At 39.0% G+C, this 121,896-nt stretch overlaps 1 protein-coding gene across 2 annotated transcripts; it reads left to right on the top strand.

Moving 5' to 3' along the window:
- Positions 1 to 21,550: 21,550 nt before the first annotated feature.
- On the top strand, positions 21,551 to 64,665 carry LOC134349222 (gamma-aminobutyric acid receptor subunit alpha-1-like). Of its 2 annotated transcripts, none has more exons than XM_063053222.1 (10): positions 21,551 to 21,866; positions 22,976 to 23,078; positions 26,260 to 26,363; positions 27,943 to 28,010; positions 28,647 to 28,867; positions 41,827 to 41,909; positions 45,332 to 45,475; positions 51,113 to 51,265; positions 54,717 to 54,919; positions 58,105 to 64,665. In XM_063053222.1, the coding sequence occupies exons 2-10, from the start codon at positions 22,999 to 23,001 to the stop codon at positions 58,414 to 58,416; spliced, it is 1,368 nt and encodes a 455-aa protein (XP_062909292.1). In that variant the 5' UTR covers positions 21,551 to 21,866; positions 22,976 to 22,998; the 3' UTR covers positions 58,417 to 64,665. The 2 variants fall into 2 exon arrangements, with proteins under 2 accessions (XP_062909292.1, XP_062909290.1); XM_063053220.1 differs by lacking the exon at positions 21,551 to 21,866 and adding an exon at positions 22,602 to 22,627.
- Positions 64,666 to 121,896: the final 57,231 nt, after the last annotated feature.

The following is a 121,896-nucleotide window of genomic DNA, read 5'->3' as shown; positions in this document are numbered from 1 at the left end:
ATGAACTGTAATTTTTTGGATTGGAGCTGATGGCCAATGTGCGCCAGAGGCACTGCTATTAGACCCTCTGTTGTTTGTCATCCACTGCGTGATGAACTGAAACTGAGGCTGTGGGCCTGCTCTGGGCCTTGTGTCTATGGACTTACTTTCATTCTGAATGCTGTTGCTTGCTGTTATTGTTTGCAGAATTTGTGTTTTTGTTCTCTCTCTGTGCACATTGGACGTTCGCTGGTCTTTTCTTCAATGGGTTCCTTCAGGTTTCTTGTTCTGTGGCTGCCTCTAAGGAGACGAATCTCAAAGCTGTATAATTTATACATACTTTGATAATAAATATACTTAAACTTTGATCTTTGAATTTTGTTAGTAAATGGTTAGCAAGTTTGTGGAGAGCACCAAAATTGTTGATGGTAGTGGAGAGTGAAGTCATTATTTTATTTAGAGACAGAGCGCAAAATAGGCCCTTCCACCCAAAGAGCCACACAGCCCAGCATCACAGCTATTTAGCACTAGCCTAATCACAGGACAATTTACAATATCCAATTAACTTACTAACTGGTATGTCTTTAAAACATCCAGACGAAATCCACACAGTTCACGGGGAGAACACACAAACTCTGTATAGACGGTATCAGAATTAAACTCCGGACTCTGGAAAGCTGTGAGCTGTAATAGTGTCATGTTAACCATTTCTCACCATGGCCACGGCACCCTTCTACTTTCTACCACCCACAGTAGAAGAAGGTTATCTAAGTTTACAAGGAATCTAGATCAATGGGCAAACAAGTATCAAATAGAACTCAACTTGGGACAACAACAGTAAAACAGGTTATTTTTTCACTATTATATTGGTAATTTGGGGTAGTGCTGTGTTTAGATTAACTTCTGTGTTACAGCATTGGCAACACTTTTAAAACATCTACTTGGTTGTAAAGAACATTGAAATATCTTGAAACCCTTTAAGTCCTATCTTTCTAATTGCAATCTGTTAAAGCCTAATTTACATTTGCCAAGTCTGAGATGTTTAACTGTATTAACACTGTTCAAAAATATGATCATATATTTAACAGTGACTAATTAAATGATGCTGTGTTAGTTTCCAGATGGACTATAATACTGCATTGAGTTGTTATTTTTATTAAGTAGTTTAAGAATGTCTTATGTGCTAATGTTCCCCTTGTTTATAATTTTGATGGAAAGATTTGACTAGATATTTAATGATGAACAACAGTTGTGTGGGATTGACAGCATTTTCATTTATTGTTGCCTAGAAGCAGATGGAATATTCATAGCCCTGTGTTGAATATGAAATGTCACTCTATCACCAAACTTCCACAAGTACTCTCGAATTAGGAACTAATGGATTGTTAGCCAAATGAATTCATGAACATATGGGGAAATAGTACAGAATTAGAAAGCCCCACGTAACTTCTTTAGTCCACATATACTAAGTTACTATATATAGCGCAGTTTCTCCCTCATTGCAGCTTATGAGTGATCAGAATATAGTATCTGCTAGCAAATCATCACCACAATTAAAGACAAATTGGTAACAGGTCAGTAAATTTATTGTCAAGGTATGTATATGTCACTATTATGCTGAGATTTATCTTCTTACAGACATTTAAAGTAAAACAAAGAAATACGATTGAATCAATGAAAAACTGCACACAAAGACTGACAAACAGCCAATGTGCAAAAGACAAACTGTGCAAATACAAAAATGGTAAATACTAATAATAAATATTAAGTAAATAAATAGAGAATACCAAGAGCGTGAGTTGTAGAGTCCTTGAAAGTGAGTCCATAATTTGTGTTCAGTGATCAGTCAGTGTTCAGGTGAGTGAAGTTATTCACACTGGTTCAGGAGCCTGATAGTTGAAGGGTAATAACTGTTCCTGAAGCTGGGATCTAAGGCTCTTGTACCTCCTTCTCAGTAGCAGCAGTGAGAAGAGAGCTTGGCCAGGCTGGTGGAGGTCCTTGATGACTGATGCTGCTTTCTTGTGGCAGTGCTCCATGTAGAAGTGCTCAATGGTGGGGAAAATCCAATATATTGAAATAATGTAATTGACTTTTTAATCCCAATTTTTTACATCCCACAGTCAACATTCCCACACTGTCCACAGATCTGAAGGCATGTCTGACTTAAAATTCAGCTACATAAAGCTGCTTTATTGGTGTTACGTATCTCTAAGTCAGCTTTTCCTCGTTTTGGATAGTGCCCTTGTGAAAACTCAGTCAGGTATTTCTAGTTGAGGTTCATCATTTCAAAGCTATTGAAATTTCCACTTCAGCCACACTTCAAATGACATCAGTTCCTTTGCAATTTTTCCATTGGAAATTTATCAGGGGAATTACAAATGTTGCCTGGACGTGGCTTTGTTGAAATTCACTCAGCAATCATATTTTCATGGAGCGACTCTAGATCGGAATCGTAGGGGTTAGTACCACATCTTGATCAGCTGGGCAATTAGGTCGAGGATTGGCAACTGAAGTTTAATCTAAGTAAGTGTGAGATGTTACATTTGGGAAAGACAAAGCAGGCAGCTGAATTTTAGGCTCAGCTCAAGTTTAGGTAGGGTGAAAGTTGAGAAGATGGCCATGAGAATAATGAATTTCATGGGTAGAGTTATACACCTGCAAATTAACTAACGCCTAGGCAGAGTTCTGCTAAGTTGGAATGATGGAATTAGGAGGACTTAGGTGGAAGGAAACTGGTTAACCACTGGATCCATTTTTAAGGTATTAGTAGTTAACGGTAAAGTAGCATGCAACTCATATACATGAGTCATAAACTGATGTATATACACATCTCACTACTTCTTCTCAAATCATCAAGAAGACCTGGTTTGATTGTGTTTTGTGAGTTGTCAGAGAGATGTGATGGAGTTGATAGCACTGCAGACTGAAAGATAGACAAGCTGTGCAATGAGTCAAAGAGAACCTGTATTGTGCTGTAGGTTTTCGATGTTTCTATGTTTCTAATTCAAAGTGAAGAACATATGATTTGTTAAATATTTTGCTGGTTGGTTAATCTCCTAACAGTTTCACATAACATCTCCTTGTCTTGTATCTCATTCTGGTTTGCCTCTGGTTCTACAAAGAGTATGTCCTCAGGTCTTTTCTCTGGTTATTTCTCTCATCTACATTGGAGTTATATAAACTGAAGTCTTACCAGGGTCACTGACTCCTTTGAGCACGTCTAGTGAAGACAGAATAATTTCTGTATTCCTAACTCTCTATCAGGATTAGAAAATGGACTTCCATACTTTGACTTGTAGCAACATACCTCAAAGTCAGTTCTGTCAGTGATACTTCAGTTTCTTCTCCTTTGAGCTGATGCATGTTTCTTTACAGGCACTAATACTGCTGCCTTAATGCCACTATTCTTCTGCCACGTATCTAATTCCATTGATAATTGTTTGACTGTTGTTAGAATTCTGTGATTAGCAACAACCTGATGGAAGACAGACGTGTTATTAGTAATTCTATATTCTATGAAAACGAAACTTGATTCAGGATTGGGTGATCAATGTGAGCTTATTTTAAACATGCAAGGTGCTTGATTTGCCACTGCCTCGTTAGTTCATGAGCAATGGGGACGGATAAAACATAGTAGTGTTGACAGCAGAATCCATATCCCATTAATAAGTGAATAAGTAAAAACAGTTAACGTTACCGTGGCTCCTCTTTTCCATAGTGATTTCATTTGTTACATCTTCATGGAACAAGGGCAAGGACACCCCACCTATTCGGGACACCACATTATTTTTAATTCATTGAATCTCTCCATCCAGTCTCTGCAATATGCAATCTTGAACAAAATGACAGATTTCTTCTTCAAATTGTGCAGTGTCTTGATGATATCTGATTCATTTGGGTGATTTTCCTATTTCCCCACTTCACTGTGCTGAAACAGAAGTGGAACAGGTGATTCTGTTGGGGTTCGGTTGCTCCATGCCTTCTTTCAATCCACCTAGTGCTCAAGAAGAATATTGTGTCTTCAAGTGTTCCCATCTTGTCTCTTTCTAAAATCAGCTTCAAGCTGGAGTCAGCTATACTTATCAATCTTTCAATTTCTCTATTCTACAGAGCCTTATCACACCTCAACTTTCTTGGCATATTCAGCATTCCTCTGGAGTATATGAACAGGAAGACATTATTCTCAGTAAGCAGGACTTGGATAAGCTTGTACCTTTAAGTGTTACACCGCATTACTGAGCAATCTGCTGCGGTAGCTGTATTCATTACAATATGGTGACTATTTATCTTAATGGTTGCTTTACATCCACAGCAGTGTTCCTGTTTATCACCATATGAGGCAGAAAAATAATTTAGCTTGCATCCTTCCATATCATAATTTACTTCTGTGAGGTTCAAGACATCTTTCTGATTTGCTCTGTGTTCGTCTCCCTGCCTGTGAGTATGCACAGATTGTTGCATTCAGTATTTGTTAAACTCTGCCAACTTTTGAAAATTTGTGCCAGACCCCATTTGGCATACTTTGTACAAAATCAATGTCCTGATTTAAGGAAGGAGCTCCGAACAGGTTTCTGTGATTAATACCAGACATGTGAGGGTTGTCTTATAAGTAAATTCTGAACAGGATGGAATTGCATTCACTGGAGTTTAGAAGAATGAAATGTGACCTGGTGGAAACATTTATGATCCTGGGAGTCTGAAAGGGTGGCTAGAGAGAGTATGTTTTCTCTCAAAGTCAGTTGTAGCACTTATAACACAGTGATTTTTCTCTCAGAGTTCTGTGAGTCCTTGTAGCTCTTGCAACATGCACACATGTTCTATTTTAATGTGGTCATAACAATGAGGTCTGATGCAGGATTTCAACACAGTTATCTCCCTGTGCACGCGCACTCCCCACCCCCCCCAACACACTCTCACATAAACATGCTTCTTGACCTGTTGAGTTCATTCAGCTGATTGTTTCTTGTATAGTTATGAATCATCCTGATAGATAAGACCATAAGACCTAGGAGCAGAATTAGGCCACTCGGCCCATCAAGTCTGCTTCACCATTCCATCAGGACTGATTTATTATCCCCCTCAACCCCATTAATCTGTCTTCTCCCCTTTCAATCTCTTTGTATATTTATCTAAACAAATCAAGACAATAGAACTTTCCAGTGTGAAGGTTTGTCTGTGATCAGAAACGGAAGGAGGTAAGGTTGAATAACAGAAAGTAGGAAATGGAAAGAAATGATACTCAAACATAAGAATGCTGCATGGTCAGATCCAATAATAAACATAAGATGCAAAGAATTATTACAATGACATTAAAGTTAAATCTGTACACAGGCTTATGATGACTGATTTAGGTTGTAGAACCTAATCCAATTACATGCTGGTATTTAACTTGAAGATACATTTAAAAATGCTGCTTTTAAAACGTGGTTTATTTTAACAAGGAGGGCTTGCAAATGGTAGGATAAAAAGGAATTGTTTGTTGTAAAATGAAATGTAAGCGAGTGACTAATCTGATCACAGAAAAATAAATCTAAAGAAATTTATGTTATTTACACTATAAATGGTACAAATAGCAATAAAGTTAAAACAAGTGTAACCTGTATCCAAGGATTGTTTTGGTCAATTCTATGAAGGCTAAAAAAGGAATAGAATAAAGCAAAATATATATGTTTGTTGTGATGACAGGGTTTATTTTAATTGTATTAGAAATATATTATAGCTTAGAATTTGATTCAGTACTGCAGGGATCTTTGAAAGATTTAACAGTGCAGGCTATGTAACAGAATAATAATATAGTATGTAAATGATTAAATAGATAGACTTGTTTCAGTTTTCACTTCTGAAGTTAATGGCATGATCCCCATTGAAGATAATAAATGTCTATGTTAAATTACTCTGGAAATTAGTAACAGCAAATAGAGACAAGGTAAAATTAGTCAGTTACATCATGTATAGTTAACTCAGAATGCGAAGGAAATTAGGAAATCAGCTATTTCTGGTCTAGATTCTAAGAATTGGAGGAAAATAAACATGATCCAATTAATTAAGATGGGGAAGAGGTCTGACATTTACCCATCCACATAATCGTAAATATTTTTCAATGAATGGTAAAGGGACAACACTCACTGATGATTTTGAATATACCTCCCCCCCAAAAAAATTATATGACATTCACTTTCTCTTTCCAGCCATGTGCTCTTGTGGGCCTTTTACAGTGGAGTTGATTTGCCCAGCAAGAATGATTTTGTAAACTTGTTTGAGAAACTAACCTAATTGAAGAATGCTGATAGAGTATAAAAACATACATAAATAGAAACAGGAGTCAACCATTCAAGAAATCATACCTGCTGTGCCATCCATAGCCAATCTTTCACCTCTGTACCATTTTCCTGCACATACCCATCAGCTCTTTATTCACTGCCTTGAATATATTAGGAAACTGTCCATCCTTTGCCATTTTGGGTAGATAATTCCAATAATTCACCATCCTTCACATCTCTTCTGAATTACTGAATACTTATTATGATATATCTTCCTGAAGGCTTCTAAAAGACCACCCTGTCACAGAACTCCATATGATTTCCAAATCTGGATATGTGCGCATGATTCTCTCAACCAAATAGCTGAATACCTCATTCTAGACTTCCCATTCAGGATGAGGATCAATTCTACAGTGACTATCAAGAAAACTTAACATGGTTTTATGAAAGGGAAATTATGTTTGACTAATCTACTGGAATATTCAAAATGAACATGTGACTTGGATAAAGGAGAATTAATTAATGTAATATTCCTATATTTCCAGTAAGTCACTTGATAAGGCACTGAAGGAATATTATGGAAAATTAAAACTCGTGCTGTAAAAATGATCTGGGTTCATAAAAATGTAAGGGGGGTTTCGTCTCTTATGTTACTGCGTAGGCTAATTAAAATGGCTTCTTTTTTATGTTATACTTGGGAATGCTTCTTTGTTATGTTAAATGCTGAGAAAGTCCTCCCGCTAGCAGTTTGTTGAATCATGTTACTGATAAGAAGATGTTATGAACCAATTGGGATAGTTGTTATGTGTTTGGTGTATCTATAAGATATTGTATGCATGGGGTTTTGAGGGAGAAGGAGGGAGAAGGCGGGAGAGAGAGACAGAGGATGGACCAGGTGCTGTGATGTTCGCTAACAGGGCCAGACCCTGAGGAGGGCATTCAGCGAGGAGACGGAGACGGACTCGTGTGGAGTGTCTGGTTGACCACCATTGTTGGTCCCAGGTGGCCGGTCAAGATGGTCCGAGGGGTTGCAGGGTGAAGAAGAAGGGTCCTGAACTCCAACTGTTTGTGCACGAAGAGATTGAACTTTGATAAGTGTGGCGCCTTTTATTTTCCTTTTATATTTTATTCTCTATTAATTATATAGTTCCAGTAATATCTATAAACTGTAAATCATTTAATCGTATCTAGTGTATTGGCTGTTATTTGGGCGGGGTGGGGTACATCACACAGCATCCAGACAAACTGATTACCCAGTTTGGCGGGGCGGAGGGCTATTTCCCTAGACGACAGCGATCCGAGCAACCCTGAGGGTGGCCAGGGGGCTACAAAAGATTGGCTGGCCTTGAAAAAGAAGGTAGGCATTAGTGGGTCTTTTTTGATTAGCAAAATGTAATTAATGAGCTAAATTTAAATAGGAAAGTAATCTATGAAGGGGATATTTAGAGTATGTTCGGGATTGTTAAAGACATCAGAGGTTATGAATTGTTTTATATAGATTAAGTGGAAATACCAGTGGACGGAGTGCTAAAGAAGACCTACAGCATGTTTTCCTTCACTGGGTGAGGCACTGAGTATAAAATTTGGTAATTCATGTTGCTGTTGCATAACATTTTAGACAGGCTTTATTAGAATATTGTATACATTTCTGGTTGCAATTAGCAAACATGAGCAAGTTAACTGCATACCTGTGGTCATCTCTGAGTAAAGTGATGTTCAAGGACTACCGATTGCACTGCAAATGACCTTGTGATGGTAAGGAAAAAGTTTTTTGCTGCAGAATCTCTGTCTTAATTGAAATGAAAAGAAGGTTTGGAGCACTTGGATTGAGATAGGCAGAGGAATGTGAAACATAGAGGAGATGAAAGTGGAGAAATAAATATTGGGAGTTCAGCTTAATCAAACATACCAGAAAAAGTCCGCACAAGAAAGAAGGTTATCAACCATGAAGAACATCAAAAATTTCTTTATTATTGTTATATCTACTGACTGAAAATAACCTCCCTCCTGCATAATCATCCTATTATTTTCTCGAATACAGGTTGAGTACTCCTTATCCGAAATACTTGGGACCGGAAGATTTTCATGTTATGTATTTAATATTTCAGTAATACTTGAGTAATATTGTAAATACATTATTTGATTAAGTCCTAACGAAGGGTCTCGGCCTGATACGTCGACTGTACCTCTTCCTAGAGATGCTGCCCGGCCTGCTGCATTCACCAGCAACTTTAATGTGTGTTGCTTGAATTTCCAGCATCTGTAGAATTCCTCGTGTTTACATTATTTGATTAAGCATCCTTTGTTGTTTACACAATTCATTGTAGGTTATATATAAAAGTATAATGGCATTCGTTATTACACCACCATGCCATATGTGATTGCTTCACTTACAGTAAAAAAAAGAAACTAAGACCCATTCTCTTGGGCTCCTATCTTTTCTTAAATTAGTTTTTATGTTTTGAAGTTATGAAACATAACAGTGGTGATGTGGAACTTTTAAATGAACTCAAGACACCTATTACCTGTTGAAGCGCAGCGAGAAGTTCCGAGTAAAAATAAATGCAGCAAAACGTTCAAGTTAAATAAAAAAGCAGTACAGCACACGCTCCTTTGCAAGGGGACATAAGCATCAAGTTTAAAAAAAGGCAAAAAAGGACCAAATCATCGGTTCATAAACAGTGAGTACCAGATGACAATAATCATAAATTTAAAATAAATACAGAAATGTCTGTCTACATCGGAAAGGATGATGCATTTGATTGCACAAAAGACAACTGGAATTTATATACTGAGTGAATTGAGCAGTATTTTGAAGCAAATGAAACAGACAATGAGAAACGTTTACCAATTATGCTGAGTGCATTGGATTTAAAGACATACAGTTTGCTTAGAAGTTTGACTGCTCCAACCAAACCAGCTGAAATAAGCTTTGCCAATATCATGAAAGTAATAAAAGAATATTTATAACTGAAAGCATTGTTGATTGCAGAAAACTTTAGGTTTCATTAGTGGAATCAAAAGGAAGGGAAGCCAATTTCAATATACACGGCTGAATTGAAGAGATTATCTGAGCATTGACAGATCGGTAATGGATTTAATGATATACTAAGATATGATTTAGTTTGTGGAATCTTACAATAAGGCATTCAAAAATGGCTCCAGACTCAAACACAACTTACATTTAAAAGAGCAGTTGAAATTGTAGCTGTATGAATAGAAACAGCAGACAGAGATGGAACTGAGTTGCAGTCCGGTATGAGATATGGAAGTGAGCGTGAACAAAATTGCAACCTCTAAACAGAAACTGGCCAGGCTAAACAAATTATGTTTCTGTCATGGCAGGGGCTCACATACACTAGATCAATGCAGACTTAAAGGTGAAACTTGCAAAAAATGCAGCAAAGTAAGACACATACAAAGAGCATGCCAGGAAGACAAAAATAAATGGACTGCACAGGGAAGACAAAAAGCTAAAATCTCAAGTTGCAGTTTCAAAATCAGCACTAATCTGCATGTTGTTGATGAAAAATATCATGATGACAGTGACACACAACTAGGTAACCTTGAGATTTACAATGTGAAAACTAACAGTAGATAAGCAATGTGGTCCAAGTAGCCAAGAAGAATGAGTCTGCCAGGATCTGTGACAATTTTAAGGTCACCATCAACCCAATATTGAAAATACATAAATACCCTCTGCCCAAGATAGAGGGTGTCATTGCAAATCTTTCTGGAGGGAAGCACTTCAGTAAAGTGGTCTAGCTACTGTTGCAATGGGGCATAGGAAGCGACTGGAGTAGACCCAGGTGCAGGACACAGGCACGGAGTCGGACTTGGACTTGACTTGGACACCGGAGCCAGGACTTGGACTTGACTTGGACTTGGAGCGAGGTCTTGGACTTGACTGGAACACAGAGCCTGGACTTGGACTTGACTGGAACACAGTGCCTGGACTTGGACTTGACTGGAACATGAAGCCTGGACTTGGACTTGACTGGAACACAGAGCCTGGACTCGAACTTGGACACAGAGGCGGGGCTCGGAACTTGGACACAGACATGGAGTTTGGACTTGGACTTGGACTTGGACACGGAGACAACAACACCATACAAAGACAGACAATTCGTATCGCAGCTCAGAGCAGCGGCAAACAGCCTGCAATACACAGCTGGACACAGGATGGCAAAAACAAACAACGACAGTGCATTCGTATCTCAACTCCGGGTAGCACGTGAAGTGGCAAACGGCCAGTAAAACTCAGCTGGATGGCAGGCTCTCGACTTGACCCAGGAACTGCGGATGGCAGGCTCTTGACTTAACTCATTCTTGGTGGCCCAAAACGAGAATAGACGCACTGCTGAGGTGATGAACCAGCAGCGAGTAAATGTAAGCCGGAGATCTTATGCTGCCGGTTCGAATGAGGATCAGGTACCCTAATCAAGGAGCCCAGTGGAACAAGGGGAAAAGGAAATGAACTGAAATGAGGAGTCAACGGACCAGACCGTGACAGCTATAGATGGAGATGGAAGAAGAGTGGGCAAAGTGTTTCTTACCATAAACACTCACAAAGGGCTTTATCACTATAATAGGCTTATTGTTGGAGTAGTACCTGCACCTTTACTCTGACAGAAAGCTATGGACCAGCTGCGGCAGGGCTGCCCAGGCACTCTGTGTTATCTGCTTGACATCATTTCATATGGATGACAAGGAACATCACCAAAATCTCAAAAATCTGTTAGAAAGATTCAAAGATTATGGGCTCAGAGCACAATGCGACAAGTGTGAATTCTTTATACCAAGCATCACTTACTATGGTCACATTATTGATGAAGAAGAATTACACAAGTGTAAAATTCAAGCAGTGGTGCATGCCCTAAGGCCAAAGGACGTATCAAGGTTACAGTCGTTTTCAGGATTTGTAAATGACTATAACAGGTTTCTGCTAAACCTGGTTACTATGATCATTGAATTCATTGCTACAGATCAGGATGAAATGGCAATGGACAAAGCACTGAGAGGTGGCTTTCCAAAAAGTAAGGGAAATGGTGACATCAGACACTGTCCTCACACATTATCATCCACATGCCAACACGTCCAGAGGAAAGGTGTCCAGAGCTGTCAGAACCACTTCCTGTAGTCCCAGAGTCAACTCCCACAACCACCATAGAGGAGGCCCCCAGAACCTGGGATTGTTTCACAGCCACAAGTCTCACCGGCCAAGCAGAGTGATCCCCCTCATCAGGAAAGACATTATCCCACATGATTAAGAAATCCTCCACAGCTATTAAATCCTTGGGCCTGAATAGGACAACTTAAATGTACAATACTGTGCTATGGATGTGTATATAGTAATTGCGTCATGTAGTATTATGATACTATCATCATACCGGTAAGCAGACTTTGTCTTACACTTATTCATCACATATACGTACTCACAGTAAAAATTATTACAATCCATTAATATAATGAAAATATAATGTGTGCAGGGTAGCAAAAGCAGCATAACAGCATCAGAATACCTGAATCAGCTGTTGAACAACAACAAACAACAGCAGGCTTTCTGTCTCCACCTATGATGCTGAGTTTTGATTAAAAGGTTACAGTATACTGTATTCGTATTTTTAATATTTTATATAAGATATAAAAATAGTTGGCATTGTAGACTTGTTCTGGTGTTAGATTTTCATTAGTGACGATCTTTGCAAACTCAACAATGAATTTTTCTGTTGCTTCGTGATCAGCCGATGCATTATCGTAAAATTTTTTAAATCTTTAAAAATTTAATGCCTTGCCTTTTTTTAGATTTTGTCAACCAACCTGCTGAATATTCACAATTACCTTCAATTTTCAGTTCATCGTGACAGATCTTTGCTTGTTTCATGATCAGTATACTGCTAAATGGTATATGTTCACTCCGACGCTGCCAAATCCACTCTTTGAATTCACATTCGAGATCTTCACTTTTTGCTTTATGCTGTGTTTTCCTATTTTGCATTAATTTCTGTTCGTTACATATGTGAGGTCACCTCTCAGAACTGTATGTGAAGCCTTGGAGACCTGTACAATGACTGGGAACATATCCAGTGCCTTGTGGAATTTTTCATTTGTGATATCATATCAGCGCTAAGAACCATTTTGGATTTCAGAGGTTTCCTGATATTGGAATGTTGGATAAGGGGTACTCATCCTGTACTAACTTTTTGCTAATGCTAATTTCTTTGAGTTTATCATTCAGCTGTACACTAATATGTCCAGGTGGTTTTCTGTGTCTTCCTCCAAGTGAGCAGACATAAAATATTCATTGAATATCCTGCCATTTCTTATTCCCCAACATCATTTTTTCTGCTTCAGTTTGTAAAGGACTTACATTAGCTAAACTTTTATTTTTTTCTACGTATAATATTCCTGGCACTTGTTGCATGCAAGACTACTTCCCCTTTCCTAATGAATGCCTTTATCCTTTTTGCTGAATCTTGAAATAGTCTCAATCCTTAGGCAGAAAACCAGAAAGTAATGTGCTCTAATTGTTACGTGCATTTTAAACATTCTAAACAGAGCATAATAGAGACTGATGCTTCTATTTGCATGAATTATAGGAAGATGAAACTTCATAAATAAACAAAAATTGACTAAATTGGATAGCACTAGAAAGTGAGTTTGAGGATACTTAGTTACAATGAATCTGCTTGACTAGTTCAAAGTTCGAAGTCCAAAGAAAAATTTATTGTCAGAGTACATACATGTCACCACATACGAACCTGAGATTCTTTTTCTGTGGACACACGTAGCAAATCTATAGAACAGTAACTGCAAATTGTAAATATCGGGAACTATAAACTGTAAACAAACTGTCCAAATGAAAATATAAATAATTATGAATAAATAACAAGCATGAAGTAACGATATGACATGCATCAATAAAACAATATAACAGAGTCCTTATATGAGCGTAGCTATCTCCTTTTGTTCAAGAGCCTGATGGACGAGGGGTAGTAACTGTTCTAGAACCTGGTGGTGCGAATCCTGAGCAACCTGTACCTTCTACCTGATGGCAGCAGTGAGAAAAGAGTATAGCCTGGGTGGTGAGAATCTTTGATGAAGGATGCTGCTTTTCTATGGCAACATTTCATGTAGATGTGTTCAGTGGTTGGGACGGCTTTACCCGTGATGCACTGGGCCAAATCCATTCCCTTTTCTAGGATTTTCTGCTCAAAGGCGTTGGTTTCCCATACCAGGCTGTAATGCAGTCAGTCAGCACACATTGATAGAAGTTTGATAGGACTTTAGATGACATTCTGAACCTCTGCAAACTCCTGAGGAAGTAGAGGCGCTGTTGTGCTTTATTCACAATTATATTTTTACGCTGGGTCCAGGACTGGTCCTCTGAGATAGTGACACCCAGGAATTTAATGTTACTGACCGTCTCCACCTCTGATTACTGGCTCATGGACCTCTGGTTTCCCTCTCTTGAAGTTTACTATCAGTTCCTTGGCCTTATTGACATTGAGTGAGAGGTTACAGCACTCCGGCAAATTTTCAAACTCCCTACTGTATGCTGATTCAATTCCCCTTTGATACAGCCCACAACAGTGGTGTCGTCAGCAAACTTGTATATGGTGTTGGGGTTGTACCTAGCCACACAGTCATAGGTGTAAAGCAAGTCGAGCAGGGGGCTAAGTACACATCCCTGCAGTGCTCCTGTGTTGACGGAGATTGCAGAGGAAATGTTTTTGCCAATCTGAACTGATTGGGGTCTAGAAGTGTGGAAATCAAGGATCCAATTGCACAAGGAGGTATTGAGGCCCAGGTCTTGGAGTTTACTGATTAGTTTTGAGGGGATGATGGTGTTAAGTGCCGAGATGTAATCGATAAAGAATAGTCTTATGTATCCATCTTTGCGGTCTAGGTGTTCCAGGGTTGTGTGAAGAGCCAATGAGATAGCATCTGCTGTAGACCTGTTGCTTCGGTAGGCCAATTGGAATGGACCCAAGTCGCCTTTCAGGCAGGAGCTGATATGCTTCAATATCAGCCTCTAAAAATACTTCATCACTGTCGATATAAGTGCCGCTGGACAATAATCATTTAGACACGTTACCACACTCTTCTTGGGCACTGGTATAATTGAAGCCTGCTTGAAGCAGATGGGTAACACACCTGCCGGAGTGAAAGGTTGAAGATATTGGCGAATACACCAGTCAGTTGAACAGCACAGGTCTTCAGTACTTGCCAAGTACTCCATCCGGACTGAATGCTTTCCTTGGTTTCACTCTCTTGAAGGCAGCCTGCACATACATCTACAGGTACTGAGACCAAAGGAACATCAGGACACATTGGGGTGTGTGATAGTTCCTCCCCCATCTGGAAGCTAAGCTCTGCTGTCCCCTATGTCACAAGATTTATCTTTGTAGGATTCAAATCCTGCTGCAGCTGTTGAACATCCTTCTTTGATTCCAGTCTAGTCCAGAATCACTACTCCGCCCTAGAGATAGGTTTCCGGAGATCATATCTGCTCTCCTTGTAGCATTCTTGACCTCCATATTTGAATGCCTCTGATCTGGCTCTCAGCAGGTTCTGGATTTCATAGTTCATCCAAGGATTCTGACTGGGGAAATCCCTGAATGATTTCATGGAGACACACTCAGCTACAGCTGTTTTAGTAAAGTCTGTAACGACCCTGTTGTTATCATTCAGGTCCACAGATAAGTTCTTGAATATGGTTTAGTCCACTGACTCAAGGCAATCCTGTAACCATTCCTCAGCCTCCTGCAACCACTTCTTAGTTGTCTTGATCTCTAAAGCCTTGGTCTTTAGGCTATGTCTGTCTAAATCATACTAACTGGAATTTTTAGTTATGTTTGTATATGTTTGATTACTTACATGTATGAAGTGCCCAGCCAATGCTAATTCTACAGTTTATATGATTACTATCTTACAAGAGGCGTCTGATTTCAGGACTAGACATGTCCAAGGTTTTGAAGGTAAGAATAAGAAGTTTAAATGACTGAGCAATATTGCAAGGACTTTGAAATACACTAGGCGCACCTTATGAAATCCATAAAAAGTGATAGTTCGGGAACTGAATGTTTGCGGCCAAGTAGTCAAGACTTGGATGGAGATTCAAAAAATAAGTCAATGAATTCTTACAAATGTTCAGAATCAGTAAATGCATATTTAAGTGCCAGCTCATCATCAACACTATTGAAGTTTAGTGTTCAAAGTTCAAAGTAAATGTATTATCAAAGTATATATATGTCATCATATACAATACTGAGATTCATTTTCATGTGGGCATTCACAGTAAATACAAAGAAACACAGTAGAGTCAATGACAAACTATACACAATAAAGGTGGACAAGCAACCAATGTGCAAAAGACAACAAGCTGCAAATGCAAAAATAGAAAAATGTAAAAATTATATTAATAAATATGTGATAAATATCAAGAACATGAGAATAATTGGCACATTAGTGAATGCTCCACATCCTCATCGCTTACCTATGAACAATCACTATCAGTTTGGACTTATTAAGTGTCAAAATGTCCTTGTTTTCAGTTTAATTTACAACTCCTTAAATTGTAACTCAGAAGGTTTATTGCCATCTGGGATAGAGCACACTACCTTATTGAAACCCAGTTAATCTTCCAAAATGTGTTTAATGTCCACCCTCAAACTGCTGGAGTACAATCGACATTTTGGGCCAAGACCCTGGCCTGAAACGTCGACTGTACTCCTTTCCATAGATGCTGCCTGGCCTGCTAAGTTCCTCCAGCATTTTGCGTGTTGCTTGGATTTCCAGTATCTGCAGATTTTCTCTTGCCGATGTCCACCTTGGCACTTTGTAGCATTATATACAATGTGCATTACATACAGCATACACTACTGTATACACAGTGCATTATATAAAGTATAGCATGCATTATATACATCATGCATGATATGCAGTGTGCATTATTAACTACATTCATGAGAAAATATAACAAAGGTTTCTTCAACAGTACTTTATAAAACTGTGAACTCTTCTGCCTAGAATAAGGGCAGCAGACACATGGGAGTATAAAGGCCTATGAGTTTCCATATGAGGAACATTTGAGAAGAATAGATCTCTTCTCAACTCTTCGGTTAAAGCATTGAAATAGATTCAATCCTGAGGTGGATTCGCAGGTTGAATGTTTTAAGACTGTTTAACCTGATAGGATAGTCCTGAATTACAGGCTGTAGTTTCTGAAAAAGGATTCAATTGCTTAAGAATGAATGGATAAGAACTTTTTTTCTCTCTTTCAGTGGGTTGGGAATGATTGGAATTCTCCACGTGCATAAAGGTTTTCTTTAGAGTATATGGGAACAAGATGTTCTGGGGATTGGGCTGGGAAGTGATCTTCTTGGATGATGGAGCAAGCTTGGCATACTGAATAGACTATTCCTGCTTCTATTTCCAATGTTAGACTATAAGACATAGGAGCAGAATTAGTCCATTGAGTCTCCTCTGCTATTTAATCATGGCTGACGTATTTATTAAGAGGGGATCTTTAATGAATACTTTGCTTCAGTATTCATCAGTGATGAATTTGAAGTCAGTGTACAACCTGACGAATTCCATTTAAATTGCCTGACGTCAACTACAATTTTACTGTACAGCGGTGTGCTTTGCATATGTTATACATTCAGTCATATGCAAAGCCCCCCTCCCTGTGGTTAAATCATACTATTTAGCTAGCAACATAAAAGCAATGTAAATACTTACTCAAAGACAAAAAAAACAGTTATGTTAGTAGGTCACATAGATGAAACCATATGGGTGATTTGTTTTGCCTCCAAAAATGCTCTTTAACCTACAGACCACTTCAAGCATGTGTGTATTTATTTAACATTCACAATTCGTTGATGGACTGAACTCCCTCTAAAGACTTCTTTGGATTAAAATTATACTTAAGAGTTTTTTTTTAAATCAGGTATTTGCTGCAGTACAGTAATTGTCCATAAGGGCTTTAGTTCAACTACATCAGCCAATCTCACAGTGCTTCTCTCCCATATCATGTGGAGATACAGCGATTAAAACATTTCAATATGGCGGGGCCTCTTCTACTGGTAACGTATAAGACTTAACTTACAGATTCGAACATCCCCAGAAATTCAAGATGTAATAGGTCGCCAACACATTGTTTTCTTGTTTTCTTCTCTCTTTGTTCCTAAACTTTCTCATAGCAACACCCCCACCCACAATTGCCGCTCCGAGCGCATGGCAGCTTATTTTCATTTATCCATCTCTTCCTTTATTTAAATGTGAATAGACTCACTTCTACTTTCTATAATGAATCTCTGCCTTTTTTTGTAAGCCAGATGAACCCAACATCAACAGTAACCAGTTTGAAATAAACATTTCTATTCACGGAGAACAGAGAATTTTTGCCTTAAATTCTCTCTGATGCTGACCAAATTGTGAGTAAAATCGGAGGACTAATGATGAAAAGAGACAATATAAAAGACCATTTCCGTGAAAATCTTATCACATTATGTGGAAAGCCCAATCCTTAAATAAAGTTGCAAATCCATTTAAAATACCCCTACCTGATATCTTAAAAAATGTAAACAGAAAGTACATTGTCCTACTTTTATATAATTATGTTCCTTGTAGAAGGAATAATTCATTCTGTCTTGGTTTCCCTTCTTATTTATTCTGCACGTGTACCATAGGAGTGGTCACGTTACAATGATCAAGAAATGCAGAACGTGTTGTATTTACATCGATGTAAAGCGCTCAGATCCATATTCAGAATTTTGAAATAGGAACAGATGGACTCAAGGCTTTAATTTTGTTGCATTTCAATAAATTGAATGCATGACTGGGTCTCGGTGTCCCCATACACCCGCAGCAGCTCGGTCATATGTTTTCTTCGTTTTATGCCTGCAGGACTGTGATTCTGGGATATTTTAGTCCATTTTCAATCCAGAGTGATTAAAATACTCCAGTAAATCACTCATATCTGCCAGTCTTTTATCCTTTCAATTAGCTTGATTCTAAATAAAATCAAATGAACGCATTTCTGAAAAGACTTCAAGAATCTCCTTGAACTAACATTGGTTAAAATAAAAGATTGACAGTTTCTCGGCTGCCTGGAATAGGATGGTTTTCACTCGTGTTACTGGTATCGAGGCTGGTACGCGATTGATGTGACAATTGTACACGGACTCAGTCTTCACACCGCTGCCTCACACCAAACAGAAGTCATGTAGAGAGCATCAGGGACAGAAACAATCTTCTGAATCGCATCATCCAGAAATGCAATGCCGATGATTTCCCCTTGGTCTTAATGCTCATCAGAGCATCATTTGAAAATCTGGCAACATTTTTAGAAAGGATTTAATTCTGATTCCATGGACACTTAAGTCGAATAATTAAACATTAAGATTACATTTCAGTTCTGTTGACGTCTGCCCTAGTCTATTTGCTGCTGGATAGAATTTGCACGGAGTATGCGCAACATGTTGCATTTAGAACGTCTTCTGAGAGGAACTAAGCGCCAATTCCGCAAAGAAGATGCAGTAAATTTAGTGGTATACTAATTAAACAACTCCCTCTAAAACTACAGAGCAAAATAAGTGTACTTAAATTCTCTCGGCTTTAAAGTCACTTAGTGACTACACAGACGGATGGAGATTTTTTTGCGGAAGAAAAGAATCAACCGGGCATGTGCAAACAGTAATTTATGACATTTTGCACAACTACAATTGAGTCATCCAGTAGGATCAGAAGGTCACTTGAGCTTCAGTCACGAGCTGTCAATTTTACCCCCTCACCCAACGACCTTGACACAAGTCAATGCTATTCCCGCTAAACTGCTGTTTCTGGCTTTGCCTCTAGATTAAAGACTGTGAACGCGACTGCTATCGCATACCAGAACTGCTGCAAATGTAATCCCAGAGCCAATGTATGGCAGAGAAACACGATGAACAGCTATTACACATAATTTTCGTGGGGATAAATTGATGTTGCGGTTAATTACAGATCACATGATGATATTAAAAATTGCCAAGGCAACTTTCGACCCAGAATTGTGGTCGTTCTGCGATGAATCATCTGTAAAGTTGTTAAAGACAATAAATCATGCATAGATGAGTGTAGCATAGCCAACACAAACGATCACCCCGACCGCTGTTTCTACTCTCTCCTTCAGATTTCAAACGCGAAACCAATGGCAACCTGTATGCTGTGCCTGAGAATAACAAATGGGGGGGGGGGGGGCCTCAACATTTCTCATGGTTCTGAGGGAAGATCAGCTCTAAGGTGAATGAAAAACTAAGGCAAAAATATTGTCTTCGCTTCATCTCAGGAAGTAGTTATTAATAGGTTTGGAGTTATTTATTTAGATGTACAATATCGCAAACTGTGTGGATTAACTAACTCATAAGGAATGCTTTTGGGTTGTTGTAGTTTCTGACGAGCCCATTTGCAGGAGGATGATTTACGTACCCGGTCTCTTACTGATGACTGTCCCTTCAGCCTGCGTGATCCAGCCGGTAAACCAATCAAGTGACGCTGAGATAAAAAAAAATCATTCCTGAACTTGTTAAGAGGAGCATTGCGGAGCGTTGGCTTACCACAAACACGAGAAAATCTGCTGATGCTGGGAATCCAAAGTAACACACACAAAATGCTGGAGGAACTCAGCAGGCCGGGAGCATCTATGAAAAAGAATACACAGTAGACGCCTGAGGAGGAGACCTTTTGAAGCGTCTCGACCCGTAGCGTTGACTGTTTACTCTTGTCCATAGATGCTGCCTAACCTGCTGAGTTCCTCTAGCATTTTGTGTATGTGTTGCGCTGGTTCATTCTCGCTTTCCCTCTCCAGTTCATTTGTACTCCCACTTAGCGAGATTTTGTACAGATGCTGCCTAATCTGCTGAGTGTTTCTAACATTTTCTGTTTTTATTTCAGATTTCCGGCATTTGCAGTTTGTTTCCTGATTTTCATTGGGAAGTATTATTCTCCCCCAAACTTTATTATGTTTTCAAAAGTTTAGGCTAATGATTAAGTCAAATCGATTCCGTCCTGCGAGGGAAAACCACCTTGCCTTAATTAAACTGAACTAAAACTGCAAAGCACATAAACTTGTAGCAACCGTTACACTTTTCCAATTGGAAAATGTGAAGCAAATGCACCAATACTTCAATGTCACCAGTTTCCTGTTATGATGTAATCTGGATACCGTCGTATGGGAACAATTACTGGTTTGCCGTGAGTGACTTTATATGCAACAGATGAGCAGCACTGGGGAAGCCTTTTAAGAACTAACAGTTTTGTTTTCCTCAGCAGCTGAAAGTCAGGACGATTATATTTGCGCCCAGGAAATACTAAGGTTCAATGGAAAAGATGGCGAATGGTTAAGTGTTTGCTTTAAACTGTTCGTATTCTATTTAGCTTGCACCTTTGTTGCTCCATTTTTATACACCAAGACAAAGGGATCGTGGCACTTAGGGCCTAAAACATCCTCTTAACAACTCATAAATCAGGATGTATCCTGCATCCCGGCATATTTTGAGCTTTAATTTATCCCTCCCTATCAATTAGAAAATAGGTTTAAATTGCCATATGTATTTTGCCGGGCTTTAGGACCGTCTGCACGTCTGGTGGTTGAAGCAGAGCGCCTGCGTGCAGGGCAGCGAAAGGACTTGCTGTTCCTTCAGCTCCGTAGAACGATCAGAGGCTTTCAAATAGGCAGGTTTCAACATTATCCTGACAAAATTATTATCCAGGACAAGGCCGAGTTATGAAGATACCTAAATTATCACTGAAAAAATAACATTGTAATAAAGTAACAAACCATTAATTCTTGTGATGTGTGGCTGCATTTATCCGAAGTGACATGTTGTGATTTCTAATTAACTGTAATTGATGTTTTTTTTCCAGTGGTCACATGAAGGGACATTTATTTTTCGCGATTCTCTTACATATATCTCACTTGACTTATTATGTTGCACAAATGCACATTTGCTTGCATGTGAGATCGAGGGAGACCTAATTACAGTTTTCCTTCACTAACGCAATGAATCAACGTGTCAGAACTGAGGGGCTGCTGTAAGTTAGGATCTGATATTTGCCAACCCGAAATAGATGAACGTGAAAGGCTGCAAGTTAAGTTGTGCGGTGGAGACAGGAAATCTACGTTTGGCGGCGGATTGGTTCTCAACGTGTTTACGTTCACTCAGGGTATCATCTCCCTCCCTCACTCAAAATCAGGGAAAAAAAAATCTGCCTGATTTGAAGTCACGGCTTATTTCACATCCGGTTTACAGACGGGCATATTAGTATTGGCTTGGTAGAGTAAAGCTTCCTGGAACCTGCAGTCCCCCATCCTATAGATACAGTGTAGATGAAATAATTCGCCGCTTCTCCTTCCATTCAAGAAGGCAGAGAGACTGTGACGGCTCCCGCAGGGGAATGCTGATCACAGCCAGGAAAGATCAGATCGTGTGTGTGCTGCTTCTGGTTCAGATATTGGTTCCCCCCTAAAAAGGGGGGAGAGAAAGGCGAGCCATCAAGCAGTAAGACCTGGGCTATTTGAATTTCAACTCAGCAATTTAGGAACTCAGTAGAGAAGTTTATTCACTGCCCCAGTCTTCGAAGGTGAGAGTTCTCGGTTCCAATGATCAACATAAATTTGTCTTTTGAAATGATGCTGCGAGCTGTAGTTGACGTTTCTGCATTCGACAATTCTTTGTTTTTGTATTTTGCAATCAAATTAATGAATTATACTTTAAACTTTCCAAGCTGATCATCGATGTTGTTCTAAGAAGGCGTATATTCCAAATCTACCTCTGTAGCCATTTAACCCATTGAGCACCATCCGGTGCATGACATGTTATCCTGCTTGTCCTCTAAGTCAGTTCTTTGGTTTTGTGGGGTATTTTGTTATTGTTTTGCATCTACAATGTACTGTTGCATTCTCATCTGCTCTCCGTTTGCAAGATACAAGATGGTGTGAATAGCGTTAATTTTGGCGAGGCTGATGCCGCATTTACCTTACGTTTAGAAAACAGTTGGTAATGTATCGGAGGAATTTAAATACAATGACTGTTTCACTTCTGTGATTTATACGTTGTGTATACACCGTTTCATAGTGAGATTTTGGTGCTGCATGTCTGTGCACCTGGTGGACATGGTTCTATTTGCTTGGAGATCAGATGATGTGAATTCCGGATTTTGTAGCTATGCAAAAGGTCTGTAATTTGCTATGGAGTTTATGACCCTTGCATTGTTTATTTGAATACAATAACGTTGTGGCGCAAACAGAAGGACCCTCACCTCAGCCAGGTGTTTCGTTCATTAACAGCACATGCTTTAGTCAGAGGGAGACATTATTGGGCTGTTTCGCTCGGCTGTGTAAAGTAAGGTGGCCGAATGCTACAAGGGTTAACCCGACGTTTCTATTGAAGCTTCTGGATTGCCCTTGTCCTTTGCCTTCAAAAGTAGAGACAATATGTGTGAATGTAGATTTTCGATTATTTTCAGAGCGAAACAACAGTGTTGCGCTTTTCTCTCCGCCCTTAGCACTGATGACAATCTTGTGAAAACCTTGACGATACATATTTTGAAGTCTGTCTTCTGAATATGTCATTACAGAGATTAAGTATGGCGATATCCAGTCACAGTTACCTGTAGACTCGAAGTGGTAATCTATGTTTGCTGTCTTTTGCTGAGTGTATGTATTGATGCTTGTGTTGTTTATTTATTAGTGTGCCTGCTTCGTGGACCTGCTATGGAGCGAGTTGCTGCTCTCGGTAGCTGCGTATCAGCAACATTCTGCCTTCTCCTCCTGAACGCAGCGATTCGCCCAAGGTGAGAAGCCCATCTTGTTGCTATGTGTCGTACAAACTTAGCCATCGTAAATGAGTTGCTATGACTGCATTTCTTTTAGCGATTCATGAAAATCATTTAAGTTTGTCAATTCGTGAAAGTGATGTGTCGCTGTAGCTGAATCATTTGAGTAAGATAATGCTTACAGAGTTTTTGAAAAAAAAACGGGGAGAGAGAATGGGGATACGATTATTTGCATAAACTCTTTAAGCAATGTTGTATATAAGTTTCACCTCAGAAAATGACGCCATATTATTCCATTTATAAGTGATGGAACATTAAATATATTAAAATCGATTGCCACGCTTCAGTTATATGAATCAAAGTGGTGTAATATTTCTGCATACTTCTTAGAACGTAAGAACAGATAATTATAATTTGTCAGTATCTCCCTCTCTTAAAACTAATAGACACTCCATTAACCAAATAGAGTACGATCATATCCAGAAACCATGAATAAGAATGAAAGAATATAGAAATAATGCCTGTCATTATGTAACTTACTGACAACGTAGGTGAAAGAGCACTTCAATGACAAAAATAAGTGTAGGATTTATTCAAGTAAATGTGCTTAGGATCATAAGTCATGCTTGTTATATTGGTTACCAGTTTTGTTTCCAATGTGCCTCTTTGAATGCGCCACCCCACATCCATACCCAGTCATATGCACACACACACATACGCACACTCACTCACTCACACACACTCTCTCTCTGTCTCTCTCTCTCACACACACGCTCTCTCTCTCTGTCACACACACACACACACGCACACACACGCGAGGTTTTGACGACAGTACGACGAGCATTCGGTATTAATCTGAGTAAATATAGTATACAATTAGTTTCTTTGTAACTATCATTTAAACTGAGTCTATATTTTGATGTCACTGTTCCCATGGCCTGTAGATGGAGTTGCTGTACAGTATTCCTCATTCAGTTAAAGTCTTTCTGGAATGTGTAAAAAATCGTTATAACCTATAATTCAGATCAGATTAGATCTACTGTCGTACTTTAACAAAGTCAGTAACGGCTCAGGGCAGGGAAAATAAAACATGCAGTTTACAGGTATTGCCCTCAGAACTGCCGAACGTTAGCCTTCTCACTCAATGGTGTGATATTAAAACATTTTCCGGGCTTCAGTGTGTTCGTTTTTGGTCTGAAGTTGTTCCTTGTATAACTCACGAAACATAAATGTATTCTCAAGTATAGCATATGTTAATAAGACACGTGAAGTATTCCCCTTGTAAAAGATCATTTGATTTGGCAGTTTCCCTTCCACAGCTTTGCTTGAAAAATAAGCGGTATATGTATAAATTATGCATGTATACACGCAAAACCAGCCACCACTTCTTGCGATTTTTTTTTATTTTTTCCTTAGAATGTTGCATTCATAATTCCCTTGCTTAATCTTATTTTGATTGACATATGAAATGATTTAATTAAACTTTTTCTTGTGATGGAATATTCTTTGCAGGCATCTGATCTGATAAATAAATCACATTTTTAGCATAAAGAGATAATTTACTTTCTGACAATATATTTCATTTACAACATGGTATCAGTGAACACAATCTCGAAAACTACTTTACATTGTATCATTTGAATATATTTTCATTATGCTCAATTTCATACTAATTATTTCCAGATACAAGTAGACGATCTCACGATGGTCTGTGGCTGTTGGCTGTGTTATTTCGGGAAATTCAAACAAAATAGCAGCCTCCAGAGGTTGAGAATTAACTTCTCAAGTTTTGTGTGCGGAGATTAATCAGGCACTATAGCTGATACTCCAGTGTGGTGCGATGCAGGAGCTGCAATTGTCAGAGGTTCCGCCTATGGGAATTAAAACCCTCTGCCTTCAGAGGTGAAGGGAAAAGATCCGGCAGCATTCAGAAGAGTAGGGAAAGTATTTAAACACTCTTTTATCCCTGAACTCAACACTTACCGGATTAATTTGTTATTCTTTTCATTACTATTTGTGCTCTGCAAAATTGTCACATTGCAATATCCACCGCACTTCAAAAGTACTTCATTGCTTTAGAGTTTTGGGAGATCCTGGGATCACTAATAACATATACAAAATCTATACATGTCATTAAATAAATGAGCCAAGTATTGTCTGAAGGGAAATACATTTTATTAGGAGCCCTGCTGTATTAGTATTGTAAGTCGGGTCAGCATTTGTTGTTTGTTTAACTTTCATTTAGTTTTGCTAAGAGGTTGTGAATGGTGAAACTTTGTGAAGTCTCTCTCTTTTTCATATCCTCAATATTTTATAAGCTGCATCAAACTGTTTACACGTCTGTTTGAAATATAGCAACGTTAAGGATAACGAATAGAAACGTAAATCAGCGCTCGACTTTTACATTAATATATGAACGTAAAAATGACAGTTGTGAAAGTTTTGAGAATGTAAGTTTTTTTTTGAAAACCTTATCTTAAAAAAAACAAATGACATACTCGCTTGTGTATTAATGAGTAGTTTTCTTAAATAAAATCTGGAGGGACTACTGGAAGATAAATTCGGATTAACTGGAGGGCGAAATTTGCTCTGCTGTCTTGGTTCGTCTACATTTGCTGGAAGAATAACGACACGTAGTCTTATTTGCTTAGCATAGACGTCCCAGGACATCCCAAGTCACTTTGCCGTTGGCTTTATCAGGCAAAAACAATACCCTTAAACCCATCTTTCAGGGATCGTGAATCAGAAAAAGTTAATACTCGAGGTAATATTATATTCTTACATATTAAGCTCATTCCCTTCATGTCTGCAATTAGATGCTTTCCACTTAGCTGTCCCGTAATGCTCAATTTTTCTGTTACTTTTCTCAATCTTATGTCAAAAGTGCAATTTAATTCCTGAATAATCTCAACAACATCCCTTCTCCAAAATTAAAATAACATTAACATATGTTTTTACTATTTTGATCCCCTTATAAAGGGACATTAGAATGTGGACAGTACTCCAAAACATGATTGAAATAGTTGGCGCTTTGTTTCCCAAAACGCAATCATGGGATAACCAATAATGATAGTTTGCTCTAATGTGATAGATTTGAATCCATGGAAGAAGATCAGGAATCGGAAGATGTGTAAATGTCTAATGCTATGCATGTCTCCTGTTTTATCCCCTCACCACCCCCATACCATCCCAAATACAGCATTCAAATGTCCGATGAAGCCAAGAACAACATTACAATCTTCACTAGAATCCTCGACAGTCTCCTGGATGGATATGATAACCGTTTGAGACCAGGGTTGGGAGGTTTGTACAGCGGCCTGGCTGCAAATGAAATAGATACCCATTAGAATATTGTTATATGTATTGTCATAACGCATGCAAGACACGTTATCAATCATTGCTACTGACTTTGCGGCTATCGAGTCTAATCACACCAAGTGCTTTTTACTGCACCTTGAAAATGGGCATGACGGTCCGCTAGGGCTCCGCCCTGCAAGGAGTATACAATCTACCTCCTTACCTCCTCTACCTCCTTAAGGCGTGGAAAAAAAAATTGTAGTTAGAGAAAACCATGAGGAATGTTATTCGACGTGGTAAATAGTCTGTAATGGAAGAAAACAGTAAAGCGGAGTTGGCTAGTAGATGGAATGAAAAATCTAAGAGTGAGGGCAAACTTGCCGAGCAACAATTAAACTCACAGATAAACAATGTATTACATTTCTATATTAGCGGATCCCGAGGTGAAACTACAGAGTACTTATGTGAGATATCGCCTTCATCCGCATTTGGGTTATTGGGATACACGCTGAATGCTATAAGGAAACCCGCAAAGCTGATCCCTGGGGTCAAAACGTCAAATTACGGGAGCAGACCAAACATAGAAACATAGAAAATAGGTGCAGGAGTAGGCCATTCGGCCCTTCGAGCCTGCACCGCCATTCAGTATGATCATGGCTGATCATCCAACTCAGAACCCTGTACCAGACTTCTCTCCATACCCCCTGATTCCTTTAGCCACAAGGGCCATATCTAACTCCCTCTTAAATATAGCCAATGAACTGGCCTCAACTGTTTCCTGTGGCAGAGAATTCCACAGATTCACCACTCGCTATGTGAAGAAGTTTTTCCTCATCTCAGTCCTAAAAGACTTCCACTTTATCCTCAAACTGTGATCCCTCGTTAACGCTTCACTGCGAAGAGGCGATCATGGGAAGTTTACTCGCCTCTGGAGTGGTGGGAGAATGTTGTCTACTGTCTGGAGGCCTTCCCCCATTAATCATCTAACGTTATCAGCATAAAATTTAATAATTTACTCATTTACTCCCCCTTGTATTATTCAATCTCTCTGTCAGTGGATCAATTTCGTTTATTTCAGACAGTTCACTTTATATCTTTCCCTGAGCCTCTCAACAGTGACGAACTGTAACGGGGGGGGCGCGGGGGGGGGGGGCGCAGAAAGCGAGAGAGGGTGAGAAAGAGAGAGAGTAAGCGAGAACAAAAGCGAGCGAGAGAGGGGGGAGAGAGAGAGAGAGAGAGAGAGAGTTAATTTGCGGTAAAGTCTTATCTAAAAAGATTTATATTGGATTAATCTTCAACCTTTTCTCCTCTGGCGTTTTCACTACATCTAATACACATGGCAATTCAAGTGATTCCACTCACTTGTATATTGCTAAGCTATAGATATACAAAGTGAAGGATCTGCCATTACCGCAAATATCACCTTGGATGGCTAGGGTAAAATGGTCGACACGGATTACTTAAAAAAGTGCTTTATTGATAAAGCTGAAATAAATTTAGAGCGCAACAGAGTTTCATCTGTAAGCGAGGCTGGTTAGTCACCTGAAGTAGATAAAATAACTGTCCCAATCTGGTCATTTGCCAGAGCGCATAACACAAGTCAAGACGGATATCTACGTAACGAGTTTCGGACCCGTCTCAGACACAGACATGGTGAGTGTCCGTTTTCTCTCACTTTCGGCAAAATTTATCACTCGCACTTAGCAGTGTATAAATTAATAATGATATTTACATTTTGTTAGATACGGCAACATACATCTTCAATTGAAATGCTTAGTCATGCCAAATTTGATTTCTGAATGTTTAGTTGAAAATGCAATGGTTATTACAATCTTTTTCCTCACGAGCATTATGAATAGGCTTGAACTGATCCAACTTGTCAAGTTATTGGGAAGAATATAAATGTGTTCCATGTATATTTAATGAGCTCCTCCATTTCCAGCCAGGCTGTGGGATGCAATCACTCATATATCAGTTACAGGGTCAGTGAAACAGATGGAAAGAACATGTTCACTCATAATGCACAACAAATTATTTATTAAGTAATTGTCTAGCAAAACATTCAGCGACCAACAGTGAAACACAGTAGAACTACATCTTCAAAATTCTGAATAGCACATCGCCCTGCTCACGTGGTTTATAGGGAAATTCCTGCAACTAACAGTGAATTAGTTGTGAGAAATAACACTATGCTGCTTTCTAAGTGATCAAGCCACAGGAACAGTACAAGTTTCCTCTTGTACTATTCTAATGGACATTTAATGACGACTGGATTGATGATTTCTGCAGGAATACACCATAGACGTGTTTTTTCGTCAGAGCTGGGAAGACGAAAGGTTGAAATTCAAAGGGCCCATGACTATTCTACGTTTAAATAATTTAATGGCGAGCAGAATATGGACCCCGGACACTTTCTTTCACAATGGGAAAAAGTCAGTGGCACATAACATGACCATGCCCAATAAACTACTGAGGATAACTGAAGATGGAACACTTTTGTATACAATGAGGTGAGCTAATGAATTCTTCTGACTTAACACTAGAAAGTATTGACAGTCCTTCTTTTGAATATGTTTGGCTAAACAAACGAATGGCCCAATGTGCAAAATAGAAAAATCTAGTTTGGAAGTTTGCATAGTTCACTTATGTAATGTTGCAATGTAATAGACTAGGTAGGGAACAGTGCATAGGTCACATTAATTAGCTTTCAGTTTATAATCGTGGATTAATCCAAGTTATTTATTGGCAATTAACAACATGGATTTTCATTATTTAATTAAATTGCTTTACTATTGCTCTATTTGGTGCAAGGTTCCAGATAACACTGTGCACTTCTCTAGTTATGTAACAAAAGATTTTCCCAATATTTTCATCCTTACCATTGTTGAAGAATAATATATAATGAATAGATTTGACCTATATAAGGCTGTTTTGAACATGTTCAAATTAAACAATTTAGCAAGATGAGCGTGTACTCCAATTTAGTAGAGTTGATTCTATTGAATTGCTTTATGTTCTCTTTATGTTATAAATTGATACAATCACTAACTATTTCTAGTAGGTCTTTATCATTCTGCTAAATGACTTCTGGGCTATTTTGGGAACAGATAACTTAACTCTTGATTATACTGTCCAAGTAGAACTCTTTAACTAGAATATTACTGTCATTGTCAGGTCCAATAGGTAATGGAGATCAAAAATCTTTCAATATTACTCAAAAAGAATAGGATGTGTTCCAGTCTTTAACAATGTTCATCCATCAATCAACACTAATCAGATCAAATCAATTATTTTTGCTGCCTGTGTCCCATATCACAAGCGTACTTCATGCAATGTAAAATGCTTTGTTATGCTTATAAGAAGTTTGAAAAATATCATGTCATTGAAGCTGTAGGCATAAATTGCTATTCTCAGCTGCATTGTTGTCACTTTGTGTTTTGTGTTTTGGAGTTGTGTTTTGTGGATATGTGGTTTGACACAACTTCGTCGACTTAAATGACATCACTATGACGAAGAGAAGGGTTTGTTTTCATTGAAACTCAACCATGGAGTATGAAGAGATTTGGAGAATTGCTGTATTGCAGAATAGTCAATAAGGGGGCTCCTCATTTGAATTCAATTTAGTGATAGATATAAATTTACATTCTATTAGGTGTAGTACTTGCTAATTTTATCTGCTGTATGTGAATGGTGGCCATTACAGACTTGGATGGCTCAGAGACAGGAATGGTTACTTCAAGTGCCAGGTTTTAGATGTTTCAGAAAGGACAGGGAGGGAGGCAAAAGAGGTGGGGGCATGGCACTGTTGATCAGAGATAGTATCACGGCTACAGAAAAGGTGGACTTCATGGAGGGATTGTCTACGGGGTCTCTGTGGGTGGAGGTTAGGAACAGGAAGGGGTCAATAACTTTACTGGGTGTTTTTTTATTGGCTGCCCAATAGTAACAGGCCAAATATTGATTGGCATCTCCCTAGAGCAATGGGTTTAGATGAGGTGGAGTTTGTTAGGTGTGTTCAAGAAGGTTTCTTGACACATTATGTAGATACGCCAATAAGAGGAGAGACTGTACTTGATTTGGTATTGGGAAATGGACCTAGTCAGGTATCAGATCTCTCAGTGGAAGGGCATTTTGGAGATAGTGATCATAATTCTCTCTCCTTTACAATAGCATTGCAGAGCGACAGGAACAGACAGGTTAGAAAAGCATTTACTGTACTTGGAGTAAGGGGAATTATGAGGCTATCAGGCAGGAAATTGGACGCTTAAATTGAGAACAGATGTTCTCAGGGAAAAGTACAGAAGAAATATGGCAAATATTCAGGGGATATTTGTGTGGAGTTCTGCATAGGTATGTTCCAATGATTTAGTGAAGTTATGGTAAGGTACAGGAACCGTGGTGTACAAAGGCTGTAATAAATCTAGTTAAGAAGAAAAGAAAAGCTTACAAAAGGTTCAGAGAGTTAGGTAATGTTAGGGATCTAGAAGATTATAAGGCTAACAGGAAGGAGCTTAAAAAGGAAATTAGGAGAGCCAGAAGGGGCTATGAGAAGGCTTTGATGGGCAGGATTAAGGAAACCCCCCAGGCATTCTATAAGTATGTGAAGAGCAAGAGGGTAAGATGTGAAAGAATAGGACCTATCAAGTGTGACAGTGGGAAAGTGTGTATGGAACCGAAGGAAATAGTGGAGGTACTTAATGAATACTTTACTTCAGTATTCACTATGGAAAAGGATCGTGCTGATTGTAGTGATGACTTGCAGTGGACTGAAAAGCTTGAGCATTTAGATATTAAGAAAGAGGATGTGCTGGAGCTTTTGGAAAGCATAAAGTTGGATAAGTCACCGGGACCAGAAGAGATGTACCCCAGGCAACTGTGGGAGGTGAGGGAGGAGATTGCTGAGCCTCTGGTGATGATCTTTAAATCATCAGTGGAGATGGGAGAGGTTCTGGATGATTGAAGGGTTGCGGATGTTGTTCCATTATTCAAAAAAGGGAGTAGAGATAGCTCAGGAAATTATAGACCAGTGAGTCTTACTTCAGTGGTTGGTAAGTTGATGGAGAAGATCCTGAGAGGCAGGATTTATGAACATTTGGAGAGGTATAATATAATTAGGAATAGTTAGCATGGCTTTGTCAAGGGCAGGTCGTGCCTTACGAGCCTGATTGAATTTTTTGAAGATGTGACCGAACACATTGATGAAGGAAGAGCAGTAGATGTCGTGTATATGGATTTTCAGCAAAGCATTTGATAAGGTACCCCATGCAAGGTTTACTGAGAAAGTAAGGAGGCATGGGATCCAAGGGGACATTGCTTTGTGGATCCAGAACTGGCATGCCCACAGAAGGCAAAGATTAGCTGTAGACTGGTCATATTCTGCATGGAAGACAGTGACCAGTGGTGTGCCTCAGGGATCTGTTCTGGGACTCTTACACTTCATGATTTTTATAAACGACCTGGATGAGGAAGTGGAAGGATGGGTTAGTAAATTTGCTGATGACACAAAGGTTGGAGGTGTTGTGGATAGTGTGGAGGGCTGTCAGAGTTTAGAGCGGGACATTGATAGGATGCAAAACTGGGCTGAGAAGTGGCAGATGGAGTTCAACCCAGATAAGTATGAAGTGGTTCATTTTGGTAGGTCAAATATGATGGCAGAGTTAATGGTAAGACTCTTGGCAGTGTGGAGGATCAGAGGGATCTTGGGGTCCGAGTCTGTAGGACACTCAAAGCAGCTGCGCAGGTTGACTCTGTGGTTAAGAAAGTATACGGTGTATTGGCCTTCATGAATCATGGAATTAGATTTAGGAGCCGAGAGGTAACGTTACAGCTATATAGGACCCTGGTCAGACCCCACTTGCAGTACTGTGCTCAGTTCTGTTCACCTCACTACAGGAAGCATGTGGAAATCATAGAAAGGGTGCAGAGGAGATTTACAAGGATGTTGCTTGGATTGGGGAGCATGCTTTATGAAAACAGATTGAGTGAACTTGGCCTTTTCTCCTTGGAGCGGAGGAAGATGAGAGTTGACCTGATAGAGGTATATAAGATGATGAGAGGCATTGATCGTGTAGATAGTCAGAGGCTTTTTCCCAGGGATGAAATGGTTGCCACAAAAGAACACAGTTTTAAGGTGCTAGGGAGTAGGTACAGAGGAGATGTCAGGGGTAAATTTTTTACACAGAGACAGGTGAGTGCGTGGAATGGGCTGCTGGCAACGGTGGTGGAGGCGGATACGATAGGGTCTTTTAAGAGACTTTTGGATAGGTACATGGAGCTTAGAAAAATAGAGGGCTATGGGTAAGCCTAGTAATTTCTGAGGTAGGGACACGTTCGGCACAACTCTGTGGCCCAAAGGCCTGTAATGTGCTGTAGGTTTTCTATGTTTCTACGTTTCTATGTTACCATTATTAGCATTGAGAGGCACCTTTAATGACTGATGAATTTCAGCCTTAGTTGCAAGGAGATCATTAGACCAAGGAGATCATTGTGGATTTCAGGCATGCTAGGAGCCACACTCACATCCCCATCTACATCAGTGGAGCTGTAGTGGAGCGTATATCAAGCTTCAAATTCCTTGGTGTCCACATTTCCGAGGATCTCACCTGGTCCCTGAAGTTCTCCATCCTGATCAAAAAGGTGGAACAGCGCCTTTATTTCCTGCAGAAAATCAGGAAAGCTCACCTCTGTCCCAGGATACTGACGGACTTTTACCACTATACCATTGAGAGCATACTCACCAACTGCATCTCAGTGTGGTATGGCAATTGTTCCGTATCGGACCGCATAGCACTCCAGCGTGTGGTGAAAACTGCCCAATGGATTATCGGCACCCAATTGCCCACCATTGAGAACATCTACCATAAATGCTGCCTGGGCAGGGTGAAAAGCATTATCAAGGATGCATCTCACCCTAACCATGGACTTTTTACTCTCCTCCCATCCGGTAGGCACTACAGGAGCCTCTGCTCCCTCACCAGCAGGGACAGGAAGAGCTTCTTCCCGGAGGCTGTGACCTTGTTGAACCTCACATCATAGCGCTAAGCAGTATTGCACCCATATTGTACTGTTTCAGTACTTTTATATTTGTCACTTACTTTTTATTTGCAGTTATTTGTAAATAACACTATTCTTTGCATTTCTGGTTAGATGCTAACTGCATTTCATTGGCTTTGTATCTGTACTTGGTACAATGATAAGAAAGTTGAATCTAATCTAATCTAGTTTTTTGCTTCACTAATCTCTCAATTTTAGACAAAGTAAAGTAAATGGACAGAAGGAATACACCTTCTTGTAAGGAAATGGTAATTGAAAGCAATTTTCAGACTGTTAGTCTCTCATTTTTGGAAATGGAAGTCGAGTTTATTGTCATATTCACAAATAATCAAAGTTGTGATGAAAACTGACTTGGAGCAACATCACAGGCACATAGCATCATATAAGCAGCATTATCAGGAAAAAAACATAAATTATACACAATTAGAACAAAAAACATGCATTTTAGTGCAAAGTTATCAAAGTGATGTCATAGTGTTGGTAAACTGCAGTGATTAGGGTTGTGCTGGTTGGTTTAAGAACCAAATGGCTAAAGGGGAGTAGCTGCTCTTGAACTTTATGGAAGGGGACTTCAGAATTCTGTATTTCCTGCCCGATGTAGCAGCAAGAAGATGACATACTCCAGATGGTGGGGATCTTTGATCATGGATGTTGCCTTCTTGAGACAGCACCTCTTCTATGTACTTTCAGTGGTAGGGAGGAATGTGCACATGATGTCCTGGGCAGAGTCCATTACCCTTCTTACATTCCTGTACATTTGAAATGCCAGAGCAGACAAAGTCAGGGTACATTCAGCAATACATCTGCAGAAGTTTGAAAGTGCGTTTCTGACAAGCTAAACTTCCATAACTTTCCTCAATCTGGTATGAAGAGAAATATGTTTGGGGAAATTTGCATGTGACATTTGGGTGATGATTGCACAGTTTCCTACTATTTAATGGCATCCAAGGACAAGAACATATCTTAGAAATGCTTCCACATATTTATGCATTTATAATATTAGTATGGGGATGTCTGAATTTTATTTATTGTTGAAGTTATAGTACTAGAACTAGGGATATAGCTTCAAGTTTCTGGAGAATGGATTCAGGATAGAGAAGAGGAGAAACTGCATTTGCCCTGGGAAGCAGTGGAAGCTACCTCATTAAATATATTTAAAACACAGTTAGAATTTTGCATAGCTGGGGAATTAAGGGCTATGGGGAAAAGGTGGGTAGGTGGAGCTGAGTCCACTGTCAAGTCAGCTCTGATTTTATGGAATGGTTGAGCCGCGTTGATGGAACAGATGGCCTATTTCCTGTTCCTGTTTCGTATGTCTTTAATGGTCTATCGTGGTAGTTGACTAAATGCTGCAGTAAAGAGTTCTCGTAAAATCGATGCTTAACTGAGAACAAATAGAGGTTAACAGCTGATGAAGGAATGGAATTATTCATGTTAGGACACAGGCTACAGACCTTCTGGGGAAATATCAGACAATAGCTTCAATGAGTTAGAATCAGACAGCATGGAACCAAGCCCTTTAAACCATTGAGTCCATGTAACCATCAAAAATCTATTTACATTATTCCTACACTAATCTCTTTCTAGTTTATTTATGAGTTCACTTGTCTCCTAAACTGTAGTGATTGTAGGTAAGCTTTAGTCAATGTCTCATAAGAAAAGCTGTCTACTACACCGGTCCTAAATAAGGGGATTTAAGGTCTGCTCTGGAGATATGTTACAAAGAGTAGGCCGCTATTTTTTGTGCATTATGGAAGGAATGCTCATTATTGGTGGTGCCATACTTTGGATGGAATGATAAGCTGAGCCAGGTTTGCATTGTTCATTCAGCATTAAACACTGTTAATAATTTAAGAACATGAGGCATAAGAGTAGGAGTTCCAGAGGGCTGATGGAGTAGCAGATTAAGTTTTATCTTTTGCAGTGAAGAGTATCAAAGGCTTCCCTAATTCAGCAAAGAATGATTTACAACTGTGTGTCTGTGGAGAGTAAATATGTTAGGTTGTATATTGTATGCACAAAATACTCTTCAGATGCTGGGGTCAGAGCAACACTCACAATACGCTGGAGGAACTCAGCAGGTCGGGCAGCAGACAGGTCGCCACAGCAGACAGGTCTCCTGGTTGCCACCCACTTCAACTCCGCTTCACATTCCCATTCGGATATGTCCGTGCATGGCCTCTTCTACTGCCATGATGAGGCTAAACTCAGGTTGGAGGAGCAACACCTCATATACCATCTAGGTAGTCTCTAGCCCCTTGGTATGAACATAGAATTTTCCAGCTTCTGGTAATCCCCTCCCCCTCCCTTCCCCTATCCCTATGTCATTCTGCCCCCTCCCCCAGCTGCCTACCTCCTCCCTCATGGTTCCACCTCCTTCTACTACCCATTGTGTTTCCCCTATTCCTTCTTCACCTTTCCTGCCTATCACCTCCCTGCTTCCCCTCCCCCACCCCTTTATCTTTCCCCTTACTGGTTTTTCACCTGGAACCTACCAGCCTTCTCCTTCCCACCCTCCCCCCACCTTCTTTATAGGGCCTCTGCCCCTTCCCTCTTCAGTCCTGACAAAGGGTTTCGGTGGAAAACGTTGACTGATCGTTTCCACAGATGCTGCCCGACCTGCTGAGTTCCTCCAGCGTGTTGTGGGTGTATATTGTATGCATTGACTGATATTAGATGGAACAATTGAATGATTTTAAAATTAGGAAATTGAGAATGGTACAAGCTTGACTTCCACAATGATTGTAGTTCTGGCGTGTTGAGATTGTTCTTGAGATGCTTTCTATAAGATCACAGATGTAAGTAGATACATAAGTTGAATAAGCATAACCTTTGTAGACAGTGAGGAAGATTGTCTCTCCTCATGAGATTTGGCATAGTGCCTATGATGCTTTAGAGTTGTTTTTTGCAATTCATCCATGAAGAGGAATGTTAGGTCTGGATAAATGGGCATTGGACAGTCGTTTATGTTGTTGTAAAGCGTTTGAAGAATAAGCAATTTTCAGTGTGAGCAGTATAACGTGGCATGCAGCAGTCTGACTATCAACTCAGGTTTTATGTGATTGTCCCTTGAAATGATATCATTTCTCAGCCTTCAATGTTAGATCTTCTGTGAGTGAGCAGCAGTCTCTGTTTTTCAGACCAAGTGATTGAAATTCTTGCTGCTGATATTTTATTTTGAGTGTTGCACTAATGTTGATACCATTGATCAAATTTGATTCTCAAATAACAGATCTAGCAAAACATGAAAATCTCATCCAAAAATGAGCAAATGTTCTGATCAATATAACACTGCTGTTTGTGGGTGTTGCTCTGCATGAGTTGACAACCTCTGACAATTTAAAGGAGTGACTGCAACAAAAGAACAATTTGCAATGATCAGAGGCTATGTAAGGTACTACAATGGTATATTTTCTTCTTTCATGATTGGTGTAAAAGTTTGTGTCAATTAACTTTTTAGTGATGGAGCTTCCATATTCCTATGTTTTGGCATGCTGTATGTAAGTGGATGTCCAAAACCTTAAATTGTAATTGTGGTGCCCAGCTTAGCAGATGTAGGCTGCATTACTGCACTGAATATTCCTTTCTATTCCTAACAGCTAATTAAATAAATCTTTTACTTAATTTATTTACAGGAAAGATCCAGCAGTTTCTTTCTGGCACTGGGAATCTTGCTTCCTATTCTGATGTTATGACAGAATACCATTTCAACTCTGGTATAGACTCATACCTCAGTAAAAAGGAATTACCTTTTGTCCCTGAAAATTTTTGCTGGTTTCTTGCACAGATTTTCTTGCTTATTTAATTCTGGTATGAATATCTAGAACCCAGAAAATTAAGGAGTTTGGCTGAGCAAATGCTGTTTCCAAATAGAAAATCAGATTCTTTTATGCCTGATGTTTACCTGTATTGTAGCAGAGGATGGGTCAAGAAAAGAAATAGTTTAGAGGAATAATTAGCTTTGGTGTTAAAGATAACAAATTGCCAGATAGCTATGATTGCAAATATGTATTTTGCTATTGATAGAAGAATTCATTGATTGAAAAATGGTCATGAATATGTGTTCCCTGTAGTTCTTAATGATTAACTTGAGAATAAAACTGTAAAGATGGCCAAATATTTAAAAAAAAGGAAAGAAGTGAAATGCTTGATGCCCTCAGATGAGCATTACAAGAACATGAATAAAATTAGAAAGGTTACAAGAGGAGTTGGATCAAAAGGGAATGTGGGCAAAGGAATAGTGGATGGAATTTAACTCAAATTTAAGTGTGAGGTGATACATTTTAGGAAATTACACTGGGTTAGGACATACACAGTACTCTGGGGAGTGTTACTGAACAGAGACACGGTGGGGGGGGGGGTAGTTCAAGAACATAGTTCCTTGAAAGTGGTAACACAGTTAGACAGGGTGATAAAGAAGGCAAATAGCATGCTTGCCTTCATAGGCCATGGCATTGAACACAGGAGTTTTGATGTCATACTGTATTACAGTTGTATTTTTATTGGTGAGATTGCAGTTCAAGTGTGTGTAGTTCTGGCCACCACAACATGGAAGGATATGATTAAGCTAAAGAGAGAGAGAGAGAGAAATAGTTCATAAGGATGTTGTCTGGACTGGAGGTCTTTGTTAATAAGGAGAGACTAATAGGCTAGGATTATTTTTCCTGAAGGGAAGGAGGCTAAGAGCTGTCTTTATAGAGGTTTATAAAATTAGGAGGGGTATAGATAGAGTAGGTAGTCACAGTAATTTTCTCAGGGTAGGGGAGTCTGAAGGTAAAGGGTATTGTTTTAAAGCGAGAGGAGAAAAATTTAAAGGAGATCATAGAAGGTGGTAGTTAAGTGCAATAAGCTGCTAAAAGAGGTGGTAGGGATATGGACAATTACAAACTTTGAAAAACTGTGTGAATGGACACATGAATAGAAAACTTCAGAGGGATAATGGCTAAATACAGGAAATTGGGATTAACTAATTAGAAACCTTTGATGTCATGAATAAATTGGGCTGAAGGGTTTGTTTCCATGTTGTAAACTTTATACATCTCTAGGAATCTAATTTGGTCCCAAAATACAAGGATACTGAAAAGTTAGATGCTATCTTCCTCTGTAATCAGTATAGAGTTCTGCTTATTGATAGGAAGAGGATTCCTTTGGGAAATGTAGCAATACCAAAACTATTGTAAATTGGTGGCTCACTATTACTAATTATTGTTCTGTGTTCTTTACCTCCCATTTTGTGAGATGCATTAGGATGTTTTTCAACCCGTATATCATTCTTTACAGAGTTCTTCAGGACTATTTATTACACACTTAGAACAAACACAATATAAGGTTTAAACTGACTGTGTAGCTTTTCAAATTCTGTCTCAGACCATTGTAGCTTCACATCCTGTTGTGGAAACGTGAATGCACCAAACTAAGGTGATTTTTCACTAATGTATCCCACTTCTGTGATAGTCAAATCATAGCATACTATGTGGATGCAGAATTTCTACATGCCTTCAGTCGAGGAGTAATGCTGTGTATCCTGCTCCATAAACATTCTCCATAACATCTTCAAAACATTATCTCATCACTGTTTGTAGGAATGTGCTGTCTGCAAATTGGCTGCTGTGTTTCCTACATTACAGCAAGAAATATGGTTCAGCATGTTAATTGGCTGAAAAATGCTTTGGGCGTCCCAAGTGTTTGAATAGTACTTTATAAATGATAGCCATTTTTTTTCTTTCATTGGCCCTTAAATTACTACAGATCATGAATAAGATTTAAGAAAGAAGATTTTAAAAAAAACTTTAATTGGTGTATAATTTTGACCTGAAACATAGTATTTAAAAATAAAGTATGCAACTATATCTTAATGCTGCAAAATAAGGATTAAATGTTATAAAGCATACAGTACATTCAAATAATTTGGGTTATCAGATAAGTAAATTCTGCAGTGGAGTAGATAAACAGCTGTAAAAATGATCTGATCTCTACATAATAAAGAAGTATCATGCAAAGTACTTTTGGTGTCAATATTCCGATCCTGGCTGTTAGGGCCTCAGCACAGAGATTTTATATTCATGGCCATAAAATGTGCCTTACTGAATGAGAAATTCAGCATCAAATCTGCTGTATTTGTTAAGTGAAAGACAGCTGGAAAAGACAAAATGCCTTGAAATATTATGATATCATTTAAAAAAGGAGACTGACTGAATTTAATGAACTTGTTCCTCAATTAGCTGGTGTGTTCATATGAATAAAACTCATTGCTTTAGTATTTGTACTGTAAGCTTTCATTTTCTTGGAGCTTTACCAACACAGGTTTTATAGCCCAGCGATCTAAAGTTATATTCAGTGGCCACTTTAATAGATACACCAGTGTGTTTGCTTTTTACTGCAAATATTTAATCAGCCAATCACCTGGCAGCAACTCAATATATAAAAGCATGCAGGCATAGTCAAGAGGTTCAGTTGCTCCGAGCAAACATCAGAATGGGTGAAAAATTGATCTAAGTTGCTTGACTGTGGAATGATTTTTGGAGCCAGGTGGAGTAGTTTGAATATCTCAGAATCTGCTGAACTCCTGGAACCTTTACACACAACAGTCTCGAGGGTTTATAGAGAATGGTGGTAAAATGAAAGGATCCTGTGAGCGGCAATTCTGATGGGAAAAATGCCTTGTTAATGTGAGAGGTCAGGGGAGAATGGTCAGACTGGTTCAAGCTGACAGGAAGGCAACAGTAACTCATATAACCATGCATTACAACAGTGGTGTACAGAAGAGCATCTCTGAATGTGCAACACATAGAACCTTGAAGGGGATTGGTCGCAGTAGCAGAAGATCACCCTGAGTTCCGTTTCTGTATCTAATAAAGTGGCCTCTGAGAGTATATATGAAGACTTTGAGACTTGGATCTCCTGATGATATAAATGGCACCACAGGAGCCTGTGCCAATGCCCTGTTAATAGCTTAGTTTGAATGAGTGGGGTTTGAAGGAGGAATGGATGAATCTACGTGAGTCTGAAGATTGGAAAGCAGCCTGTGAATCATGAATGGTTAGGAGAATCACAGAAACAGGTTAAAATGTTGAGAAGTTAAACAGAATTATCATTGCCATTGGATTATTTTTGGGGCTTCAGACTGACAGATGGCAAACCTTAACAACAGCTCAAGGTTTGTGTGTCCTGTCATTCTGGTTCTACAAGCTTCAACTGTGATCTGGACAAAACTGGGGAGCATTTGGGTGAGAAATTAGAGCAAAATCATGGATTTTGCAGTTGCCATTGGTTTGGTTATGGTAAGTACCAACTCCATAGTTAACTGAAGTTGAGAACCATTTTCAGTGGAGAATCAGTGCCAATGCTAACTGGCACAGGGCGAACCAAGGTTGCAGAAGTAAATATTGGGTCCTTTTGTGGCACACACAAAATGAACAAGTCTGTTTTAGATGAGTGAGGTGTCTTCTTTGGTTGAATATCTGAATGGTGTGAGTAGTGGTGATTATATGATCAACTGTTGAGCATTCGAATGCTAGCTCTTGCTCCAATGGACATAGATTATTCATAGGTTAGTGATGAGTTTGTATTTCTTGTGAATTTAGTTGTGCATTTGTTGGGGGTTGGGGTTTGATAATGCAAGCATGGATCAATAAACATGTTTGTAATAATTAGGCTTCTTGTTCGCCTCCCTGTCGTCTTATATCCTGATGCACGGATTAATCTGGATTGCTCCCTCCTCTCACACCTATTGACCATGTGTTGAGGCCTTCCCTTCCCACTGTGGTAGAAGATCTTTTCTCTACTTTAGCTCAAGATTTCTGGGATCACATCAGAAACTTTTAACTTTTAACTGTCTGCTTTTAACTGAGCACTCCAACTCCTTCAAGCTTCAATTATTGTTAGAGATTCAAAAGGTACATTACTGACTTACAGTAAATATTCTCTCTCTCTCATTCTCTCTCAATCAATCCATTTTCTTGTTTGCTTCATTTTCTGTATCCGAAATGTAAATAGAAGTCTAACTGATGCAAAGAAAGTTACATAGTTGCCAAAACAAATGATGGCCAACAGACAGCTGGTATATGTTATCAGAGCCTTTAAACAGTACAGCTAGAGAGTTTCACCCGACTTTGGAGAAAATAGAACCATATTTAATAAAATACAATTTAGACTGAAAAACATGCTGAAAATATGAAATAAAATAATTATTCATAATGCATACTATAATCCAAGATAATTTCAGCGAGATATTGGACCTTGTTACTATTTCTAACATATAATATGTATCATTTGTCTTCAGTTTTTACTCTCTTGTATGAACTATGTTATTGTGTTGGCTATGTCTTTCATTACAACACATTGATGATAGTCAACAATACTTTGTTAAGGATCTTTACAATCTTTAATACCAATGTATAATCTTTACTTTCTCCAGGTTGACTGTCCGTGCTGAGTGTCCCATGCATTTGGAAGATTTCCCAATGGATGCTCATGCATGTCCTTTAAAATTTGGCAGTTGTAAGTACAAGGAAGTGTAACAATTTTTAGATGTTCACAATACATATTATTTTAAATCTAGTACAGTTTCTAAACTGAAATTATATCAGAAATAAAGACAATGGCATATGCAATGTATGTGTCAATCACTAGATGCTTAAGGATTTTAAGATTAATTTAATGTTGTAATTTTAAATGATTTAAAGAAACTCTGTGTTAAGTGGAATTTTTAAAGGAAGTATGGTCTCTATCAATAACCTTTGTTAAATAAAGAAGCAATCTTGTTACTGTGATTTCTTTTAAAGAAGATTCAGGTAAATATAATTCAATTCCATTGCTTTGATGATTAACAAAATTGTTTCTGGTTGGAAAATATTTTGAACATTACTTGTAAAACAATTTATAACTTTATTACTGAGCTCTCTGTATTACTTTGTCAAACATTGTCCAGTTTTAAGTTAAGACAGAATGTAATAAATACTTGAATTTTTCACCTGTACCAGATTAAGGTTAGACATGAAAATGATAGTTAATAAAAATGTTTATATCATTCAATCTTCTAACTTAATCCAAATTTATATTAGAAGTTTTTATTTTGTTTTCTGCAAAAATGTTAAAATATTAATAATCATAGAAAATAATTAATTAGATTATATAAAATTCTAACTTACTGTTTCATAATGCAATATCAAAAATCAAAACTTTAGAGCATTATCTTGCATTGCAAAATTTGATCAGGTACTGTTTATGAAGCAAATTGTTCCTATAATTGATTTACATTATGTGTTGGTCAGAAGCCAAAGAACATTCTCGTCATAGCTTTATATTTTGCCACTTACTGTTCCCTTGAGTCTTCTGAAACCACACATCATGAAGTTTTTCCAGATTTAAGTTCTTCTGTGGCAAAAGACCCACATGAATTATTTTCTGTGGTATGTGGCTAGCAATTGAGATTACTACCCTGAGGAAGCTAACTTACTTGCAAGTCTTTACTTGCTTTAACAGTCATACTAATGCAAATACATGCATAGAATAAGGGTATCTAATTTTGAAGGACAGTTAATATTTTTTTATAATTGGATGCCATGGTAGTGAAGCAGCCAGTGTGGTACTATAACAGCTCGGAGTGTGAGAGATCGGAGTTCAATTTTCAGGCCATCTGTTTGGGGTTTGTGCGTCCTCTTAGTGAATGGGTGGGTCTCATCCAGGTGCTCTAGACTTCTCCCACATTCCAAAGACGTACTGGTTAGTAGGTTAATTGGTCATTTGCAAATTGTCCTATGATTAGGCTAGGGTTAGCTTGGTGGATGGCAGGGATGGAAAGGTCTGTCAGCATTCTATCTCTAAATAAATAAAGGATACTGTAACTCAGAAAACATGATTAATTTATGGACATTTGAAAGAAAAATAACACTGAATATCAAGTTCTGTGTAACACGTTATTGTACATTATTTTTGGCAAAGATATCAAAGAGAACAACAAATTTGTATGTAGGAATGAAATTCATCTTGAGCAGAAGCATAAACTAAACAAAATAGCAATCAGTCTTATTCTCAACCCATCTATTTTCTTCAAAAGTGTTTTGAAAAATCAGTAATATTTTTGCATGTCTTCCAAGTTTTGTGGCTTCTCAATTAAACTGGATTTTCAAAATTGTTTTGGGTTGCATTGTCATTACTAGGGCAGTTCCCTATTTACAAATTAAAGAAGACTATATATTCATTGTTTACCTTTATCTCCTTCCTCTGTTATTTATTTTCATCTTCCTGCCTTCCTGGAATCAATGACACTGACTTGGGTTACTGACTCAGAAAGTAGCCATGTTCCTTCCAGAGGACTTCCTCAAAGCCTGTTTCTATGTAGAATTCAGGCAGAGAACAGAAGCAAATTCACCAAGTCAATCTCAGTCAAGCATGGTTCTTCTTTTGTTGGACACCTATTACACATGCAATACAGGTCATTTGACCCTTCAAGAATGCTGGACAGCACTGAACTTCCTTTTTCCAGTACAAAACTAAAGCATTTAGTATAATCTTGTTGTGAGCCTATTTTTTGAACAAAGTCAGCGTGGATTGGGGATCAATTCTAAATTTGTGATTTTTTGTTCATATTCTCATGGTCATAATTTACACAGTTTAGATACATATTGTGAAATCATTAGCACCACTCAAAGCACTGCAGTATTTCAGATAGAAGTATCTCTCGTGCTTCTTAAAGGCAACGTTCAAGACTATCAATGGACTCGGGAGTTATCTAACAATAAATGCAAATATTAGTAAATTCAAAGACACTTCATCATTACCAATAATAGCTTTATTTTTCAGTCTACTACTTCCAAACACCAGCAGCATTTCCGTATAAAAAGTTGGCTCTTTTCAGTGAAGAAATGGTGAATGGAGGCATAATTAATCTAGGTCTTTTTCCTGCTCACAGTTGAAAAGTGTGGACTAATATCAAAATATGTAAATTTAAATCTCATTATGACAACTGTCTTTATAAGGATGAGCAAAAAATGTAAATTTTGCAGTGATCACCACTTTCTAACAGAGAAAAGATGAAAATGAATTGCTTCATGCATTAATCATTTTAATTCAACAGGTCCATTAGACATTATTTTTTATTTTATCAATAGTTGAAGGAATAATTATATAAATATTAATATAGAAAACTATTTTGGCAGGGTAGCAGAATTTTCCTCAGAATGAAAAAGGTCATCAAACATTTTTCCATGGTGATGTTTTCCCTTTGCAATACCCTGTAGTTTGCAAGAAATAATTCTCTAATAAAAGTATTATTCTATTTGTTGATTTGTCCTGATTCTATTTGTTTTTTTATTGATTAGGTTTGAGAAATATTATTTACAATTAAATGCAGTACTATTGTTTCTTCCTATTTTGCATAGCTTTTATCTCTGACTTTTATATACAAGACAATTTATCTTTTCTAATGAAGTACGTGGATCAAAGCTGTTGCTATGACTTTGATACTGCATAATCAAATTTCATAAGACACATAAGAATGAATGAATTAATTTTATTTTACTGAGTATTAAAGTATATTTACTGTGCAGAATAAAGTGAATATGTCCTCTAACCGTGATATCAGTATGAAACCGTTTGCCTTCTACCAAACATGAGTTTTAAATCCAGAATGAATTTAAGCCCAAATTCTAAATGAAAAATGTTACTTTAGGCAATTACAATGAAAACCACTTGTATCCATGCTTCCATTTTATATCTGTATATACCTTTATTGTGATTAACTAGATATTATCTCAATATAGTTCATTTATTTCCTTAATTTTCTGATAAAGATTTATGTGTAGAACTTCCGTGATTATGAGCATGCCTGATAAACAAGTTACCACAGTCTTCAATTGTGTAACTCTATTTTCATATTTCAGTGGAGTTTGCAGTTAACCAATTTCCCCGTCTGTCCTCAGATGCATACACAATATCAGAAGTTGTGTACACGTGGACACATGGAGCATCCCAGTCAGTAGTTGTGGCTGAAGATGGTTCTCGTTTAAATCAATATGACTTAATGGGGCAAAGTGTGGGAAAAGTCATTATTAAATCCAGTACAGGTTAGTTTTTTTTAAATGTAGATGTAATATGTAAGTTTTACTGTGTTTTTCTCCATGTATTCTATGTGATATTGGTATGGAGAAACATTAATAGGATCTCAATAAACTATTCTGTTTTTGGCAATCAGTCAGTGATCAGCTGTAAATGGTATTTTGTAAAATGTAGAATGAATGTTGTCCCTGATATATAACCATATAACAATTACAGCACAGAAACAGACCATCTCGGCCCTTCTAGTCCGTGCCGAAATAATAACTGTCCGAATACAATATTAGAGAATAAACAAGCAGGACCAACTTCCTCAATACATAAAAGCATTCCCAACACACACATGTTCCTCGACCAGTGGAGGACCTCACCAGAGGTATTGGTTGTGTCACCAGTCAGACAACCGAAAGGTTTTCTCTGTCAATCAGCTTCTAAATGTTGCTACTCTGTCATTTGTTGCCATCGTTGCTGCTGATTCCCTTCTCATCATCATACGTTCTTACCCCGACCATCGTCCAGAGCCCCAAACTCTGCCCTGTGCAGACCCGCCTCTGGTTTCTGACCCTGCTTCGCTGAACATCCAACTGATGGTTTCCCATTCTACTCTCAGTCTTTAATTTTTTATAGTAAAGTAATTATACGTTTATTTAGTAGCATTATATGAACTATCAAAGTCCTCACAATAATATTCAATTATGAGTTGTAATATTCTACACTGATTAGGAGTCTACTTGCATAAAATTCAAATCATCTCCATACCAATTTAAATTTAAAATACTGAGTATGTGAAACAATACACATCACTTTCAGCTATTCAATTTACCTCACTTTTTAGGTATTTTGCATTTTCTTCCTGTTAAATTAGTTAGGCCATGCTAGGTCATGAATGAGGAGGACTGGTTGCCAGACCATTGAAATCAGATTGAAAATCAGTTGTTAGACATCAAATAACAGGAATAAATTAGGGTGACAGTGGGGTACCACAAGGATCAGTGGCTAGTTTCCCAACTATTTACAATGCAGTACTATGCAAATATCATAGTCACATACCTATAGCTAGGGTGCCTAAGACTTTTGCACTGTATTTGTCAATGTGGAACAGGAGCAAAGGATGTGGAATGATGAAGGTGGAGCACCACATGAGGGGTGCAGGACAGAAGGCAGAAAAGGAGTGCCAGGTACTGGGGGGGGGGGGGGTTAGTGGTGTGGGTGCAAACACACCCAGTCCAGAGACACCAGGCAGGGACAGTTGATTCCAAACAATTGGTTTATTGATCATTCCAAAGTGTCCCTCTGGTGCTTCCTGTTCCCTTCTCTCTCCCTTCCCCTTTCCCTAGCCAAGATTCCCCTTTCCCTGCCCCCTTCCCATTCTCAATCCACAACAGAGACACTTTTCATAATAAGGTTTATCTTCATTCATATATGTTATGAATTTTGTTTATTTTTTGATGTAGCTGTTCACTGCAATACCTAAAATTACATTCAATGATTTGAGTGAAACAATTGAGGTGCAGAGGATGCAAAGAAAGCTGAAGGCTCTTTAGAAAAGTTGAGGTATTGAGCAAATATATGTGAGATATAATTTAACTTTGATGAATCTCAAATGATCTGCAGGAGAATCAGAAAGATGGCATTTTTATGTAGAGAGTGAATGAGAATGTTGATGTGCAAAAGGATATCACGTGTCCTTGTACCACGTTCCGACAGGGCTGGGCTGGATACAAGATGGATGTTTTCCCTCGCTCGAGGAGAGCTAGAAAGGGGAATGACAGTCTCAGTATATGGGTAAGGTGGTTAAGACTATGATTTCTTCCCTTCAGCGGGGGTGGGAATCTTTTGAAATTCTCTACCACAGTAAGGAGCGGAGGAAATGTCACTGAAAATATTGAAGAAAGAAGATCAATAGGTATCTAGATAATAAAGGTCTGCTGCAAGGGAGGTTAGTATGGGAAAGCTTTGGAATGTTGATATGGGGATGGAAGTTCAACTGAAAGGTGGAACAGGCTCTGAGTGTCTTCTGGCCTGTGTACGTTTCCTATCTGCTTTAATGACAAGCATAAAAAGATATCAGCAGAACTCCTCTGTATTCTTGAAAACATTAGTCACATGAGATTTTAGGCAAAAAACATATGAGTGCAGGCAACATTCAGTTTAACATAATTTTCGATGGATGTGACACTTGATGGAAAAGTGGTCATTCAGTGCTGCATTGAATTGTTACCCAAATGTTCATGCTCAAATACCTTCGCATACAAACTCAAACTAAACCATAATCTTCAGAATCAAGAGCGTGAGCACCTCCACTGTTGTTTGGCATGCACAGGTATATGTGAGAATATGTTACGTCAAATTACATATAGTGTGTCAAGCATAATGCTCCCCACATTGAGATTTCTTGTAATATTTTTACCGGTAAGTTAAAAAAACTGTAGAAGGTTATGTATATCTACAGGGTAGATATTTATGTTGTTGAAATCTGTGGCGTGAAATAGAAGATTTATTCTTTCTTCATCAGGTAATCAACTGAGTTCAGTAGGTCTTGAATAAACATTTTAATGTTGTTTGGCAGATAAACTATTTTGTTGCAGCATTTGTAACATGATTAATTCTTGAAACTTGTAATCTCATTGATTGATATTCCTCTTGTAATGAGTTCAGAATCAGAATCAGGGAATCAGGTAGAATATCAACGACATATGTTGTGAAATTTGCAAACTTTACAGCAGCAATACAATGAATTTTCATGATAAATTCATGATAAATATAGGGAAAAAACATGGTTCTGTAAATATATATATATAAAATTGTTAAGCTAAAATAAGAAGTGCAAAAATACAGAAATAAAGGAGGTAGTGTTCATTGGTTCAATGTCCTTTTAGACATCGAATGGCAGAGGGGAAGAAGCTGTTCCTGAATCTCTGAATGTGTAACTTCAGGCTTCTGTACCACTTTCACAATGGGTGGTGGGGGTACTTAATGATAGATGTGCCTTCCCAAAATACTGCTCCTTGAAAATGTCTTGGATACTATGGAGGCTAGTAACATGATGGAGCTGACTAGTTTTACAAGTTTTTGCAACTTATTTTGATCACCCCATACCAGATGGTGATGCAGTCAGCAGAGTGCTCTCCATGGTACATCTACAGAAGTTTTCAAGTGTTTTTGGTGAGAAACCAAATCTCCTCATACTCCGAATGAAATATAGCCGCTGTCATGCCATCTTTATAGTGGCATCAATATGTTGCATCCAGGTTAGGTTCTCAGAGATATTGGCACCAAACCCTTAATTAGAACATTCACTTAAAACAATGCATTGTTTTCATTTGATAATATTTGTAATTTTTTACGTCTTCTGGATATTTGATGTCTTGCGTTTTGATCCACTTCATTATTTAATCTCTCTTGTCTTCTGGCCTATCATAGACCATCTTGTTCCCTGCTTTCTATTACCTTGAGGAACAGAAGTAGGCTATTCTTAAAAACTGGTCAACTCTAACTATTCCAAACTCTGATTTGAAATATTGGACTGACTCACGTTGACCAATCACTAGTAGCTCAAAAAGGAATTGCAGGCTTTATCTATTTGTGATTGTAGTACTCTTAGGCTACTATGGTCACAAATAGATCTGTGTGAGGTCTGCCACTGTGGGGTCAGGCTCAAAAACCTGCAAAAAAACTGAAAGTTAGAATGCCTTCTTCTCTGCCAGTCCCTTGAAGTCATGGTTGACTTGCTTCCAAAGCCGGAATTAAATGGTGCATCTGGCTGTCTGCTTGATTGTTGAACTCAATACTGGGTAATAGGACAGGTACTGGTTGAAGAAAAGTTTGAATGTGCTTCACACCAAGACCTCGGTTTTATGGGTGGAAGAGTGATGTGGGATAGCCAACCCATTCATTTGAATGGATATTCCAATCCTGTCAAAAATGTAAGTGCACCTAAATACTTTACTCCCTTTAATGTTTTACACTAAGTATTAGTTTTTTGATATGTCTATAATTATAATTTTATTTCTTTTATAATTTAAATTTCCATAAGTAATTTTTGAATGTCTCCGGCTATATTTAAAAATTGGAGGCTTTGAGTGCTGGCAAATTGAAGAACAGGGTGTTTAATGTTGCCTAGAGCCCTCTCTGCCATGTCAGTCATATGTCAGCTGTGGCTGTGTAAACTCATGAGGTTCCCTACATCTGAAACAATGTGTGTACTACAGGAGCAATCCTGACATGAGGCAAAGTCTGTGATCCCCAGCTTGTTATGGGAAGAAGGCAGAAGAATGGGGTTGAGAGGGATAATAAATGGGCTGAAGGGCCTAATTATGCCCCTATGTCTAATCTTCTCTCTTTCTGTGGTTGATGCCTGACCTGCTGAGCATTTCTATTCATTCTATATTTTCAGAATGGCAGGCGGTGACTAGTGGAGTACCGCAAGGCTCAGTGCTGGGACCCCAGTTGTTTACAATATATATTAATGACTTGGATGAGGGAATTGAATGCAGCATCTCCAAGTTTGCGGATGACACGAAGCTGGGTGGCAGTGTTAGCTGTGAGGAGGATGCTAAGAGGATGCAGGGTGACTTGGATAGGTTGGGTGAGTGGGCAAATTCATGGCAGATGCAATTTAATGTGGATAAATGTGAAGTTATCCACTTTGGTGGCAAAAATAGGAAAACAGATTATCATCTGAATGGTGGCCGATTAGGAAAAGGGGAGGTGCAACGAGACCTGGGTGTCATTATACACCAGTCATTGAAAGTGGGCATGCAGGTACAGCAGGCGGTGAAAAAGGCGAATGGTATGCTGGCATTTATAGCGAGAGGATTCGAGTACAGGAGCAGGGAGGTACTACTGCAGTTGTACAAGGCCTTGGTGAGACCACACCTGGAGTATTGTGTGCAGTTTTGGTCCCCTAATCTGAGGAAAGACATCCTTGCCATAGAGGGAGTACAAAGAAGGTTCACCAGATTGATTCCTGGGATGGCAGGACTTTCATATGAAGAAAGACTGGATGAACTGGGCTTGTACTCATTGGAATTTAGAAGATTGAGGGGGGATCTGATTGAAACGTATAAAATCCTAAAGGGATTGGACAGGCTAGATGCAGGAAGATTGTTCCCGATGTTGGGGAAGTCCAGAACGAGGGGCCACAGTTTGAGGATAGAGGGGAAGCCTTTTAGGACCGAGATTAGAAAAAACTTCTTCACACAGAGAGTGGTGAATCTGTGGAATTCTCTGCCACAGGAACCAGTTGAGGCCAGTTCATTGGCTATATTTAAGAGGGAGTTAGATATGGCCCTTGTGGCTACGGGGGTCAGGGGGTATGGAGGGAGAGCTGGGGTGGGGTTCTGAGTTGGATGATCAGCCATGATCATAATAAATGGCAGTGCAGGCTCGAAGGGCCAAATGGCCTACTCCTGCACCTATTTTCTATGTTTCTATGTTTCTATGTATTTCATTTTACAACATTCACAGTCTTTTATTATTGCTTTCAGCCTTACCTTTCTTAATGTTTTGAATTAATTCACTGAAATGTGGCATTATCTTTCTGCTGTATTTGGAGTGTACATGAATGAATATTCTAAAGTTGTTGAGGAGTCTATAACTGAGCTGAATGCTTGTAAGTTGTTCTAATACTCTTTTTGAATTTCCAGGTGAATATGTGGTAATGACTGCTCACTTTCACTTGAAGAGAAAAATTGGTTATTTCGTAATTCAGACTTACTTACCATGTATTATGACAGTCATTCTGTCACAAGTATCATTCTGGTTAAACAGGGAATCTGTCCCTGCAAGAACAGTCTTTGGTGAGTGTTTCGGAAAACATGTTTGCAGACGTGTTCGAATATTGTCCAGATTTTTTTTTTAATTGTGTCAAAAAAGAAGCAGCTTTGTTGTTTTAGTTTTTGGTATAAGTGACTTTGTATAATTGTTAACTTTAGGCAGTTCCTTGTCAATTGTTAGACACTTCAGATACCACATAAACTCATTTTTATGCTTCTCAAAAAATATGGTGTCGTTGGTTGGCATTTGTCTGTCCTGAAGGACAATGGGTGATGGTGATCATCATCACAAGCCTGTGCGGAAGGTATGGAGATCCTGAGATGCCCAGTCATCAAGATCCCCCTCTCTGCCTCACCAATGTAGTCCAAAGGAAAGCATATGAAGCAAAACATTTGGCACCAGCTTGGCTGCAGGATCTGCCGGAAGGATGTTCAATGATGTCCAGCTGCCTTAGGGGCTCCACTCTGGATTTGCTGTCTGGTTTATTCCCGTAGACTTTGTCTCTCCCAAGGCTGCCCACAGGCAGTGGGGCTATTTACCCATAGATGGGGATCTGGTTCATGAGCACCAGGGCATCTCCAGACAACAGTGGGCCTGTGTGATATGTGTGCAGGGGCCAGACCTCCTCCCCATCCTCTGTAGTTCAGCCTGAGTCCGAAAGGAGTTCAGTTTCCATGTATCACCAGTGAGGAGGCACTACATGAGGCTTTCTGTTGGAGAGGCTATGTACTGGCAGGGACAGACTTACACACTCACCTCCCCTTTTCGCAAGACTGCTAGCCAGCGGCAGAAGCTGAAAGTGAGAACGACAAGCAGTACCCACCACACTACAACACTAGACGCGTCAGATCAACAATTTTGACACCAACAATATGGCGTAACCTTACCTTATTTAGAACATTTCCATATCTAAAGTTAACATACTTCTTGAGATTGAAGTTCATCGTTGATTATTACTAAGTTGAGTGATTGTTTTTGTTTTAGACTATAATAATTCATAACTAGACTGAGTTATTGACCACTACTTGTACCAAATACCAGCATCAGTTTCTTGAATTAGTCTCTCACTCTGATCTCTATGTTTAGGTGAGTTCTTTTCAATGGAGGAACAATGCAACCTTAATTTTACACATTAATATGAACTCTCACTATCAAAGGAAACTCATTGGCAATTATATACATATTATATTGGAAAGATGGGAACTGTGAATGTATTACTGGTATAAAAGTGATTCTTCTTTGAGGCGCTAAAGCACTTTATTGGGAATGTTGATTAAATGTTATGTGGCATTTAACCTTTAATGGGTTTCTGATTGGATTGAGTACAGCCAACACTAGAGCGTCAGGGAGATTTGCCCAGTGGTTATGCATAAATCCAAATTGTGAACATAATTTCTTGATGTACTGTATTTTATAATGAATAAACAGAAAATAAAGGACAGTACACCTCACTTCCTAACATGTGTAATAAAAGTACAAGATTTCTGATCATTAATGAAAACCCAGAAAAGGAATACTTGGTGAAGAAGTTTAGCAAAATATGCCCTCTCTTAAAATGATTACTCTGATCTCTGTTGGCATCAGATTACTGTCTAATACATGATATTCATATCTGGATAAAGTATTTAATGAAAAGCTTCCCTTTATGATTATATCCCATTTAACTTTCATATATGAATTATTGTGTCAGAAAGATTCTTGTGATCAAGGAATTCTGACTTAAAAATCTACTGCATGAAGTTCAATTCTATTTCAATGTGTGTTTAAGTAAGCTAAACAAACTATTAACTTAGAGTTTCTTAGAAATAATCATGACGTGAAATTATCAAGAAAGTATCACTTTCTGAAAAGTGACATATTCTAAACCTTTTAAGCATCAAGATTTAGAAATGACACTTAAATGGAAAACAAATAAAATTGAAGATGTTAGAATCTGAACGAATAAAAAAACACACTGGAAGATCAAGCAGCAACTGTGGAAAGAGAAATCAGTGAATGTTTCAGATTAGCAACCCGGCCCCAGAACTGTTACTGACTCTAAACATTGTCTAGTCTTCTTTTTCCACAGGTCCTGCTTGACTGGCTGAGTTCTCCCAGTAATTCTGGTTTTGAATAAAAATCAAGTTTGACAATATTACTGGAAGATTACTATGGATATATTATTATATATAAATATCATTATATGAAAACTAGGGATTGATATTATGAAGTAAAATTGTTACATCTAAGTAAATGATCTAAATAAAGGAATTCTCTTCATTGCCATTTCATGGAGTAAATTTGAATTATTCAATAGGGATTAAAATCAATTCTCACTTCAGAGAAGAGTAGATTATAAAATAAGGAAAATCTGCAAAGATAATAGAATCCTCAAATCTTATATGAATTTAACAGCAAGTTGAAGACTTCATTGTATTTCCTTTTATCCTTTTTCCTGTGTCATTGGAAATAATGGAACTTACTTCAGCCTGGCCAAGATTAAAATAAATTTTCATTCTTTGTTTAAAACTTATTGGAGATAATTCAGAGAATACTGAAAATGAGCACGGCATTAATACACTGAGTTGCATGGTGGAAGTAACCCAAAATAAATTTCTTTTTGTACCTCCTTTTGTACTGCTTTAGATGAATTAATGATTCTGCAATACTCTGACAGACAAATAAACTCTTGGAATGAATATTTTTAACTATTTACTGTCCTGTTGAATATTCAAGACAAACAGAAGTAAAGAGATTATGAGAATTATTAAAACTACCTAGGATTGTTCTGTTTTTGTGTGATTTCTACTAATTTGGTTATGGAGCAGCACATCAAGGAGTTGACGAGAGGTTATGTATGTTTGCCCAATCCATTACGAATTAAATAAAAACAACAGGTGGAAAAATGATTAGCGATTGCGAAAGAATGAACCTTTTATTCCTAGCAACATCTGGAGAGATGACACATTTTATCTTGATCTTAATCCAGACTATTGCTGATACTGTCATTTAATACAGTATACTTAGAATACTTAAATTTAATCCCAAATTTTATCTAAAATAGGGCTTAGTTGGTATTGTATAAGGATAATAAATAGAAGGAAATTCTACATGTCTGTTCATTGTTTAGGAAAGAGTATACCAATTGTTTGCCAGAAGTCAAATGTGTGTTATAAATTGTAGCAGATAATATTGACTGCATTTGAAATTGGTAGCATATGATATTGAGCTACCAGATACAATACGACATAAAGCTGACTAAAAATACTTTTCAATGCAGCTTAAAATGTATTGACCTTTTGTACAACATTTGATAGCAAATGTGAATAGTATGTTCTCAATATTCTATTTTTGGCTACATCATATGATTCATTTTAAAGTACTTTAGTATTACATTATTTATACATTTTTTGTTTTATTCATTTGCAAATTTAAAGACACAAGTAACACAAAATATTCTAGTAACCTGTTTTTTTTTTACTGTACTTTATTCAGGAGTCACAACAGTATTGACAATGACAACTTTAAGTATCAGTGCCAGGAACTCACTCCCAAAAGTTGCATATGCAACCGCTATGGATTGGTTCATTGCCGTTTGTTATGCTTTTGTGTTTTCTGCACTTATTGAATTTGCCACGGTGAATTACTTTACAAAGAGGAGTTGGGCATGGGATGGAAAAAGCTTAGTTCCTGAAAAGGTATGCAGTGCATTTTTACTTTTGTTCAATTAGTATCACCAAAGTAGTACTGCTTCTGTTTATAAAATGAGTTATGGTTGAACTGTGGAAAACAGGAAGAAATATTTCTTTGGATGTGCTTTAATTTTGTATATTATCAGTACTCTATTGTTTGCTAATACAAATACAGGAATATATTATGAAAAGAGAATTAGTGTCATTTGCAACTGATCTAATTTTGTGTATTTGTTACACAGTTTATAAAATCACAGTTGTCTGAATGTAATCATGACCCATGAATGTTGATTATTGCATTGATTATCAAGGGGACGTGGTTACTTGCTGTCTCGTTGGTGAGATTTACTGCACTTGCCATGGATGTTTTTTGCTGCATATCAGTATAAGCCTGGATAATGGGGAGGGCCTTGTTAGGTGTGGGCAAAGGCAGATTTATTATTAGAGAATTGTGAAAGTGCAGTATTCCCAAATCTCTCTGTTTATTATTTAGCTTACTGTGAAGAGAAGGTAATTGATGAAGTTGTTGAAAATATTTGTATTGAGTGTACTGCTCTGAGGTACACATGTATTGATGTCATGAGACTGAAATTATTTACTTATAACAACCTCGATCAACTTGTGCAAAATACATCTTCAGCTAATAGCCAAATTTCCTCTGCTTCCCATTGATTTCAGTTCTCTAGGGCTTCCAGATGCCACGCTGAGTTGAATTCTGCCTTACAGCATACAGTAAAACATAGACAATAAAACAGTAAAGTGCAGGAAATGACCCTTCATCCCAAGATATCTGTGCTGAACATGGTGCCAATCCAAGCTAAACCCATCTGTCTGCATGTGATCCATACTCTCAATTCTCTACCTAATCACGTGTTAAATACCTCTTAAATGTTGTTATTGTAACTACTTCCACAACCTCTCCTGGCATTGCATTCTAGGCGCATGCCACACACTGTGTGAAGTCATGTGATTCCATGCAAAGTGACATTATGCTTACACTCCTCTCCTTGTAGCTACACAGCCACTGTCACTGTCTTACTGTGTTTTTATATGCCCTGTTGCAACCCAGAAAAGTTCCTCTTGCCAAGAGCCACTTAGTCACTTTTCATTTCCTGTCAGTTACCTAGTGTATAGATACTCCTGCACCAGGTGTTACTTTATGTACATACAATCGGTCAATGCATATAAGCTAATCTTATGTATATATGGCCACTCTCTAACAGTTACTGTAAAATGTGTTTAATAGGATTGGTTTTTATATCTTTTGTGTTTTTTTCTTCAGGCTTATTGTGTTTATTTTTTTTAGATTATAGAACACTCAGTCCTCTTTTATTGTCATTTAGAAATGAATACACGCATTAAGAAATGATACAATGTTTCTCTGGAGTGATATTACAGAAAAACAGGACAGACCAAGGACTATTTTTATGCTGCATTGGATCTGGAGTAACAATAGTTTTGTTCTGCTTTATACTCTTGCACAGAAGAATGACAATAAATCATCTTGAATCTTGAATATTATAGATGTTTGAGTGGCAGACAGGATAGTGCAATGATCTACAGAGGGTAGAAAGAAGAATTTTAATTGTGTGTTTCCCCAACATTCTAGGTCCTTTGCCATTTATGGTGCATATCAATACTTTGGATTTATATATAAATTGGTATATTGGTTTACTATGATCACAGTGAAAAAATGTCTGGCATACTATTCATACAGATCAATTCATTACAACAGTGGATTGAGGTAAAACAATGATAGAGTGCAGAATAAAACATTTCAATGGTAAGGAAAGTGCAGTGGGGGCAGACAATAAAATGCAAGGTCAGAGCAAAGTAGATTAAGGTCAGGAGTCAATCTTATCACACTGGGAAGCCATTCAATAGTCTTATATGGGATAGAAGCTGTCCTTGAGGCTGGTGGTGTATGTTTTCAGACTTCTATATCTTTTGTCGGTGATTAGGGTGGGTGGGGACTGTGTTTATGCTGGCTGCTTTATTGAGGCATCGAGAAGTGTTACAAGAGTCCGTGGAGAGGAGACTGGTTTCAGTGATGTGCCAAGCTGTTTCCACAAATCTTTACAGTTTTTGTGGTCATGTGCAGAGCAGTTGCTGTACTAATCTGTGATGCATCCAGATAAGATGTTTTCTAAGATAGTTACTGGTGACTATCAAAGGGGACATGCCAAATTTCTTCAGTGTCCTGAAGAAGTAGAGACATTGGTGAATTTCCTTAGCTGTGGCATCAATGTAGTTGGATCAGGACAGGCTGTTGGTCATGTTCTCTCCCTGGAACTTGAAGCTCAGAACCCTCTCAACTTTAGCACTGTTGATGCAAACAGGAACATGTGGACTGCCCCCTTCCTGAAGTTAATGATGAGCTCTTTTGTGTTGTTGACTTTGTGATGACACCATATCATTAGGTTCTCTATCTCCTTTCAGTATTCCAACTCATCTTTATTAGAGATATGGTCCCTATGGTGATATCATCTGTAAACTTGTAGATGGAGTCAGAGTTGAATCTGGTCAGGCAGGCCTGAGTGTATGGGAGTAAATTAAGGGGATGAGGACATAGCCGTGTGGGGCACCAGTGTTGAGGATAATCATGGCAAATGTGTTGCTGTCTATCCTTACTGATTCCGGACTATTATTAGGATGTTAATTACCTAGTTGCAAAAGGAGGTGTTGAGTCCCAGGTCGAGGAGTTTGAAGGTGAGTTTTTCTGGAGTAATAGTTTTGAAGGCAGAGCTGTAGTCAATAAACAACAGTCTAACATAGGTATTTTTTACTGCACCGCTAATCCAGAGTTGAGTGTAGGGCCAAGAAGATGGTGTCTCTTTCGGCAGTGTGAAATTATAGTGCGCTGTGATGGTAGACGACACCAAATTTGCCTTTCTAGTCATTAGGGAAAAAGGAAGTTGCAGACTGCACAAAGATGCCAATGACTGGTCACAAAAGTGGGAATTTGTAATTTATCCCAGAGCAGTGGATAAACCTTGAGAGGGCTAAATCAGCAAGATGTATGCACTTGCTCAATGCTCAATCAAGGTTATTCATGATTTGTGGTTTATATCAGAATTTAAATGCAACAGTTGCAAACGAGTGCAATTTTAGCTTGATTTAATGAAAACCATAAGATAATTCTCAATTAAGATGCTTTTTTTTAATATAATGTTCTTAATTTTGATTCACAGAAAAAGGAAAGAGAAAGAGAGGCTCTTCTGAAGAAAAACAACACCTATACAGCAACATCAGCGAACTTTGCCCCAAATATTGCAAAGGATGCAGGGCTGGCGACCATTGCAAAGAGTGCCGGAGCAGAATCCAAAGACCCGAAACCAGAACAAAAGCCTCCAGAGCCTAAGAAGACCTTCAACAGTGTCAGTAAAATTGATAGACTAGCCAGAATAGCATTTCCATTAATGTTTGGGATTTTCAACCTGGTTTATTGGGCAACTTACTTGAATAGAGAGCCAGTTATCAAAGGAGATGATGAACATAACTAGAAAATATTAAAAGAACAGTTCCTCAATAGTAATAGTATTTTATTTACTGGGTAATTTCCGTGAAAGTTCTAACAGATTCAATATCCCTATTCAATTTGACGCATACACTGTTTTCCCATTTGCCTCTTTCTTAAACCCAATCCAAATATTTTTCTGATAACATCAGAAAGAAAGAAATCACTCAAACTCTCTACACAAACAAAATATTATTATACTGTCAGTAAGACAGGTCTAGTTCTGTGTCACCATTGACATACTGAATTATTATTGATTTTTTTAGTTTATAAGGATTTTCTTTTGATAGCATGTCCATGAACAGAAGAAACCTCATTTTAAGCATTCTGACAACAGGGTCAATGTGAAATTTGAATTGATCTTAATCGTTTCTAGGACATAACCAGAAAACTTTAGTTTCTAAATTTAGGTTAAGGTTGTGTTCAGCATTTCTGCATGCTGCAGACTTTGTGGACTATTTTGTTTACTTCCATTCTCATTCCAAATTATACTTAGAAGAAAGAAATTACATATATTGAATATATAATGCAAAGACTGGATATGTTTTTCTAATATTTTCTTTTAAGTTATTTTGAAAAGCTGCCTGTAATATGAGCAAAACATGATTTTGAATTCAATTAGCTGACATGCATTAACAATGGACAAGTTTTGCTCTAGGAAGGCAAGAGCTTATTGGGGCCAATGGCCTGAGTAACAATTTACCAAATGGTAAGACTAACTATTTATTGAAAGGCAAAGTGTGCAGTGCCAGCTAGTATGTAATGGTGTCTTGCCCGGATAAGTAAAGTGCACTTTTCAAAAAGGTTTATAAAGTATCCCAGTTTTACTTCTTGTAAAAAGTCAAAAACAAACAATGTAATATTTTCTAGGCTTAAATGAAAAGATAATTTAAACTATAATATTTACAAATCTTATATAGTTAACTGATATCTGTATGTGATACCCCAAGCAGGTACCTGTAATTTCAAGTTTCAGAAATACCAATAAAGTAGGTTAATCCATTATTTGTACTGAAGAGGGTTACCAATGAAGATTATTGTACTTGGATTCTATCAACATGCATGTACTGGAAAGGGTGTAACATATATGCTGGAGTTATTTTGAAAACAAAACTCAAGAGTTCACAAGATAACCATATTTATGACTACAGTTTAGCGAGTGCTATTTTCATATCTTGATTTTCTTCTTTATTTATTTATTAAACTACAGAACACTTTGATGGAAACACTATTGCACATCAAGTGCTCTTTTTGCTCAGGCTGTACAATGTTTCCTTGAACAAGCCTAATCTTGTTGGCATTTAAATGAAATGATTTCTAATATTAATGTGACAGTAACTTTTTTGTTTTGTTCCTTTCTGTATGTAGGTCCTTGCTGGCTGACACCAGCCTGCCTACAATCAAGGGCATATATGCAGAAAGGTGTCAGAAAAACACCTTTCATGAAGGATCCCACCCACCCTACTCATGAACTGTTTGTCTCACTTCTGTCAGGGAGGAGCCTACATGGTATTCATACCAGGACCACCAGACTCAAAAACAGTTGCTTTGCCAAAGCAGTAAGGCTGAGGAACACTTTCCCCAACTAACCCATCCCTCTACACCTTCCAACCACCATTACTATATGTTACGTCCTGTTAGTCACCTTAAGTCACTATAGTCACCATAGTTTACAGTTTTACATCCTGTTAGTCACTATAAGTACAGACACTCCTGTGCCTAGCAACACTTTATGGACATACAATTGATCAATGTATATAAGCTATGTATTTATATTTATTGTGCTTTAAAAAATATATTTTTGTGTTCCTTATCTATTTTGATTTATTTTTGAGATGCACCGGATCCAAAGTAACAATTATTTCATTCTCCTTTACACTTGTGTACTGGAAATGACATTAAACAATCTCAGATTTTGAATCTTGAATTGCAAGAAGAGGAGCAAACCATTTTACCCACTGGAACTAATTACAATCGATGGCAGACAGTATAATCACAGCATTTTAGTAATAGCCATCATCATAGTGACACTGTAGCAATGCCTAGCATCAGAGCACACTTAAACCTCTGGCAGACATTTTAACTGTTGCTACGCAGTACACACAGCTCTTATAGTCATGCAGCTGTTACAATCATGCAGCAATATGCATTGGACTTCCACTAAAGTTATGTGTGTGAGGTCATGTATTACAGAACAGGTGCAACTTTCATTCAATTACAAAAGAATGCATATTGTATTCTTGACCATGGGATCTATTAATCATTGCTCTAAAGCCCACCAAACAATGTTAAGAAATGCCAAATAATCATACCTTCTAAATACTAGCAACCTGCCCATGCTTGATTAAGAAGTAGCATTAAAATTAAACCTTGATATATTGAAAGTATGTATGTTTCTATCCTATGTTTCTTTTTGGACATAACTGACTGAATGACAATATGAGATGAGACTATTCGTTCCAGAATTAGACTTTTACTGAGATCGAATTTTGTTGAATATAAACTCTCATATGCAAGAGAAAATACTGATCAAATAATACCAGTGTATTTAAGTTAGCAATTGATCAATAGGGAAGGAAGCTTACTGACAAAATTGTGTGTCAAGAGTAAGGAAAAATTATGGGTGGGATCGTACCTCCTTGTATCTCTGTTCTCATTGGGCAGATCCTCCAGAGATCTGCTGACACTTACGGCTGGTACTTATAGCCTTCTGTAAACCGACATTTTCTATAAGAAAAGGCATCTGCCATGCGCCAATTTTTCAACTCAACAGTGTACTGTTCACTTAGGAATCTTGCTGGACTGTCAAACTTCTTTTAGAGTTGGCCAGCAATATCTCCAGTCTTTGCATTAGCAGATGGTCCTTATAGCTGGTGATCAAGGAAGCACTGATAATGAAACAGAGCACCTAGACGACTGAATAGCAGAAAACAAAGCCATTCCACTGTGTTGCTACTGACATTGTAGCTTATTCAATCAATTGTATCTCAAGATTCTCCCTGGTATATCTGGTTTCCAGTTTTTTGTTTCCCCCAGGCTTCTCTCGTAGGTTCCACAGTAGCTAAGTATATACTTTAATCAACTAGCAGGTAGGCATGACAAAGAGTAAGCTGTGTTTCCCTGGATGAGAAACTAGCCCTAATATCAGGCAGGGACTGAGAATAAAGTAAAGCAAGTTGAGGACATAAGCATGGAATGAGAACATAAAGAATTACAGGAATATATCTGTAATTAAGGTTTGCACCCCAGGTTAACAAGGCAGCAGTAATAATAATAAAGAAGTCCTTCTCTTCTGGCTTGTAACTAGAATTTCAATTCACACAAATAATCTTGGCACTGTCATGGTGTAAGGCTTCTAGCACTGGTCCTTGTATGATGTTTCTGACCCCTTTCCCAGCCTCTTTCTTGGCTATAGAGAAAATTGGTATCCTGAAGCAAAATCATATAGGGCACTAGCTTCCCATTATTTAAAGGAAATTCTTTATAATATAGGACTATTGGTAGCCCAAGAAAGGAAGTTGTTTGTAATGAAGTTATAGTAGACTATTGCCATAGATCAGTTGCTAAATTAAGTTTTTAACATGAACTGCACAAGTCATATGACAACAATTTGTTAAATTTCTGGTGAATATTGAGGAAGAATATTATTAGTTAGGACATAATTATGGAAATTTAAAAAGAAACTACATGAAATTTTCTTCTTTTTCTCTGCAGCCAGTTTCTGCTTTTTGATCTGTTTTCATGATTAGTTTGTTTAACCCGTGAATCTCACATTGGAAATCCTGTTAGATTACAGATACATTTGTTTGATCCCCATTCAGTACTAAAAGAATCTTTGAGGTCCAGTATATATATTTATATACATTTTTAAAATTTGACTCAACAAATTTATCCTTTTTGTAAAGCATCTAATCAATAGAAAATAATTAATTTCCAATTCAAATAACTAGATTAAAGAAATTATTCAACAAAAAACACTGGGTTTGTGCAGTTTGAGAAAAGTGAACTTTTGTTTGTAACAGATTAAGTAATAAAAATTATCAATAAGTAATGGCACAAATAACCATTATGTACTTTGTGCATTGACATTATATTGAATTGTGTTATTCATACTATAAGCTAACTCTGATTTTACCCTGTCAGGTTAAAGTGAATAAAGAAGAAATATGTTCCACTAAATTGCCTCAACATTTCTAATAATCCAAAGAAACTTTTTATACTTATTGGTATTCCTGATCTTTTGCACTGCTGCTTTGAGAACGCCTAGGAAAACACAGTTTTGTGCACGCCTCACCTTGTGGTAACCTTCAGTGGAAGCATAAGGCAATGGCAAACAGACTGACTTAACAGTCTAAAGAAAAGGGAGGTTTACAATTATATCTTGGAGAGAACTGCATAAAATTCCAGTCTTCCAGGCTGTCTTTGACCAGTAATAACAGAGCTGAAAAGCACCAATGGATCGAAATGCATTTCTTCTTACATCATTTAAATAAATTAGTGCAGCTGGTAAAATATCTGTTCCCTTAATTTAATCCAGTATTTTATCCAAGTATTGATTTACAAACAGTGTATCAATGTAGTTAAAACAGCAGTGTTGAAGGAGGACTTAGCAGTATAACAGTGTTATCTTAACAAAATCAAGCTGACAAACTCCCTCATCTTCATAACTGCCTTGTATTTTAGCAATATTGCTGTAAGAAAATATACTTCAAATGTAAGGGCTTCTAGTATCTGTGGAAATATAACTTTAAAATAACTTGTGTAGATAAAAAAAACTGTATAGAGTTTTATTTTTGGGGGGTTCCCCCATCTTTCTCATAAAAGCTTCTTTGCTGTCTGTCTCTCAAGCTTCCATTTATAGAGTCTTACCTGAAAAGAATTCTATGGTTTTTGATTCACAGCTTACATAAATGTAACTGCCCTGTGTCTTCATGCATTTTTTGCACATTGTTGTGATAGCTAATGAAATTAGTCAGCTTTATTTGCTATGCAATAACTGCTTTGTATCACTTCTTGATTCTCAATTTGTAGATGTAAATGTGAATTGATAAATTATGTATAGAGTAAAATACACTTTACCAAATTGAAGTATCCTAACTGAGCTTTTTATAATGAGCATTGCTAAGTCAGTTATTAAGGGGTTTTGTCAAATTATAAACAAAATCCAAACTTTAAAATTGATTGAAAGGAGAGGGAGGAGCTGAAAGAGTTAAAAGTTTTGGAAACATGCACAAAATTCATATTTAATGTAATAAACACTGGCTTTTGTCTGCTTTAAATTGCATTTGTCTAACTCATTATAGACCATTTTCGGATTTGTTTTAAAATGATGTTGGTGGGAGGCAAGGAGCAAGGAAAACATTGCAAATTTAAATTTATTAACGGTTGGATTTTTTTCAATAAAATAATTGGACAGAACCCCCCCCCCCCCTCCATTTTCTGAAATCAGTTTGTCTTCCTTGTTGGTTACAATACACATTATTGGAAGGCTGCTAATTACTGTGGGAGTGATAGCAAGTACTAAGTTAAGGTGTCAAATGATATTTGCACATTTGTCTAATGATGAAAGATTATAATGTACCCAGATGCAATAAATCATGTTAAAGATGTGGTATTCCTCTAGGACCTACTTAGGCATCATTTTAGAATTACTATGGCCTGTTCTTCTTTTTAAATACCTGTAAATCTTTTCCTCTAACTATATAAATTTACTTGAAATTTGCTGTAGCTGAACATACTACTCTCATAGCTACTGTGACTATTTGTCTATCATTTATACCAAAAATATCTTTTAAAAAGGTTTTGAAAGAAGATGTGAAATATAAACTTACAAAAAAAAGACAGAAAAAGAACAACCAGTCCATCAAGTCTGCCACATGTAAACTGGAAGGACATACCTATGACTGCATGTTATTTATTACAGTTTTGTAGTTGCCTTGTTTGGTCTCAAGGAGAATACTGCAACTTTAAATTTTGGCAAAGATTGTATTGGGGTTTGATGAGAAGATATTTTATTGGATTATAGAGTTTATCACAAGTTCTTGAATATATTTCAGTCTCTTATAGTTGCTACTGAACTAGTTGATGATAATAAACCTAAATTATTGGTCAACTTGTGTGTCACTGTGTCTGCAGCATCACTTTCGAGACTCTCTCAGTAGAATTTGTTATTATGTTTCCTTTAGTCGTTGAGGGTTCATGAGAAATTGATAACTATTTCTGAAATAAACTTGAAGCAACAATGTCAAGATTGTTTTCCTGTAGTGATATTGCCCATAAGTTACTGGCTGATTACAGTTATCAATCACTTGCATAAAAACAGAGCAACATTTTCATAATTACACCTGTTATTCCCCTCACAACCCATTCCCTCATGGTCCCTTTTCCAATAACAGACATCACCTTGTGTTGGATGATGAGCCTACTCTGCAGTTGGGTTGATAAGATCATGGGTAATGTGATTCTAACCTCAACTTGCCATTTCTTATGAAGCTTATGAAGAATCCAGTTCTGCCTTAAAATATTTAAAAACTCTGCTTCCACCACTCTGTCACATGAGGAAAAATCCTCTCCTCATCAACCCTTTCAAGACATGAAGAAACAGTGGTAGTACTTCAAAGGCTTAATACTACTAGAATGATAGAAAATCCAACTTGTTAATTAACTCAAAATAACCAAAGTACAACTTTTTGTGTGATGCACTTCTATATGCCACAGGGACTGTTCACAAAACCTGTAAGATATTATCTTATGGCCTTCTATTGGTTAAGAACATGGATTCAACATTTCATAGAACACATGAAGTAATTGCAGGTTAAAAAGCTATATTGGAAGTTCAAAGTGAAACCTGTTTTCTTGGTGCAAAGCATTGGATAATTTCATGGGGAATATTCACATGGTTTTGCACTTTATGACCCGTCTGGTGGCATAGCGGCATCAGCGTCGGACTTTGGGATGAAATGTCCTGAGTTCGAATCCAGCCAGCTCCCCTGCACGCTTCCCATCCGTGCTGGGTTACAAGCTGGTGACCTCTTTGGAAACTCACCCAGCAGAAGGCAATGGCAAACCTTAACTTGCCTCGTACATAACTCCCCACTACGTCAGAGAGGCATGGAGGAAAATCGTTCGCTAACCGGAGAAACTCTGGGTGCAACGTACCTTTAATTCCTTTTGCATTTTGGTACATTGGGTCATCTAAGACCAGCGATTATCTGGGAATTGACAGATTCTTTCTAAGAGCCTGGTTGGCTTTCTGTGAATCAAAATCCAACAGAACTGGACATGGAGCCAAGAAAATGCAATGTTACATATTTAATATTTAGCCTTTACATAACCATTGACATGATTACTAGTTAATCTTTCCCTCTATCTTTAGAAGCAGCAAGTTCAGTCAGTAAGTTAAAGAGTGAGTTGAAAATTATGAAAGCAACACAAGGAAGTGTTTTCATTATTAACCAATAGAAAAAGGAAGTTTACCAAGTGCTTAATACTAACACTGTTAGGTAGTAGCTGAGGTATTAAAAATACCCTCATGGAAGGGAATGACTATACTTTTGCATCTTAGCAGTGATTGTTTATCAAAACCTATTAAAACTTACCAATGATTTAAACCTAGTATGGAAAGTTCTTTACATGACCATTTCCATGCCTACTAAATGAACCGCATAAGGACAGTAGGTGGGTCAAACAACTTCCATCTATGTTGAAAGGAGCAACACTATATACATAAGCTTTGTTCTATCCGAAGATATAGTTAATGAAAAACTGCCTTTGCACAATGAGTGACACTTATATTCTTCAATGAGCATTATGCTCCTTCAGGGTAAAGATAGACTTCATTTTCCAAAACCGGCAAGGTCCAAGCTCCACTAGGGGATCTCATATGTGAGATGGAATTTGAAATACTAAGCTATAAAACAAGTGTCTAATATACTATTTAACTGTGCCCAACATTGCATCTGCTTTGATACAGATCAGCTCCACCATTTTCAAAAGCAGGAGGGTTTTCTCTGAGATTAATTCTTTGAGATTAATTTGAATATTGTTTAGCAAGTCAAAAGCAAAAACAGGTCTTTAATGTGTAGAAGTGTAGAAGCAACGCCATTCCTACTTTTAGGATTACTTACATTATTTTCTTTCCTCAGTGTTCAGATGAGTTATATAGCCTACATTAATGCAATAGTTTTGAGGTTTAACAAGGAAGTGAAATTTGCAATCTGTTATTGGGTATCAGCTGCAATTTACTGCTGTGAGTAATGGTACCTCTGTGTAGCAATCTCCGACATAATGGAGGTCATGCAAAAACCAGAGTGCAGATTAAGCAAGTCTCTACCTGTTGAAGTATTCTTTTAAAGCCTATTAATAGATCTATGGGTCTAAAATGTGCCAGGATTTGCTATATTTGCAGCATATTGCCAGTAATAATAAGGAAAAGTAGCAGTTTGTTTGATGATGAATTTCAATAAAAAATGAATTACAAAAAGAAAATAGCAGAGCAGCAAGGAAATTTAGCCTGGAGGAGAAGGCCTTTCCGAATTATGGGAATAAGAACTGTTGGTTGGGGATATTTGGACTCTAATACCTATATTGTGGATTTTATTGATGCTGCTAAGAATTCTATCAGCAATACTTGATTTCATACAATCTGCAAACATAGTTCCCTCTAAGCGCACACACGTTTTTCAACCAGTGCACAAAGGAAATTAATGTGCACACAAAAGGTTAGTTATCAAAAATAATGTAGTAATTAATAATTATACTTAATGAAAATAATATTTTGGCTAACTGTTTCTGTTAACTAGTTAGTCAGTTTTTCAAATACCACAATGCACCTCCTTAATTTACGTCACCTCACCTTTCCTGTTCTGGTTTGTACAGCTGCATCACGGCGGCAGCCATGTTTGGCGGACAGTGTTCATATCGTAAAGTTTACAAAGATCTGTTTCAAATCCTGTAGATAGCTTACTAAGTTTTTATTGAAAAAATATTGATTCACTATGTCAAATTCAAAAGAAGCGAAGGGCGTGAAGCGCAAAAGAACTGCAAATTTGTTTAAAGTTGAATGGCTTAACAAAATAGCAGAAACTGCTGCACCGAAAGCTCATGAGGTCATGAACGTTTAGCTACGAGAAATATTTATGTATAATTCGGAAATTGGAGTTATCTGTTTGTATTGTTGTGATGTGAAAGTTGCTGAAGAATTTGCTAGAGGAAAGAAGTGGGATGATATTTGGAAACTTGACTTTTTGAAGTGTCATTTGGCAAGTAAATTGCATTTGGACAGTGTACAAAAGCTCAGGCAAAATAACCTGTCATTACCCATTACAGGAGTGCAAAGCATGTTACGATTGAGTGCAGCTGAGCAAGAGCGAAAACGATCAAACCCGGAGGAGATCAAAGTTAAGGTACAAGAATGGTCCGCTTTTGATTTCTCCACAATTGCAGATTGTGACTTCACATTTGGCGATGAACAAGTTAATGCCTTATGTCTAACGTGTCATGATTTTCTAGCTGAAAATACTGTAATAGTCAGACAGTTTAATGATTTCAAATTTTCCATGCAAGAAAAAATTAAATTCAAACTGATTTCAAACTTTGCTCAAATGGTGGTATTTTTACTTCAAAATGAACAGTTTTGCGACCTTTCGCAGTTGATGGGCATTGGGGGAGCCTTTCTTGCATCTAGTGCGGACTGTGAGCGAGGTTTTAGCCTAATGAATCAACTCAAAAACAAGCTGAGAAACCATTTAGGTGAATGTCATTTGGATATGTTAATGAGAATCAAAAGCTATCAATTGGATGGAAGTTCTATTAGTCTAGACAGAGTTTACAAAGAATGGTTAAATGCCAAAGACACGAGAGAGAAAAAATAACTGAATGACTTGAATATGTATGTTATTTTGTTGTTATTCTGTGCAGTTTTATGTCAAATATTTTGTAAACCTACATAAACTGCCATCTGTGCATTCAGTGCGCACATACTTTTGTCACAGGAATAAAATTTGCACAACATAAGGTTTTTGCGCACACTGACTACTAAAAATTAGAGGGAACATTGTCTGTAAACCTTATTTGATGTTTGATCATATTAAGAAATGGTATAAAGGGTGCTAGGTTTTAACTAGAAGTGGTATTTATTATATTATATTACAACTTGATGCACTGATCTGAAGCCTTCCCATGAGTCATCACAGCAACGTGTTGTTGATAACTAACAGTTGATTGAATATTTTAGTTTTTACTAAAAAAACATCGTTTGATAGACTTTACCTGAAATGTAGGTACTCTCTGGAAAAAAGATAATGACCTGGATCTTCAAACCGTCATAAGCTGTTCAGGTTTGCTAGGAGCATGCCGCTGACTGCAGATTTTGCCAGGTGAAATCTTAAGGGAAAACTCTATTCATTTTCAAATCCAGATCAATAAATTAGGTATGAATAAATTGGGCTGAATGGTATTGTAGCAATTAGCATAATGCTATTACAACATCCGCGACCCAGGTTCAATTGGAAACTGTAAGGAGTCTGCATGTTCTTCCCCTGACTGTGTGGGTTTCTTCTGGGTGCTCTGATTTCTCCGACATTCCTAAGGCATGTAGATAAATGGTTAATTGATCACATGAGAATAATTGGGCGGCAAAAGGCTTGTAATTCCAGAAGGGCCTATTACTGTGCTGTATCTCTAAATAAATAAGTAAATATCTATAGGGCAGCATGGAGATACCTTACATAGAAACATAGAAACATAGAGAATAGGTGCAGCAGTAGGCCATTCGGCCCTTCGAGCCTGCACCGCCATTTATTATGATCATGGCTGATCATCCAAGTCAGAACCCTGCACCAGCCTTCCCTCCATACCCTCTGATCCCCCTAGCCACAAGGGCCATATCTAACTCCCTCAGTGGGGTTGACCGAGGGGGATAATTGGGCACTGTCACTCGCTGGCATTACAAACATATAATGCTTACCCTGTCCGAGTATGGACCAGTACCTAAGTCTACCTGGGTATTTATAGGTTATCTTATGCTCTTATAAGTTGGTTGAAACTGAGTGTAGCTGAAATGTTCACAAATGGAACATAATGACTTCAAATTTGAAAATGTACAGTAGGCATTAATTTCAATAGCTCTCAGCTGCTAAAATGGTTAGGTATGTTAAGCCATCCAATGGACATGCAGATTTGTAAGGAGTACAGATTTTCTGATAGAATATAAAGTGACAGTTTGCATCAAACGATGCAGAGGGGTTTGCACATGAAACTACTGATCTGTATGAATGGCCATTAGTTCCCAAACACAGAACTCCTCAGCTATCATGAAATGAAAATCTTCATGATAGATGCAATGTTTTCAAGGAGTTTAGATGACAAGTTCAATCCGTTTAAAAATTGTTCCCTATGGGAAATACAATGCGAAGAGATTAAAATCCTTAACAACTTCAATGTGATGACGGAGCTAAACCAGAAAGGTTGAAAAACTCAGCAGGGCAAATAAAGTTAACATTTACAGTCAATCTGACAAATGATTTATGACCTGAAACGTTAAATCTATTTCTCCATGGGCAGGTGCTGTCTGGCCTGTCCAGTCTGCACAGCCAGTTTTTATTTCAGATTTTCAGTATCAGCATTTAAAAAAAAATATTAGTTATGGGCAGTGTGTTTCCCAGTCAGAAGTCAATGTTCTAAGATGGTCTCCTGTCCAAGTGTTGACTAGAACCTAAATCTATCTAGGTAGCTATAGCCTGAAGGGGAAAGTTGATCCACTATCTCACAATAAGTCTGTAATGTGCAGCCATAGAATAAAAATGGATGCTAAATATTTTAGCCATAAGCAAGGAGCAAATCAGCTAAGGGCTCCTTACAGAATGCCACTTTAGTTCACTTATCTAGAACAGAAAGCTTCTCATGTAACAACTCTTCCCGTGTTGCAAATATACAATATCTCTGCATTTTAACACTTGTTATAACAGACTGCTAATATTGTGAAAACGAAACTAGCAAAAGGTGAAATTGTATCTATGCAATGTCTTAGTCATGATGTGAATCACATTTCAATGTGTGAATGAAATTGGAAAAAAACTTGGAGTGTCTGAAAATCTGAGATAAAGACAGAAAATGCCGGAAACACTCAATAGGTCAGGCAGCATCTGTGGAAAGAAAACTGAGTGTTAAAGTTTCAGTTTGAAGAGCCTTTATCAGCATTAGTATTGGCTGGGCTAGGATGAACAATAAAGATATTCACTCTCTCAATGTTGATGAAGTACCTTTGTTCTGAAATGTCAGATTCTGCCTAAGCTGCTCAGTATTTCCAGCATTTTCTGCTTCTTTCAGATAAGCAGACTCATTATTTTTGACCATCTTTTGAGGAAGGGAGTTATAATTTCTTTCAAGACGCTAGAAAATGTGACCTGTCAAATAGGTCACAACACTTTCCTTTCATCCAAAATATTCACAGATAGCAATCAATTGTTGACAGAAATAATGATGTATGCATGGAAGGGAAAGGAAATGGATGGGTACACTAATTGGACAAAAAATGAAATGATGCTTGTGTGGAATATAAAATATGGTATAGGTCAGTTGTGTTAAATGTCTTCATCCTGTGCTGTAGGTCTCCAGTATTTCTGGCTAATTTTAAATCAAGGTTTTTGATCTTATATTGGCCTGGAAATTGAAATAATTAACAAATTATTTGCATGTTCTACACTTTTATGATCTACCAATCTGTTCTTCCCTAAGCACTAGTTTTAAAAACATTTTGAATAGCACATTTGTCAGCAGACTCCAGATGTTAAATTAGTTCAAGTACACAGATCGTTGGTTGGTTGATTACACTTCATATAGCTGTCTTGTACTGACATGTTAATAATGGAGAGGAAAAATAACACTATTTTCAATTTGACTGCGTCAACAAGTTTCTGGTTAGAATCTTAACAGGCTAACTTAGAATCTCAACAAGATAACGAACAGTATAGTCATAAATTTGATGTAAATGCTGACCTTGCAAGAAAAGCAACAACTCTAATCCAGAAATTCTTGCAGATTAATTTAAGGAGAAGATCCAAGGTTAAAAGACCACTGGGTCTCATATTCCATTCCAGAATAAGGGGAAATGGCAATGGCAGAACTTGGAAGAATTCGTAGGTTAAAAGTAGAAAACACTTGGATTAGCATAATACTGAAGATGGACCATTTTGAGTTAAAGTTAGCTTTGTAATCAGTTACAGTATCATTTATGGCTTTAAATAGTTGTGCATTTGTAACATGGTGGCATGATAAAATAGAAAAAATAGAATTTTAAAGTCACTGAAGGTTTAGTTCCATTATACCTGAAGTAGCTCCAATGCAATATGCTAGATTTCTTATAAAGGCATTCTGAGTAAGATTTTGAAGTTACCTCTAATTTCTATACACAACAGCCACTGCACTGCTTTAATTTCTGCAGTCATCCACTTCAAAATATTCCATTAAATTTGACACAGGTTGAGAGACTGTTGGAAACAGAGTCACTGACACCTTTTAAGAAGTGTCTAAATGAACATTTAATTCATCCAAACATGGGAGGCTATGAGACAAGTGATGGAAAATGTGATTAATTTTGATGGATGCTCAGTGGTCAGCACGGATTTTCTGGGCCAAATGGCCAGTTTCTATGTTGTTTGACTCTATGGCTTGTACTTAATATACTGTATCTGAGCTGGTTGAATCCAAAATGCTAATTTGTTGCTGAGTTATTTGTTCTGAAAGTTTATCCTCAATTAGTCCAGAAATCAATCCTCATATCTGTCTCTCCCTCATTGAACACCAGTGTTACAATACTCATCTTCAATACCTCTTGCCGATCTGCAGAACCAAGGAAGAATTAGGAAATTGTTCTCAGAATTGCTGCCTTCACATTCTTGACTTCATTTACAGGTTCTTAAGGCCAGTGTTTTTTTATAACTAATTCTTTTCTGATGGCAAATATTCTATGTTTATTTAACATCATATTTCCACCTCTCAATTTAAAAGCTTGGACAAAAGCCCCAACTATATCATGATTTTGGATTCTTCAATTAAAGTGGTATTGTCAAGGTCCCACATGGAAGGTTGGTCAGGAAGGGTCAGTTGCTTGGCTTTCAGGATGAAGCAGTAAATTAGGTTAGACATTGCCTTTTCAGGAGAAACCAGTAACTGGATTTGACTGGAGGCCTGTGACTAGTGGAGTGCAGCAGGGATCGATGCTCGGTTCATTGTTGTTTGTCATCTATATTGATAATTTGGATGATAAGGTAGAAAAAAGAATCAGCAAATTTTGCAGATGACACCAAGATTAAGGTTGTAGTGGACATGAGGCAGGGTATCAATGGTTGCAGTTGGATCTGGACCAGCTGGAAAAATGGGCAGAAAAATGGCAGATGGAATTTAATGCAGACAAGTATGAGGTATGGCACTTAGGGAGGACAAACCAGAGTAGGACTTACATGGTGAGTGGTAGGGAACAGAGGAGTGTGGTGGAACAGAAGGATCTATGGATACAGATCCATAATTCCATGAAAGTAGTGTCATGGGTAGATAAGGTTGAAAAGACAGCATTTTGCACATTAGTAACCCAAAATATTGAGTACAGGATTTGGAAAGTTATGTTGAAGTTGTTTAAGCTGCTGGTGAGGCCTAAATTGGAATGTTGTGTGCTGTTCTGGTCACCTACCTACAGGCAAGATTTGAATAAAACTGGAAGAGTGCAGAAAAAATTTACTAGAATATTTTCGGGACTTGGGGAATTGAGCTACAGGGAAAGGTTGAATAGATTATGACTTTATTCTCCAGTGCAGAGGAGAATGAGGGGAGATTTGATGGAAGTATACAAAACTATGAGGGGTATAGATAGGATAAATATAAACAGGTTCTTTTCCACTGAGGTTGGTTGAGACTGGAGCTAGGGGTCATGGGTTTAGGGTGAAAAGCTAAAATGTTTAACGGGAACATGAGAGGGAATTTCTTCACTCAGAGGGTGATGAGAGTGTTGAACATGCTGCTAGTGGAAGTGGTGGATGTGGGTTCAATTTCAACATTTAACAGAAATTTGGATAGATACTTGGATGGAAAAGGTATGGAGGACTATGGTCTGAGTGCAGATTGATAGGACTAGACAGATTAATAGTTTGGCATGGACTGGACATGTCAAAGGCCTCATTTCTGTGCCTAGCATTCTATGACTCTATCTCAAGGGCTTTGGATTCTTCTGGGATCACTTCCATTTGGAAGCTCAGATTCTTGCCCAAGCTGGGCATAGATCACAACTGAGCTGCAAGACAAGAGATTAATTCATGGCATCAAAATGCCATAAACTAGAGGACATGGTCCTCAGAAGGTAACTGGATTCAGTGGAGGTGGTGTCCATCAGGGAGAGGGGGACACTGCAGGTGAAGGCGTTGAGGTTAGCCCGAGACAAGAGATACACTTGTGAATATTCTTGTGAGTCTTATAGGATAACACAGGAAAGTATTAACCATTTGGGAATCAGAAAATAGAGTGACCAACAAAGGTAAAACCCTGGAAAAATTGAAATGGAAAATATTGGAAACACATAGAAAGTTAGGTGTTGTAGAGCAATAATAGTTTGGGATCAAAAGTCCTTCATTAAAGCCGAGTAGAAAAGAAAATATGAAAATGTATTATTAATATTGAGTTGCAAAGACAGCTGGAAAAGGATTTATAGGACAATGGAATCTTTTGATAGGGTGAGGCCAGGCCTGCCCTGGGGAAAAGATGTAAATCATCTGTTTGATAGGTTAATGGAGCAGGTAGAGAGAGAAAGAATGTTGTTCATAAAAGCTATGAAAGGCAGGCAGTTAGAGTATGAGTAGTTAGTAAGTGTAAGAGCTGAAAAAATACAAAGTTGCATGACATGCCAATATCAGAGTAGAAATACTCAGTTCTGATACTAGCAGGGAAAGTGGAGGGTGCGTGGAATGCACTGCCAGTGACGGTGGTGCAGGTGGATACAATAGGGTCGTTTAAGAGACTCTTAGATAGGTACACAGACCTTAGAAAAATAGGGGGCTATGCAGTAGGGAAATTCAAGGCATTTTCTAGAGTAGGTTACATAGTCAGCACAACATTGTGGGCCAAGGGCCTGTAATGTGCTGTTGATTTCTATGTTCTAAAGTGGACAGGGGACACACCTCACACAATGACCCACACTTCAACACTAAGTATCTATACTGTTCACCACCAGCTCTGAGAGCTCTCCACACCAAATTGTGGGTGATTCATTGCTGGAACTCTACCAGCTTCCTGCCATAGCAGTAAATAGTAACAGAGGTGGTTAGGGTTAGTTCTCTTCTTCCTGGAAGCATATCCTCACCACAGAATGAGAAATTGAGGTCTAGACAATGAAGACGAACCACAATCTGGATTTTTGACATGATCCTGACTAGTGTGTTCCCACTCTTCCTCCATCCCAGTGAAACAATGCACTCTCTCAATTTCCATGATAAGATTTTATGATATTGTCAACTTGGCATGATCACATTCATGAAAGATTATCTGGGAAAACAGCTTCTTTACTGGAAGAAGCGAGCAGCTACAAATCACATTTGTCACCATGCGGCCGTGCATGAGTAATGAAACAATATCTTGCTGTGAGTTATTTCATTGTGTCTTGTCTTTGAAGAGAAATGCAAAGAGATTTCTCACTTCTTCATATAGTTTGTATGTACTCTTTAAAGTAATATTCCTCCATTGGTGTTGAAGTTAAAAAAGTAATAAATTGGATGTTCCTGTTTAGTTAGTGAATATTGAGGCTGTCAATAGAGAAAAAGGTTTGTAGAGGTTACACATACCAATAATTGAATAGCCATGAATAGCTGTAGCAGGTTGCTATAGTAACACAGTGTCCATGATGCTACCATGAATAACAAAATGTGAAAAAAACTCAGTGAATTCTAAGCTGATGTTAAAAATTCCAAAATATATACATTGTACCATGTTACAACTTACTGTCTGATACTGTAAATTTTAAAAATAAGTCAGCAACAATGCTATAATTATAAAACATATTCATAGTGAGACTCTCCACCGCAACATTATAGGATTTATATTTCTTATTGAATTACAGCATTAGTAACAATAAATTAACGTTATACACAATATCAGTATGTTTGTGTTTTCTACCAAGTCCTACTTACCTACCGTTTGCAAATTCCATTCATTCCCTGTTTCACTGTGAATTATTTCAAAACTCTCATCTCCATTTCCTTCCATGCACCCATCCTCTGCTTTAAAAAAAATCATCTTGAAAATTCTAATGGTACTAGTCCCATTTCACCTTCCAAAACATGGTTTCCTGGCACCCAGTTGTGGCCTTGTCAGTTTGAAGCTGGCTTAGCACTACACCAGGGCATCGACTGAGGAAAAATTCACAGATGTGTGAGACTGTCATGTTTTTTCCCCCACATCTATTCAGTACGAGAAAGCAAAGGCAGTGAGATAAATTAGCAGGACATATTAATATAGTTTGCTGTTACAAAGCCCATGCCTTCTATGCATTTGACAGCTTTTGTTTAGCCCTAGATCCTGCAATTTCCTAGATAACCCTTTCCAGTTCACAAACTACATCATTTTGAAAATCTTTACTGTCCTTTCACAGCATAGAAAATCTACCGTGCAACATTGAGCTTTTAAACATGGTATATTTTTATGAGATCTTATGTTAACCATGTTTAGATTTTTTTTGTGAGCCCATAGCCATTTCTATGTTATTATTCTGGGTTCACATGTTTAATACTGTGATGTCTGAGACTTTCATCTTCTTACTTTTCATTATTTCTTTCTCCTCCATAAGTCCTCTGCTTACATCCTTATCTGTTTGTTTGATAATTTCCTTGACTCCTATGATCATCCACAGGACTTTGACCCATTGACCTTATCTACTCCCTCCACAACTGGTTACTTATCTTTTCTGTGACCATCCAATCACATTATCCAGTCTTCCCAAATCATTTCTCTGATTGATCCCCTTATCTTTTCAACTATCTCCAGCCAAGTTTCCCCTGGTCATCTTGTCAAACAACCCATCTCCTGTTCATTCTCATACCATCTTTCTGATACTCACCCAGAATACTTCTACCTCTGTCTTTCCTCTTCATTCCCTACCCTACCCAGAATCCACCCTCACTTCTACCATCCTCAGCCTTCACCTCCTCCTCATTCCCATTCTGGGATTCATTAGTTAGGGGAGCAAAAAGAATGTTCTTTGGATGAGAACGAGGTTCTCGGATGGTATGTTGCTTCTTAGCTGCCAGGGTCCAGATCATCTCATATTGAGTCCTCAGCATTCTTAAGTGGGAGGATGAACAGCCAGAAGTCATGGTCCATGCAGGTGCCAATGACATGAAGAGAAAGAGTGACAAGGTTCTGCAAAGGGGGTTCAGGTATGGGTGCTAAGTTGAAGGGCTGGATCTCCAGGGTTGTGATTTCAGGATTGCTACCTGTGCTACAGGCTAGTGAGGCCCTAAATAGGAAGATTATATAGTTTAACATGTGGCTAAGGAGTTGGTTTAGGAGGGAGAGCGTAAGATTTTTAGATTATTGGGCTTTCTTCCAAGGTAGGTGGGACGTGGAGAGAAGAGATGTTTTGCACCTAAACTGGAAGGGGACGAATATCCTAACAGGAAGTTTTGCTAATGCTGCAAGGTGGGATTTAAACTAGAGTTACAGGGGATTGGGAACCAGAGTGCCAAAACAGATAGTGAAGTGGTTGTGGAGACAGATGTTGGTAAGACCTCAGACAAAGTCAGGAATCAAAAGGTTGAGCATAATGTGACTAGTGTTCTGAGCTGTGTATATTTCAATGCAAGAAATGTCATAGGAAAGGTAAAAGATTTCAGGGCATGGATCAACACCTGGAATTGTGTTATTGTATCCATTAGTGAGACTTGGATGCAGGAGGGGCAGGACTGGCAGGCAGTTCAATGTTCCGGGGTTCTGTTATTTTAATTGGAACAGAGCGGGAGGGATTAAAGGAGGAGAGGGTGGAGAGGTGACGTTTTTAGTCAGGGAAAATGTCACGGCAGTGCTTTGTCAGGACAGACTAGAGAACTCATCTAGTGAGGTGTTATAGGTGGAATTGAGAAATAAAGAAGGCATTATCACGTTAATGGGGATATATTACAGACCACCCAACAATCCGAGGGTTCTAGAGGAACAAATTTGTAGAGAGATCACTGACTGTTGGTAAAAATATAAGGTTGTTATGGTAGGTGATTTTAACTGTCCATGTATTGACTAAGAATCCCATACTGTTAAAGGAGTAGAGGGGATGGAGTTTGTCAAATGTGTTCAGGAAAGTTTCCTTAATCAGTACATAAAAGTGTCAAAGAGAGTGTGTGTGATACTTGATCTGCTACTTGGGACTGAGACAGGACCAGTGATTGAAGACCATAATAAGATATAGGAGCAGAATTAGGCCATTTGTCCCATCGAGTCTGCTCTGCCACTTCATCATGTCTGATCTATTTTTCCTCTCAGCCCCAATCTTCAGCCTTCCAACACCCCACCCTCCCAACCTGTATCCTGTCATGCCCTGACCAATCAAGAAGCTATCAACTTCTATCTTAAACATACATAAAGAATAAAGCCTTGACGCCCTCGTCTGCCTGTGACAACAAATTCCACAGATTCACACTCTCTGGCTAAATCATCTAGACAACTACTTAAATTGGCACCACATATGAGGCTACAAACCAAATGTGTGTAAATGAGACTGATATGGCTAAGTACAGTGGATAGTATGGACATGGTGGCCAAAGGGCCTATTCTCTGCCATACGGTTCTATGACTCTATGGAAAGTAATAGGAAACAGATTCTGTAATATGAAAAATCTAAGGTAAATAATCAATGCAAAAGGAGGGGGCATTATGTAAAGGGGAAAGGAATGGAAGGATCTGTTGATACATTTCGATAAGTAACTCTCATATGGAGTATGAACAATAACATGCAACAAAAAGACACTGGGGACTGCAAGTGTGTCATGATTTCTATGTTTTCCATTATCACCTTACCTTACATAAAACATTACAACTTCTCACATTAACTACAGTCACACATTTATTGAATAAAACTAACAAGGAAACTCCAAATAAATTTGGGTTATTGCCTGCCTCGCACTGCAAACATGCATCTGTTTGCAGTTGGATTGTAATTGTTCGAGATGCACTTCATGTGCTGCTGTCAATCAAAGTTCAACTATTCAGACATGGTTCCACGCGGTTTGAACTGTGGCTAACTCCATTTTACCACATTTTGCTGAAAGCTTCTCCAACATTAAGTCTGAACTAAGAATAGAAATAGCAGGAAAAATTCAGCGGATTAGTGCAGAGGGTCAGTGAGCTTTCATCTAATCTGAATACTGATTTTTTTTGTTTACCTGGTTATTAGACTTTAAAGATATATCAATCATTTTGATTTTGCAATATAAGATAAAGTAACAAAATCAGAATGTGAAAAATGCATTTGATATTATAAAAGTATCAGTTCAACTTGTTTGTAATCATTTTATTTTCTGAAATACTTCTCAGTTTTTACAATTCCCCTGTAGTATAATAAAATATCTGTGTTTTTCAAGGTCATCAAAATTCCCTGCAGATCAAGATTTTAGATTAGAGAGAACAAATTATCATCAGGTTTTTATTAGGCTTACTTGACGGTTTTTAATGTGTATATTATTTTGGCAAGTTGCATGAACCAGCAATGGTTGTTCTTCCCTGGCCTACAGCACAGAAATACCTCCTTGCTCCTTACAGGAGAAAAATTAAAATGGAATCTCAAAAACCTTATCCTCAGGTAAAAAATTGAATTTAGCTCGGCTATCCGTTTATTGCATAAATACATTTCAAATGCTGGGTGAATACAAATCCAACCCTTGCAGAGGATGCCCCTAAATTGATTTATGCCTTTATAGTCACTCTATAAGAGCTTTCTCATCTACCCCAAAGGCAGTGAAGTATTATATTTGCTTCCCACATATCTTCTGAAATCTATTCAGTTGTTCGGTGGGAAATTATCAATAGCAATGTTAAGGCAACAATCAGTTGCAGTGAAGTGGTTCTATGATGCAATAAATTCACTGAACCATGATATACAAATCATTTTTAACTGGATACTCAGTGTGTAAAATCGACTTATAATTCACCCTCTCCTTTGATTCCGAGTTGGAATTAGAGCTCCTTTGATCCCATTAGAAGGCGCTATACAAAGGAACCTGCCTTTAGTAATTGCCTGCATAATTATTGGTATGGTTTAAAATATTTACAGGATAAATTGTTGCAAAGGATCCAAAAGTGGGACTAGTCATCAAAATTAGATCACTTAACTAGATGAGCAAAAGTGATTGATGAAAACTGTAGAACGAAATGTCATTGCACAGGAATTGGAGAGCCCCTTAAAACAAAATCATTCTCATTTCCATTTGAAGGCACAAGCACAAAACAAAGTGGACTAAGCATGTAGTTTGCATAAAGAGTTTGAATTTAAATGCACGGATTGTGCTGCACTTGATCGAGAAGAGGGAACTCAATGTCAAATTCCTAGCATTTACAAATTTGATCCATGCTGCATTATTTAAGATCAAGTATTCGCCTAATCTAAGCATAACCTAAAATTGTCACCGAATAGATTGTTGCATAGCAGGATCATGGTAGGAATTCAGCAGAAAATGACATTTTGGATTCTCGATGTGCAGAATTTTAGTATTACATTTGTAAAAGGATGCCCGCATTCAAGGTTAATTGGAATGAATTGATTGAGGAAAAGTGGAAAGAGGAAATTGTACTCTTCCTAAATAGGTATCACCCATTCCTTTGAAGTATTTTGCTAAAAATTGAGAAATAGTTTCCACTGACTTTGCCATATAAAGAGAATGAACTCTTTGATATTTACCTGGGGTAAAACAAATCAAGGTGTGTACTGTACTTACTATAATGTGACATACATCAAAGTTGCTGGTGAACGCAGCAGGCCAAGCAGCATCTATAGGAAGAGGTGCAGTCGACGTTTCAGGCCGAGACCCTTCGTCAGGACTAACTGAAGGAAGAGTGAGTAAGGGATTTGAAAGCTGGAGGGGGAGGGGGAGATGCAAAATGATAGGAGAAGACAGGAGGGGGAGGGATAGAGCCGAGAGCTGGACAGGTGATAGGCAAAAGGGGATACGAGAGGATCATGGGACAGGAGGCCTAGGGAGAAAGACGGGGAGGGGGGTGACCCAGAGGATGGGCAAGAGGTATATTCAGAGGGACAGAGGGAGAAAAAGGAGAGTGAGAGAAAGAATGTGTGCATAAAAATGAGTAACAGCTGGGGTACGAGGGGGAGGTGGGGCCTAGCGGAAGTTAGAGAAGTCAATGTTCATGCCATCAGGTTGGAGGCTACCCAGACGGAATATAAGGTGTTGTTCCTCCAACCTGAGTGTGGCTTCATCTTTACAGTAGAGGAGGCCGTGGATAGACATGTCAGAATGGGAATGGGATGTGGAATTAAAATGTGTGGCCACTGGGAGATCCTGCTTTCTCTGGCGGACAGAGCGTAGATGTTCAGCAAAGCGGTCTCCCAGTCTCCCTAGGCCTCCTGTCCCATGATCCTCTCGTATCCCCTTTTGCCTATCACCTGTCCAGCTCTCGGCTCTATCCCTCCCCCTCCTGTCTTCTCCTATCATTTTGCATCTCCCCCTCCCCCTCCAGCTTTCAAATCCCTTACTCACTCTTCCTTCAGTTAGTCCTGACGAAGGGTCTCGGCCTGAATCGTCGACTGCGCCTCTTCCTATAGATGCTGCTTGGCCTGCTGCGTTCACCAGCAACTTTGATGTATGTTGCTTGAATTTCCAGCATCTGCAGAATTCCTGTTGTTTACTATAATGTGGGCAGTTATTTCCCTATTAAAGTCAAAGTGGTGTCAAAATGGTTATTGTGATGTGCCTAGTGTGGTAATGTAGTGGTTAGTGCTTGTGTTCTCACTTTCAGCTTCCACCGCTGCAAAAAGGAGAGCTCAATGTGCAAGTCTCTCCCTGCCAGTACACAGCCTCTCCAACAGCCAGCCCCATGTAGTGCCTCCTCACTGGCGACAGACAGAGACTGAACCCCTTTCGGGCTCAGGCTGAACTGCAGAGGACGGGGAGGAGGTTTGGCCCCTGTACACTGGCCCACCGGTGTGTGGACACACCCTGGTGCTCATGAACCTGATCCCCAGCTATGGGTAAGTAGCCCCACTGCCTTATGGGCAGCCTCGGGAGAGATGAAGGTTATGGGAGTAAACCCCGACAGCAAATTCGGAGTGGAGCCCCTGAAGACGGCAAGATGTCATTGAATATCCTTCGTCAGATCCTGCAGCCAAGCTGGTGCCAAATGTATTGCTTCATATGCTTTCCTTTGGACTACACTGGTGAGGCTGAGACAGGGATCTTCATGACTGGGCATCTCAGGATCTCCATACCTTCCGCACAGGCTTGTGATAATGATCATCATCTCCCATTATCCTTCGAGACAGACGAATGGCAACCAACATCACCATATTTTTGGAGAAGCATAAAAATGAGTTTGTTCTATCTGAAGTGTGTAACAATTGACAAGGAACTGCCTGAAATTAATAATTATACAAAGTCACTCATACCAAAAACGAAAACAACAAAGTTGCTTCTTTTTTGGCACAACTTTAAAAAAACCTGAACAATATTCAAACACGTCTGCAAACATGTTTTCCGAAACACTCACCAAAGACTGTTCTTGCAGGGACAGATTCCCTGTTTAACCAGAATGATACTTGTGACAGAATGACTGTCATAATACGTGGGAAGTAAGTCTGAATTACGAAATAACCGATTTTTCTCTTCAAGTGAAAGTGAGCAGTCATTACCACATATTCACCTGGAAATTCAAAAGGAGTATTAGAACAACTTTTTAGATTAGATTAGATTAGATTATGAGGACACGCAGTCCCCTTCTATTGTCATTTATGCATTAAGAAATGATACAATATTCCTTGGTATGATATCACACAAACACAGGACAGACCAAGACTGAAAAACTGACAAAAAACACATAATTATAACATATAGTTACAACAGTGCAAGCAATACCATAACTTGATGAAGAACAGGCCGTGAGCACGGTAAAAAAGTTCGAAGTCTCTCGAAAGTCCCACATCTCACGCAGACGGGAGAAGGAAGAAAACTCTCCCTGCCATACTCGACCACAGTCCGACTCTGAGTCATCCGAAAACTTGGAGCTCCGACCAGCCCTCCGACACCGAGGACCATCTCTGCCCAATGCTTAGACACCAGCCCCGGTCGCCAGCAGCAGGCAAAGCAGAGGATTTTGGGGCCTTCCCTCCAAAGATTCTCGATCGCACAGTAGCGGCGGCAGCGAACTGGGCATTTCAGAAGTTACTCCAGATGTTCCTCTGTGCTCTCACGGCTGTCTCCATCAAATCAGAATTGTGCACAGCATCCGACTTACAAATATATCATTTCACCGGTGAGGCTACGTGCGCTGCATCGCGCCGCCATCTTCTCCTCCCTTCCTCCAAGCATTCAGCTCAGTTATAGACTCCTCAACAACTTTAGAATATTCATTCATATACACTCATATACAGCAGAAAGATAATGCCATATTTCATGAATTAATTCAAAACATCAAGAAAGGCAAGGCTGAAAGCAAAAATAAAAGACCGTGAATGTAGTAAAATGAAATAAAAATGGAATGAATAGAAATGCTCAGCAGGTCAGGCATCAATCGCAGAAAGACAGAAGATTAGACATAGGGGCATAATTAAGCCCTTCAGCTCATTTATTATCCCTCCCAACCCCATTCTCCTGCCTTCTCCCCAAACAAGCTGGGGATCACAGACTTTGCCCCTTGTCAGGATTGCTCCTGTGGTACACACATTGTTTCAGATGTAGGGAGCCTCAGGAGTTTACACAGCCACAGCTGACATATGACTGACATGGCAGAGAGGGCTCTAGGCAACATTAAACACCCTGTTCTTCAAGTTGCCAGCACTCAAAGCCTTTTACTAATTTTTAAATATAGCCAGAGACATTCAAAAATTACTTATGGAAATTTAAATTATAAATTATAATTATAGACATATCAGAACACTAATACTTAATGTAAAACATTAAACGGAGTAGAGTATTTAGGTGCACTTACATTTTTGACAGGATTGGAATAGCCATTCAAATGAATGGGTTGGCCATTCCTACATCACTCTTCCACCCATAAAACGGAGGGCTGGGTGTGAAGCACATCCAAACTTTTCTTCAACCAATACCTGTCCTATTACCCAATATTGAGTTCAACAATCAAGCAGACAGCCAGATGCACCATTTAACTCCGGCTTTGGAAGCAAGTCAACCACGACTTTAAGGGACTGGCAGAGAAGAAGGCATTCTAACTCAATTTTTTTTGCAGAGTTTTGAGCCTGACCCCACAGTGGCAGACCTGACACAGAACTATTTGTGACCATAGTAGCCTAAGAGTACTCTGATGACAAATAGATCATAGCCTGCAATTCCTTTTTGAACCACCAACGATCAGTCAACATGACTCAGTCCAACATTTCAAATCAGTGTTTGGAATAGTTAGAGTTGACCAGTTTTTAAGAATAGCCTACTTCTGTTCCACAAGGTAATGGAGAGCAGGGAACAAGATGGTCCATGATAGGCCAGAAGACAAGGGAGATTAAGTAATAAAGCGGATCAAAGCGCAAGATATCAAATGTCCAGAAGAAGTAAAAAATTACAAATATTATCAAAGGAAAACAGCGTATTGTTTTGAGTTTGGTGTCAATATCTCTGAGAACCTAACCTGGATGTAACATATTGATGCAGTTATAAAGAAGGTAAGATAGAGATTTAATTTGCCACCCAAAACACTTGAAAACGTCTGTAGATGTACCATGGAGAGAACTCTGCTGACTGCATCACCATCTGGTATGGGGTTGTGGGGGGGGTGTGGTTCTTCTGCACTAGTCAGTTCCATCATGGGTACTAGCCTCCATGGTATCCAAGACAGTTTCAAGGAGTGATGCTTTGGGAAGGCACATCTATCATTAAGTACTCCCACCACCCAGGACATGCCCTCTTCTTTGTTACAATCGTGAAGGAGGTACAGAAGCCTAAAGGCACACACGGAGATTCAGGAACAGCTTCTTTCCCTCTTCCATTTGATTTCTAAAAGGACATTGAACCCATGAGCACTACCTCACAACTCCTTTATTTCTGTTTTTTTTTCTTTGTTGCACTTATTTTAACTTAATTTAATAGACATATATATGTGTGTGTGTGTATATATATATATATATATATATATATACACATACACACACACACACATATATATATATATATATACACACACACACACACACACTTACTGATCTTCAAGTTTTTTCCCTATATTTTTCATGTCTTTCATTGTACTGCTGCTATAGTTTACAAATTTCACAACATGTCGTTGATATTCAATTTGATTCTGAACTCATTATAAGAGGAGTATCAATCAATCAGATTACAAGTTTCAAGAATTAGTGGCTAGAAATGCTGCAGCAAAATAATTTCTCTGCCAAATAATATTAAAATGTTAATTCAAGACCTACTGAACTCAGTTGATTACCTGAAGAAAGAATAAATCTTCTATTTCATGCCACAGATTTCAACAACATAAATATCTACCCTGTAGATATACATAAACTTCTACATTTTTTTTTTAAAACTTACCAGTAAAAATATTACAAGAAATCTCAATGTGGGGAGCATTATGCTTGATACACTATATGTAATTTGACGTAACATATTCTCACATGTACCTGTGCATGCCAAACAACAGTGGAGGTGCTCACGCTCTTGATTCTGAAGATTATGGTTTAGTTTGAGTTTGTATGCAAAGGTATTTGAGCATGAACATTTGGGTGACAATTCAATGAATGACCACTTCTCTGTCAGGTGACACATCCATCAAAAATGATGTTCAACTGAGTGTCGCCTGCACTCATGTTTTTTGCCTAAAATCTCATGTGACTAATGTTTTGAAGAATACAGAGGAGTTCTGCTGATATCTTTTTATGCTTGTCATTAAAGTAGATAGGAAATGTACACAGGCCAGAAGACACTCAGAGCCTGTTCCACCTTTCAGTTGAACTTCCATCCCCATATCAACATTCCAAAGCTTTCCCATACTAACCTCCCTTGCAGCAGACCTTTATTATCTAGATATCTATTGATCTTTCTTCAATGACATTTCAGTGACATTTCCTCCGCTCCTTACTGTGGTAGAGAATTTCAAAAGGTCCCCACCCCCGCTGAAGGGGAGAAATCTTAGTCTTAACCACCTTACCCATATACTGAGACTGTCATTCCCCTTTCTAGCTCTCCTCGAGCGAGGGAAATCATCCATCTTGTATCCAGCCCAGCCCTGTCGGAACGTGGTACAAGGACACGTGATATCCTTTTGCACATCAACATTCTCATTCACTCTCTACATAAAAATGCCATCTTTCCGATTCTCCTGCAGATCATTTGAGATTCATCAAAGTTAAATTATATCTCACATATATTTGCTCAATACCTCAACTTTTCTAAAGAGCCTTCAGCTTTCTTTGCATCCTCTGCACCTCAATTATTTCACTCAAATCATTGAATGTAATTTTATGTATTGCAGTGAACAGCTACCTCAAAAAATAAACAAAATTCATAACATATATGAATGAAAATAAACCTTATTATGAAAAGTGTCTCTGTTGTGGATTGAGAATGGAAGGGGGCAGGGAAAGGGGAATCATGGCTAGGGAAAGGGGAAGGGAGAGAGAAGGGAACAGGAAGCACCAGAGGGACACTTTGGAATGATCAATAAACCAATTGTTTGGAATCAACTGTCCCTGCCTGGTGTCTCTGGACTGGGTGTGTTTGCACCCACACACTAACCCCCCGCCCCCCCCCCAGTACCTGACACTCCTTTTCTGCCTTCTGTCCTGCACCCCTCATGTGGTGCTCCACCTTCATCATTCCAACATCCTTTGCTCCTGTTCCACATTGACAAATACAGTGCAACAGTCTTAGGCACCCTGGCTATAGGTATGTGACTATGATATTTGGTGGTGGAAGAATGACGACTGAGTGAGCTCCAACGTGACTTTTACTTTGAATTGGGCCTTTTTTTTTTGTTTTGTTTATTTTCATTACGAAACCTATATTCAGATTAAGATTCAGAAAGTCTATCATTTAGTTGCATATGGTGTACTGTCTGATATTTTGTGTTGTGGGTTTGTAACTGGGGATACATTACACAGCATCCACACAAACATGATTACCCAGTTTGGTGGGACCAAAGACTGATTCTCCTAGACGAACGCGAGCTGGCAAGCCTGAGCATTGGTGTACTGTTATCACCTTACCTATTAACAACCAAAAAAAGAATAACCACCATTATCAAAATAAACCAAGGCATTTTCCAGGACAGCTCTTGAAAGCACAATGACTTTTTGTAGCTTTAAACCTGAACAGGATATCAAATCAGAAACAACCAAACACATTATACCTTCATACATGGACAATTTGAATGACATCCTCCTTCATCAGTAAAGCAAGATCAATTAATTCAAACAGTAGAACTATTTTCTAAAGATATAAACATGAACGTTGGACTAGATAATTTCAGCACCTAAGTTACAGAGAAAGGTTGAACAAGTTGGGTCTTTATTCTTTGGAGCGTAGAAGGTTGAGGGGGGTCTTAATAGAGGTATTTAAGATTATGAGGGGATAGAGTTGATGTGGATGGTCTTTTTCCATTGAGAATAGAGGAGATTCAAACAAGAGGACACAAGTTAAGAGTTAGGGGGCAAAATGACTATATGGACAGGAAAGGAATGGAGGGTTATGGGCTGAGTGCAGGTCGGTGGGACTAGGTGAGTGTAAGAGTTCGGCACGCATTATAAGGGCCGGGATGGCCTGTTTCCATGCTGTAATTGTTATACGGTTATAAAAAGTGCAATAGACCTAGTAGAATATAAAACAGAGCAACAGGATACAACACAACTAATGGATGAATATGAAACATATAAGTGTCCGAGATATCAACAAGGAAAGAAAACAGATCATTGTGTGATGAAGGGAAAACTTCCAGCAGAATTTACTACAAGGTTTAGGAAAACCTGCAAAACAGAGGTCAATAGTAAAAATACAGTGCCTATACAAGGTATTCACCCCCTCTTGAATTTTTATGTTTTATTGTTTTACAATATTGAATCACAGTGCTTTTAATTTGGCTTTTTGTGACACTGATCAACAGAAAAAGACTGTTTTGTGTCAAAGTGAAAACAGATCTTTACAAAGTGATCCTAAATTAATTACAAATATAAAGCACAATTCACCCCCTTCACGTCAGTATTTAGTAGATACGCATTTGGTAGCAATTACAGTCTTGAGTCTGTGTGTCTACTAGGTTCGAAGCAAGAAGGCTGCGAGTGGAACGGCTAAGAATTTCCAGAGTGAAGGCATTTTACTACTCGGGATAAAGAGAGGCAAGACTGCGCAGGCACGTGACGCCAGCCAGTTCAGCGGGAAAAGTTTAAAAAGACTGCCATATCCAGCAGGCAGCGGAGTGAGAGAGTAGTAGAATGATAGGGCTTTGGCTGTAACGAGGCAAGATAGGTTTACCTGTGTTAATTGCGAAAAGGAAGAATGTGTGTGAGGCTGGTGTTCTGTGCTCGATGTCAGATGTGGGAAGTCCTGGGGTCTCCCAGCCTCCCGGACAGCCATATCGGCACCAGTGTGTTGAACTGCCTCTCCTAAGGGACTGCGTTAGGGAACTGGAGTTGCAGCTCAATAACTTCGTCTGGTCAGGGAGAGCGAGGAGGTGAGAGAAAGGAGTTATAGGCAGGTGGTCACACCAGGGCCATGGGAGACAGACAAGTGGGTCACAGTCAGGAGAGGGAAGGCGAAGAGTCAGGTACTAGAAAGTACCCCTGTGGCTGTCCCCCTGAACAATAAGTACTCCTGTGAGTACTGTTGGGGGGGGGGGGGGGGGACAGCCTACCTGAGGGAAGCAAAAATGGCCGTACCTCTGGCCCTATGGCTCAGAAGGGTAGGGAAAGGAAGAGGAAGGCAGTAGTGATAGGGGACTCTATAATTAGGGGGTCAGACAGGTGATTCTGTGAACACAGGTAAGAAACTCGGATGGTAGTTTGCCTCCCAGGTGCCAGGGTCCAGGATGTTTCAGATCACTTCCACGATATCCTGAAGTGGGAAGGAGAAGTGGTACATATTGGTACCAACGACATAGGTGAGGAAAAGGGAAGAGGTCCTGAAAACAGTCTACAGGGAGTTAGGAAGGAAGATGAGAAGCAGGACTGTAAAGGTAGTAATCTCGGAATTACTGCCTGTGCTGTGTGACGGTGAGTATAGGTGTAGAATGGGGTGGAGGATAAATGTGTGGCTGAGTGATTGGAGTAGGGGGCAAGGATTCAGATTTCTGGATTATTGGGACCTCTTTTAGGGCAGGTGTGACCTGTACAAAAAGGACGGGTTGCACTTGAATCCCAGGGGGACCAATATCCTGGCAGGAGGTTTGCTAAGGCTACTGGGGAGAGTTTAAACTAGAATTGTTGGGGGGTGGGAACTGAACTGAAGAGACTGGGGAAAGAGGCTGTTGGCTCACAAATAGAGAAAGCTTGGAGAGAGTGTGTGAAGGAGGATAGGCAGGTGATAGAAAAGGGACGTGCTCAGATGGATGGTTTGAGATGTGTCTATTTTAACAAGGAATATTAACAAACCAGATGAGCTTAGAATGTGGATCAACACTTGGAGCTATGATGTGGTGGCCATTACAGAGACTTGGATGGCTCAGGGACAGGAATGGTTACTTCAAGTGCCGGGGTTTAGATGTTTCAGAAAGGACAGGGAGGGAGGCAAAAGAGGTGGGGGCATGGCACTGTTGTTCAGAGATAGTGTCACAGCTGCAGAAATGGTGGACGTCATGGAGGAATTGTCTACGGAGTCTCTGTAGGTGGAGGTTAGGAACAGGAAGGGGTCAATAGCTCTACTGGGTGTTTTTATAGGCCGCCCAATAGTAACAGGGATATCGAGGAGCAGATAGGGAAACAGATCCTGGAGAGGCGTAATAATAAGTTGTCGTGGAGGGAGATTTTAATTTCCCAAATATCAATTGGCATCTCCCTAGAGCGAGGGGTTTAGATGAGGTGGAGTTTGTTAGGTGAGTTCAGGAAGGTTTCTTGACACAATATGTAGATAAATCTACAAGAGGAGAGGCTGTACTTGATCTGGTATTGGGAGATGAACCTGGTGAAGTGTCAGATCTCTTAGTGGGAGAGCATTTTGGAGATAGTAATCATAATTCTATCTCCTTTACAATAGCATTGGAGAAAGATAGAAACAAACAAGTTAGAAAAATGTTTAATTGGAATAAGGGGAATTATGAGACTATCAGGCAGAAACTTGGAAGCTTAAATTGGGAACAGATGTTCTCAGGGAAATGTACAGAAGAAATATGGCAAATGTTCAGGGGATATTTGTGTCGAATTCTGCATAGGTACGTTCCAATGAGACAGGGAAATTATGGTAGAGTACAGGAAATGTGGTGTACAAAGGCTGTAGTATATCTAGTCAAGAAAAGAAAAGCTTACATAGAAACATAGAAACACAGAAAATAGGTGCAGGAGTAGGCCATTCGGCCCTTCGAGCCTGCACCACCATTTATTATGATCATGGCTGATCATCCAACTCAGAACCCTGCACCAGCCTTCCCTCCATACCCCCTGATCCCCATAGCCACAAAAGGTACAGAGTGCTAGGTAATGTTAGAGATCTAGAAGATTATAAGGCTAACAGGAAGGAGCTTAAGAAGGAAATTAGGAGAGCCAGAAGGGTCCATGAGAAGGTTTTGGCGGGCAGGATTAAGGAAAACCCTAAGGCATTCTACATGTATGTGAAGAGCAAGAGGATAAGATATGAAAGAATAGGACCTATCATGTGTGACAGTGGGAAAGTGTGTATGAAACCGGAGGAAATAGCAGAGGTACTTAATGAATATTTTACTTCAGTGCTCACTATGGAAAAGGATCTTTGTGATTGTAGTGATCACCTGCAGTGGACTGAAAAGCTTGAGCATGTAGATATTAAGAAAGAGGATGTGCTGGAGCTTTTGAAAAGCATCAAGTTGGATAAGTCAGCAGGACTGGATGAGATGTACCCCTGGCTACTGTGGGAGGCGAAGGAGGAGACTGCTGAGCCTCTGGCGAGGATCTTTGCATCATCAATGGGGACGGGAGAGGTTTCGGAGGATTGGAAGGTTGCGGATGTTGTTCTCTTATTCAAGGAAGGGAGTAGAGATAGCCCAGGAAATTATAGACCAGCGAGTCTGTTACACTGGGGTGTTGGGAGCGGACCCAAAATGCAAGACACAGACACTGAAGTACTAGGAAGAGGACAAGGTTTATCAAGAAAGCAAGGGAAGTCAGGAAGAAATGACACTGGACATGGACACAGGCCCTGGACGAGACAAGGACACTGGGCCTAGGCTAGGGCTAAGACTAGGAAAGCGGGTCCAGGACAAGGAACTTGGAACTAGGAGCCTGGGCTAGGACTCCGAGCCAGAGACTGGACAGGGACCCGGAACTTGGGTCTTGAATCAGACTCGGACCCCAGATGTAGGTGAGGACAAGACATGGCTACAGGACTGGACGTGGAACTCCTGCAGAGGATGAGAACACTAAGCCGTGGCTTGGACTGGATGAGGTTCTTAGACATGGCTACAGGACTGGACGAGGGAAATCCAGGGCAGGACTCAGCTTGGTTAGGCTCTTGGGACGCAAGGCCGGGATAACTGCCGAGGTAAACTGCTGAGGATTTAGATGGGAACAATCCAGCACAAGACAAGGAATCTCCAGCAGAGGACGAGGAATCTCCAGCACCGGGCTGGGCGAGGCACTGGAACATGGCACCTGGAACTTGGAACACAGGAACAAAGAACACAGAGCTGGAACCCCTCTTTGGGAACAGAACTTAGGGCTGGGGCTTTACACAGAGTCAGGACCCCTCCTTGGGAACAGGACCCAGGGCCGGGACTCTTCTTTGACATGGACACTAAACACAGGGAGACAAAGAGACAGTTCCAAACTCAACAATAGATAGTTCCTTATCTTGGTGTGGTAAGGATCCGGTCTCACTCCAGCAGTTGAACTAGATTGTGATACAGGCAAGGTAGCAGGCAAAGATTACAGATGAAGATTAGTACCAAAGTAACTGTTGAGATAAACTGCCAAATTAACTGCCAGGGATTCAGATGGGGAGGGGAAGGGAACAGTCCAGCAGAGAATAATTATCATCCTCCTCCTCCTCCTCCTTCTTCTTCACCACCAGTTTTCATTGCATTACAGCCACCTGCTAGACTTCTTGTGTTCCAACCAAATATGTCCTGGAGTTCTCGACTTTAGACAATCTAGTTCAGCCTGCAGTTCTCTATTAGCATCACTCTGTAGCTGCAATTCCTCGTGAATGCTTAATGCGCTCATTAGATAATGCCGCAAACTGCTATTCTTCCCTATTTTTGTCACATGTTTTCATGTAGTTGCATTACCTCAATTACATTGATTTCATCTGCATCACTTGAGACTAAAATTGTCTTGTTAAAGAATAGTAATTATCGCATGTTATACTTTTAAAATTGCTGTTTTTCCAAGTCTATCTGCTTTTTCAGGTTTTCCTTTTCTTGGATCGTAGCCTGCAGTTGTTTACTGAGACCTCGGAGTTCTTCTTCATTTGCTTCCATGTTTTCATTTTATAATCTGAGTGTAGATAATTCACTTTGCAACAAATTCCTTTTCCTTTTGTATCCTTGTAATACTTTCCTCCATTTTCCAATCTCTTTCCAACTCACCGTTGTTCTTGTCGGGTACTTCTATTTGTTGTTGGAGTTCTGCACATTTACCCTGGGCTTCGACCATAAACTCTGAGGATTTTCCTTAAGTTCTGAAATATTTCTTAAATTCTTGACCATTTGTGATAAATATACTGCCATTAAGATTCCATCTCTCCTGCCTGTGAACTGTTGGATCCTCCATTCAGCATTTCTTTGACTTCTTCCCACCTAATCCCTTTAACACCAAGATACTTTTCTGCAGACTTGACGATAATTTTAATTTTCTCAGTTTTTTTGCCTGTTTGCATTGAACAATTAATTGCATCCACCATAAAAAGCACGAAATCCTCTCTACCCATTAATAGTGTATCCTTATTTTTCATATTACAGCTCTCACAATTCACTAGTTTATTATTCCCTGTATTTGTTTGTTTGACAACCTTTTTTTCATCAAATTCTTTCCCTGCCTCTGCATAACTGATTCCTTGAGTTACTTTTACATATTGTATCTCAGCCGCCTTCTTGCTATAAATGCACCCTCGATAAGCTGCGCTGTGTTCCTCACCACAATTGCAGCATTTCAGCCTAGCTCCCACTTCACATTTCCCATATTCACGTTCTCCAGCACATCTCCCACATCTTTGTTTTCCTCTGCAGACCACCACAATGTGCCCAAATTTCTGACATTTATAGCATCTTAAAGGCGGTGGTATATATCTTCTAACCGCATAACACATATACACTAAGTAAACATTAGTCAACAATCTCTCTTCATCAAAGTTAATCATTACTGATAAACTATCACACTTTTCCCCATTTCTTGTAACTTTCAACCATTTGGCCTCAATAATTTTTGCTCCTTTAATGTTCTGTTTAATCTCATCCATAGTAACTTTTGTTGGTACCCCCAAAATAACTCCTCTAGTCCACTTTCTATTGTTGGGTATTGAGCATTGTACTTCTTGGCCATCTATTTTACATAATCTTATCACTTTGCCTTGCTGAGCACTATCCCAACAAATCACTAATAGCAATCCATTTCATAAAATCTTTGCTCCTTTAATCTTGCCTATAATTTTGTTGAGCATCTTCATCAAACAAATCAGGTTCAAATCACCAAAAGACACCCTATCTTCACTTAGTTTGATAATTGCTTTAATCTCATCTTCTTTCCATTGTTTTGCTGTCGTGTTTTGATCATCCACTGACTCCTCAGAGTTTGATATCCCATACCTCTGCTTTTTTTTCTTCCTCTTTCCATTCCATTCCTCTTTCCCACCGACCTCCATCTCTAGTTCACTTCCACTCTCACCAAAAACTTCCTTCAACAGCTTGGCTCCTTCCTTGATGTTCTCTCCCTCCACCATTTTCCAGTCACAACTCAACTTCCAGATCTTGTCTATTCAACAGCCAGCAGAGAATCCTTCGTTTGCTGAGGTATTTATATGTCAGCCCAAAATGAGAATCAGGTGCCTCAATTAAGGCACCCAATGGAACAAGGGAAAACAGGAAAACCTGGAATAAGGATCGATGAACCGGACCGTGAACTGGAATACAGATTTCACGGACCGGATCATGACAGAGTCTTACTTCAGTGGTTGGGAAGTTGATGGAGAAGATCCCGAGAAGAAGGATTTATGAACATTTGGAGAGGTATAATATGATTAGGAATAGTCAGCATGGCTTTGTCAAGGGCAGATCGTGCCTTATGAACCTGATTGAATTTTTTGAGGATGTGACTAAACACATTGATGAAGGAAAACCGGTAGATGTGGTGTATATGGATTTCAGCAAGGCATTTGATAAGGTACACCATGCAAGGCTTATTGAGAAAGTAAGGAGGCATGGGATCCAAGGGGACATTGCTTTGTGGATCCAGAACTAGCTTGCCCACAGAAGGCATGAGTGGTTGTAGACGGGTCATATTCTGCATGGAGGTCAGTGACGTGCCTCAGGGATCTGTTCTGGGCCACTTACTCTTTGTGATTTTTATAAATGACCTGGATGAGGAAGTGGAAGGATGGGTTAGTAAGTTTGCTGATGACACAAAGGTTGGGGATGTTGTGGATAGTGTGGAGGGATGGGTTAGTAAGTTTGCTGATGACACAAAGTTTGGGGATGTTGTGGATAGTGTGGAGGGCTGTCAGAGGGTACAGCGAGACATTGACAGGATGCAAAACTGGGCTGAGAAGTGGCAGATGGAGTTCAACCCAGATAAGTGTGAAGTGGCTCATTTTGGTAGGTCAAATATGATGGCAGAATATAGTATTAATAGTAAGGCTCTTGGCAGTGTGGAGAATCAGAGGGATCTTGGGGTCCGAGTCCCTAGGACGCTCAAAGCAGCTGCGCAGGTTGACTCTGTGGTTAAGAAGGCATACGGTTTATTGGTCTTCATCAACCGTGGAATTGAATTTAGGAGCTGAGAGATAATGTTGCAGCTATATGGGACCCTGCTCAGACCCCACTTGGAGTACTGTGCTCAGTTCTGGTCACCTCACTACAGGAAGCATGTGGAAACCATAGAAAGTGTGCAGAGGAGATTTACAAGGATGTTGCCTGGATTGGGCAGTAAGCCTTATGAAGACAGGTTGAGTGAACTCGGCCTTTTCTCCTTGGAGCAATTGAAGATGAGAGGTGACTTGATAGAGGTGTATAAGATGATGAGAGGCATTGATTATGTGGATAGGCAGAGGCTTTTTCCCAGGGCTGAAATGGCTGCCACAAGAGGGCACAGGTTTAAGGTGCTTGGGAATAGGTACAGAGGAGATGTCAGGGGTAAGTTTTTTACGCAGAGAGTGGTGAGTGCGTGGAATGTGCTGCCGGCAACAGTGCTGGAGGCGGATATGATAGGGTATTTTAAGAGACTTTTGGATAAGTACATGGAGTTTAGAAGATTAGAGGGCTATGGGTAACCCTAGTAATTTCTAAGGTAATGACATGTTTGGTACAACTTTGTGGGAATGCTTCTTTGTTATGTTGAACACTGAGAAATTTTTTTGCGCTAGCAGCTTGTTTTGGGTTAGGCGGTGATAAGAAAATGTTACAAACCAATTGGGATAGTTGTTATGATTTTGGTGTATCCGGAAGATTTGTATGCGCGGGGTTTTGGAGGCAGAAGGCGGGAGAGAGAGAGACAGAGGATGGACTAGGTGCTGTGATGTCCGCTAACGGGGTCAGACCCCAAGGAGGACGTTCAGCGAGGAGATGGACACGGGCTCATGTGGAGCGTCTGGTCAACCACTGTTGCTGGTCTCAAGTGGCCAGTCGAGGTGGTCGGAAGGGTCGCAGGGTGAAGAAGAAGAGTCCTGAGCTCCAACTGTTTGTGCACGAAGAGATTGAACTTTGATAAGTGTGGCACCTCTTTATTTTCCTTTTATATTTTATTCTCCCTTAATTATATAGTTCCAGTAATATCTATAAACTGTAGATCATTTAATCGTATCTGGTGTAATGTCTGTTACTTGGACAGCATCCACACAAACTAATACCCAGTTTGGCGGGGCCGAGGGCTGTTTCCCTAGACGACAGAGAGCTGAGCGACCCTGAGAGTGGCCGGGGGGCTACATATGATAAAAGTTTTTTCTCTCTTCCAGAACTTGGAATGGTCCATCGTAAGGGGGCCTAAGGGGATATTGCTGTGCACCATGTTGGATGAAAGCAAACGAGGTGGAACGTAGTCCAACAGGAGCCCAAGAGCATTGCATGCTTTGATAGGAGGTTGGAATAGGTGCAAAGTTATGGTTGCCAGGTGATTTCATTCCTAATGCCACAACCACCTGGTTGGCCTCTTAACAGAATTTCACCCTCTTCAGTGCAACTCTGTTAAGAGGCCAACCAGGTGCTTGTGGCATCAGGAATGAAATCACCTGGCAACCGTAATGGCTGTTTGTACACCAACTCAGCTGCAGATGACCGGAGTCCTTTTTTGGAGCTGTTCTGAGCCCCAGCAGGACCTATAGGAGGCAATCAGGCCAACACCGGTATGCCAATGAAGCTCTTAGAGCAGCCTTTAAGGAGCAGTGAAACCACTCACATAGACTGTTAGGCTGTGGGTGATATGCCGTGGTATGACATAGCCTAATGCCAAGGCTCTGGGTCATCATAGCCTAGAGGTCTGAAATGAATTGGGGACTGCGGACAGAAGAACTATCAAATGGGGTGCCAAACTGAGCAACCCAGGTGCTGATAAACACCTGAGTCATGTCTGTGGCCATCATCGATACTGGAGGGATGACCTCTGGCCACCTGGTGGTACGGTCCACCATGGTAAGGAGGTGTGTGAAACCGAGGGAAGCATGAAGAGCACAAACGAAGTCCACATTGACATGGTCAAACCATTAATCAGGGACTTGAAAAGGTGCACATAGTGCCTGAACATGACGGATAATTTTTGCCTGCTGGCACTCCACGCAAGCTGCAGTCCAATTGTGCACATCCTTCCTAAGGCCATACCACACAAACTTTGGTGCAACCAGTTTCTGTGAGGCGTTCCGGCCCAGATGTGAGAGGCCATGTATGGAGTCAAAAGCAGTTCACCTCCAGTTTGTGGGCACTATGAAGCGAGGGCAACCAGTTGAGACATGGCATAAGAGATCCACGGGCCTTTTTGTTTGGACTAGCAAAGAGCAAGCTATTTTCGCAGAACTCCAACAGCGGTTCATGACAACTCTCACTTTGGTCTCACCTAACCCTGATCTTCCCATTGTGGAGGGGAACACCTCCGACGACGGATTGGGTGCAGTTTTGTCTCAACAGACACCCCCTGTGTTCTTCCCCAGGTGTCTATCCCCAATGGAGGTAATCTATGCTGTCGGAAATAGGAAGCTGCTCATGATCAAGTTGGCATTGGAGGAACGACATCACTGGCTTGAGGGTGCCAAGAACATTTTTATCATGTGGACAGACATAAACACCTGGATTTCGTTGCTTCAGGTGTGATAGAATCAGAGGGACAAGAGGGGGAGGTGTTGCATTGTTTGTCAGAGAAAATATTACAGTGGTGCTCTGGCAGGATAGATTAGAGGGCACGTCTAAGGAGGCTATTTGGGTGGAATTGAGGTATGGGAAAGGTATAGTAACACTTATAGGGTTGTATTATAGACCACCTAATGGGGGGCAAGAATTGGAGAAGCAAATTGTAAGGAGATAGCAGATATTTGTAGTAAACACAAGGTTGTGATTGTGGGAGATATTGATCTTCCACACATAGACTGGGAAGCCCATACCGTAAAAGGGCTAGATGGTTTGGAGTTTGTAAAATGTGCTCAGGATAGTTTATTGCAGCAATACATCAAGGTACCAACTAGAGAAGGGGCAGCGTTGGATCTCCTGTTAGGGAATGAGATAGGTCAGGTGATGGAGGTATGTGTTATGGAGCACTTCGGGTCCAGTGACCACAATACCATTAGTTTCAGCATAATTATGGAGAAGGATAGCTCTGGACCCAGGGTTGAGATTTTTGATTGAAGAAGGGCTAACTTTGAGGAGATGTGAGAGGATTTAGGAGTGGATTGGGACAATTTGTTTTATAGGAAGGATGTAATAGAGAAATGGAGGTCATTTAAAGGTGAACTTCTGAGGGTAATTTTGTTCCTGTTAGGTTGAAAGGAAAAGTTAAAAGTTTAAGAGAGCCTTGGTTTTCAAGGGATATTGAAAACTTGGTTTGGAAAAAGAGAGGGATCTACAATAAATATAGGCAGCATGGAGAAAATGAGATGCTTGAGGAATATAAAGAATGTAAAAAGAATCTTAAGAAAGAAATTAGAAAAGCTAAAACAAGATACGAGGTTGCTTTGGCAAGTAAGGTGATAATAAATCCAAAGAGTTTCTACAGTTATATTAATAGCAAAAGGATAGTGACGGATAAAATTGGTTTCATAGCGAATCAGAGTGGACAGCCATGTGTGGAACCAAAAGAGATCGGGAGATTTTGTACAATTTCTTTTCTTCGGTATTCACAAACGAGAAGGATATTGAGTTGTGTAAGGTAAGGGAAACAGGTAGGGAAGTTATGGAAACTATGATGATTAAAGAAGAGGAAGTACTGGCAATTTTAAGGAATATAAAAGAGAATAAGTCTCCGGGTCCTGACAGCATACTCCCTAGGACCTTGAGGGAAGTTAGGGTAGAAATAGCAGGGGCTCTGACAGAAATATTTCAAATGTCATTAGAAACAGGGATGGTGCCAGAGGATTGGTGTATTGCTCATGTTGTTCCATTGTTTAAAAAGGGTTCTAAGAGTAAACCTAGCAATTATCGGCCTGTGAGTTTGATGTCAGTTGTGGGTAAATTGATGGAAAGTGTTCTTAGGGGGTATATATAATTATCTGGATAGACAGGGTCTGATTAGGAACAGTCAACATGGATTTGTGCATGGAAGGTCATGTTTGACAAATCTTATTGAATTTTTTGAAGAGGTTACTAGGAAAGTTGACAAGGGTAAAGCGGCGGATGTTGTCTATATGGACTTCAGTAAGGCCTTTGACAAGGTTCCATATGGAAGGTTAGTTAGGAAGGTTCAATCGTTAGGTATTAATATTGAAGGAGTAAAATGGATTCAGCAGTGGCTGAATGGGAGACGCCAGAGAGTAGTGGTGGATAACTGTCAGATTGGAGGCCGGTGACTAGTGGTGTGCTTCAGGGATCTGTACTGGGTCCAGTGTTGTTTGTCTTATACAGTAATGATCTGGATGATGGAGTGGTAAATTGGATTAGTAAGTATGTAGATGATACTATGATAGGTGGCGTTGTGGATAATGAAGTAGGTTTTCAAAGCTTGCAGAGAGAGTTAGGCCAGTTAGAAGAGTGGGCTGAAAGATGGAAGATGGAGTTTAATGCTGATAAATGTGAGGTGCTACATTTTGGTAGAACTAATCAAAATAGGACATACATGGTAAATGGTAGGGCATTGAAGAATGCAGTAGAACAGAGGGATCTAGGAATAATGGTGCATAGTTCTCTGAAGGTGGAATCTCATGTGGATAGGGAGGTGAAGAAAGCTTTTGGTATGCTGGCCTTTATAAATCAGAACATTGAGGATAGGAGTTGGGATGTAATGTTGAAATTGTACAAGGCATTGGTAAGGCCAAATTTGGAGTATTGTGTACAGTTCTGGTCACCAAGTTATAGGAAGATGTCAATAAAATAGAGAGAGTACAGAGAAGATTTACTAAAATGTTACTTGGGTTTCAGCACCCAAGTTGCAGAGAAAGGTTGAACAAGTTTGCTCTTTATTCTTTGGAGCGTAGAAGGTTGAGCGGGGACTTAATAGAGGTATTTAAAATTATGAGGGGGATAGATAGAGTTGACGTGGATAGGCTTTTTCCATTGAGAGTAGAGGAGATTCAAACAAGAGGACATGAGTTAAGAGTTAGGGGGCAAAAGTTTAGGGGTAACACGAGTGGGAACTTCTTTACTCAGAGAGTGGTAGCTGTGTGGAACGAGCTTCCAGTAGACGTGGTAGAGGCAGTTTCGATATTGTCATTTAAAGTAAAATTGGATAGCTATATGGATAGGAAAAGAATGGAGGGTTATGGGCTGAGTGCTGGTCAGTGGGACTAGATGAGAGTAAGCGTTCGGCACGGACTAGAAGGGCCGAGATGGTCTGTTTCCATGCTGTAATTGTTATATGGTTATATGGTTATATTCTGGAGGTCAAAAGATTGAATTCCAGGCAGGCTAGGTAATCTCTTGTCTTTAACTGGTTCAATTTTGTTCTGACCTATCGACCAGGGTCTACGATTCTTCAATGGGGCACGCATCTAGAATAACTGCTCACTTGGGTTTTGCCAGAACCCTCGAGTTCACTTCTCAAAAGGCTGTAACTTCATAGCATTAGACAATCTGCTGTCGTCGTTGGAGATCGTCCTTCATCAGGTCTTCAGGGTCCACAGCTTTCCAGTGGACATTGTGTCTGATCGTGATCCACAGTTCTCGTCACGTTTTTGGAAAGCGTTGTGTACTCTGATAGGGGCTATTGCAAGCCTTTCCTCTGGGTCTCATCAGCACTCCAATGGGTCAACGGTCAGATGGAGCAGGTGAACCTTGGGATGCCTGGCCTCAGAAAGACCAGACCAGTGGTCTGACCATCTGATGTGGGCAGAGGTCACCCACAACACATCACAGCATTTTCCATATGGGATGTCCCCACTTGCATGCCAGTTTTGCTATTCTCCACCAGTCTTCCCTGAGCAGGAGGCCGAGGTGGGGGGTGCGGTTCCTGCTGCTGAAGGTCTCTTTAGGCACTGCAAAGACAAATGAACCAGGGTGAGGGAGATTTTGTTGGCCTCTACCTTTAAAGCTGAACTGAAGACCAACTGTAAGAGAAGACAGGGACCAACTTTGCATTCTGGGCAAAACGTCTGGTTGTCTAATTAAGATTTGCCTCTCCAGCTGGAGTCAAGGAAACTGACACCTAAGTTTGTTGGGCCCTTTGAGGTCCTCAAGAAAGTGAACCCGATAGCTTACGCTATGCAGCCCCCGCAAGATGCTAAAAATTAATCCCACTTTCCATGTTTCCAAATTGAAACCTGTGAATACCAGTTTTCTAGCTCCACTAGCATCAGCCCCATTGTCACCCAGATTTATTGATGGAGTATAGGTCTTCACCATGTAGAAACTTCTGGTTTCACAAACTGTTTGGACCCAAGGAACTATGCTTGTTTCCCAAAAAGGACATCCTGGCCTGGGCACTGATCCATTATTACTGTCAACATCACCCCAAGCAGCCAGGGCTGACAAGACTCAGCCGTACAGGAGTGGGTGCTGTTATAGTATGCACCCAATCGTGCATTCTCCAGTGTTTAAACCCTCTGATTCTCCAGATGTACAGCTGGCATGGTCTCTTTAAAGATTTTGGTCTGCAATGCTAATTGGCAGCCATGTTTAGGCACCAAGATTTGGATATTTAAGGCACAGCTGAACTCAGGTTTGGTGCTCAATCGTCAGCTCAACTTTGGTTCAGTCTTCAACAGTGTTTAGAATTTCTGTCTCATATGGATTATCATCTTGTCTTGTCAGGTTCTCATCCAGCATTAAGTCAAGAACCCTGTTCTCATCTCAGACTTGGAGTATTGTGTCCAGTTCTGGTCTCCTCACTATAGGAAGGATGTGGAAGCATTGGAAAGGGTACTGAAGAGATTTACCAGGATGCTGCCGGTTTAGAGAGTATGGATTATGATCAGAGATTAAGGGAGTTAGGGCTTTATTCTTTGGAGAGAAGGGGGATGAGAGGAGACATGTTAGAGGTGTACAAGATATTAAGAGGAATAGATAGAGTGGATAGCCAGCACCTCTTCCCCAGGGCACCACTGCTCAATACAAGAGGACATGGCTTTAAGGTAAGGGGTGGGAAGTTCAAGGGGGATATTAGAGGAAGGTTTTTTACTCAGAGAGTGGTTGGTGCGTGGAATGCACTGCCTGAGTCAGTGGTAGAGGCAGATACACTGGTGAAGTTTAAGGGACCACTAGACAGGTATATGGAGGAATTTAAGGTGGGGGCTTATATGGGAGGCAGGGTTTGAGGGTCGGCACAACATTGTGGGCTGAAGGGACTGTAATGTGCTGTACTATTCTATGTTCTATATGTTCTATGTTCAGTCTTGAAATCGTGTCTCGATATTAGTCTTGGATACTTCAGCACGTGGGTCCTTACTATCCTTGCCTAGGTCTCTCATCACAGTTCAGATCCTCTGAGTCCCTGAACATTGCACAGTCTACAAACTCAAAGCAATCCTGTAGCCACTCCTCTGCCTCATCCAGCCATCTCTTTATTGTTCTTACTTTGGAGCCTTTCTCTTTAGCCTCTGCGTGTCTGCAGGTAGGAGGAGGACTGCCAGATATTCAGATTTCACAAAATGCAGTCCAGTGATTGAACAAGCAGAAAATCTTCCTTCATTCCGTTTTATTACTGGTGACGTTTACCAGTCAGTGAAAGGGAATATATGATTCCTATCACAAGCATTAAATATAATTTGTAATGGCAAAACAGCAAGCTTAGAGAATTGTACAGACTTAAAATTGAAGGAAAGCTTTTTACATCTTATGCTATTATAATTTTTATGGCATGGAGATGAAAGATCACTTGAAGAAAATTAAGTCAATTGGTTGGTATCAGAGAAAGTGCTTGAAGGATACAGTGACCATCTGAAAGGGAAAAGATAACAACAGTAAAATGAGTATGAAATTCATTGGCATTAATGGAGGAAACTTAGTGTCGTAGGACTACAGCTGAATGTCTGAACACGTTACTCAGTGGGAGCAGCAGCATTGTCCATGTGGAAAATTGATCTGATGTACACACAAAAATAATGGTAGTGCAGAATGGATGGAGATTTAAAAGAGAAAGAAATTAGAGGTAAGGAACTATAGAGTGGAAATCCCTTCAGGGTTAGAAAAGAGGAATGTTTGAAAATAAGCTGATAAAATCTCACTAGAATGAAGTCAAAGCACCAACTGAGGAATAACTTCTGGTGACTGGCCAGCTCCCCTTTCCCTGGCTGTAATCTCTATCACAATGGCTTAGATTTTGATAAATGACCGAGTTTCTGACCTGATCATTACAAACTGTAATGGGAGCTACTCCTTTAATCTCATGCCTGTCAGGATGAGTTACATACTACTATAGGAAAGTTATGAAAGAAGAGTGCAGGGAAATTCACCAGGGTATTTCCTGGATTGAATTATACTGGTGATGAGGAGAGGCTGGACACGCATGGGCTGTTTTTGCTGAAGCATCAAATGTTGATGGAAGTATATACTGTAACATTATCAGAAGTATAGAAGTGTAGGAAGCCAGTATTGTTTTAACAGAATGGAAAGGTCAAATTCTAGACAATATGGGGTTTAGAGTCAGAGGGAAAATGTTGAAATGAGATGTGCCCAGAAAATTTAGCTGCCTGTAACTTGATGCCAGGGTAGGTGGTAGAAGCAGATAAGATAGTGGTGTTTAAGCATTTAGATAATCAAATAGAGAGATACAGACCACATGTAAGCAGGTGGGATTACTTTTAATTGGCATTATGTTTGGCACAGACATGGTGAGCTGAAGGACGTGTTCCTGCACTGTCCTGTTTCATGTTTTAAGTTCTATGTCAGGAAAGTGTCCTTCCTGTACCTAATATAGTGGCTCCTGAGTGTATGTTCATATTCATGGTCTTCTGCTGCTGTAGCCCAACCACTTTAAGGTTTGAGGTGTGCATTCATTCTACACAACGCTGTTGTAATGAGTGATCAGATGAGTTTGTGTTGCCTTCCTGTCAGCTTGAAGCAATCTGGCTATTCTCCTCTGATATCTCTCAATAATGAGATGTTTTTGCCCACTGAACTGCTGCTCACTGGATGACTGGATGCATTTTTGTTTTATGCACTTTACTCTGTAAACTCTAGAGATTGCTGTGCGTGAATATCCCAGGAGATCAGCAAGTCCTGAGATACTCATACCAGCTTGTCCGGCACCAACAATCATTGCACTGTTAGTGACACTTGGGTCACATTTCTTTCCCATTCTAATGTTTGGTCTGAACAACAACTGAACCTCTTCTTCTTCTGTGTGTAAAGTTTAATGGCAGTTGGCAGACAGACATAAGGTGCATTACCACCACTACTGTGTCAGAGTGTGGAGCAAAGAGACATGAAGCATATCCACTAAATCCCCCACCTGCCAAAGTGACTCAAAAATAATATCAAAACTCCTAATGCTTTTTCAGAAAGTCAAATAGACACTTATATACTTCGCGATGGCAATGATATCCTAACAAGCTTCCAATTTTAAACTGTCTGTCCCAAACATCTCAATTTAGCAATTAGATGTTTCCTTTACACCTCATAGGAACCACATTCAAACAATATATGTTACACTGTTTCTTGAGAAGTGAGCTCCCATATCATGCATATTAGTTCTGAACAAGGAATTATACAACTTAGTATGTCCAATGCATAAACATTGTCCCATTCAGTCTAAAGATTTAATCACTGTGGAAGCTTTTTAACGCTTGTGGAAAAATGTCTTTCTTGACATCAGGGATCACTCTGCTTGACAGGTGAGGCTTGTGGCTGTGAAAACAACCTCAGGTTCAGGGACCTTCTGCATGATTTGACCCTGAATCTGCAGGAAGTGGTTCTGACAGTGGTAGACACTTATCTTCTTCTTGATTTTTCTTCTTCTAGATTGTGCATCTTGATCTTTGGAAAGTGCATTTTGTTCACTGGAGTATTCTCTTATTAAACCATCTATTTCTCCCTTCACGATCTGATCTTTTCTCTTGGTTTCAACAACAGTTGATGAATCTTCTGCTTCTGTTTCTTCATTGATTTCATTCTTTTTGGCCTTCCATTCATCCAGCTGGGCTTTGGTCTTTGCATTTGCACTGTACAAGCTGCTTTTTGTCTCCCACTTGAAGTTTATGCAATAACCTTAATGCATGCAGAGCAGATTCTGGTTCATTATACTCACAAAAGCCAAATGCTTGCAACTTTCCTGAAGCCACTTTTGCAAATAATTGCCTGATTAACATATCAAAAGATTTCTCATATATATTGCCTATAAAAACTGTTGTAGACAGGCCACTGCCTTCGTCACTTTCACAATTTTTCTGAGCAGCATGATCCTTCCTTAGTCCAATATGCTTTCCAACCAGAGGCACAGAGGTTGACACTAACACCTGTTTGATATCTGTGTGCAATGGTTCACGATGTTCGGCCGGGAGACAGTTATGGCATTATCCAGTACCTTTCTTATTTAATTTTCAGTTGGCTTCATTGCAGGCCTTGTGGCATGTAAATGGTGGATGGATCTCCAATCAAGTTCTAGTTGTCTCAGTCAATCATGCCCACAATGCTGGTCCTTCTGTTTTTACCATATACAAGCTCAGTATAGCCTGGTCGTTGTTGTATTTCACTGCTACAAATGTCATTCCCATAGGAGTTATCTTTTCTCCAGTATATATTCTTAGTTGGAAATCTCCTGGCTTCAGTTTAGTACATTTTAAATGTTGTTCAAATCCATTTTGTGGAATGACTGACACAGCCAAACCATGTGTCCAATTCCATTTAAATTAATTCTGGCATATCTGGCACTTCTGACATAAGCCACATTACTTGTCTATATTTAATTTTCACACAGTAAATCTCAAGAGTACCCAGTCCTGCGTTACACTTATCATTATCAGATTTTTCATCAACATTCTGCAGATTTGTACTCTTTTTGAAACTACAACTTGAATTTTTAGTTTTTTCTCTTCCCTGTGCAGTCCAGTATGTTTGTCTGCCCTACATGCTCTTCGTATGTGTCCTACTTTGTTGCATTTTCTGCAGGTTTCACCTTTAAATCTGCATTTGTTTGATGTATGTGAGTCCCTGCCGCAATGTTAACACAATTTAATTGGCCAGGCTGGTTTCTGTTCAGACTCTGCAAGTTTGTTCATGCTGATTTTCATTCCTGAATGCAACTCAATTGCATCGCTATCTGTGGTTTCCATTGAAACCGCAATTTCAGCTGCTCTTCTAAATGTAAGCTGTGCTACAGTTAGGAGCTGTTTTTGAATGCTTTCTTGTAAGATTCCACAAATTAAACAATCTCTCAGTGCATCATTAAGGCATTATCGAACTGGCAATGCTCGGACAATCTGTTCAGTTCAGCCATATACGCTGAAATGGATTCCCTTCTTTTTGATTCCACTTATGAGACCTACAGCATTCTGCAATCAACAATGGCTTTGACTCCAAATGTTTCTGCATAACTTTTATAATAGCAGCAAAGCTCATTTCTGCTGGTTTGGCTGGAGCAGTTAAACTTTGAAGCAAACTGTATGCCTTTAAACACAATGCACTTAGCAAAATTTGCACTTGCTTCTTATTGGCTATTTTGTTTGCTTCAAAATACTGTCCCAATAACTCAGTATACATGAGCTAATTAACTGTTGTGTAATCAAACTCATCAATCTTTCTGATGTAGCCCGCCATTTATGCTTTTATTCATGATTATTATCACCAGGTACTCACTCTTTATGAACATGTGAATTCTTATTTTTGCTGATTTTTAAAACTTGATCATGTCTTCCTTTCTGAAGAACACATCTGTGCTGCTTTTTTTTTAAAACCTGACTGTCTCTGCACCTGCTGGCTCTGCTGTTTTTTAAAATTTGACCATTCCTGCTACGTGTTTTTTTTTGGTTCTAATGTCTCACTTTGCTTTAACAGGTCATCAGCCAGTTCAAATTCACTTTTAAATACCTCCTTGCCAATGTTATGTTTTATAACATCAAAACATTAAACTAATTTATAGGAAGACACAGGAGTCTGAAATGTGGGTCTAACTTCGAGTTTATTTTATGTGAGGTGCACATGTATTACGTGGTAGTGTGATGACGTATGCAATTTATATATTTATTCATATAACCCGTAATTAGTTATTTAAATGAACAGGAAAACCTAATCAACCAATATATATACAAGATCACTTAAGCATTATTGAAATATCAAATACACAGCACAGTTGTGTTTCCACCATCCTTTGGGTTTTACAATGCCATCCTTTACTTTCTTCAGCCCAACTTTGTTGCCATAGTGATCAAATAGACTTTTAAATTATGGTTTTCACCTCCCTTGATTTTAAGTGATTGCTTGACTGGAACGTCAGCCACCTCTTTTCCTTTCACCCCAACATGGGCAGGGCAACATCAGAACTAGATAACAACGATATTGCCGGATGTGGAGGTTCAGAGTTTTAAGGAAAGACTTGTCCCTCAACCTGCCCTCTCTACCCCTAACATTCATGTACCTATCTAAACTAGGCTTAAATGTTGAAATCGATGGGAGTAGGCAGTTTAAATAGTTCAGGACAAAGGCCAAAGGAACTGTCTCTGTGCTGTAATTTTCCATGACTCTATAACTGAACCTCTTGACCATGTCTGCATGCTTTTATGCATTAAGTTGCTGCTACATGATTTGCTGATTAGATAATGAGCATTTGTATGGGTGTACCTATAAAAGTGGCCATTGTAAATAGTTGGAAAGAGTTCATCACAGGAAAACCCCTCCACACATCTACAAGGATGCTGCCACAACTAGGTGGCATTCACCATCAAGGACCCCTACCAATGAGATCATGCTCTCTTCTCACTTCTGCCACAGGGAAGAAGGTACGGAAACCTTAGGTTCCACACCACCATGTTCAGGGACAGTTATTAGGCTTTGACCATCAGGCTCCTGATCCAGTGTGGATAACTTCATTCACCTCACTGAAGTAGTTCCATAACCCATCTACACACTTCCAAGGACTATACAAATCAAGTTATCAGTATTATTTATTTATTATTACATTTTTTTTATATTTACAGGTTTGTCTTCTTTTGCACATTAGTTGTTTGTCGGTCTTTGTGTGCTGTTTTTCATTGATTCTACTGTATTTCTTTGTTCTCTCTGAATGCTGCAGGAAAATGAATCACAGGATGATGTATACATACTTTGATAATAAATTTACATTGAACTTTGAACTATTCAAGCTGTGGGCTCATAATTTATAACTGAAATTGAAAAGAAATCTGCTTCTGTGGTTCTGCAAACATAGCACTATTTTGTATTTGAAAGTCAGGTATCAAATTAGAGTAGCTTGTTGAATTTAAATTGCTAAAAAATTCTAATTTCATCTCTATCTTTTCAGCATCCAGCAGTTATATAACAACAGACAATACCCTGTTTTGGGTAACCATGATTGTTTCTATGTCAATCATTAGCTTGCTTTCCTTAGTTAAGTGGTTTGGTGCAAAAATCCCACTCCTCAGATTTGAACACAAAAGTTCATGCTGTCAGAATAGCATTAGACTGAAGGAATGTTGCACATTTGGAAGTGCTGTCTTTCAGATTAAAAGTTGAAATGGTGGCACATTCTGCTTTGCTGGCCAATATTTATTCCTCAGTCTATATTACTAATACATCTCACCAAGTCTTCTTGATATTGCTCCTGGTGGGAAGTTTCCATGTACAAATTGGCTGCAGAGTCCATATATTACAACAATGCACAGCACTTAAAAATAATTTTATCAGCTGGAAATCAGTTGAGTAAAATTCAAAAGGAACTAATTCAAGTCCTTTCTATTTTATTCCCAGTCAAAAGATGTTTAAATATTTTTTTAGGGAGATTTGAAGAAGTTTATAGAAACTAATTTCCATACTGAAGATTCTTATACAAACTTTTAATTCCAAGAAACTTTGGAACTATACTCTGACAGGAATGTTCATCATGGGAACTAGATAAATGTTTAATCCCTTTACATGAATTGCTATTTAAGAAATTCCTGGGGGTTTCAGCAGATAGGTTTGAACCAGGAGTGAAAAAACCTAAATTTGAGTTGCTAACTATCTTACATCAACCAGTTTGGCTTATATTCTAATATTCCATATGCACAAACCTTTGAATGACTGAATTAATCAATTATGCTACAATAATTCAGTAACTGGTTAGTGATTAAAATATAAATTGAAAACAGTGACAGAAATTGATATATAACTTTGATATTATTTAAAGATAAATTTGTTAGATTGTGGCCAAGTTGATAGCTTTAGGTGTTAATTAAAGCCTATAGTCTTGTACTGATTTCATTCCTATACAATGGACTGGGTGATTTACTTTCTCATGCAAAAAAGAGTACTAGTCTTCTAGGCATTTTCAAGAACTTATGCTTAACCACAGTGGAAGGCCTTCCAGAGATGAGGGGGTTAGACTATGAGGAGAGTTGCCTGGGACTGTACTCAATGGAGTTCAGAAGAATGAGAGGAAATCTTATAGAAACATATAAAATTATGAAAAGGATAGATAAGATAGAGGCAGGAAAGTTCTTTCCACTGGTAGGTGAGACTAGAACTAGGGGACGTAGCCTCAAGGTTTGGGGGAGTAGTTTTAAGACAGAGATGAGGAGGAACTGCTTTTCCCAGAGATTGACAAATCTGTGGAATTCTCTGCCCAATGAAGCTGTGGAGGCTTCCTCAGTAAATATACTGAAGACAAGTTTGGATAGAGTTTTGCATAGTAGGGGAATTAATGATTATGGGGAAAAGACAGATAGGTGGAGATGCGTCTATGGACAGATTAGCCATGATCTTATTGAATAGCAGAGCAGGCTCGACGGGCCAGATGGCCTACTCTTGCTCCTATTGCTTATATTCTTATTATATACAAATGTAAATAGACTCATGTGCTTACAATGTTTAATATTTATTAGGGGCTGGAAAGGGAGAAGAGGGAGACGGCTGGATTGAGTAATGCAGTTGTCGTCTATGATATCAGATTGATGAACCTCCATCTGTAGTCCTCAATTCCTCAGTAAATTCACCCTCTATCATCAGCAATTGTATGTTTAAATCTCCTGAATCAAACTATTCAGGCAAATAGACTATGGCTGATGTTAGAAATCTGAAAACAGAAAATGTTAAAATAATCAGCAAGCTAAGTAGCATCTATGGTTAGAGAAACCAGTTTAATATTATAGGCTGATGATTTCTTCACAAGATCTGGAAAAATGCAGAACTGAAACCAATTTAAATTTGCAGAGGAATTGGTGGCCTCATGGAAATGTGGCATTTTGACAACCCTTTCCTTTTTCCAGAGCTCCTATGCAGAGGATTAAAAGTAACTGTTTTATGACTGGTTGAAATCTCTAATTTAGTAGGCTTACATGGCATAGAAGCCTTTGCACAACAACTTCCCATCCCTGCATTGTGGTCAAGACTCTTTGTCAGTAAGGTCTCAAGTGAGAATATCTGGACTATGACCATGAACTTTTTCTGTGGAGATACTGTTTATTTACCTAGGATCATGCCTCATCTATGCTAGGAATCCTTGGAAGACTGGTTGTAAGATTGCAAAGCTTCTGGCAACAAGCTGACTTTGGATAATGAAGAGGTGCCTTTCACTGTGGCTCTCATATCATGACTGCTGCTGTGTTGCAATGGACTCTGACAGACCTTCCACTGGATATTGCATGCCGGAAACAATAAGTCCTAACAGTGCAAGAGTCTCAGAAAGGCTGATGCCAAGTTTCCGTAAGAGACTTCACAGAGGTTTCTGGCACACTTGCTAAGATAACAAATATTTAGAACTTAAATGGAGCAGGAAAAACAGCCCCAAGAGCTTGCTCTACAAAATCATAGTTGATTTGATGTTTGCCTTCAATTCTGCTCCATTGCTCAATTCCCATAACTGCTAATCCACCCAGAGTCCAAAACTAATTCAGCATTCACAGCCAGCTAGGGCAGGGAGATCTAAATTTTCATAAGTCATTGAAAGGAATTCCCACTTTGTTGCTTCTAAATTGGCCAATCAATTATCTTGTGACCATGTTCTTTGCTTCTAACTTCCATACGAGGGCAAGATCCTTGAGCATCTGCCCTGCCAAGCTGCTTCAGAATCACACTTGCTTTGGAGAGGTAATCTCTCATTCTTCTAAACTGCTGAGTGGATGGAGTCAGCCCATAGAGTCTTCTCTCATAGAGCAGTATGTCGCCCAGGAAACAACCTGGAGAATCTTATGATTTTCTATCCGTCCGCCTTTACCTGCCTCATCAAATTCTGCACTTCTGTGAAAGAAAAAACAAGAAAGATACATAAAAATGCACCTATAATAATAGACCAAAGTTCATTCAGTACGAAGTTTTGTTTTGAAGAGTAGTTACTGTTATAATGTTTGAAACATGACAGCTCCTAGATGCTGCAATAACCAAGTCATAATCAGTTTGACGTAAGAAAATTATGGTGGAGAAATCAAATGTTTGTTGTTATTTTATTTAGAGATGCAACATGGTAACAGACCCTTCTGACTCAACAAGCCTGTGCTGCCCATTTACAACCGTGTTACCAATAAACCAACTAACCTGTATGTCTTAGGAATGTGGGAGGAAACTGGAGCAGCTGAACGAAACCCCCACGATCATGTGGAGAATGTACAAACTACCTACAGACAGTGGCTGAATTAAACTCGGGTCTCTGGCACTGTAATAGCACTACACTAGCCGCTACGATGCCATACCACCCTGACTATATCCCAGAATACCAATGGAGGTAGCCATGGAAATAGAGTATACATCAGATAATATTTTCCATAATTTTATATTTTCTGGAATAGACTCCAGAGATTATGCAATTTCACAAGTAAATAAAGCACAGTGGGTGGAAATAGATTTTGGTCAACTTGTCCTACTGGGGCAAAACTTGAGGCTATTGTGATAACAGGACACTTTGAAAATATCAATAGGGTAAATAGAGTCTACATTTATTTTTGAAAGATAAATCGTATTTGAAAAACTTCCTAATGTTTCTAGAGGATGTAATTGGGCATTTCTACTCTTCATCAACAAGACATTCAGTGCTGTGCTAGTATAATTGGGAGCCGGTGTTTGTTATTATTTTGTCATCCATTCTAGTAAGCTGCAATGTCCATTGTAGTGATATCTATGATAATGGATTTAGAAACTACAATCCATCCCTTCTTTAAGATCAGCCAGCTGGCTTAAATCAGTGCAAAATAGATTAAAGTAGTGCCAGACATTAATTGAGGGAACCAACAGTGCCATTTGCAAGGATGAATAATAAAAAAATGGTAAGGAGCCGTCAGTGTGAATTTTGTGCTCAGCCTACACTGGGTTGTACAGGTGGAGATTCAACCAAAATTGTGCTTTCCTGCATTATCCTATTGAGTTACGAGGGTGTGTAAAACAGAAGTGAAGCTGGATGCATAAATCAGACTTAAAATCACTTAAGCCAAGCTCAATATGTGCTCAGTGAGAAAGTTGGATTTAAGAGGCAGATAAAAGGTATAGACAGTAACAGTAAGGAGCTGTTATTTTTAACATTTTAACAATTTAAATGATGATGGAATAAATATCCTCTCATTTAAATTTCATTTCCTTGTCATTAAAAATCTATTTAAGCCTGATTGCCTCACCCCTAACTTTCATTGGCATATTCAATGGTGAATAAAGACAAAATGAAAATCCAGAAAGAAGTAGCACAGGTTAACATAATTACTGTAACTGTGTGTTAGCTGCAGTATAACAGGCAATAGATGAGAAGTGTATCTCTGGTTGCAGTTTCCAGTCTTTATTGTGCAGAGACTGGAAGCCTCTGCCAATTCACTGTGCTACACCAGTAGGTAATACTGTGCTCAGGCTTTATTACCTACAATATTGCCTCTGAGTTAAAAGATTTTTGGTTCAAATCCTACTTCATATACCTGAGCAGAAAAATACCTTACCAACAGACTAAAGGAATGTCAGATATCAGAGATGTTATTTAGCTGAGATATTAAATGGAAGCCTGATCTTCACACTCCAATGGATATGAACAAAGCATGGTAGCAGTTTGAGGAAGAACAGGGACAGTAACCTTAATGTTCTTGCTAGTGATTGTGCCTCAACCAATATTACTAAAATTCAACTTTTACATTTTACATTTATTTTTTCTGAAAACTTGCTGTATAAAAATTGACTATTACAGTTCCTGAACTGCATCAGTGACCATATTTCAAAATTATTTTTTCAATTGTAATGTTTTGTGATCTCCTGGAGTGGATGTGGACTAGTTAAGATGAAGGGCTTGTTTCTTTGCTTTATAATGTTATGACTTGATGACATGAAAAGTGAGATTTAAATGCAAGCCTTTGCTTTCATGCAAAGCCCATGTCGTTATCCCTGCATTACAATAATTAATTTCCCTAATATTGCAATCCTTTACAACTTTGTTCAAATCTCAAATTAAATAGCTTCTACAAATATAATAATAGGTGTAACATTTAGTAATCAAACCATAAAGATCCATATGGAACTATGCAGGAATTTTTATGCTTTTGTCTACGTTAACACGGCAGAACTTCAATTGTTCTTGACTGAGCAATAAATGGGTACTGCAAATCATTCAGATTTAGTGTAGTTTGCTTAACTTGGGTTTTGGGTCCAAATTAAGAAAAGAAAGCAAATTTCATGTCTCAAGGAAATTAGAACTACAGCTTTTCAGACGTAAGGAAATTATTACTTACCAAGTTCTCTTCCAGATGATGGAATTTAATAGAAAACTTCAGAATAGCACAAGATCTATTTTTCTTATAATGATCAAAAAGATAATTCTCTTTCTGTGAACATACAGAAAAGAAGGAGAAAGAATAGACCTGACACTCTTGCTTGAACATTGCTGGCTGTGTCCAACTGCTCTGATGGGAACTGTTGACATTTAGCCATTTGAAACGCAGTAAGTCTCAGACTCAGACACATACACAAGATCACAAGGTCACAAGACAAAGAAGCAGAAGTAGGCCATTCTGCCCATCGAGGCTGCTCCACCACTCCACTGTGAGCTAAACTATTCTCACATCTAGTTCCAGTTTCCAGCTTTTTCCCCAGATCCCTTGATATCCTGACTAATTAGATACCTATCAATCTCCTCCTTAAACACCCTCAATGATTGGGCCTCCACAGCTGTATTTGACAACGAATTTCATAAATCCATGACCCTCTGGCTAAAAAAATTTCTCCTCATCTCTGTTTTAACTGGGTACCCTCCAATTCTAAGACTGCGGCCTCTTGTCCTGGACTCACCCACCAAGGGAAACAGCCTTTCCACATCTACTCTGTCCAACTCTTTCAACATTCGAAATGTTTCTATGAGATCCCCTCTCATTCTCCTATATTCTAATGAATACAGTCCAACAGCCGACAAACACTGTAAAAATTGTACATACTGATGGGGTTTGGGGATAGAATCAAAGTTCAAAAGTTCAAGGTAAATTTACTATCAGCGTATGTATAATACCACCATATATTAACCTGAGATTTGTTTTTTTTTTTGCAAGCATCCACAGGAAAGTATAGAAATACAATAGAATCACCACCAAGATCCTGCACCTTCGACCATCGATTGCAATAGAGATTTCTGAGCCTGCAGATTTCTTTAAATTATTTCCATGTGTAGTCATGTGTATTTTTATAGTTAAATAGTCTTTTTTTAAAATTGCAGCAATTTTAATAGTTTTTAGACTGCAACAATTGATGAGCTTTCATACATTGTAAAGATCTGGCTTTCGTCATACATTCTGCCAAAGTCTGTCAGGACTGTCCAGGGTTTGGATTTCAGTACAATATCTCTTTAGCTCATTGCCTAACTCAAGATTATGGTGGACTTTCAGCTGAACATCAAGTCCTAGTAGCTCTACTCAACTTTTATTTTATTTTAAAAGTTTAAATGTTAAGTTTCATTTTAACTTTTCAGCATTTGCAGATTCTGTTTTTTTTTCAAAAGAAACTTCATTTCCTTTCTTGTTCTTTCTGGATCATGTTTAATTTTGAGTAAATCTGTCTCATTTGTTAATTGTAAATCTAAATAACTTGCAGATAATAATTATAAGTAATTATAACAAAAACATGCTCATTCAAAGAGAGATTTGAATAATATCTTCCCCATTAATTCATTATCCTCTCAATAGAAACAGTGCTTTACCAGAAGGAGATGGATCAGATGGGTTTACATGCAAGAGAGCTGAATGGATTCTATCCATATCAGAATCAGAATCAGATTTAATATCACCAGCATATGTCATGAAATTTGTCAACTTTACAGCAGCAGTACAATGAAATACATGATAAATTAAGATAGAGAAAAAACCTGAGTTACATTAAGTATATATGTCTTTTAAATAAGTTAAAATAAGCAGTGCAAAAAAAACCAAATAAAAATGTAGTGAGCTGGTGTTCATGGGTTCAATGCCCATTTAGAAATCAGATGGCAGAAGGGAAGAAGCTGTACCTGAATTGCTGAGTGTGTGCCTTTAGGCTTCTTTACCTCTTTCTTGATGAAGCCATGTACTGGGTGGTGAGGGTACTACGAAGATGTCTTGGATACTCCAAAGGCTAGTACCCATGATGGAGCTGACTAATTTTACATGTTTCTGCAACTTACTTCGATCTTGTGTAGTAGTCCCCCTCATACCAGACGGCGACTATATTTAGCCTTGCCTAGAGGAAATTAATTTTAAAAAACTGTCCTTTATCTGTCATATTTGGGAACAAACACAACTTAAAGCCTACCACTTTAAGAAATGTATTATGTGACTGACTGCTCCCTGGGATGCAGAATTTTTTATTGTGCCAATTGCCAGAAATAGTCTTTCTCTGCAGAGAAAATTCATTGTAGGAATATGTTCTCCTGATACTGTAAGCTTTCTTCTTCAAGAATAAAGTATCCTTCTTGTTAATTTGACTTACCAAATAGGTTCTTTTATGTATTCCATCTTAGGGATATTGGGCTTCTGGAGAGGTCAACATCTATTAGACATCACTAATTGCCATTCAGTAGGTTGTTATGAGTTGCCTTCTTAAACTGCTGTGTTCTTTCTAAAAATAATTTCAGAGTTTACACCCAGGAACAAAGACTCTCCAGTGATATATTTACAAGTCAAGATTGTGGGCAACTTGGAATGGAACCTACAAGCTGCCAAGTTAGCATTTCCCATGAACCTGTCTGACCTTACTGCTAGGAGAGTTTGTAGGCCTGGAAGATGTTACCTGAGTGGTCTGGTTGAATAGCCAGAAAACCAAAGCCATGATGTGTTCATGATGAAAATAATGAATGTTTAAGGTGGTTAATAGGATACCAATCAAACAAAAGCATTGTCTTGGATTGTATCAAGCTTCTTGAATCTTGCCGGAGACAAATGGAGAATACTGTATTCTACCCATCTTTGATTGTGTCTTGTAGATGGTGGGAATGTCTTGGGAGTCAGAAAGATTTCCAGGCAACTAAATTATCTAAATATTGGACTCAGTAGAAGCAAGAGTTCACACTGCAATTGAATTTGGATATGGTGGATAAGCAGATGGAAACAGAGCTATTTTAGTAGTTCATTGCTCATAAGAAGGCAGAATTTGTTCATACGATAAAGCCCAGAAATTGGACGCTGGATACATTACAACTCATCCAGAAATGAAACTGTTGACTGATTACATTTCTTTAAATTCACCAAGAGCCAGAAAGAATCCTTCTTAATGAAGTGTAGAGTATTAGAAGGCAGTTGCAACTGGCCAAATTTGAAGGACTTGCTCATCAGAGATCAAGTTATTTTGGATTTGGATCCAGCCTGAGGGACTAGTTAGAACTTAAGACATGAGTCACTAACAAGAAGAGCGGCAGAGCTGTGCAGGGATACACTGGAAATGTTAAACAGTCAATGGCAGGTAGTACATTTGGTGAAAGACAAGGCATCAGGTGGAACAGGGAGAGTACCAATTGAACACAATGGATTGTATATGGTAACAGATAAGCTTAAATCCGTAAAAGGAACAGCCCGTAGATGTTGGTGTGAGGTGCTGGTGCATGAGTAAGCAGTACTTTTCAGCTTGTGTGATGTCTTCCCAAAGCAAACCGTCAATGTTGAAGCTGTGTAGTTGTATCATTTGCTGTTGATGTATAAGGTCACCTGAAGATTGTTGGGAAATTTTCTTTAAAGGCGTTCATGGCACAGTGGCGTAGCAATTAGCGCAATGCTTTATAGTTCCAGCTGAAAGGTCAAAGTTTGATTCCCGCTGTGTCTGTAAGGAGTTTGTACGTTTCCCCTATGGCCACGTGGGTTTCCTCTGTATGCTCCGCTTTCCTCCCACATTTCAAAGATGTATGGTTAGGGTTTGTAAGTTGTGTATGCTGTGTTGGTGACATTTACTGGCGGACCCCAACACAAACCCTGCAAATTTGGTTTGATGCAAATAATGCATTTCACTGTACATATATAGGTGACAAATAAAGCAAATCTTTAAAAAGAATCAAGACAAATGGGATATGGATTTCATCACTGCAGGCCACATGTTTCAGCTGTGCAGTTTGTTGATGAATATGCAGATGTGTTTGATTGAATAGGGAAATCAGAAATGCAAAAACTCTGTGAAAACTATGGATATGGCCCAAAAAACACCCACACAAACGCAAAAAAAATCAAAAGAGCTAATGACCAAGGTGGGGAGAAATGCAGATAATTAAGCTGATATTAGATCATCACTTGACATTGCATGAGACAGTGGTGACCCACAAGATCTTGTCAGGTCACAACAAAGGAGACCATGTTGTTACTTTGAAAGGGTGGCCATTTTCCAGTATCTTAGAGAGAGATCCTGAGACAAGCGTATGTTCTGACTGTATGCTGGTGAAGCTGATGATGACATCAGCTCCTGTAATTACATTGCTTGAATTACCCTGAATCTTTAATGGGAATAACTCAATGAAGACAACATATTATTGCACCAATAACCCTTTTAAAGTGGCACATATTTTAAAGTTCATAGGCCAAAACCAGCTGAAAAAAGTGTTTAAAGCCTCTTAATCTAAAAATAGATTGTAAATCTTTTTTACATTCTGTACAGAAAAGCAATGCATTTATTTCTGAAGAGCAGATTATTTATAAATTTCTACTTATTTGAAAATGAATGGGTTTGAATTTTTGTCCTAGCAATACATTGACATGAAATATAAGCATTCATGTAGGAGGCAATCTCAGATGTTTATAGATGAAATACAACATCGTAGTGGAGGGATGGGTTAGTAATTTTGCTGATGACACAAAGGTTGGAGGTGTTGTGGATAGTGTGGAGGGCTGTCAGAGGTTACAACGGGACATTGATAGGATGCAAAACTGGGCTGAGAAGTGGCAGATGGAGTTCAACCCAGATAAGTGTGAAGTATTTCATTTTGGTAGGTCAAATATGATGGCAGAATACAGTATTAATGGTAAGACTCTTTGCAATGTGGAGGATCTGAGGGATCTTGAGGTCCGAGTCCATAGGATACTCAAAGCAGCTGCGTATAGTTGACTTTGTGGTTAGGAAGGCATACAGTGTGTTGGCCTTCATCAATCATGGAATTGAATTTGGGAGCTGAGAGGTAATGTTGCATCTATATAGGACCCTAGTCAGACCCCACTTGGAGTACTGTGCTTAGTTCTGGTCACCTCACTACATAAAGGATGTGGAAGCCATAGAAAGGGTGCAGAGGAGATTTACAAGGATGTTTTCTGGATTGGGGAGCATGCCTTATGAGACTAGGTTGAGTGAACTCGTCCTTTTCTCCTTGGAGCGATAGAGGTTCAGAGGTGACCCGACAGAGGTGTATATGATGATGTAAGGCATTGATCATGTTGATAGTCAGAGGCTTTTTCCCAGGGCTGAAATGGTTGCCACAAGAGGACACAGGTTTAAGGTGCTGGGAAGCAGGTACAGAGGAGATGTCAGGGGTAAGTTTTTTACTCAGAGAGTGGTGAGTGCGTGGGATGGGCTGCCAGCAACGGTGGTGGAGGCGGATACGATAGGGTGCTTTAAAAGACTTTTGGATAGGTACAGGGAGCTCAGAAAAGTAGAGGGCTATCGGTAAGCCTAGTAATTTCTAAGGTAGGGTCATGTTCGGCACAACTTTGTGGGCCAAAGGGCCTGTATTGTGCTGTAGTTTTTCTATGTTTCTATGTATCAGAGCTGCCTTCAATTAAAGATTGGTAATATGTCAAGTGAACTGAATTATTGCTCAACTGGAAAAGAAGGATATTCCTGGTGAGCTTTCAAAATGGAAATTGACTATAATAGCATATGATTAATGTGGAATATGATTAATATGGATATGGTGCAATATGATTATTGAATCTTCTTCGGTGTGCTGGCTACATATGTGATGGCATGGCATGCAGGATTAGAACAGAAAATGGTAAAAGCCTAATGCCAGTGATAGGACAAGCTCAAATGAGAATTCTTGAAGTGAGATCAATACTATTGGGATAATTACATAGGGTCTGCAAAGGCCACATGTAGATATAAGAATGGTATCCAACTGGCATTCTTTCTGAGATTGTAAGCCATGACAACAATTTGTAAACAAATACTTCTGAATTTCTAGGAATTGATCTCCCATGCAGTAGTTCATGAACAGTGTGGGATCCCTGAGGGCTACTATGGTGCTCATTATGTCTTATTCTGAGCAGAGAATGTGTGCAGTTCAGCTTAAAATATATTCCGCCACACTGAATTTTATAATTCCAACTAGCCTGGCAGTAAGTCATTCCAAGGTTCTTCAAATATATGTTACAATTCCCTTTCAGCTGAATAGCTTGTTTAGTCATCACAAAACGTGGATATGATATGTCCACATTAAAGTTCCAAATTAAATTTATTATCATAGTACATATATATCATTATATACAACCCTGAGATCATTTTCTTGTGGGCATTCATAGTAAATACAAGGAAACACAATAGAATCAATAAAAAATTGCACACAACGAAGAAAAACAAACAACCAATGTGTAAAAGACAGCAAACTGCAAATACAAAAAGGGAAAAAACTCAAAATAATAATAATAACAATAATAAATATTAAGATCATAAATATTAAAATCAGTCCACAGGTTATGGATTTAGTTCAGTGTTGGAGTGAGTGAGTTATCTACTCTGGTTCAGGAGCCTAATGGTTGAAGGCAATAACTATTCCAGATACTAGTGGTGTGGGACCTAAGGCTCTTGTGCCTCCTTCCTGATGGTAGCAGTCAGAACAGAACATGGTCTAGATTGTGGGGGTCTTTGATGACAGATGCTGCTTTCCTGTGATGAACTGGGCTGTATTAACTACTTTTGTAAGCTTTTCTGTTCAAGGGCCTTGGTGCTTCCATACTAGACTATGATGCAACTGGTCAGTATACCCAGCACCATGCGTCGATAGAAGATGGTCAAAGTTTTAGATGGTATGCCAAAATCTTCACAAACCTCTGACAAAGTAGAGGCACTGCCATGGCTTCTTTGAAATGGCACTTACACGTTGGACCTAGGACAGATCCTCTGGAATGATAACACCGAAGAATTTAAAGTTGCCGACCCTCTCCACCTATGATCCCCTGATGAAGACTGACTCATGGACCTCCGGTTCCCTCCTGCTTTAGCATGGATCCAGCTTCCCTTTTAGACCAGAATGAATTAAAAGGAAGCAGATTTCCTTCCTTCGCATTAGTAAACCATATGTTTTTTTTGACAATCTGATCGCTGGATGGTACAGAGTTTATTTAATTAACTGATTTCAAATTACTCAGCTGCTGTGAGAGGATTTGAATCCATGTCACTGGACCATGAAATTGGTAGTTCAGTAATTGAACTGCACTACTCTTCCCCAGATCACATCCGCATTACTTCCAGAAATCTATATTGTCTGCTGAACATATTGTACTTAAGGCTAGATACTCATTGTGGTACAAAGTCTAAAAGTTACATACAAGACGAACTGCAGTATTCATTTGTCTTGCATTTAGATGGAGCCAACAACAAGATAAAATTGTGTTTCCAGTACATTTTACTTGTTGCTGTAGTACTCTCTGTCATCTATTTTCTCATACTGAGAATCAACAATCTGCTTGCTGGAAACCAATGCTGGAGCCTAGAAGTCAGGCAGCATCTGTAGAAAAACAGAGTGAATAGGAACACTGTTTTCCTTTTCAAAGATTCTGCCTGACCTCCATTTCTAGTCTGAATTACTTATGATACAGTATATTCTCCAGTGGTGATAATGAAATTATCTTTTTCATGATAATGAAATGAAGTGGACATTTTGAAGCATTTTACGTAAATACGACCAAAGTCAAAGTACATTTATTATCAAAGAATGCATACAGAATACTTTATACTTTATGCTTTATTGTCGCCAAACAATTGATACTAGAACGTACAATCATCACAGCGATATTTGATTCTGCGCTTCCCGCTCCCTGGATTACAAATATTATAAACTAAAAATATTAAAAATAGTAAAAATTAGTAAATATTAAAAATTTAAATTACAAATCATAAATAGAAAGTAGAAAAATGGAAAGTAAGGCAGTGCAAAAAAAACTGAGAGGCAGGTCTGGATATTTGGAGCAGAGGTCTCCAACCTTTTTTGCATTGTGGACCGGTTTAATATTGACAATATTCTTGCGGACCGGCCTACCGGGGGGCGGGGGGGCGTGGGGTAGGGTTGCCAACGGACGAGAGTAGCAGTCAAATATGTTGCGTTTTCCCAGTGTAAGACTACAATCACCATGAAGCCTTGCGCGGGCACCTGTGTGCGCATGCGTGTACATACAGATCCCCCCCCCTTTACAAATCGATTATAGCGATTCTGTCGGGGGGGGGGGGTGTTAATCACGACCGGAATTAGTGGCTAATACACTCAATTTCGTTTCTAAAAGGGTTTATCTAACGAATTTAATATTAAACACACAGCGCATATTTTCCTCGCATGAATATAGAGATAAGTCAATTATCAGGGGAGCTTGAAGTAAGTGTTGTACGAACTTCCAGTAGAAGTGGTAGAGGCAGGTTCGATATTATCATTTAAAGAAAAATTGGATAGGTATATGGACAGGAAAGGAATGGAGGGTTATGGGCTGAGTGCAGGTCGGTGGGACTAGGTGATAGTAACGTTCGGCACGGACTAGAAGGGCAGAGATAGCCTGTTTCCATGCTGTAATTGTTATATGGTTATGTAAGTAAGTCAATAGCATCATAATATTTTAAGTAACATTTGGATATTAAACACACA

Source organism: Mobula hypostoma, chromosome 7 (assembly GCF_963921235.1).
Source record: "Mobula hypostoma chromosome 7, sMobHyp1.1, whole genome shotgun sequence".
Lineage (NCBI taxonomy): Eukaryota > Metazoa > Chordata > Chondrichthyes > Myliobatiformes > Myliobatidae > Mobula > Mobula hypostoma.
The sequence above is the reverse complement of the archived record's forward strand: the minus strand, read 5'-3'. Positions and strand labels throughout refer to the sequence as shown.

Bases quoted from the DNA above. Each gene is read 5' to 3' on its own strand.
- LOC134349222 (XM_063053220.1), top strand. The intron at 26,364-27,942 runs GTTTGTACAGCG...GTCATTTGCCAG, and splicing joins TTTGAGACCAGGGTTGGGAG to AGCGCATAACACAAGTCAAG. The intron at 45,476-51,112 runs GTTAGTTTTTTT...TTGAATTTCCAG, and splicing joins CATTATTAAATCCAGTACAG to GTGAATATGTGGTAATGACT.